The following is a 144,179-nucleotide window of genomic DNA, read 5'->3' on the forward strand; positions in this document are numbered from 1 at the left end:
GTATCGATCTTTTTAAAGAGGGCATTGGCTCCATACCTATTCTGTTAATTTTCATAAAGTATTCAATGGCTTTTATTTACTGGTTGAAAAACTTGGGCAGTGGCACGCCCATTTTTCAAAGTTTTCCTAGTTTCTATTTCTGTTCATAAGGCCATCCCACATATCGAGATGTATTGCTTTCTCTTTCTTTGGTATTAAATTACCGCATTTTTTATATTTTTCGAAATTTTCGGTATCGAAAAATTGGTAATTTGATTATACCCATTTTCAATGCCAATCTATTTCGGCCAAGATAAGCCAGTATGTCATATTTCGTAAATACATATATCTCAATTTTTACTGAAGTTATCGTGTTACCGGATGCATGGACGAACTGACATGGCTCAGTCTCGATGGTGAACATTTTGATATAATGAAGTCTATATCTACATATATCGATTCCTTATGCCATTACGTAATACCGTTTTTAATACCTTTGTGTACAAGTGCAGGCTGGGAAAAGGACTGAGACTATAAGTAAATTTAGCTACATTTTTATGATTCTTCAGCGAACTGTACCGGGAAATTGGCCACGGCCCAAAATAGCAGGTGTACTTACGATCATAGTAACGCCAGGCGGCTCTGGGAACTTGCTCTAAAATATCAAAGTTACGAAGACTAATGTTCATTGAAAGTATGGAAAAATGATGCAAAAAGCATTTTTTCACAACCATCACAAATATTCGTTGAAAAATATAGAATAATTGATACAGAAAACACTTATTAAGTATATTTGTAAAAAGAATGCAATATAAAACAAGTAAGAAAGGCTAAGTTTGGGTGTAACCGAACATTACATACTCAGCTGAGAGATTTGGAGACAAAATAAAGGAAAATCAGCATGTAGTAAAATGAACCTAGGGTAACCCTAGGGAATGTGTTTGTATGACATGTGTACCAAATGGAAGGTATTAAAGAGTATTTTAAAAGGGAGTGGGCAATAGTTCTATAGGTGGACGCCTTTTCGTGAAATCGTCATAAAGGTGGACCAGGGGTGACTCTAGAATTTGGTTTGTACGATATGGGTATAAAATGAAAGGTGGTAATGAGTATTTTAAAAGGGAGTGGGCCTTAGTTCTATAGGTGGACGCCTTTTCGAGATATCGCCATAAAGGTCGACTAGGGTGACTATAGAATGTGTTTGTACGATATGGGTATCAAATGAAAGGTGTTAATGAGTATTTTAAAAGGGAGTGGGCCTTAGTTCTATAGGTGGACGCCTTTTCGAGATATCGCCATAAAGGTGGACCAGGGGTGACTCTATTTTGTACCATAAAAAAAAAATGTAAGGTGCGATAACCTCCAAAGAGATCTAAGGCCGAGCTTCTCTTCCAATTTGCGTCGTGCTCCTCTTGATTTTCCCTACAAATTGGCCGGACGGGACCTACATGTTTTATGCCGACTCGGAACGGCATCTGCAAGGCAGATGAGTTTTCACTGAGAGCTTTTCATGGCAGAAATACACCCGGAGCGCTTGCCAAACACTGCCGAGGGGCGACCCCGCTTAGAAAAATTTGCTTCTAATTGAAAAACCTTATTTCTAAAATTTTGATGTTGTTTGCCCGGGAGTTGAACCCAGGGCATACGGTGTGATAGGCGGAGCACGCTACCATCACACCACGGTGGCCGCCATTTGGGTATCAAATTAAAGGAATTAATGAGGGTTTTAAAAGCGAGTGGCCCTTAGTTGTATATGTGAAGGTGTTTTCGAGATATCGACCAAATGTGGAAGAGGGTGACCCAGAACATCATCTGTCGGGTACCGCTAATTTATTTATATATGTAATACCACGAACAGTATTCCTGCCATGATTCCAAGGGCTTTTGATTTCGCCCATCAGAACTTTTTCTTTTTATTCAACCTAATATGGTAGATGTCACACCCATTTTACAAAGTTTTTTCTAAAGTTATATTTTGCGTCAAAAAACCAGTCCAATCATCATGTCTCATCCCTTTTTTCGTATTTGGTATAGACATTTTTTTCAGTTTTCGAAATTTTCGATATCGAAAAAGTGGGCGTGGTCATAGTCGGATTTCTCCCATTTTTCATACCAAGATAAGGTGAGCTCAGATAAGTACGTGAACTAAGTTTAGTAAAGATATATCGATTTTTGCTCAAGTTATCGTGTTAACGGCCGAGCGGAGGAACAGACTCTATATAAAAACTGGGCGTGACTTCAACCGATATCGTCCATTTTCACAGAAAACAGTTATCGTAATAGAAGCTATGCCCTTACCAAATTTCACAAGGATTGGTAAATTTTTGTTCGACTTATCGCATTAAAAGTATCCTAGACAAATTAAATGAAAAAGTGCGGAGCCACGCCCATTTTGAAATTTTCTTTTATTTTTGTATTTTGTTGCATCATATCATTACTGGAGTTGAATGTTGACATAATTTACTTATATACTGTAAAGATATTAAATTTTTTGTCAAAATTTTACTTTAAAAAAATTTTTTTTTAAAAGTGGGCGTGGTCCTTCTCCGATTTTGCTAATTTTTATTAAGCGTACATATAGTAATAAGAGTAACGTTCCTGCCAAATTTCATCATGATATCTTCAACGACTGCCAAATTACAGCTTGCAAAAGTTTTAAATTACCTTCTTTTAAAAGTGGGCGGTGCCACGCCCATTGTCCAAAATTTTACTAATTTTCTATTTTGCGTCATAAGTTCAACTCATCTACCAAGTTTCGTCGCTTTATCCGTCTTTGGTAATGCATTTTCGCACTTTTTCGGTTTTTCGAAATTTTCGATTTCGTTCATTTTAAATAGCAATCTGAAATGAATGTCCAGGAACTTACATACAAAATTTCATTAAGATACCTCAAAATTTACCCAAGTTATGGTGTTTACGGGCAGACGGACGGACGGACGGGCATGGCTAAACGAATTTCTTTTTTCGCCCAGATCATTTTGATTTTTCTGAAAAAACGGTAAAACGGTACGGTTGTGTTTATTTCTGCTCCTTGAATTTTACATTTTAAAATGGTAAAACTATATTCAAATACTTCTTAAGAATAAATAATGTGTGAGACAGAGACTCAAAAAGCGGAAGCAGAAGTTGGTTTCAAGAATATTATACCAGATAAAGTTTGATTTTTTAAATTTAATATATTTGCGAGAAAGTGACTCTAAATAAAGAAAGGAAAACGCATACACTTACAAAGTTTGATACATATATATACATATATTCATTCTATATAAAAAATGGAGAGTAAATGCGACAAGTGCAAAAGTACAATACGTGGAGAAGTGTCAAAAATTCGTTGCGAAGGGGTATGTGGGAGATATTATCATTTAGCACCAAAATGCTCTGGCATAGACCAATACAGTGTTAATAAATTAGACGAATGTGATATGCTTAGATTTATGTGTAATGATTGTGTGCAGTATGTGCATAACGTAGATGACATTCTAAAAGATATGCAGATGGTAGTGAGCAAAAATGGCAAACAACTATCTGAGTACAGGAATGAATTTGATAATGCGCTCAAGAAACATGAAAGAGAAATAAAGCAAGTTTTAAAAGCAGTGGAAGTTGCATTTAGCGACAGAATTAAGGCAATGCAAAAAGCGCAAGAATCATGCGAAAAGAGTGTTGTAGAAGTGAACAAAATACGGGAAATTGCTGAAGGCTTCAAGCGAAGCAGCGAGCAGGTCTGTGATGAGTTGAAAACAAACAAGGATGACAATAAGAAAATGATTGAAGAAATAAGTAAAGAGAATAAAAAAATGTGCAATGAAATAAAGAAAAATGTTAATAGTGTTGAAGCCAAAGTGTCATACGCAGCGATAACAAAAAATGATGGACAAAAAAAAGAAGTGTTACCAGACATTAGAAAGAATCATCCCCTAATTGTCAAGCCGAATAAAAAGCAAAATATAGAAATAACCAAAACTGACCTAAACTCGAAAGTTGATCCTAAAGGGCTGCAAATAACTAATATAGTAGCAAGGCAAAGCGGAGTTGTTATTGTTGAAAGCGAAAATGACCATGAGCGTGACAAAATAAAAAATGCCATTGAGAACAATCTGGGAAATAACTATGAGGTCAAGATTCCCAAAAAAGTGAAACCAGCAGTCATGGTGACTGGTATAAATTTTAAATATAGCGACGAGGAACTGGTGCAAAGGATTAAACGACAAAACATTTGTTTAAGTGAAACGGACATCAAAATTGTTAAGCAATATGAAGTGAAAAAGAACGCGAAAAACTATTATAATGCTGTGATAGAAATGAATGTTGAAGCGTTCGCAAATGTACTAGCTGGAGAGAGGTTTAATGTAGGTTGGGAACGTTGCCGAGTATACGATGCAGTGCAGGTATTGTGTTGTTTTAAATGCAAAGGCTTCAATCACAAAGCGGCTGACTGCAAGGAAAAGGAAGTATGCACAAAATGCTTGGGTGAGCATAAGCATACACAATGCATAAAGGATGCAGTAAACAAGTGCATTAACTGCATACGAGCAAACAAGCAGCTGAATCTAGGACTTGACGAAAACCATGATACTCTGGATAGAACTTGTCCCGTATACCAACAAAAGCTAGATGCAAGGAAAAGGAAAGTTGTTTATTAGCAACCAAAGAAAATCCTTACAGCAGGGCAAAAGTCAAAATATTATTCAAATCGAGATAGCAATATATACAACTTGGAATGCATTTATCTTAATATTAGTAGTATCATAGCAAATAAAATCGAGCTGGAACGTCTTATTGAAATAAGAAGACCAAGTATTGTGTTATGTACGGAAACGTGTACAACAGAACATATCTTGGATTCTGAACTTAGTATTCCGACATACAAATGCATTCGTTGCGACTCTCAAAGTAGGCACACTGGCGGTGTTGTCATGTATGTGAATGAAAATATACAATTTAGCATAGTTTGTAATAAAGCTATCAACATGAATATGTGGTGCATTATTGTAAAAATAAACAAATGCGCGTTAAAATGGAAAATCGGTGTACTATATCACTCACCAAGTAGCAGTGACTCCACCTTTATTACTTATCTAAATGAAATCATCACTGAACATCTCAAGGAGGCGGATAATAATTTAATAATTGGTGATTTTAATATCAATGTAAATGTATCGTCAACATACTCAAACCAGCTAACAAGTTTATTTGCACAAATGGCAATGATACAAAGGATAAACTTCGACACAAGGATAACAGAGTACTCGTCTACAAGAATTGATTTGCTATTCAGTAACAATGATAAAGTTAAAGCAGTAAATATAGGTGAACATCGCATTTCTGACCATGAGACAATCCACTTCGAAGTGCCAACAACAAAGCTTTGTAAAATGAGAAGGTGTGCTACTGTTACATGTTGGGAGTACTATAGTGCTGAAAATCTTTTAACTTTGCTACGAACATGCGATTTCAGCCCTAAACGAAGTTTTAACTGTGGCTATGCAAGCACTGACTTATATAAAGAGGACCCAAATACAGATAAGAAATAAGTGGTACGACCGAGAATTAACAAACCTGCATAAAAGAAAAATAGAATCTTATAAAACTGCTCGAAATACTGGATTTTGGGACGAATATAACGTCATTAAGAAAATATATAAAAGAACCATAATTTATAAAAAAAAGAAATACATGGAAGATAGAGTAAATCATAACAATGGCGATATGAAACGTATGTGGAAGTGTCTAAAAGACCTCGTCGAGCTTAATGATGTTAAAAAACATATCACTAAAATTGTAATTAACGGTGAATGCCTGGAAAATTAATATGATATAGCTAATGCCCTAAATAACTTTTTTATACAAAGTATTGTTGAAATTAATGATAGCATCGAAGAAATTGTAAATGGGGATGAAATAAGCGCAAATCATAGTAATCCATTTGAAACATTTAAATTTACTGACATTGTAGTGGACGATATTATTATTATCACAAAATCACTTAAAAACAAATATGGCGGCGACAAGCTTTTATCGGAGGGTGTCGTTAAAGATGCCATGACATATACTGCTAATTTCTACAAAGACATAATTAACGAATCCTTAAACAGCGGTATTGTACCTAGTTACTGGAAAATTTCAACAATAATACCTGTTGAAAAAGTAAAAAATACAATGAAACCCGAGGAACTACGTCCAATTAACACGTTACCTACAGATGAAAAAATTATGGAGACAGTGGTGAAGGATCAACTTGTGGCATACTTAGAGAAGCACAATGTGATTATCCCAGAACAATCGGGATTCAGGAAGAGCCATTCTTGTGAAACAGCGTTGAATATGGTAATTGCAGATTGGAAAGAAGACATGGCGGACAAAAAATTTACGGTGTCTGTCTTCTTGGATTTAAAACGGGCTTTTGAAACTGTCGATAGATCTGAGCTATTGGACGTTATGTTTAAAATTGGTATAAGAAGAAAGGCTTTGGAATGGTTCCGGAGTTATTTGGGTGACAGAAAACAGAGAACGATAATTGGAAAGGAGGTTTCATCAGTGGTGGATGTTAACATTGGTTTACCACAAGGCTCGGTCTTGGCGCCAATATTGTTTACATTGTATATCAATGATATCAAAAGATGCTTAAAATATTGTAAAATACGTCTATTTGCGGATGATGCATTGCTTATCATAAGTGAAAAATATGCAGAATGTGCCATGCTGAAAGTACAAGAAGACCTGGACTCGCTATACAAATGGTTATGCCTTAGAAAACTGAAATTAAATGTCGAAAAAACTAAGTTCATGATATTTTGTAAAAACACTAATATCATAAGTAACAATAGTTTAAATAATATTACGCTGAAGGTAAAAAACATGGAAATCCAAAGAGTAGACAAAATTAAGTATTTAGGAGTTCTGATTGATGATAATCTAAATTTTGGAGAGCATGTAACTTATCTGGAAAGGAAAATTGCACAGAAAATAGGCTTCATGTATAGAACATGTAAACATATCAGTCAAAGTCATAAAATATTGGTATATCGTTCAATTATTGAACCACACTTTATTTATTGTCCTACTATTCTGCTATTAAGTAATGATATATATATTAAGAAACTTCAAATACAGCAAAACAAGGCAATGCGATTTATTTTAAAATGTCCTCCAAGAACGCCAAAAATTGTAATGCTCAATAGATTAAACTGGCTTAGTATTAAACAGTCAGTTAGTTATTTCACATTGAAATTTATACACCAACTTAGGTTAGGAATGTTACCGAATTACCTGAGTAGTAAAATACATTATAATCATGAAATCCACAATTATGGAACAAGAAATTGCAATAATATAAGACTGCCTAGAATAAGAACTGAGTTCGCCAAAAGGTCTCTTGAATATTTAGGGTATAAAATGTATAATGAGTTACCTTCTGATTTGAAAGACTGTGAAAATATTAGTAAGTTCAAAGAAAAATTGTTTTTATATTGTACGTCACTAAATGTGACATGAGTATTTATGTTTAATCTCTTATTTTAACTTAAACTAGGTCTTAAAGACCGTAATAATAAATAAATAAATAAATAAAATAATAAATATATAGAAGTCTATATCTATCTCTTGGCGGCCACCGTGGTGTGATGGTAGCGTGCTCCGCCTACCACACCGTATGCCCTGGGAAAAGCAACATCAACATTTTAGAAATAAGATCTTTAAATTAGAAGAAAATTTTTCTAAGCGAGGTCGCCCCTCGGCAGTGTTTGGCAAGCGCTCCGGGTGTATTTCTGCCATGAAAAGCTCTCAGTGAAAACTCATCTGCCTTGCAGATGCCGTTCGGAGTCGGCATAAAACATGTGGGAACATGTTCGACCAATTTGTATGGAAAATCAAGAGGAGCACGACGCAAATTGGAAGAGAAGCTCGGCCTTAGATCTATTCGGAGGTTATCGCGCCTTACATTTATTTTATTATTTTTTATATCTATCTCGATTAGTTTATCCCGTTACGGGGTACGGTTATGCGAACGAAATTAATATACTCTGTGAGCTTTGCTCAGCTGAGTATAATAAAAAGCAAACCGGTGCTTCCGGAGCATATTAATATATATTTTATTGGAAAGGTAAACCAATTGACTTAGCTTTCAGCTAGAATAAATAAAAATTGCGTTTTTCAAAAGAAATAATAATAAAATTTATTATAAATATATATAAAAACAAGTAAGGAAAGCTAAGTTCGGGTGTAACCGAACATTACATACTCAGTTGAGAGCTATGGAGACAAAATAAGGAAAACCACCATGTAGGAAAATGAACCTAGGGTAACCTTGGAATGTGGTTGTATGACATGTGTATCAAATGGAAGGTATTAAAGAGTATTTTAAGAGAGAGTAGGCCATAGTTCTATGGATGGACGCCATTTGGGGATATCGCCATAAAGGTGGACCAGGGCTGACTCTAGAATTTGTTTGTACGATATGGGTATCAAATGAAAGGCGTTACGGAGCATTTTAAGAGGGAGTGGGCCTTAGGTCTATCGGTGGACGCCTTTTCGAGATATCGCCATTAAGGTGGACCAGGGGTGACTCTAGAATGTGTTTGTACGATATGGGTATCAAATGAAAGGTGGTAATGAGTATTTTAAAAGGGAATGGGCTTTAGTTCTATAGGTGAACGCCTTTTCGAGAAATCGCCATAAAGGTGGACCAGGGGTGACTCTAGAATATGTTTGTACGATATGGGTATCAAATGAAAGCTGTTAATGAGTATTTTGAAAAGGAGTGATCCTTAGTTCCATAGGTGGACGCCGTTTCGAGATATCTCCATAAAGGTGGACCAGGGGTGTCTCTAGAATGTGTTTGTACGATATGGGAATCAAATGAAAGGTGTTACTGAGCATTTTAAGAGGGAGTGGGCATTAGGTCTATAGGTGGACGCCTTTTCGAGATATCGCCATTAGGGTGGGCCAGGGGTGACTCTAGAATGTTTGTACGATATGGGTATCAAACGAAAATTGTTACTGAGCATTTTAAGAGGGAGTAGGCATTAGGTCTATAGGTGGACGCCTTTTCGAAATGTCGCCATTAGGGTGGGCCAGGGGTGACTCTAGAATGTGTTTGTATGATATGGGTATCAAATGAAAGATGGTTATGAGTATTTTAAAAGGGAGTAATCCTTAGTTCTATAGGTGGACGCCTTTTCGAGATATCGCCATAAAGGTGGACCAAGGGTGACTCTAGAATGTTTGTACGATATGGGTATCAAACGAAAGGTGTTACTGAGCATTTTAAGAGGGAGTGGGCATGAGGTCTATAGGTGGACGCCTTTTCGAGATATCGTCATTAAGGTGGGCCAGGGGTGACTCTAGAATGTGTTTGTACGATATGGGTATCAAACGAAAGGTGTTAATAAGTGTTTTAAAACGAAGTGGGCCTTAGTTCTATAGGTGGACGCCTTTTCGGAATATCGTTATAAAAGGGTTGACTCTAGAATGCGTTTGTACAATATGGGTTTCAAACGAAAGGTGTTAATAAGTGTTTTAAAAGGGAGTGGGCCTTAGTTCTATAGGTGGACGCCTTTTCGGAATATCGTTATAAAAGTGGACCAGGGTGGCTCTAGAATGCGTTTGTATAATATGGGTATCAAATGAAGGTGTTAATGAGTATTTTAATAGGGCGTGGGCCTTAGTTCTATAGGTGGACGCCTTTTCGGAATATCGTTATAAAAGTGGACCAGGGGTGACTCTAGAATGCGTTTGTATAATATGGGTATCAAATGAAGGTGTTAATGAGTATTTTAATAGGGCGTGGGCCTTAGTTCTATAGGTGGACGCCTTTTCGAGATATCGCCATAAAGGTGGACCAGGGGTGACTCTAGAATTTGTTTGTACGATATGGGTATCAAATGAAAGGTGTTAATGAGTATTTTAAAAGGGCGTGCGCCTTAGTTCTACAGGTGACGCCTTTTCGAAATATCGCCATAAAGGTGGACCAGGGGTGACTCTAGAATTTGTTTGTACGATATGGGTATCAAATGAAAGGTGTTAATGAGTATTTTAAAAAGGAGTGGGCCTTAGTTCTATATGTGGACGCCTTTTCGAGATATCGCCATACACGTGGACCAGGGGTGACTCTAGAATTTGTTTGTACTATATGGGTATCAAATGAAAGGTGTTAATGAGTATTTTAAAAGGGCGTGGGCCTTAGTTCGATAGGTGGATGCCTTTCCGAGATATCGCCATAAACGTGGACCAGGGGTGACTCTAGAATTTGTTTGTACGATATGGGTATCAATGAAAGGTGTTAATGAGTATTTTAAAAGGGCGTGGGCCTTAGTTGTATATGTGAAGGCGTTTTCGAGATATCGACCAAAATGTGGACCAGGGTGATCCAGAACATCATCTGTCGGGTACCGCTAATTTATTTATATATGTAATACCACGAACAGTATTCCTTCCAAGATTCCAAGGGCTTTTGATTTCGCCCTGCAAAACTTTTTCATTTTCTTGTACTTAATATGGTAGGTGTCACACCCATTTTACCAAGTTTTTTTCTAAAGTTATATTTTGCGTCAATAGACCAATACAATTACCATGTTTCATCCCTTTTTTCGTATTTGGTATATAATTATGGCATTTTTTTCATTTTTCGTAATTTTCGATATCGAAAAAGTGGGCGTGGTCATAGTCGGATTTCGGCCATTTTTCACATCAATACAAAGTGAGTTCAGATAAGTACGTCAACTGAGTTTAGTAAAGATATATCGATTTTTGCTCAAGTTATCGTGTTAACGGCCGAGCGGAAGGACAGACGGTCGACTGTGTATAAAAACTGGGCGTGGCTTCAACCGATTTCGCCCTTTTTCACAGAAAACAGTTACCGTCCTAGAATCTACTCCTCTACCAAATTTCACAAGGATTGGTAAATTTTTGTTCGACTTATGGCATTAAAAGTATCCTAGACAAATTAAATGAAAAATGGCGGAGCCACGCCCATTTTGAAATTTTCTTTTATTTTTGTATTTTGTTGCATCATATCATTACTGGAGTTGAATGTTGACTTAATTTACTTATATACTGTACAGATATTAACTTTTCTTTAAAATTTGAATTTAAAAAAAAAAATTTTTAAAAGTGGGCGTGGTCGTTATCCGATTTTGCTAATTTTTACTAAGCAGGCATATAGTAATAAGTGTAACGTTCCTGCCAAATTTCATCATGATATCTTCAACAACTGCCAAATTACAGCTTGCAAAACTTCTAAATTACCTTCTTTTAAAAGTGGGCGGTGCCACGCCCATTGTCCAAAATTTTACTAGTTTTCTATTCTGCGTCATAAGTGCAACTCATCTACCAAGTTTCATCGCTTTATCCGTATTTGGTAAGGAATTATCGCACTTTTTCGATTTTTCGAAATTTTCGATATCGAACGTGGTTATCGTTCGATTTCACCCATTTTAAATACCAATATATTATGGATCCAGAGAAGCCAGCATATACAATTTCGTTAAGATATCTAAACTGTCACTCAAGTTATACTGTTAGCGGACCGACAGACACGGCTTAATCAAAATTTGTTCGATGCTGATAATTTTGATGTAAGGAAGACAATACATATCTATCTCTTTTCCTTAAAATATATTACATACTACCATTATTCAGTTGGGTATAAGTTCCCGATCATTATGTACGTATTTATGAGAGAAATATTAAATTTTCAAGCACCTTTATCTTGGTGGCCAATAACAGCAGGTTGTGAGTGTTGCTTTGCCATTTATTTACGAAACTAACTTTAAGAGTTAGATCCCCGGGCCGCCAGATGTTTCTTATTTTATGATTAACAGATTGTGTTGCAAAGAGTAGGGTAAGTGTATATTATCAAGGCATGCGTAACCGTTATCTCAGACCTTAGACCATTTTTCAGATAATCAAGGATAATAATAATAATATCCAACGGATTAATACCTTCCAAACCCCGCCCGACCGGCGCGCGGGGCGCATCCGTATGACGCGCGGATGGCTTTTTGTTTTTGCCGGGTTGTTGATAGGCGGAGTTTTGTTAAGCGTCGAGATCTAAAACTGCTCAGCTACAGAATAAAAATCATCAGCTGAGTACTATACATAACAGTTAGAAATTATACTTATACATACTACATTGTTAAATTACAGAACATTTTTAACTTATTCGATTGTTTTTTATTTATTATTATTTTTTTTTTTTTTGTTAAAAGTTAAGATAGGATAAGACAGTTTTCTTTATGGTAAAAAGTGAATCCGTTATATCAAATGAATTAGAATGAATGTTAAAATCATGACACAAACACCGAAAAGGTTCATTCAATTCGAAGTTAGTTCTACACTGCCTTAAAAGAAGAGGTGTGTAATGTCTTGACACTCGTGATGGGACCTTAAAGTTTACTTCTTTTAAAAGAATTGGACTAGAAATCAATCCATTCAGGAGCTTAGTTATAAATATAACGCCTAGCATTTCTCTACGACTTGAAAGACTTGGAAGATTGATAAGCTTCAACCGACCAGTATAAGACGGAAGATTATACGCAGAGTCCCACTAAAAATTCCTTAAAGATAAAAGTAGAAATTGCTTTTGTATTGATATTGTGGATTCCAGACTATTGATCCGTATTCTAGTATCGGTCTAACTAACGTGATGAAAAGCGCTATAGTTACATAAGGGTCACTAAATTCTTTAGACCATCGTTTCGCGAATGATAGAACACCTCTAGCCTTATTGACAGTAGCATTAATATGAAGGTTAAAACTAAGTTTAGCATCTATCGCTACTCCCAAGTCCACAAAATAGTTTACTGATAGAAGACAAAAATTATTAATTACGTAAGAGGCTGCTGGCAAAGATCTTCGAGGGAGGGGCATGAATTTGCATTTATTAAGGCATTGAATTTACGTTGCACCAATTAACTAGGCAGTTTAAATCCGCTTGAAGCAAGGGACGTTCTTCGATAGACGCATACGACCTAAACAGTTTTACATCATTAGCATACATTAAGATTTTGGAATATTTTATAGTGGTACAAATATCATTAATAACAAGTAAGGAAGGTTAAGTTCGGGTGTAACCGAACATTACATACTCAGTTGAGAGCTATGGTGACAACATAAGGGAAAATAACCATGTAGGAAAATGAACCGAGGGAAAACCTGGAATATGTTTGTATGACATGTGTATCAAATGAAAGGCATTAAAGAGTATTTTATGAGGGAGTGGGCCATAGTTCTATAGGTGGACGCCATTTAGGGATATAGCCATAAAGGTGGATCAGGGTTGACTCTAGAATGCGTTTGTACGATATGGGTATCAAATGAAAGGTGTTAATCAGTATTTTAAAAGGGAGTAATCCTTAGTTCCATAGGTGGACGCCGTTTCGAGATATCGCCACAAAGGTGGACCAGGGGTGACTCTAGAATGTGTTTGTACGATATGGGTATAAAATTATAGGTATTAATGAGGGTTTTAAAAGAGAGTGGTGGTTGTTGTATAGGTGGTCGCCTTTTCGAGATATCGCCATAAAGGTGGACCAGGGGTGACTATAGAATGCGTTTGTACGATATGGGTTTCAAATGAAAGGTGTTAATGAGTATTTTAAAAGGGAGTAATCCTTAGTTCCATAGGTGGACGCCGTTTCGAGATATCGCCATAAAGGTGGACCAGGGGTGACCCTAGAATTTGTTTGTACGATATGGGTACCAAATTAAAGGTATTAATGAGGGTTTTAAAAGGGAGTGGTGGTTGTTGTATAGGTGGTCGCCTTTTCGAGATATCGCCATAAAGGTGGACCAGGGGTGACTCTAGAATGCGTTTGTACGATATGGGTATCAAATGAAAGGTGTTAATGGGTATTTTAAAAGGGAGTAATCCTTAGTTCCATAGGTGGACGCCGTTTCGAGATATCGCCATAAAGGTGGACCAGGGGTGACCCAAGAATTTGTTTGTACAATATGGGTATCAAAAGAAAGGTGTTAATGAGTATTTTAAAAGGGAGTGGCCTTAGTTCTATAGGTGTACGCCTTTCGAGGTATCGCAATAAAGGTGGACCAGGGGTGACTCTAGACTTTGTTTGTACGATATGGGTATCAAATGAAAGGTGTTAATGAGTATTTTTAAAAGGGAGTGGGCCTTCGTTCTATAGGTGTTCGCCTTTTCGAGATATCGCCATAAAGGTGGACCAGGGGTGACTTTAGAATATGTTTGTACGATATGGGTATCAAATGAAAGGTTTTAATGAGTATTTTAAAAGGGCGTGGGACTTAGTTCTATAGGTGGACGCCTTTTCGAGATATCGCCATAAAGGTGGACCAGGGGTGACTCTAGAATAAGTTTGTACGGTATGGGTATCAAATTAAAGGTATTAATGAGAGTTTTAAAAGTGAGTGGTGGTAGTTGTATATGTGAAGGCATTTTCCAGATATCGACCAAAATGTGGACCAGGGTGACCCAGAACATCATCTGTTGGATACCGCTAATTTATTTATATATGTAGTACCTGCCAAGATTTTAAGGGTTTTTTATTTCGCCCTGCAGAACTTTTTTAATTTTCTTCTACTTAATATGGTAGGTGTCACAACCATTTTATAAAGTTTTTTCTAAAGTTATATTTCGCGTCAATAAAACAATCCAATTACCTTACCATGTTTCATCCCTTTTTTCGTATTTGGTATAGAATTATGGCATTTTTTTTCATTTTTCGTAATTTTCGATATCGAAAAAGTGGGCGTGGTCATAGTCGGATTTCGTTCATTTTTCATACCAAGATAAAGTGAGTTCAAGTAAGCACGTGAACTAAGTTCATTAAAGATATGCCGAGTTTTGCTCAAGTTATCGTGTTAACGGCCATGCGGAAGGACAGACGGACGACTGTGTATAAAAACTGGGCGTGGCATCAACCGATTTCGCCCATTTCCACAGAAAACAGTTAACGTTATAAAATCTACGCCCCTACCAAATTTCAAAAGGATTGGTTAGTTTTTGTTCGAATTATGGCGTTAAAAGTATCCTAGACAAATTAAATGAAAAAGGGCGGAGCCACGCCCATTTTCAAATTTTTTTTTATTTTTGTATTTTGTTGCACCATATCATTACTGGAGTTGAATGTTGACATAATTTACTTATATACTGTAAAGATATTAAATTTTTTGTTAAAATTTTACTTTAAAAAAAATTTTTTTAAAAGTAGGCGTGGTCCTTCTCCGATTTTGCTAATTTTTTATTGAGCGTACATACAGTAATAGCAGTAACGTTCCTGCCAAAGTTCATCATGATATCTTCAACGACTGCCAAATTACAGCTTGCAAAACTTCTAAATTACCTTCTTTTAAAAGTGGGCGGTGCCACGCCTATTGTCCAAAATTTTACTAATTTTCTATTCTGCGTCATAAGTTCAACTCATCTACCAAGTTTCGTCGCTTTATCTGTCTTTTGTAATGAATTATCGCACTTTTTCGGTTTTTCGAAATTTTCGATATCGAAAAAGTGGGCGTGGTTATAGTCCGATATCGTTCATTTTAAATAGCGATCTGAGATGAGTGCTCAGGAATCTACATACCAAATTTCATCAAGATACCTCAAAATTTACTCAAGTTATCGTGTTAACGGACGGACGGACGGACGGACGGACATGGCTCAATCAAATTTTTTTCGATCCTGATTATTTTGATATATGGAAGTCTATATCTATCTCGATTCCTTTATATATGTACAACCAACCGTTATCCAATCAAACTTAATATACTCTGTGAGCTCTGCTCAACTGAGTATAAAAAGCAAGAACAGAACTGCACCAAGGTGACTGCCTTGTGGGACGCCAGTGGGAACATGGATGACATTTGAAAGAGTATTTTTAAAAATAACTTTTTGCGTTCGACCGCAGAGATACGACGAGATCCACTGGGTGAGGCCAGGTTGGAAGCCAAGCCGATCCAGCTTGTAGATAAATCAGGAGTGGGATACTTTGTCAAATGCTTTACTGAAATCAGTATAAATAACATCGGTGTGAAGATTTTCTCTAAATCCATTAGAAAAATTAGTTGTGAATTCCAGTAAATTTGTAATGGTAGATTTACCTTTACAGAATCCGTATTGCGGTTCTGCAATTAAAGTAGAAATTGAAAATGTTAGCTCATTGGTAACGATAGCTTCAGACAACTTTGGGATGGCCGACAACTTTGCTATTCCTCGATAGTTTTCAACACACGATCTACTACCACTTTTGTGCAGGGGTATGAGAAAAGATTCCTTCCAAGCAGAAGGAAAAATTCCACGTTTTAGGGACAGATTAAATAAATCAGTTAGAGGCTGATAAGTGTGTTCAGCGCATTTTTTAGGAAAAGAAGTGGGAATTAAATCAGGACCGTACTTGTAAGATTCCTTCAAAGACTTTAACCCTAGATGGTCATCCTTCAACAATACGACTACGCACGATCTTATTTTCACTGTAAATATGTTTTTATTGTTCGTGTTGACCTCCGATTTCGTACAGCGATAGTCGGTTGTTTACTCTCTTTGAATGCCGCATACAGAGGAGCACGCAAATCGTAAATAGATTTTTTTTCGGTTTTGATTTATGGCGTAGTCAAATTGACGAAGGATGACGTTTATGTAACTCTCAGGTTTTTGTGGTATATTTTTCATGATCGACTAATGATTTATTTCGTTTGCCACGACTACTAAGCAACTGTTAAATGATGAGGAAATAGAGAAGTTTCTCTCCTCGATCGATGACGATGAGTTGGAAAACGAAACTAGTGAATTAAGTCTTGACACAGAAGTAGATCAAGACGAATGCACCTAAAATAGAAGCTCGTCAGGTGGAGAAACTAGTGTGGATCTATGCGATTATGCTCATAATTCAAGCTCTTCAGATGAAGAAACTGAGGTGGATGAAGACGAAGTTCCCCTTAATATTTTAAAATCAAATTCTAATATTATATCATGCTCTAAAATAATAGGAACAGGTGGCCATTATGCCAATTTTTTGATATGTTGAACATTTCTTTTATAAATTTTGTTTTTTGTTTGTAATTTGCACACACAATATGTTTGAAGTCGGACAAAAGCCTTTAAAACGTGTAGATTTTATAAAAACGCTTTTTACTCGCCTTATAAATAGTCATTTAGATGACAGACTTAATATGCCAACTATTACTACTACAATAAGAAATTACATACTAATTTTACGTCCTCATCCTGCACAAATCGATCTAAAAATATGATACCGGCAACAGAAACTAAAAAATGGAAGATCTGTGCCATGCGTCCTTCTTCCAAACGAAGAATAACGAAGGTGGTATAAGCAAAGTGCCATAAACACCTATGTGGAGAGTATAAAGTTGATGTTTGTGCCTCCTGTCTTATCTGAGGTTAGAACTTTAAATGTTGCTTTTCCTATTTAAGTCTAATTATTTAGTTTTAAGAAACTTAAAGACTTGTATGAGAATTCCTGCCACAAATTGTGATTTTTTATTTTTTAAAAGTCAATCCCTTAAAGTTTTAGCCAATTGATAGACGACTGTGAAATATTAATTTTAGTTAAAAGAATATAAGTTTTTCTTCGTATTTTTGACTTGTATTTACCAATAATGAAATAAATAAAAAAATTAAAAATAAAACGCGTTCATTATTTCTACTCATACCCTTCTGAAAATGGATTTAAAATAAGTCGTCGTCATAATGACGAAGGATGACGTTAATGTACAAAAAATAAGGATAACCGTCCAGGGTTAAATATGAAAAAACTTGATCAGGAGATATTGCTGCAATATCAATTGTGTTAAGTTGAAATGGATATTCATTTGAAAAAGGATTAAATTCAGTGGAATAGTTGGACTTGAAAAATTCTGCAAAGAAGTTAACAATATCTTGATCGTCGCTAGACAAGTCATCCTGGTATTTTAAAGCAGAGGGAAACCCTTTAACCCTACGTTTAGAGTTCACGAAATCATAGAAGGCTTTCGGATTGTAAATTATTTTCCTTTTCATCTTACAGATGTACGTATTATAGCACTTTTTGTTTAATTCAAAATATTTATGACGCAAAATAGAGTACTGCAAGTAATCGGAGTGAGAGCCCGATCTTTTGAATAATTTGAAGAAGCGCGATTTTCTGTTTTCTAAAGACCTCAGCTCTTTAGTGAACCATATTTGGATTGGTTCGATAGACACACGTTTTCGCTTAGGTACGTGTTTTTCCAAAATCCCGTAAATGGTGGAATAAAAGTCAGAAACATTTTTGTCAATATCTACACCGTATTTGGGCCAAGCTGCTGTAGATAAAGTTTGATTAAGCTTCCTAAAATTAGCCTTCGCAAAGTCAAATCTGAAATTTGAGTCGTATTTAGTAGCAATGCTACTCGGAGAATTTCTTTCAAATTCGTATGCTATTTCCAGGGAAGGTTGGTAAGGGTCTTCAGGTACAGTAAGAGGTTCACCTCGGCTTAGAGTACATTTTTATGTATCGTCAACAAATACCAAATCAAGGGTCCTCCCGAACATGTTAGGTATTATATTGATCTGTTTAAGGCAAAGTTCAGTTATTTCAGTTAAAAATTCATTGTTGGACTGTTTTGAAGAAATAGGTACAATATCATAGTCAGATATGGTCCATAATATATGCGGCAGATTAAAGTCACCCAAGACTATCATCGAATCAATGGGCTTCAACATTGAATTAACAATTTTCAGAAGGGATATATGATCCATATACACCGACGGATCAGGAGAAGGTGGGATAAATGGAGACGTGTTCTTTATGCATTACAAAGAATGTGTTGGCATTCTCTACACATCAAGTTACCAATGATTTACAGGGTCCGGGTTTTTTTGCGTTACAGCACCTAGATCGCGAACACTTAATTAGGCCTTGAATCATCTTAGACCCGTTATTTATGAAGCAAAATTGCTCAAATTTTGTAATTTGATTAACATTGCAACCTTGATTAAAGCAATTTACAAATTTAAGAAAGAGTGAGTGGTACTGCCCCTATGTATAGATCGGGGTTTCAGCGCATTTCGCAGGTACTGTTTACCCCATCTTAAAACTTTTCAGCCAAGTCGTTGTGAGAGTGACATGGGCTACAAGTTTGTAATAGACGACAAACACAGCAAAGTCTTATATAGTGATATATTTGAAGTGGTTTTTGTGACTAGCTGATATCCATACTTTCATAGTACCCACTAACACTATCATTTACGACATACATACATATTTTCTTAATCAGAAAATAAGTAACGTCTGGCGGTCGGGGTATTTTGGACTATTTATTTTTAAATGAACTTTAGCGAGCGAGAGCTGTGATTGCAAAACGCGAAGCTCATCAATTGACGAAATTCCAAATGAACATCGACATCTGGAATTCTCAATATGCTAATAAGACCACTGGAGGGACTGAGCAATACTTTAAGCAAATAATACATTGCATTTCGAATGTATTGCGCGGATAATAAATTTAATAAATATTTAGATCATATTTTATTCTTCCCTCTAAAATCAATGATTCCATTGAGGCTTTTAAAGCGACTTACGAAAAATTTGGCTTTTATACTCAGCTGAGCAGAGCTCAAAGAGTATATTAATTTTGTTCGCATAACGGTACCCCGTAACGGCATAAACTAATCGAGATAGATATAGACTTCTATACATCAAACTGATCTTAGTCATGTCCGTCCGTTAAACACGTAAACACGATAACTTGAGTAAATTTTGAGGTATCTTAATGAAATTTGGTGTGTAAGTTCCTGGGCACTCTCCTCAGGTCTTTATTTAAAATGAACGAAATCGGACCACGAACCATGAACGAACCACGCCCACTTTCTCGATATTGAAAATTTCGAAAAACCGAAAAAGTGCGATAAGTCATTACCAAAGACGGATAAAGCGGTGAAACATGGTAGGTGGGTTGACCTTATGACGCAGAATAGAAAATTATTAAAATTTTGGACAATGCGTGTGGCACCGCCCACTTTTAAAAGATGGTAATTTAAAATTTTGCAAGCTGTAAATTGGCAGCTGAGTATGTAATGTTCGGTTAAACCTGAACTTAGCCTTTCTTACTTGTTTTCTTATATGTTAAAAAATATGATAAGTCCGAATTGATTGATTAAGTTTGTCAAAACTGAAAATGATAATTCGCTATGCATTCTTGAAAAGTCGTATCAATATCTATAGAAAATTTCTCATACCATCGGCTAAGCTTTAATATGCAAATGGGCTTAGACCCAACTTGTTTATATATTTTCTTAATCAAAGCGATGAACTTGTTTATAGTAAAATTAGACCTTTTTTATGATTTTCAAAAAGAAAACGCCTGATGGATGATTCCTTTCCAAAAATTCATTTCAATCACATGGAGCTTAAAATAAGCAAAAATGTCCACAGAGAACCTTTAAATTAACTTAAAAAAATCAAATTTTATACATAAAAAGTGTCTATTGTCACAATCACATGCCATTGATACTATTGTATGTATGTACATGCATATGTACAAATATTTGTACGATGTGTTGGTCGTACCGACAATTGTAATTTGCATTGTAATTTAATTTCTTTTTCTTTTAATATAGTTAATTTTTAAGTGAAAACTTCAGCAATTTTAGTTAACCATTTTTGTCACAATTCTTTTGGCTCAGGATAAACACCTTAGCTCTACAAAAAGTTTGGAGAAGACGCTTATTAAAAATTACAAGTTTGGAACTTTTTCACAGGTTGGTGAATTTTTATTTTTGGTTTTTTGAATTAAGTATATAGGTTATGTTTGGTATTAGTATCCATAGCGCGTCGATTGACTTCGGAGAGCACGTTACTGCCTATTAGGCGATACAGCGCGCACTTAGCGAAGCGAAACGTAAATGAGCTCTCAAGCGCAAAATACACCAACAAACCAACGGACCGTACAACCAACAAACCCGAACGTGCATTGACTACAAAAAATGATGGTATTGTCGTTATCCTGGGTAAATCTAATCAATTGATATGTTGTGAATGCTTGCTAGTGAGCATCATTTGCACGCATAAATATAACAAAGTGTCGTCATTGGGTCTGAGTCAAACGGAAATGTTATTTTGGGGTAGCACTTCTACCGAAGCGGAATGGCTGTACGTCTGCGCATGGTGGAAACGCAGCCAATCAGCCCATTTATATCAAGTTATATTTTGCACGTATTAACAAACATATTTAGTTATGTATGTATCCGCCACGATGAAAACTCAACCAACCAAAGTTGACATGCTGGCTTTGGCTATGCAGCGTACTTATATAAAAAGGTAAATATACATATACAAATATATACATCTTCATCATGGATTATAAACATATGTATGCAAGAACAAGTTTGATATCTGAAAAGGCAGTCGCAAAAAAAGCTCCTCCCCTAGAAATCATTGCAATACAGAACAAGTAAAGTTGTAGAAAATAGAATTCTCAGAATAGTACGAAAAAGTTAAACGTTTGCAATTCGAGTTTTGAATGGTAAGTATTACTCGCAATATTTCTGGGTGGCTAACAAAGATAAATTAAATTTCTTTTAGAAAAAAGTCATACTTTTTTGTTGATGTGCATGCCGTACATAGCTTAATTATTACTAAGCACCCTATACTGGAACCAATTGGAATGTTTACACAATAGCACACTTATATTTATTCTTATTTTTAATTTTTCCTCAAGTTCTTGACACGGTGCTCTTCCTTTGGGATAAACTTAATTATTTAGTATAAACTAAAACGTCATAGAAATGTTCCATCTTTTTCTCCGCGATGCAAGGTTTGTAAAGCGGGCCACCTAAAGCAATTTTTACTTGGATAACTCAAGTAATTGTCTTGTTTGATACAGTGTCTAATACTATCATTTTTAACCATTTTTCTTTTGAATAAATTGTAGAACTCTACCATTAAGCACGAGATATAAAATTTTTGGTACAGCTACTATTTTTCGTACTTAACAGATTTTTCTGCAAGTTTGTGAAACAAAAATTATTGCCTCAGCCTTTTCCAAAAATTAAAAAATGCTCAATTTATGCAAAAATATTTTTTCATCGATTTAACAAATAAAAAAAATTGTTTGAATTCGAAATTTTTCGCAAAGTAAGAAATTTTTAAAAACACTTCTCGAAAAAAAATCCGATTTTTTCGGTAGCCACTATCGTTTTAATCGGTGGTAGCGCCTAGGATTTTTGGTGCATCTTCTGCGACCGAAGCAGACCGTTGCTGTAAACTCCTCCGCATATCAAATCTCCATAAAATTTTTATGGGTTACAAAAAATGTTTATGTTGGCCACCCTTATATTAATAGTAGAAAATAAAAATGCAAGGTGCGATTACCTTCGAAGAGATTCTAGGCCGAGCTTCTCTTCCAATTAGCGTCGTGCTCCTTTTTAATTTTTCTCACAAATTGGCGGGACGGGACCTACTTGTTTTATGCCGACTCCGAACGGCATCTGCGAGGCAGATGAGTTTTCACTGAGAGCTTTTCATGGCAGAAATACACTCGGAGTGCCTGCCAAACACGGCCGAGGGGTGACCCCGCTTAGAAAAATTTTCTTCTAATTGAAAAAACTTTTTTCTAAAGTTTTTGATGGTGCTTTTCCCGGGGCGTGAACGCAGGATGTCCGGTGTGATAGGCGGAGCACGCTACCATCACACACGGCGGCCGCAACTAATTTTGTTTTAATATCTTTTGGTTTGTATAAACATCTAATTGGTCTCACTTAAAAAAATATTTTCACATGTCATTGTCAACATTGTTTGCGAATTCTGATGATTCAAAAGTTAGTTAAGGTCAATGTTAACTTAATTGTAAACTTTGCAAACAAAAATTCCTAAAATAAAGTTTGAAGCAATCCATCTTAAATATAACAAGATTCTAGTGGAACTAGTGACTAGTTTCAAAAACGACTGCCTGTCTGTGTTTGCCGCTCCTTAAAATTTTGATTGTCCTTGAACGCGTTATACGCTGTAATATAAATATCCAAATGTGCATATAAGAATATTCTAACATATGTACATATTGTATTCTTGAAGATTCCTTTCAAATAAGATTCATATACAAGTGCATGAGGGTACTCGTATCTCTATATATACATATTTAGGTATGTAAATTCAAGAAACTACGCAAGGGGTGATATGAAATAAAAATCCCACCTACTTTTACTGTTAGTGTGGGTATTATGTTTATTATACTCAGCAGAGCTCACAGAGTATATTAATTTTTTTTTGCATAACGATAATCCGTAACGGCATAAACTAATCGAGATAGATATAGACTTCTATATATCAAAATGATCTGGGCAAAAAAATAAATGCATTTAGCCATGTTCGTCCGTCCGTCCGTCCGTCTGTCCGAAAACACGATAACTTGAGTAAATTTTGAGGTATATTGATGAAATTTGGTATGTAGGTTCCTGAGCACTCATCTCAGATCGCTATTTAAAATGAACAATATCGGACTATAACCACGCCCACTTTTTCGATATCGAAAATTTCGAAAAACCAAAAAAGTGCGATAATTCATTACCAAAGACGGATAAAGCGATGAAACTTGGTAGGTGGGTTTACCTTATGACGCAGAATAGAAAACTAGTAAAAATTTTGACAATGGGCGTGGCATCACCCACTTTTAACAGAAGGTAATTTAAAAGTTTTGCAAGCTGTAATTTGGCAGTCGTTGAAGATATCATGATGAAATTTACTCCAATTACCATAAATAAAAAAAAATAAATGTAAGGCGCGATAACCTCCGAAGAGATTTAAGGCCGAGCTTCTCTTCCAATTTGCGTCGGGCTCCTTCTTAATTTTTCCTACAAATTGGCGGGACGGGGCCTACTTGTTTTATGCCGATTCCGAACGGAGTATATAAATAGAGTATATAATAAATTATGTCAAAATTCAACTCCAGTAATGATATGGTGCAACAAAATACAAAAATAAAAAAAATTTCAAAATGGGCGTGGCTCCGCCCTTTTTCATTTAATTTGTCTAGAATACTTTTAATGCCATAAGTCGAACAAAGATTTACCAATCCTTGTGAAATTTGGTAGGGGCATAGATTCTATAACGATAACTATTTTCTGTGAAAAAGGGTGAAATCGGTTGAAGCCACGCCCAGTTTTTATACACAGTCGACCGTCTGTCCTTCCGCTCGGCCGTTAACACGATAACTTGAGCAAAAATCGATATATCTATACTAAACTTAGTTCACGTACTTATCTGAACTCACTTTATCTTAGTATAAAAAATGGCCGAAATCCGACTATGACTGCGCCCACTTTTTCGATATCGTAAATTACGAAAAATTAAAAAAATGCCATAATTCTTTACTAAATATGAAAAAAGGAATGAAACATGGTAATTGGATTGGTCTATTGACGCAAAATATAACTTTAGAAAAAACTTTGTAAAATGGGTGTAACACCTACCATATTAAGTACAGGAAAACGAAAAAGTTCGGCAGGGCGAAATCTAAATCCCTTGGAATCTTGGCAGGAATACTTCTCGTGGTATTAGATATATAAATAAATTAGCGGTACCCGACAGATGATTTTCTGGGTCACCCTGGTCCACATTTTGGTCGATATCTCGAAAACGCCTTCACATATACAACGAAGCCTTTTAAAACCCTCATTAATATCTTAAATTTGATAATCATATCGCTCCACCTTTATAGCGATATCTCGAAAAGGCGTCTACCTATAGAACTAAGGTCCACTCCCTTTTAAATAATCATTAACACCTTTCATTTGATAAGCATATTGTACAAACGCATTGTAGAGTCACTCCTGGTCCACCTTTATGGCGATATCTCGAAAAGGCGTCCACCTATAGAACAAGGGCCTAGTCCCTTTTAAATAATCATTAACACCTTTCATTTGATACCCATATTGTACAAACGCATTGTAGAGTCACTCCTGGTCCACCTTTATGGCGATATCTCGAAAAGGCGTCCACCTATAGAACAAGGGCCCAGTCTCTTTTAAAATACTCATCGCTACCATTCATTTGATACCCATATCGTACAAAGACATTCTAGAGTCACCTCTGGTCCACCTTTATAGCGGTATCTCGAAACGGCGTCTACCTATACAACTAAGGCCCACTCCCTTTTAAAATACTCATTATTACCTTCCATTTGATACCCACATCGTACAAACACATTCTAGAGTCACCCCTGGGCCACCTTTATGGCGATATCCCGAAATGGCTTCCACCTATAGAACTATGGCCCACTCCCTTTTAAAATACTCTTTAATACCTTCCATTTGATAACACATTCCAGGGTTACCCTAGATTCAGTTTCCTACATGGTGATTTTCCCTTATTTTGTCTCCAAAGCTCTCAGGTGGGTATGTAATGTTCGGTTACACCCGAACTTAGCATTCCTTACTTGTTATACCTTTCATGAAAATGAAATGGTATACTAATTTCGTCACGAAACCGAAAATTGTAAGTCCTTAAAGGAAAATAGATAGACCCACCATTAAGTATACCGAAATAATCAGGTTGAAGAGCTGAGTTGATTTAGCCATGTCCGTCTGTCCGTCTGTCTGTTTGTATGCAAACTAGTCCCTCAATTTTTGAGATATCTTGATAAAATTTGGTGAGCGGGTGTATTTCGGTATCCGATTAGACATTTGTCGGAACCGACCGGAGCGGACCACTATAGCATATATCCTCCATACAACCGATTTTTCAGAAAAAGAGGATTTTTGTAATATCTTACCCAATTTAACAGATTGAAGCTTCAAAGTTCACCATATACTTTCGTATATTGCACATACTGTTGCCTGAAAAAATTGATGAGATCGGTCGTATATATAGTATATATCCCCACAACCGATTGTTCAGATAAGGAACTTTTCGTAATTACTGCCCTATTTTAAGAGCTAGAGGCTTCAAATTTCAACGAATGCTTACGTATATAGCATATATTGTTGTCTGAAAAAATCATAAAGATCGGTGGTATATATAGTATATATATGGTGGTATATATAGTATATATATATAGTATATATATATATATATATTTTCGCAAATTTTAGCCCCATTTTAACAGCTAGAAGCTTCAACTTTCACCGAATACTTACGTATATAGCATATATTGTTGTCTGAAAAAATCATAGAGATCGGTTGTATATATAGTATATATCTCATACAACCGATTGTTCAGATAAGAAACTTTTCTCAATTTCTACCCCATTTTAACAGCTATAAGCTTCAAATTTCACCGATTGCTTACGTATATAGCATATATTGTTGTCTGAGAAAATCATAGAGATCGGTTGTATATATAGTATATATCTCATACAACCGATTGTTCAGATAAGAAACTTTTCGCAATTTCTACCCCATTTTAACAGCTATAAGCTTCAAATTTCACCGATTGCTCACGTATATAGCATATATTGTTGTCTGAAAAAATTTTCTTCCCCATTTTAACAGCTAGAAGCTTCAAATTTCACCAAATGCTTACGTGTATAGCATATATTGTTGTCTGAAAAAATCATAGAGATCGGTGGTATATATATTATATACCCCATATAAACTCAATTTTTGCCCCCTTTTTACGGCTAGAAGCTTCAAAATTCATCAAATTTCATCAAATAATTACGTTTACGTCATATATTGTTGAAATACGTGATTCGCAGTCATAGTTTTTACACGCAGACCACAAAAAACCAGAAACTTTGCATCCTCACACAAAGTACCTACCTGTTTTTTATTTTATATTTATCTTAAAAATCGTTAAGGTATGCAGATCTGTTCACTATATATTTCTTATCTTATACATCCGATTATTCGGAGATTACGAACGGGATAAGATTATTGTTCAGCCCCATTCATGAAAGGTATGAAGTCTTCGGCACAGCCGAAGACAGTCCCGTTCTTACTTGTTTTTTATTTTATTTTGTTGATGCTTGGACTAGCTGATAATTCCCGCTTGCGGTGCGAAATTATTTTCTTTTAAATCTTTTGGTTTTTCCAATAATTTTATGTGTACATACGTATACTTGTGTATTCTACCTGCTACTGACTGACCACAGTCCTACGACCATACATACACACGCGTAGGTAATTCTAAGACGTACATTTGCATATACATACATAGATAATCATATTCAGGCAAACGTTTCCTTCTGTTCTTAGTTGAGGGGTTTTTAATCCATTATGTATATGTCCTTTGTCTTTCTTTAAATGCCGCGCTTGGAAATGTCGTATGCATCGTGTTGATAATATTTCATCGAATTATATAAAACTTTAACTGCTACTGACTGACCTAACCGCGATCGTTAAAGCAGATCGTTTAAAAAAAGATGCTTAAAGTAAAAGAGTTTCACGCCTCAAGCAAGAACGTTCTGTTGTATATAAAAGAAATAAAAAAATAAATTTTATCAAGGAATTAAAAAAAAAAATGGTTTACTTTTAAAGGAAAGGTTAAGGTTTTTTCATATACATATGTAATACTCCTATATTGCTAATAGAAAATGCTCGCAATGTGTTTTGAATTCGAAATAAAACAAGACAGCATATAAAATTGTGTGATTGTAGCAGCATAAGTGTGACAAGAAAAAAATTAAATTTAGGTACATTCGATTATTGAATACAAAAACAAAAACGTTTAAACAGCAATATATCGGCACTTTGATGTTTGGGAATATACCTAGCCTTTTGTAGCAATATAGGAGTATTACATATATGGGTTTTTTGATTTTTGAATGTCCTATAACTCGAAATAAACTTCAAAATACTACTGATCATTTATGAGGGTAAGTGATTTGTCTTCTGTTCAATACGGAGTTTAGGTACACACAATCAACAAAAAGAAGGATCTTATACTTTCCATTGCATCGTTTTTAAATTATGCACAAATTACGCGACGCAAGATATAAAAGGATAATGCTGGCTAATATTTGTTGTTAACGATATTTCCAAGCACGGAATTTAAAGAAAGACAAAGGACAAGTTAACACGAGCTTTGTTAATTTTCAGCCAACAATAGCTGACTTGACACTTGTACCGATTTTTGACTAAAGTCAATAATCGCCGCATCAACAATAGCTAAACCTAGTAAACAGGAAATTGCGTTCCAATTAGTTAACACGAGCTTTATTAATTTTTATGCAATAATTGCTGATTTAACACATGCACCGATTTTGACCAAAGTCAATAATCGTCGCATCAACAGTAATAGCCAAAATTTAGTAAACAGGAAATATTTGCAAAACACTTTAACTATTGCGTCTGTTACATGATATAAAAAACATTCTTAAGTAAACAATTTAATATTAGGCATTTTTGTTAAGTGAGCAATTTATAACTATAAAAACCAACTACTTGTAATCACTAGTTTAAGTTTATACTTGACTTCAACAAATGCGGACATGCTGTCCTACCTTAATCCGAGGTAACTGGCGCCCGAGCCAAAAGTCGCGTAAAAATCCTGAAAGTAAAAAAAAGGATACGTGAATATATAAAACCCTAGTTAAAAAGTCGCGTAAAAATCCTGAAAGTAAAAAGTAAGGATAGGTGAATATATAAAACCCGAGCCAAAAGTCGCGTAAAAATCGTGAAGTTAAAAATTAAGGATACGTGAATATATAAAACTCGAGATAAAAGGTCGCGTAAAAATCCTGAAAGTAAAAAGTAAGGATACGTTAATATATAAAACCCGAGTTAAAAAGTAGCATAAAAATCCTGAAAGTAAAAAGTAAGGGTACGTGAATATATAAAACCCTAGCCAAAAGTTGCGTAAAAATCCTGAAAAGAACAAGTAAGGATTCGCGTCTAGCAAAATGAAAAAGTCCTATAAAAATAAGGATTCTCGGTAGTGGTACTCGCGATTATAGTAAAGGCCCCCCAGTAGTGGAACACGAACCGGTGGTACCATGTACCAGCCCGAGCTCTATAAAAAAACACAAAAATATCGAAGTGTCAGTGATAGTGACTGATTTTGTAAAAATTAAATACCTCCCTAAAACCAGTGGAACAAAGGCTGTTGAATATTTTTACGATAGCACCGCCAGTGAACTGCCAAACGCAAAGTTAACATATTCAGAGCGGCATAAAAGAAGTAAAATAAAACAACAATCCGTGCGCAAAACAGCAACACATTTTGGATTGCTAACATTTTTCGCAGCAACAACATTTTCATACATTAATCAGTTTCGTCATTTGCAACATTTACGCCAAATAATACGAGCGAAGTGGAACAAAGACTGTGGAATATTTTTACGATAGCACCGCCAGTGAACTGCCAAACGCAAAGTTAACATATCCAGATAGGCCGGGTCGATTTGTGGGGAGGCAAAAAAATCGCCCATTGCTCTGTAAAAATCATATTCTGGGGATCAAAATAAGAAACTTTGCCGAAGGAACCATACCTCTAAAACAAATTCTGATGTCCGCTAATTTGGGTCGAACTTTTGGGTAGGGGCAATTTTGAAAAATCCCACTTTGACCCATTTAGAGTACTCCAATCGAGTCCAAATGTATGACCGACCCCCACTAACTTTGGAGGCCCGACCCACCGATGCTAGTGGCACACCCCCTGGAACTCCCCTGGGGGTTCACCATACAAACATATAAAAAAATCGCCGGTTTTGCAATTTACATGAAAAAATCAGAGAAATGCCTATGTTTTTTTCTTTTTGGAGTTTATTTTTCTCTTTAGAAATTTATTTAGTCAGAACATATGTAAATGAAAAAATGAACTTCACTTAGTAATAGAAAAGAAATTAAAAAAAATTATTAGAAATTAGCGTTTTTACAACCCTTTTAAAACCAATGCATCACTGTGATGCATTTGCATGTTGTAAACATAGTTGTGTGGGTTTTTTATTCAACCGTTTTAAAAAATGAAGGTATCACTGTGACACAATTGCAGATCGTAAAATTGCTTGTGTTGTTTTTTTTAAGCCACCACAAGACACAGCAGGTAGAATTGAAATTACAATTTCATTCTTATTACCTCGTCTTGTAGACCATATATAAGGCAACAGTTTTTGTGAATGCATTAAGTCGTTGTGAAGAACTCAAATTGTGAAGTGCTAATTTCAGATAAAAAAATATTTCAAAAAAAAAAAAAAATAAGTGAAGTGACCATTCCAAATCAAAAAGTTTACAATGAATCCACCATCCTCTACACCGCAAGATGAAGCAACTACATCAACAACTATCGAAAACCCAATGAGTCATATGCCCAAGCAGGATGTTACTGTTTTTGATGTGTCTACTGATTTAACTGATCTTAATTTTGAGATATTATTTTTACTTAAGCGAACATGCTAAAAAGTTTTCCCATAAATCATTCACTATTCAAGTACAAGTTAATTTGATTGGAATTTGGGAAAAACTTGGTATGGAAATAATGCTGAAAAAAAGTGTATTTAATAAATTGAATATATTGCTTGACACGTATCAAGAGCAAATCTAGAGAAGAAACAACACCAAACAATTTACAGAGTATGTAAAATCTCTGGAAACAATTTTTTACATTGGAACATGTAAGTGCGATTTGAAGGCAGCTCCATGTGCATGCGGCTGGGTTCCCGAACGCGCCAAAGAGTTCATGCACGATCAACATAATCAGAGAAGACTAACAATGGATGCATTTATGATGGAAACTGAAGAGCAAGGAGCAGCGTCTATGTCATCAATGCCAACATACCAAGATCCCGATGATTCAACATACGCACCGCCACCGGTTCAAGAAGATATAGATAGAAGCACAAGTTCACAATACACAGAGAGAAACGATTGTTTTAACTTTGCCTTGGTATGTGACAGATTTGGTGTGCCTGACAGAGTAGCATCAGCATTGGGAACAGCTCTTTTGCAAGATTTTAAAATTAAAGATAAGCATGGGAAACCTCTCATCATGGATAAATCGAAAGTTCGCAGAGAAAAAGAGAAATGCAGACAAGAAGTGCTTCGCAAACGGTTAGATGATACCAATTTGTTAGCGTTTTCATTCGATGGCAGAAGAGATGATACTTTAACGATAGATAAAATTGATGAGAAGTATCATACTAGGATGGTAAAAGAACCTCATCTTGTTATTTTGAGGGAACCCAATTCTGAATTGATTGGTTACGTAAGACTGGAACATGAAACCGCTGAATACAAAGCAACCAAATAAAATGGTTTTTTCAACGATAAAAATATATCAATGCATGCATTAATTGGAATATGCATTGACGGTGAGCCAACAAACAGGGCCCACACGGTGGAATTATACGACGATTCGAATTTCTGTTAAAAAGACCATTGCATTGATTCGTTTGCCTTCTACACTTCAACGAACTTCCGTTTCGGCATTTGTTTGAAGCTTTGGATAAATCAACCTGCACTGGACCAAGATCGGCAACCGGAAAACTGAGCCGTCAAATCGAAACTTGTGAAACTCTTCCGGTAAGTTATTGCTATCACTCATTTATTATAATTGTCAACCATTTTTAGTTTTTTTATTATTATATATTTTCAGGTGGTGGACGGCTTTCAGAAAATTGAGTTGCAAAATATGCCCCCTGCTCCAGAAAAAATTGAATTTTCCACCGATTCGAAGTACTTATACGACATGGCCCATGCAATTTCTAGCGGCGTGGTTCCGGTGGATCTGGCTAACATCAAACCAGGGAAAATTGTACATTCTCTGTGGCTCACCAAGGCCGCTAGATTATTGCGATTATATGTGACAACGGAAAATACAGATGCAAATTTAAGAATTCTGGTTGAATTTATAATTATATGTTATGTGCCAATGTACTTCAATATCAAGTATTACAGCTCTGTCGTGTACGGCAGTGCATTATTTTTCAAGTTCATTGCTTGGTCACGATTTCTAGAACCTTGTTTACGCAAAATTGTCAATCAAGTAATTAAAGATAATTAATATTATGCGCATTCGGAAAATATCTTGTTATCAATGTTGTTTGATGATAGCAAAGAAAAGCGCGACTGTGCCATCAAGAAAATTCTACGCTATCGAACCGATGTTGACGAGCCAATGGAACTTAGAGTTTATAAAATTTAATTGCACAAGTTATACGGAAATGATCAATTTGAATGATATAAATATCGTATTTGAACCACCATTCACGCGAAGCATTCCGTACGATACATTGAAAGAATATTTAAATCAAGATGATCCACCGTTTAATGATCCAAAAATTCCATCACACATACAAGGAACGGAACGACATGTTCAATTGCTAGCTAGCGTTTCCAAACGGGTTATACCGGGAAATGTAGAGGCTGTTATGGCGACGACATTAGAGAGCCGTGCGAAATTGCTAAGACTTGAAAGTAAAAAAGACTTCAAACAATAATTTTTTTTAGTTTCTTTTCTATAACTCACTTAAATCAATTTTTTCATTTACATATGACTAAATAAATTTCTTAAGAGAAAAAATAGATATTATTATAAATAAATAATAAATATTATTATAAATAAATGAATAAAAATAAAGAAAAAACATAGCCATTTAGCTGATTTTTTCATGTAAAGTGCAAAACCGGCGATTTTTTTAAATGTTTGTATGGTGAACCCCCAGGAGGGTTCTAGGGGGTGTGCCACTGGCATCGGTGGGTGGGGTCTCCAAAGTTAGTGGGGGTCGGTCATACATTTGGACTCGATTGGAGCACTCTAAATGGGTCAAAGTGGGATTTTTCAAAATTTGCCCCTACCCAAAAGTTCGACCCGAATTGGGGGACATCAGAATTCGTTTTAGAGGTATGGTTCCTTCGGCAAAGTTTCTTATTTTGATCCCTAAAATACGATTTTCACAGAGCAATGAGCGATTTTTAAATCGACCCGCCCCATATATATATATAATAATAGGAAAGAAAAACATATTTAACTAGAAAGAAAATAAATAAAAAGTAATAGTAATCATTAATATCGAAATGGCAAACCCTAATAACTTAATCCGTCCTCAAGCCCTTTCCCAAAATCCTACCGCCCCTCAGGCATTAAATGATAGACAAGAATTAAGCATAGATGACCTAATGGTCCTAATAACTAATATTGCAACATATGTTTTGAAACAACAAGGACCAAGTGTAGTACAGGCCACTCTCAATCCCAACGCATTTCTCAGTTCGGCAATAGACCAAACAATTGAAAATAGGCATCGGGGTAACTTGGGAGATTTAGATAAGATTCCGGACGTGGTTAAGTGCTTAAAAGATTTTCCGGTCGTCCTGGTGAGTTCAATTCATGGAAAAAAAAGGGCCTCATTCTCTATTACGAAACGAAAATTCGTGTCGCCTCAGAGACGAATCGATAGTGTATTTGCACTATGTTAAACGATGGTAACATATCATTTGACTATTGATTTCGCCTTCCTGTTTGACATAAAGTAATGAACGTAAAGGCCGAACGAAAAAGATAAAGAATACCATTGCTAGAGGAAATAATTTGGAGGCGAATCGTTCGTCTGAGCTATCGTTCGTAATACAGAATGAAGCCCTAAGTATTTACGAAACACTAAAGGGAACTCCGAAGTATTACGGAATCCTTAGCGTGATTAGGAATAAATAATTACCAAATGCCTAGCAATGCATTATGCAGATAAAAGAGATATCTACACTTTGGAATATCAATTAACCACTCTAGTGCAGGGTAACAGGAGCACTGCCGACTTCTACCAACAGGTTTACAAATACCTTTCGTTAATTCTCAATAAATTAGGATGTATGGAAATGAGTGAGGAATCTCTGCGCATGATGACACAATCATACAGGTATAAGGCACTTGACACCTTCATTAGGGGTCTAAATGGGGACTTACCACGATTACTGAGCATCCGAGAACCCGCTGACCTTCCACAGGCCCTTCACCTATGTATGAAATTAGACAATCAAAACTATAGAACAAATCATGCACAAAATGTTAAAAAAGGATATCCAAATTCGGGAAGTTATCCCTCCCAAGAACAGTCTTTCTATCCACAACTAGCTCACGAGCCACGAGTGGAGACTTCAATGCATGGTCATCTGTGTGGGGAAGTAGACGAACCAACGAAAGAGGGAGGGTTCTCCTCGAAAGTCTTACTTCTTTGAGGCTAGAACTCCTAAATGAACCAGGGATATATAACTTCGATACAGGTACCAGACGATCCATTATAGATCTCACCTTCGCTAGCAGCGAAATAGCAAGACGAGCAAAATGGTCCATAAGCAACGTCTACATACACAGCGACCATAAAGCTATTAGCGTAGAGCTGCTCGAAACTCCACGAACGGTAGCAGCAAGACATCGACAAAGTAGGAAATGGAAACAGCACCTTTTCGACCCACAAATATTTGACATTATCTGGAAGGACGCCATAGTACGAGAATCGCATGCGGAAGACCAGTCGGTTCAAATCACTAAGTTGCTATGTATGGCATGTGATGCTGCCATGCCCAGAAGTCGCGGAAAAGCACAGCGCACTCCGGTAAATTGGTGGAATGACGAAATTGCGGAAGAGCGTAGAAAATGCCACAAAGCATGAAGAATAGCGCAGAGGGCACGCTCATCACCACGATATGCAGAGCTAAACAGCACCTATGTCGCACAAAGAAAGGCACTTAAAAATGCCATAAAAAAGAGCAAGAAGTTATGCTTTAGGGAACTGCTGGATAATGTCGACCTAGATCCTTGGGGATCAGCCTACAGAACTGTGATGGCCAAAGTTAAAGGACCGATATCACAGCAACCTACGTGCCCGATACTGATGAATATTATTGTTGAAACACTTTTCCCGGCACAAGATCGCTGGACTTTTCCAAGCGAGGATCTAGAAAGTACGGAAATTCCGCAAATTACAGAGCAAGAGGTGCTGGAAGCTGCAAAAAGTGTTGCTGATAACAAATCCCCAGGACCCGACGAAGTACCAAACATAGCCCTGAAAGCCGCGATTACAACTAGGGCTACATTATTTACTGATCTTTTTAATGCCTGTATGCAAGAAGGCGTGTTCCCTCGCCCGTGGAAACGACAAAGACTTGTCCTATTGCTGAAACGTGGTAAACAGCCGGACCAACCATCCTCATATAGGCCACTTTGTATGCTGGATTCCCTAGGGAAGATTTTCGAGCGTATAATTAGTGAGCGCCTACAGCTGACTCTAGAAAGACCAGGTGGCTTATCGAATAGTCAATATGGATTTCGCAAATCAAGATCCACCGTAGATGCAATACAAACAGTCGTCAATATAGCTAGAGAAGCTATCTCTGGAGGCCAAAATAAAAGGAAGTTCTGTGCACTGATTATGTTGGACATCAAGAATGCTTTTAACACTGCGAACTGGATGCAGATAATGGCAGCGCTGGAAAGCTTCGGCACTCCAGCTTACTTACGCAGAATTATAGATAGCTATCTTAAAGACAGAGTACTTCTTTTTGACACGGATCAAGGAGCTAACTAGTACAAAATCACAGGAGGCGTCCCACAGGGATCTGTTCTCGGTCCAACGCTTTGGAATGTAATGTATGACGGGGTGCTAAAGATTGATCTACCAGAAAACACGCAAATTGTGGGATATGCTGATGATATTGCAGTGGTAGTAGTGGCCAAGAAACTGGACCTGCTTCAAGCATTATGTAATGACGCCGTAGCAAGAATAAAGGAATGGCTGACCAATACAGGACTGGAGTTGGCTAGCCAAAAGACGGAAGTGGTATTAGTAAGCTCCAAACGGTCGGCGAACGAGTTAGTCTTAACTGTCGGGGATCATCAAATCACCTCAAAGGATTCCTTAAAATACTTAGGAGTGCACATTGACTCTAAGTTAACTTTCAAAGAGCACTTCAGAGCGGTGGGGGAGAAAATTACCAAAGTTAATGGATCACTTATGCGAATAATGCCTAACATTGGTGGTCCGAGCGAAGCTATACGTCAGCTATTGTCCACAGTAACCAGCTCAATAATACTATACGCAGCACCAGTGTGGTACGGATCTAAACAGACCCATCAAAAATATATATTAGCAGTGTACCGACTTGCTTCTTTAAGAATAGCAAGTGCTTATCGGACGGTGTCCGACGACACGATCCTGGTGCTAACCCGGAAAATCCCAGTGGACTTACTGGCAAGCGAAATGGCCGATCTGTATAACACTAATATCGAGCGACCATCTGAAGAAGACAAGAAAAGAGCAAGGACACAAACAATAGCTAAGTGGCAAGAACGGTGGGAGGCCTCGAGTAAAGGGCGTTGGACTTTCACACTAGTTTGGAACGTAGCTCAATGGAATGAGCGGAAGCACGGCGAACTGAACTACCATCTCACGCAGATAATGAGTGGACATGGCGGTTTCAAAGAGTATTTATGGAAGCGTAGGATAGAGGAAGATCCTCATTGCCCAATGTGTACCACAGAGTTAGAAAACGCAGAACACGTCATGTTCTACTGCCCCCGTTTCCACGAAGAAAGACTCACCTTGCATGGAGTCTATGGGGAGGAACCTACCACGAGAAATTTAGTTTCACATATATGCAGCAGGAAAGAATGCTGCACTGCAGTGAGCAAAATGGCATTTATAGTAATGACACGCCTGATGGATGCTGAGAGGGAGCGCAGAGAAATGCGCATGCGAAGCAGTGGCGATGAAATGGACACTCAGAGCAAATAGCGGGAACGTGGACGCAGGGACAACAGTAGGCTCTTAAAAAATGAGAAATATGTAACGCCACCCTGAAGTTATGCGAAAGTGGTGCCGGGGTGGGCGACGGTTCCAGAACGGGCCTGTTTTTTAGTCTACGGACACACGGTTGCTGCGCAGCAATTATGGTGCATTAGGCATTTTTCAGCCTCCCCGCAAAAAAAAAAAAAAAAAAAAAAGCTCACGAGCCACAAACCAATCAACCAAGATGCAGCGCCAAACCACAGTTCTCTAACCAAATTCAGGGTATGAGTACTCCTCCAAGGCCACCGAAACCTCAACCAAAACCGGAGCCAATGGAGGTAGACCACAGCCTACATTCACGGCGAATTAATTATATCAACAAACCACCTCAGAACCAGTTTCAGGGTAAAAGAACACCACAATCGGTCAACAACCAGCCACCCACCAAAAACCAAAGGACGTTTCATATAGATACGTCAAGTGAAGGTAACCTATACAAAGACGAGGTCGTAGAAGAAGTTGCTGAATACAATGATGTCCATTTTTATACTCAGTTGAGCAGAGCTCAAAGAGTATATTAACTTTGATTGGATAACGGTTGGTTGTACAGGTATAAAGGAATCAAGATAGATATAGACTTCCATATATCAAAATCATCAGTATCGAAAAAAAATTTGATTGAGCCATGTCCGTCCGCCCGTCAGCCGTTAACACGATAACTTGAGTAAATTTTGAGGTATCTTGACGAAATTTGGTACGTAGGTTCCTGGGCACTCATCTCAGATCGCTATTTAAAATTAATGATATCGGACTATAAGCACGCCCACTTTTTCGATATCGCAAATTTCGAAAAATCGAAAAAGTGCGACAATTCATTACCAAAGACGGATAAAGCGATGAAACTTGGTAGGTGGGTTGAACTTATGACGCAGAATAGAAAATAAGTAAAAATGTTTGACAATTGGCGTGGCACCGCCCACTTTTAAAAGAAGGTAATTTAGAAGTTTTGCAAGCTGTAATTTGGCAGTCGTTGAAGATATAATGATGAAATTTGGCAGGAACGTTACTTGTATTACTATATGTATGCTTTATAAAAATTAACAAAATCGGAGAACGACCACGCCCACTTTAAAAAAAAAAAATTTTTTTTTTTAGTGAAATTTTTACAAAAAATTTAATATCTTTACAGTATATAAGTAAATTATGTCAACATTCAACTCCAGTAATGATATGGTGCAACAAAATACAAAAACAAAAGAAAATTTCAAAATGGGCGTGGCTTCGCCCCTTTTTCATTTGATTTGTCTAGGATACATTTAATGCCATAAGTCGAACAAATATTTACCAATCCTTGTGAAATTTGGTAGGGGCTTAGATTCTAGGACGGTAACTATTTTCTGTGAAAAGGGGCGAAATCGGTTTGAAGCCACACCCAGTTTTTATACACAGTAGATCGTCTGTCCTTCCGCTCGGCCGTTAACACGATAACTTGAGCAAAAATCGATATATCTTTACTAAACTCAGTTCACATAATTATCTGAACACACTTTGTATTGGTATAAAAAATTGCCGAAATCCGACTATGACCACGCCCACTTTTTCGATTTCGAAAATTACGAAAAATGAAAAAAATGCCATAATTCTATACCAAATACGAAAAAAGGGATGAAACATGGTATATTCATTGGTTTATTGACGCAAAATATAACTTTAGAAAAAAACTTTGTAAAACGGGAGTGAGACCTACCATATTAAGTAGAAGAAAATGAAAAAGTTCTGCAGGGCGAAATCGAAAGCCCTTGGAATTATGGCAGGAATACTGTTCGGAGTATTACATATATAAATAAATTAGCGGTACCCGACAGATGATGTTCTGGGTCACCCTGGTCCACATTTTAGGCGAAATCTCGAAAACGCTTTCACATATACAACTACCACCACTCCCTTTTATAATCGTTATTAATACCTTTAATTTGACACCCATATTGTACAAACACATTATAGAGTCACCCCTGGTCCACCTTTATGGCGATATATCGAAAAGGCGTCCACCTATAGAACTAAGGCCCACTCCCTTTTAAAACACCCATTATCACCTTTCGTTTGATACTCATAATGTACAAACGCATTCTAGAGTCAACCCTGGTCCACCTTTATAACTATATCCCGAAAAGGCGTCCACCTATAGAACTAAGGCCCACTCCCTTTTAAAATACTCATTAACACCTTTCATTTGATACCCATATCGTACAAACAAATTCTAGAGTCACCCCTGGTCCACCTTTATATCGATATTTCGAAAAGGCGTCCACCCATAGAACTAAGGCCCACTCCCTTTTAAAATCCTCATTACCACATTTCGTTTGATACCCATATTGTATAGACGCATTCTAGAGTCATCCCCGGTCCACCTTTATGGCGATATCTCGAAAAGGCGTGCACCTATAAAAGTAAGGCCCACTCCATTTTAAAATACTAATTAACACCTTTCATTTGATACACATATCGTACAAACAAATTCTTGAGTCACCCCTGGTCCACCTTTATGGCGATATCTCGAAAAGGCGTCCACCTATAGAACTAAGGCCCACTGCCTTTTAAAATACTCATTAACACCTTTCATTTGATACCCATATCGTACAAACAAATTCTAGAGTCACTCCTGGTCCACCTTTATTTCGATATTTCGAAAAGGCGTCCACCCATAGAACTAAGGCCCACTCCCTTTTAAAATCTTCATTACCACCTTTCGTTTGATACCCGTATTGTATAGACGCATTCTAGAGTCATCCCCGGTCCACCTTTATGGTGATATCTCGAAAAAGCGTCCACCTATAGAACTAAGGCCCACTCCCTTTTAAAATACTCATTAACACCTTTCGTTTGACACCCATAGTGTACAAACGCATTCTAGAGTCACCCGTGGTCCACCTTTATAACTATATCCCGAAAAGGCGTCCACCTATAGAACTAAGGCCCACTCCCTTTTAAAATACTCATTAACACCTTTCATTTGATACCCATATCGTACAAACAAATTCTAGAGTCACCCCTGGTCCACCTTTATATCGATATTTCGAAAAGGCGTCCACCCATAGAACTAAGGCCCACTCCCTTTTAAAATCCTCATTACCACATTTCGTTTGATACCCATATTGTATAGACGCATTCTAGAGTCATCCCCGGTCCACCTTTATGGCGATATCTCGAAAAGGCGTGCACCTATAAAAGTAAGGCCCACTCCATTTTAAAATACTAATTAACACCTTTCATTTGATACACATATCGTACAAACAAATTCTTGAGTCACCCCTGGTCCACCTTTATAACGATATCCCGAAAAGGCGTCCACCTATAGAGCTAAGGCCCACTCCCTTTTAAAACACTCATTAACACCTTTCGTTTGACACCCATATTGTACAAACGCATTCTAGAGTCACCCGTGGTCCACCTTTATAACTATATCCCGAAAAGGCGTCCACCTATAGAACTAAGGCCCACTCCCTTTTAAAATACTCATTAACACCTTTCATTTGATACCCATATCGTACAAACAAATTCTAGAGTCACCCCTGGTCCACCTTTATATCGATATTTCGAAAAGGCGTCCACCCATAGAACTAAGGCCCACTCCCTTTTAAAATCCTCATTACCACATTTCGTTTGATACCCATATTGTATAGACGCATTCTAGAGTCATCCCCGGTCCACCTTTATGGCGATATCTCGAAAAGGCGTGCACCTATAAAAGTAAGGCCCACTCCATTTTAAAATACTAATTAACACCTTTCATTTGATACACATATCGTACAAACAAATTCTTGAGTCACCCCTGGTCCACCTTTATGGCGATATCCCGAAAAGGCGTCCACCTATAGAACTGAGGCCCACTCCCTTTTAAAATACTCATTAACACCTTTCATTTGATACCCATATCGTACAAACAAATTCTAGAGTCACTCCTGGTCCACCTTTATATCGATATTTCGAAAAGGCGTCCACCCATAGAACTAAGGCCCACTCCCTTTTAAAATCTTCATTACCACCTTTCGTTTGATACCCGTATTGTATAGACGCATTCTAGAGTCATCCCCGGTCCACCTTTATGGTGATATCTCGAAAAAGCGTCCACCTATAGAACTAAGGCCCACTCCCTTTTAAAATACTCATTAACACCTTTCGTTTGACACCCATAGTGTACAAACGCATTCTAGAGTCATCCCTGGTCCACCTTTATGGCGATATCTCGAAAAGGCCTCCACCTATAAAACTAAGGCCCACTCCCTTTTAAAACACTCATTAACACCTTTCGTTTGACAACCATATTGTACAAACGCATTCTAGAGTCACCCCTTGTCCACCTTTATAACGATATCCCGAAAAGGCGTCCACCTATAGAGCTAAGGCCCACTCCCTTTTAAAACACTCATTAACACCTTTCGTTTGACACCCATATTGTACAAACGCATTCTAGAGTCACCCGTGGTCCACCTTTATAACGATATCCCGAAAAGGCTTCCACCTATAGAACTAAGGCCCACTCCCTTTTAAAATACTTATTACCACCTTTCGTTTGATACCCATATCGTACAAACAAATTCTAGTATGACCCCTGGTCCATCTTTATGGCGATATCTCGAAAAGGCGTCCACCTATAGAACTAAGGCCCACTCCCTTTTAAAATACTCATTAACACCTTTCATTTGATACCCATATTGTATAGACGCAGTCTAGAGTCATCCCCGGTCCACCTTTATGGCGATATCTCGAAAAAGCGTCCACCTATAGAACTAAGGCTCACTCCCTTTTAAAACACTCATTAACACCTTTCGTTTGACACCCATATTGTAAAAACACATTATAGAGTCACCCCTGGTCCACCTTTATGGCGATATATCGAAAAGGCGTCCACCTATAGAACTAAGGCCCACTGCCTTTTAAAATACTCATTATCACCTTTTGTTTGATACTCATAAAGTACAAACGCATTCTAGAGTCAAGCCTGGTCCACCTTTATAACTATATCCCGAAAAGGCGTCCACCTATAGAACTAAGGCCCACTCCCTTTTAAAATACTCATTAACACCTTTCATTTGATACCCATATCGTACAAACAAATTCTAGAGTCACTCCTGGTCCACCTTTATATCGATATTTCGAAAAGGCGTCCACCCATAGAACTAAGGCCCACTCCCTTTTAAAATCTTCATTACCACCTTTCGTTTGATACCCGTATTGTATAGACGCATTCTAGAGTCATCCCCGGTCCACCTTTATGGTGATATCTCGAAAAAGCGTCCACCTATAGAACTAAGGCCCACTCCCTTTTAAAATACTCATTAACACCTTTCGTTTGACACCCATAGTGTACAAACGCATTCTAGAGTCATCCCTGGTCCACCTTTATGGCGATATCTCGAAAAGGCCTCCACCTATAAAACTAAGGCCCACTCCCTTTTAAAACACTCATTAACACCTTTCGTTTGACAACCATATTGTACAAACGCATTCTAGAGTCACCCCTTGTCCACCTTTATAACGATATCCCGAAAAGGCGTCCACCTATAGAGCTAAGGCCCACTCCCTTTTAAAACACTCATTAACACCTTTCGTTTGACACCCATATTGTACAAACGCATTCTAGAGTCACCCCTGGTCCACCTTTATAACGATATCCCTAAAAGGCGTCCACCTATAGAGCTAGGGCCCACTCCCTTTTAAAGTACTCATTAACACCTTTCATTTGATACCCATGTCGTACAAACAAATTCTAGAGTCACCCCTGGTCCACCTTTATGGCGATATCTCGAAAAAGCGTCCACCTATAGAACTAAGGCCCACTCCCTTTTAAAATACTCATTAACACCTTTCATTTGATACCCATATCGTACAAACAAATTCTAGTGTGACCCCTGGTCCACCTTTATGGCGATATATCGAAAAGGCGTACACCAATAGAACTAAAGCCCACTCCCTTTCAAAATACCCATTAGCACCTTTCATTTGATACCCATATCGTACAAGCAAATTCTAGAGTCACCCCTGGTCCACCTTTATGGCGATATCTCGAAAAGCCGTCCACTTATAGAACTAAGGCCCCCTCCCTTTTAAAATACTCATTAACACCTTTCATTTGATACCCATATCGGACAAACAAATTCTAGAGTCACCCCTGGTCCACCTTTATAGCGATATCTCGAAAAGGCGTCCACCTATAGAAATAAGGCCCACGCCCTTTTAAAATATTCATTACCACCTTTCATTTGATACCCATATCGTACAAACAACACATTCCAGGGTTAACCTAGGTTCATTTTCCTACATGGTGATTTTCCCTTATTTTGTCTCCATAGCTCTCAACTGGGTATGTAATGTTCGGTTACACCCGAACTTAGCCTTCCTTACTTGTTTAGCATAATTAGCTCTTCGCTCCCATACATTGAAGTAAGGACGGAGAGCAGAAGTATCCTAAAATTTCTGCTGGACACAGGCTCAAACAAAAATTACGTAAAACCGAATTTAGCAAGGAAGCGAATTCAAAACAAAAAAGCTTTTCATGCAAAATCAATTGTAGGAGATGTTAAGATAACGGACACACTTATGTGAATCTCTTTAACACAGGGGGAAAAATTAAGTTCTACCTAATGCCCTTATTAAAATCATTCGATGCCATTCTGGGAAACGACACAATTAGAGCACTAGGAGCAGTAATATATGCAGCAGAAAACAAAATTGTTTTAAAAAAATGGCCGTATGGTCAGACTTAAGCAGCAGGATTCGCACAGCGTCAACGAAATAAATATAAAAGAGGAGGGCTTATCTCCCAAACAAAAAAATATTATGAAGGATATTGTGAATACATATCCCAATCTTTTCTCCAAACCCGACGAAAAGCTTACTCACACTACGAAGGTTATGGGACAGATCAGTACACAAACTAACTCTCCTGTATATTCCAAATTCTATCCGTACCCAGCGTCGCCAAAAGGCGAGATAGAATCACAAGTAAAGAAATTACTGAATGATGGTATCGTAAGGCCATCCCGATCCCCGTATAATTCACCCATATGGGTCGTACCTAAAAAACCAGACTCAGGAGGTAATAAACAATATCGCATGGTCAGAGACTATAGAAAATTGAATTCAGTTACAATGGCCGATAAATACCCTATACCCGAAATATCGGAAGTAATTTCAAACCTTGGAGAAAGTAAACTTTTCTCCGCTTTAGACTTGAAAAGCGGATTTCACCAGATTACTTTAAAGGAATCTGACATCGAAAAAACCACATTCTCAATAAAAGGTGGCAAATACAAATTAACTCGTTTGCCGTTCGGGCTTAAAAACGCTCCCTCCATTTCCTAACGAGCTTTAGACGACATACTTCGCGAGCATATAACAAAGTACTGCTACGTCTATATCGATGACATAATCATCTTCAGTAGAACTGAGGATGAACACCTCAATCACATTAGGAAACTATTTGCAACCCCAGAAGAGGCCAGCATGAAAGTCCAGTTGGACAAGTGTAAGTTTTTAAGAAAAAAGTCGAGTTCCTGGGATATGTTTTATCTCCAAATGGTATTAGAACAAATCCCGCGAAGGTCGCATCAATTACAAATTTTCCGCAACCCACAACTTTAAAAGAGCTTCGAAGTTTCCTTGGCATGTCAGGATATTATCGTAGATTCATAAAAGACTACGCAAAGTTAGCAAAACCCCTAACATCTCTTCTAAGAGGGGAAGAAGGTAGAATATCCAAAAAAAAGGTCTTCAACAATATAAAACTCTCGCTTACTTCCGAGGATATCGTACTTGCATATCCCGATTACAATAAAAGCTTTCAGCTAGTAACAGACGCCTCCAAATTTGCTCTCGGAGCCGTACTATCCAAGATTCTAAGCCATTGGCTTTCATTTCAAGAATCTTAAGTAAGGCTGAGGAACATTACGCAGCTAACGAAAAAGAAATGTTTGCCATAATTTTTTTGGATGGATCGGCCAAGGTGGACATTTTTACCGACCACCAGCCGCTCACATGCGCACTTAGCAATAAAAATAATAACTCAAAAATGAAAAGATGGAAGGCAGTTCTCGAGGAATTCTCTTACGAGCTATTTTATAAGCCAGGCAAACAAAATGTAGTGGCCGACGCCCTACCAAGAATACCACATAATGAAAGACAGGTTAACACTTTGTCTATGGCAACAAATTCAGATGACAGTTAATCTCATAATCTTATAAGTGTCTATTATCGCTTTCAAAAATCAAATATTTCCTTAAAACGACGAAGTTTCCTCTTACCATTTTAAAATAATATTTCCAACATACCATAAGCATATAATTAAAGAACCAGAACTCTCTCATCAAACGCTTATCTCAATCCTCAAGACATACCTCAACCCATCAGTAATAAACTGCATTAAAATGCAGGAACTCATAATGCGAAAAATACAGGAATTATAATACCCAATACATTTCAGCAAATACCCCATCAGGTTTACACAGGTAGAGGTTCAGAACATAACAAATGAAAAAGAGCTGGAGGAAATTATTATTATGACACATAATAGAGCCCACAGGAATAGTAAAGAAAACAAGTAAGGAAGGCTAAGTTCGGGTGTAACCGAGCATTACATACTCAGCTGAGAGCTTTGCAGACAAAATAAGGGAAAATCACCATTTAGCAAAATGAACCTAGGGTAACACTGGAATGTGTATGTATGACATGGGTTTCAAATGGAAGGTATTAAAGAGTATTTTAAAAGGGAGTGCGCCATATTTCTATAGGTGGATGCAATTTCAGGATATCGCCATAAAGGTGGACCAGGGCTGACTCTAGAATGTGTGTTGTACGATATGGATATCAAATTAAAGGTATTATTGAGGGTTTTAAAAGAGAATGGCCCTTAGTTGTATATGTGAAGGCGTTTCGAGTTATCGACCAAAGTGTGGACCAGGGTGACCCAGAACATCATCTGTCGGGTACCGCTAATTTATTTATATATGTCATACCACGAACAGTATTCCTGCCAAGATTCCAAGGGCTTTTGGTTTAGCCCTGCAGAACTTTTTCATTTTCTTCTACTTAATATGGTAGGTGTCACACCCATTTTCCAAAGATTTTTCTAAAGTTATATTTAGCGTCAGTAAACCAATCCAATTACCATGTTTCATCTCTTTTTTTATATTTGGTATGTCATTTTTTTCATTTTTCGTAATTTTCGATATCGAAAAATTGGGCGTGGTCATAGTCGGATTTCGGCCATTTTTTATACCAAGACAAAGTGAGTTCAGATAAGTACGTGAACAAAGGTTAGTACAGATATATCGATTTTTGCTAAAGTTATCGTGTTAACGGCTGAGCGGAAGGACAGACGGTCGACTGTGTATAAAAACTGGGCGTGGCTTTAACCGATTTCACTCATTTTCACAGAAAATAGTTATCGTCATAGAATCTATGCACCTACCAAATTTCACAAGGATTGGTAAATTTTTGTTCGACTTGTTGCCTTAAAAGTATTCTAGACGAATTAAATGAAAAAGGGCGGAGCCACGGTTTATATTTGTATTTGGTTGCACCATATCATTACTGGAGTTGAATGTTGACATAATTTACTTATATGCTGTAAAGATATTAAATATTTTTTTAAAATTTGACTTTGATCATTTTTTTTTTAAAGTGGGCGTGTTCGTCATCCGATTTTGCTAATTTTTATTTGGCACACATATAGTAATAGGAGTAACGTGCCTGCCACATTTCACATGTTATCTTCAACGACTGCCAAATTACAGCTTGCAAAACTTTTGAATTTCCTTCTTTTAAAAGTAGGCGGTGCCACGCCCATTGTCCAAAATTTTACAAATTTTCTATTTGGCGTCATAAGGTCAACGCACCCAGGAACCTACGTACAAAATTTCATCAAGATACCTCAAAATTTGCTCAAGTTATCGTGTTTACGGACGGACGGACATGGCTAAATGAATTTCTTTTTTCGCCCAGAGCATTATATATAGAAGTCTATATCTATCTCGATTAGTTTATGCCGTTACGGATTACCGTTATGCGGACAAAGTTAATATACTCTGTGAGCTCTGCTCAGCTGAGTATAATAAAACACAAGTTTTGGAAAGGTATTATTTTCCTGGAATGACAAATAAAATTAAAAAAGTTATCAAATCATGCGTTAATTGAAGTGCTCGTAGATGATAAAAATTATATATACAGTTCAGACGTAAAAAATAACTTGGAGAAAAATTTGATCAAGAAAAATGACGAATGTCTTATAACATTTTAGAATTCAGGGAAGCTCAATGTAAATTGAAATATCTAACGAAACCCGCAGTTATAGAAGTTGAACCAGGAATATTAATACTAAAACACTTTAATGGAAATATATCTCACGATTGCAGTAAACTAAAATTTATGCAAAAAGGCACATTCCTAATAAAATTTTAAAACTGTAGAATTGTAATATACAACATAACCTACAGCAATCTAAGCCTAAGAAGTTACGATACATTTTTTCTACCGAACCTAATAACTAATATCAAAGATAGTAACGAAACAAATCTAAATCTAAAACTTGAGACTTTATATATATATATGTAAGCCATTTAGAGCATAAGAGCGACATCCAGTTGCTAGTAAAAGTTAATATAACAAAACACGTAATTAGCATAAGTACTAATAAAATAATTATTACCATTATCGTTATGGCCACTCTAATTTTCTACAATAAAAATAAAAAAAAAATTCCACGTAACTACGGAACGTGTAGCAGACGTACCTAAAAACCCATATTTACAAGTTACTATATAATTTTTAAGCTATTGCATAGATTTTAACGCGGGCTTGGCGCCTAAATAAAAAAAAAACGTAACGGATATGTATCAAAAAAGGTTCGAAAAAAGTTCGGTGTTAGCAACAGGCCAAATACATAAAATTGGATCTCTATCATAAAGTTAAAGTTAAAGTGAAAGTTAAAGTGAAAGTTAAAGTTAAAGTTAAAGTGAAAGTTAAAGTTAAAGTTAAAAATAAAGTTAAAGTGAAAGTTAAAGTTAAAGTTAAAGTTAAAGTTAAAATTAAAGTTAAAGTTAAAGTTAAAGTTAAAGTTAAAGTTAACGTTAACGTTAAAGTTAAAGTGAATGTTAAAGTTAAAGTGAAAGTTAAAGTTAAAGCTAGCAAGTAAGGAAGGCTAAATTCGGTTGTAACCGAACATTACATACTCAGTTGAGAGCTATGGAGACAAAGTAAGGGAAAATTACCATGTAGGAAAATGAACCTAGGGTAACCCTGGAATGTGTTTGTATGAAATGTGTATCAAATGGATGGTATTAAAGAGTATTTTAAGAGGGACATGGTTCTATAGGTGGACGCCATTTAGGGATATCGCCATAAAGGGGGACCAGGGCTGACTCTAGAATTTGTTTGTACGATATGGGTATCAAATGAAAGGTGTTAAAGAGTATTTTAAAAGGGCGTGCGCCTTAGTTCTATAGGGTGACGCCTTTTCGAGTTATCGCCATAAAGGTGGACCAGGGGTGACTCTAGAATTTGTTTGTACGATATGGGTATCAAATGAAAGGTGTTATGAGTATTTTAAAAGGGAGTGGGCCTTAGTTCTATAGGTGGACTTCTTTTCGAGATATCGCCATAAAGGTGGACCAGAGGTGCCTCAAGAATGCGTTTGTACAATATGGCTATCAAACGAAAGGTGTTAATGAGTATTTTAGAAGGGCGTGGGGCTTAGTTCTATAGGTGGACGCCTTTTCGAGATATCGCCATAAAGTTGGACCAGGGGTGACTCTAGAATGTGTTTGTACGATATGGGTATCAAATTAAAGATATTAATGAGGGTTTTTAAAGGGAGTGGTGGTAGTTGTATAGGTGGTCGCCTTTTCGAGATACCGGCATAAAGGTGGACCAGGGGTAACTCTAGAATGCGATTGTACAATATGGGTATCAAACGAAAGGTGTTAATGTGTATTTTAAAAGGGAGTGGCCCTTAGTTCTATAGGTGGACGTCTTTTCGAGTTATCGCCATAAAGGTGGACCATGGGTGACTCTACAATGCGTTTGTACGATATGGGTATCAAATTAAAGGTGTTAATGACGGTTTTAAAATGGAGAGGTGGTAGTTGTATAGTGGTCGCCTTTTCGAGATATCGGCACAAAGGTGGACCAGGGGTGACCCTAGAATTTTTTTGTACGATAGGGGTATCAAATGAAAGGTGTTAATGAGTATTTTAAAAGGGAGTGATCCTTAGTTCCATAGGTGGACGCCGTTTCGAGATATCGCCATAAAGGTGGACCAGGGGTGACCCTAGAATTTGTTTGTACGATATGGGTATCAAATGAAAGGGGTTGATGAGCATTTTAAAAGGGAGTGGGCCTTAGTTCTATAGGTGGTCGCCTTTTCGAGATATCGCCATAAAGGTGAACCAGGGGTGACTGTAAAATATGTTTGTACGATATGGGTATCAAATGAATGGTGTTAATGATTATTTTAAAAGGGCGTGGGGCTTAGTTCTATAGGTGGACGCCTTTTAGATATATCGCCATAAAGGTGGACCAGGGGTGACTCTGTTGTTGTTGTTGTAGCGATAAGGTTGCTCACCGAAGGCTTTGGGGAGTGTTATCGATGTGATGGTCCTTTGCCGGATACAAATCCGGTACGCTCCGGTACCACAGCACCATTAAGGTGCTAGCCCGACCATCTCGGGAACGATTTATGTGGCCACATTAAACCTTCAGGCCATTCCCTCCCTCCCTACCCCCAAGTTCCATGAGGAGCTTGGGGTCGCCAGAGCCTCGTCTGTTAGTGAAACTGGATTCGCCGCGGATAGGTGAGGTTGACAATTGGGTTTGGAGAAGCTATATATTGCGCTGGCAACCTAAAAGGTTGCGCTACACAGCCCTTTGAATCTGGTATTTTAGTCGCCTCTTACGACAGGCATACCTACCGCGGGTATATTCTGATCCCCTAATCTGCTGGGGTCAGGGGTGACTCTATAATGTGTTTGTACTATATGGGTATCAAATTAAAGGTATTAATGAGGCTTTTAAAAGGGAGTGGTGGTAGTTGTATATGTGAAGGCGTTTTTCAGATATCGACCAAAATGTGGACCAGGGTGGCCCAGAACATCATCTGTTGGATACCGCTAATTTATTTATATATATAATACCACGAACAGTATTCCTGCCAAGATTTGAAGGGTTTTTTATTTCACCCTGCAGAACTTTTTCATTTCATTCTACTTAATATGGTAGGTGTCACACTAATTTTACAAAGTTTTTTTCTAAAGTTATATTTTGCGTCAATAAACCAATCCAAATACCATGTTTCATCCCTTTTTTCGTATTTGGTATAGAATTATGGCATTTTTTTCGTTTTTGGTAATTTTCGATATCGAAAAAGTGGTCGTGGTCATAGTCGGATTTCGACCATTTTTTATACCAATACAAAGTGAGTACAGGTAAGTACGTGAGCTGAGTTTAGTAAAAAATATATCGATTTTTGCTCAAGTTATTGGTTTAACGGCCAAGCGGAAGGACAGACGGTCGACTGTGTATAAAAACTGGGCGTGGCTTCAACCGATTTCGCCCTTTTTCACAGAAATATGTTATCGTCCCAGAATCTAATCCCCTACCAAATTTCACAAGGATTGGTAAATTTTTGTTCGAATTATGGCATTAAAAGTATCCTAGACAAATTAAAAGAAAAAGGGCGGAGCCACTCCAATTTTGAAATTTTCTTTTATTTTTGCATTTTGTTGCACTATATCACTACTGGAGTTGAATGTTGACATAATTTACTTATATACTGTAAAGATATTAAATTTTTTGTTAAAATTTGACTTTAAAAAGAATTTTTTTTTTAAACTGGGCGTGGTCGTTCTCCGATTTTGCTAATTTTTATTAAGCATACATATAGTAATAGGGGTAACGTTCCTGCCAAATTTCATCATTACATCTTCAACGACTGCCAAATTACAGCTTGCAAAATTTTTTAATTACCTTCTTTTAAAAGTGGGCGGTGCCACGCCCATTGTCCAAAATTTTAATAATTTTCTATTCTGCGTCATAAGTTCAACTCACCTACCAAATTTCATCGCTTTATCTGTCTTTGGTAATGCATTATCGCACTTTTTCGGTTTTTCGGAATTTTCGATATCGAAAAAGTGGGCGTGGCTATAGTCCGATATTGTTCATTTTAAATAGCGATCTGAGATGACTGCTCAGAAACATACATACCAAATTTCATCAAGATACCTCAAAATTTACTCAAGTTATCGTGTTAACGGACGGACATGGCTCAATCAAATTTTTTTTCGATCCTGATGATTTTGATATATGGAAGTCTATATCTATCTCGATTCATTTATACCTGTACAGCCAACCGTTATCCAATCACAGTTAATATACTCTGTGAGCTCTGCTCAACTGAGTATAAAAATAAAGTTAAAGTTAAAGTTAAAGCTAAAGTTAAAGTTAAAGTTAAATTTAAAGTTAAAGTGAAAGTGAATGTTAAAGTTACCTGCAGAGGATATCAAGTCTCAAACGTATGTTTCCTATTTAAGTTACCATAATCCTATAATTTCAATTATAAATATTCCTGAATAACCTATGTATGTGCATATCTTGTAAGATTATAATAAACATTGTTTAACCAATATTAACTTCTCATTTATTCAAAAAAGTAAAAAATTTGTTTTCTTATCGGTCACCACGCTTAAAAATTGTAACTTGAATTAATATCAAAGACAAAACTTGAATTAATATCAAAGAAAACAAAATGTTGCATAAATATTATAAGTGCATAAGTTGATAATATGCAATAGCTTTACCGCGGCAGTCCCCGAGTGCCACACGTCCTTTTTCTTTGTAAAATTTGTGCCGATTGAGGGAAATCGACTTAAGAGGGGAAGAGTTAACACGAGCTTTGTTAATTTTCACCCAACAATAGCTGACTTAACACTTGTACCGATTTTTGACTAAAGTCAATAATCGCCGCATCAACAATAGCTAAACCTAGTAAACAGGAAATTGCGTTCCAATTAGTTAACACGAGCTTTATTAATTTTTATGCAATAATTGCTGATTTAACACATGCACCGATTTTGACCAAAGTCAATAATCGTCGCATCAACAGTAATAGCCAAAATTTAGTAAACAGGAAATATTTGCAAAACAATTTAACTATTGCGTCTGCTACATGATATAAAAAACATTCTTAAGTAAACAATTTAATATTAAGCATTTTTGTTAAGTGAGCAATTTATAACTATAAAAACCAAATACTTGTAATCACTAGTTTAAGTTTATATTTGACTTCAATAAATGCGGGCACGCTCTCCTACTAAAAACATTTTTTTTTTTTGATGATGTATATTGGAACGATTTTCCGTCATCCCTTGTCAAATTTGGTTTTGAGACAAACCGGTTTCGGCGTTGTGCCATCATCAGTGTCGATTTTCGAACGAAAATCCACCCTGTCGGAAAATCAACCAAACAAGATAAGTCATATATTTTTTTGTTACCTTAATCCGAGGTAACATAACTGACATATACATAATCGATTAAAAGCCCCTCAACTAAGAACCGGAGGAAAAGTTTGCGTGAATATGTTTATCTATGTATATGCAAATGTACGTCTTAGATTTACCTACGCGTGTAACAGTCGTAGGACTGTGGTCAGTCAGTAGCAGGTAGAATACATGCGTATATGTATGTACACATAAAATTCTTGGAAAACCCAAAAGATTTAAAACAGACAGGCAGTGGTTTTTGAAACTAGCCACTAGTTCCACTAGAATTTTGTTATTTTTAAGATGGATTGCTTCAAACTTTATTTTAGAAAATTTTTTCCAAAGTTTTCAATTAAGTAAGTTAACATTGAACTTAAATAATTTTTGAATCATCAGACTTCGCAAAAAATGTTGACAATAACATGTAAACATATTTTTTAATGGTGACCAATTAGATGTTTATACAAACCAAAAGATATCAAAACAAAATTTTTCAAAACAACTTACATACATATGGGGAAATCCGCCAAACTTTGGTTTTTTTCGGAGAAAAAATTTTTTTTTTGAAACATGGTATCACGCAAATATCTTTTTGTTAGGAACATTGAGGGGTATATTGTAGCTATAGTGCATCGCCGTTACTCGTCTTACATAATGCCTCAAAAAGATATAGTCAAAACATCGAGCAAAATATATATAAATTGAGGTCGCAATGTTAAATATACATTTATTTCAACACTTCTGTACCGATTATATCGAAATTTTAACAAAATGTGGAGATATATGCAGCTGTTAGCTATGTAAAACTTTTTTGATACACGAGACACGGTTTTGTAGATATCGGTAAAAATATAAAACGGAATAACCGCCAAATATTTTTTACTGCAAAGTTTGCCACACATTTATTTTAACACCTTTCTACCAATTTTTTTGAAACTTTAATAACATATAGATATGTGAACGAAGAATGTTTAGGTAAAAAGGTTTTAATACTCGAGATCTGGTTTTGGAGATATTGGTACAAATATAAACCCGAAAACCTAAAATATTTTAACTTGAAATATTTAACACTTCTTAACCGATTCTGTTGAAATTTTATCAGGATATACATATCTATGTGGGGAATATTTAGGTAAAATTTTGTTGATACCCGAAATCCGGTTTTAGAGATATTGGCAAAAATATGAAACAGGGTAACCGTCAAATATTTCATACCCGTTTGTTAATTTTTTCTCTATACCACAGGAGTTTACCATCAATTGTCTCATCTTGGAATATTCACGCAAGGAAAGTTATTGATGTTTTACATGGGGCAAATATACGAAATTTTCGCCAAAAATTGGCAATCGTCAAAAAGTGCAGAATTTTTTTGTTTTTTTTTTTGTTTTTAAATTTTTTTATAAAATTTGTGTTTCTTTTCATTTAATTTTAAATAAAACCTTATTTAAAAAAAAAGGACGCGTGGCACTCGGGGACTGCCGCGGTAAAGCTATTGCATATTATCAACTTATGCAATTATAATATTTATGCAACATTTTGTTTTCTTTGATATTAATTCAAGTTTTGTCTTTGATATTAACTCAAGTTACACTTTTTAAGCGTGGTGACCGATAAGAAAACAAATTTTTTACTTTTATTGAATAAATGAGAAGTTAATATTGGTTAAACAATTTTTATTATTATCTTACAAGATATGTACATACATAGGTTATTCAAGAATATTTATAATTGAAATTATATTATTATGGTAAATGAAATAGGAAACATACCTTTGAGACTTGATATCCTCTGCAGGTAACTTTAACATTCACTTTCACTTTAACTTTAACTTTAACTTTATTAACTTTAACTTTAACTTTAACTTTAACTTTAACTTTAACTGTAACTTTAACTATAACTTTAATTTTAACTTTAACTTTAACTTTATTAACTTTAACTTTAATTTTAACTTTAACTTTAACTTTACCTTTAACTTTAACTTTAACATTAACTTTAACTTAAAATTTAACTTTAACTTTAACTTTAACTTTAAATTTAACTTTAACTTTAATTTTAACTTTACTTTAACTTTAACTTTAACTTTAAATTTAACTTTAACTTTGACTTTAAATTTAACTTTAGCTTTAACTTTAACTTTACCTTTAACTTTAACATTAACTTTAACTTTAACTTTAACTTTAACTTTACCTTTAACTTTAACTTTAACTTTAACTTTAACTTTAACATTAACTTTAACTTTAACTTTAAATTTAACTTTAACTTTAACTTTAAATTTAACTTTAACTTTAACTTTAACTTTAAATTTAACTTTAACTTTAACTTTAGCTTTAACTTTAACTTTAACTTTAATTTTAACTTTATCTTTAACTTTAACTTTAACTTTAATTTTAACTTTAACTTTAGCTTTAACTTTAGCTTTAACTTGAACTTTAACTTTTTCTTTAACTTTAACTTTAACTTAACTTTAACTTCAGCTTTATGATAGAGATCCAATTTTATGTATTTGGCCTGTTGCTAACACCGAACCTTCTTCGCACCTTTTGGAACCTTTTTTGACAAATATCCGTTACGGTTTTTTTTGATTTAGTTGCCAAGCCCGCGATAAAATCTATGCAATAGCTTAAAATGTGATTTTAAGTTATTTGAAGCATTTTTGGCAGATAGCTCTTATAAAATTGTGTCAAAAACGTTTATCTAACTTAAAATCACATTTTATTTCGACTATGACTATGCCCCATAGTATTTGATTGGATGCTTATGATTTTAGTTTAGTGATTTTAAATTTTAAAACAATTTTTATAGCAACAAAATATGTATGTATCTATGAAATCCTAGTTAGAGTATTTACCCAAGTTGAAATATAAACTGCTCACTCGATCAGAAAAAGTTAAAAAAAAAACAGTAACCGTTATTTGAAATATTAATTTAAAAAAAAGTCATAAATTTTTACGAAATACTAAAAAAATATTTTTTTTGTAATAACGAATATTTCAAAGAAAAAATCATGAGAATCGGTTAATTTTCGACAAAATTATTGTATGCTGTAATGCATTGCATGAATAAATGGGGGGGGGGGGGGGGGGGGGGGGGGGGGGAATGTTTAATATTCAAAAATGCATATCTCGAAAACAACGAGTTTTGACTAATAGGCATTTACCCAAGTTGAAATATGAACTGTCACTCAATATAGAAAAAGTTTAAACAACAAAAAAATAAACTTTTTTGAGGAATTAAAAATTATTAAAGTCATAAATTTTTACTAAATACTAAACAATTTTTTTTGAAAATATCTATAAATTTATATAAAAGTAAATACAATAACGAACATTTCGAAGAAAAAATCATGGAATCGGTTAATTTTTGACAAAGTTATTGACAGTTGAAAAATAGGTGAATAAAATACCGATTGCATTTTATGGAATTCAATTGCCGAAAAATCCGAAAAAAAAAACGTTTTTCATAATTTTGACCAAAGAACAACATATTAAAATTTCATCGAAATCAAAAATCATGTCCTGCGCGGACCGGGTGTCTTGAAATGGAATGAGCCAATAGTAGAATTCTGCTGATCCCCTTTGTATGAAGATAGTTTTTGCCACTGTATATCTAGCTCTGTAATCTGGTCAGTCGTAAATTTTTTTGTCTCCTCATTAAACCAATCAAATAAGTTAGATTTGTTTATCTTTAAACTGCTTTCTACTGAAAAGAAATTAATTTTTTTCAAAGTTGTCGAATTATTGGACGAGCGCTGTCTCAACTGATATACGAGATTAGTAATAAAATTTCGACACGTAAGTCTGATTGTTCGTTCGGCACTCGCATTTATTACATTTTTCTTGGTTTTTAAAAATTCCTCGAAACTGTAATTAAAATACGGAGTGGGTGCAAAAAAATCTTCTAAACGCGAAATTAATGGGTCGAACTTATTAGAGAATAAAACTATTTGTACTGTACTGTAAAAATCCGAACAAATGTTACTAAGCTTTCAAAAGCGCGCCTAAAAATCATATCCACACCATTAGGAATAAACTACATACAGAGTGTATGTGCCTACATGGTGATCAAAAGGAATATAAACAAAAAGGCAACTCTTAGAGACCAATTGTACAGCGAACAACCGGACATTCATATGGCTTAGCAGCTAAAGGCTTGCACTGATATGAATGTTGGAGATTCGAGTTCAACGCTCAGCTCCCGAAAAGCTAGCTGATGAAGAAGTGAAATTCAGAAACATGTCCTAGTAACCATCGCCGTTTGTAAACTTACAATTTTTCTCTAATATCAATTAAAACTATTTGTTTAGAAAGACAACTTAACAATAAGTGTAGCTCAGAAAAAAGTTTAGTGGGATCAACATCATTGCTCTCAAACATTTTATTCACCTTTTGGACATCGGCTAATACTGGTTTTAAAAACTTGAAATATGCTAAATTATTGTCATTATATAAACTTGACAAAATTCGTGCCTGGTGGCAAGATTCTGTAGCTGAAGCAATTCCAAAATGCGTTTTAAGTTCTAGCCACTGGTTTTCTATTCGTTTTACAGCGGTTTCTATGGAAAGCTCTAAGTCATAATTAATTGCAGAATTGATATTTTTATAAATAATCTGGCTCAGTGAAGATTTTGAGAACCAATTATAAGTATCGCAAACAATGTATTCAATTTCACTTGGTAATGTTTTAGAAGCGGCCGATACAGACAACTGTATAGAGTGACAAACACACGGAACTAGTATAACATTTTCATTTTTCTCTTTCAAATTGGCAATTAGTCCACGATTTATTCCTGTCATTACATTACCATTATCGGTCCCGAGGCGAACCAAGTCGGAAATGCTTAAATGAAATTCTTCTATAACTTTATAAATAACAGAGACAATGCTCAAAGCTGATGCGTCTTCAAGCATGTGAAGTTTCAAAAACGTATTAACTATTTTTTTGAGGACTGGCTGTAGTATCGGATAAATATGCCTAAACACTTACTTATGGTAATATCCGTTGACTCGTCTATAATAAGACTATATTTACTATTTCCAATATCATCTAGAAGTATCTGCTTAAAATAGGGAGCCAAAATGTTTTTGATAATAGCAGAGCATTTCGTCCGGGCCAAGCTCATTTCTACGGCAGCTTTGCTATCATTGAAAATATTTTTCTGCAAATGCACTAAATGGTCAATCGATCTAAACGAAGTATGCACTACTACATATATGGCTTCAGATAGCTCTGCGGCTTTTGCTTTGTAATTTATGGCAACAGGCATAAATGGAATAATTTGTTGGTTATTTGCGAGAAATGGGGATGCTGCTGTGACATTTTTCGATGTTTTTCCATGCGCTAAAAGTGCACATAGCTTCGGTTTTATATTACACTGACTGTATTTGCATTTTACATGTTGCTCATCCAACGCTATAATCCATTTTGATATTCGTGGATCATTTAACCATTCCTTACGTACTTTCTGAGCATAGCTCCTACATAAATATATAAGCATAAATACGTTGAATAAAATTCAAACCCTGACGTAATAGAAATTTTAAGCTTTTGCTTCCACTTGGTAAACTGCTTTGAGTATCATCGCTGTCCGCACCTTCACGACTTGCGTTTTTCTTTTCAGAAACCTTTTATTAAAAATTTGTATTCCACACCTGGCAAATATTGTTTATGTTTTATTAACTATACAAACCGTTCCATTTTATATATGGTTTGTTTTTCTTTGTTTTTACATGAAGATGCCATATTTGTGAAATTTCTTATGATTGATATCGTTTTAAAAAATTCAAAAAATGCCAACAAACACTTTCAAAAACGCTAGAAAATATGCCAAATTCCAAATATGCAATTTGCAGCGAAATCAATAATTAAAATGCTAGATTTAGCTGCAAAAATGCCAGATTCACAGAATTTTTTTTATTTTACTATTCGAATAGTACGCACTATTCGAAAAATAAGGAAAGGAATTCGAATTAATGGAAGCGAATAAACGAATAAAAATTTCGAATAAATATTATTCGAATTACGAAAACCTGGCGAATAAAAGAGTTTATTATTCGAATAATTTTTATTCGAATATTCCCACCTCTACTTAGAACAATTTGCAAAATATACTAAATTTTAGTTTCATAACATTAGTTCATTTCCGGTATGAAATCATAAGATAGATTGATCGTTTGCATCTCAGATTACAAGATCCGGAATTCATTTTCCGGATGAATTTTAGAGAAGCTTATCATGATCTTAAATCATTAGCGACTCAACTCTCCGAAATTCGAGAAGAATATTTTTCCAAATTTCCGAGTGGCACTTCAGATACTCTTGACTATCTCAGTATCAGTGGCTAGCTGCGAACGTTCATTCAGCAAATTAAAACTGATTTTGACTTTGACAAATGTCTGATAAAAAATAAAATGAAAGTAGTTAGATCGCAAATTTGGTATGCACTTTCTTTAGATCGGTATCATAGTTTTTTTTTTTTTTTTAATTTGAACGATATAACCAGGCATGGTCCTAATTTGCTCATACCAGCATCCAGCTACTTCCATCATTACATATGTTGCGAGACTTCGCAGCTGGACGATTCACCTAGTCTAATTGGGGATATTAGTTTGTAGAGGCTGAATTTTTCCGACACTTTACAGCTCACATATACATTTTCCTGTTTGTCATCAAAAGAATTAGGCGGCGTAGTCTTTTTCCCGTCCGTCCATTTATGGTTCTTATTTTTGTTGTAATAATCCCTCGCCTGGGTTAATAGGCTAGAGCACTCAAGAAACTCTAAATAAAATCCTCTAACGGATACCCAAGGAATCGAGCAGTTCCAATATGGTTTTACCAAAAAGAAGTAGCTATTACAGATTTTCGTTCCACATTACAGACGAATAGGTGATTTGTGCTATACACCAGGCTGGGGCCAAACATACACTCAGAGAAAAACCGTCTTGGAAAAATAAATACGTTCCTATTCATTTTAAGTTTATAAAAAATAAATGTAAGGAGCGATAACCTCCGAAGAGATCTAAGGCCGAGCTTCTCTTCCAATTTGCGTCGTGCTCCTCTAGATTTTCCCTACAAATTGGCCGGATGGGACCTACATGATTTTATGCCGACTCCGAACGGCATCTGCAAGGCAGATGAGTTTTCACTAAGAGCTTTTCATGGCAGAAATACACCCGGAGCGCTTGCCAAACACTGCCGAGGGGCGACCCCGCTTAGAAAAATTTTCTTCTAATTGAAAAATCTTATTTCTAAAAATTTTGATGTTGCTTTGCCCGGGGTTTGAACCCAGGGCATTCGGTGTGGTAGGCGGAGCACGCTACCATCACACCACGGTGGCCGCCATTTTAAGTTTGCTTTATTTAATATGAGAAGCTGCAAGTTTGAATAAAAAATACTTTAAATTAAGAAATACATATTTAATCAGCTAAAATAGTATGAATTTTAAAATGAAACTCTTTGAATTTAATACAAAATATTTATCAACCAAACAAGTATGTACAAATCTCATAATAACATGCTTAAATTCAATATAACATAATGTCATACTTAAACGAATGTTGTAAGATATCCATTTAACCATTCAAAAAATTCATTATAAAATACTGACATACTAAACTTATGGTGAGACATATTTATTTTTACTATTGGGATGCTACACGACGAATTCCTAATAGGCAACGAACGAAACGAAATGAAAATAGATGCATACACAGGATCAGTGTTGCCATTTCAGTCCTTTTATACATTTGTTATTGAGCTGATTATTATTTAGTTACATACATATTTGATTATACATTATTGTTCATATTCAAAGACAAGTAGGTTCTTAAAGTTAGTTGCAGCTTTTTGACATCATTTCGTTTGAAATATATGTCAATAAAGCTGCAACTAACTTTATGTATCTACTTAATTTCTACTATGAACACTCCTATGTATTGTGTTTCAAAAGATATTCTGTAAAAAAATTTAGTTCTTGATGAAATTTTTGCAATAAATACTGGTAATTGTAACAAAATATGCGCTAACTCCAATATATATGAATTTGAAAAACTAAAATGGGGGAAATGAAGTTTAAAAGTTTAATTTTTTCAAAATAAGTAAAAAAAAATAAATTTAAGACGCGATAACCTCCGAAGAGATCTAAGGCCGAGCTTCTCTTCCAATTTGCATCGTGCTCCTCTTGACTTTCCCTACAAATTGGCGGGACGGGACCTGTCTGACTCCGAACGGCATCTGCAAGGCAGATGAGTTTTCACTGAGAGCTTTTCATGGCAGAAATACACTCGGAGCGCTTGCCAAACACTGCCGAGGGGCGAACCCGCTTAGAAACACTTTCTTCTAATTGAAAAACCTTATTTCTAAAATTTTGATGTTGCTTTGCCCGGGGTGTGAACCCAGGGCATACGGTGTGGTGGGCGGAGCACGCTACCATCACGCCACGGTGGCCGCCAAATAAGTACATTTTCATATATTCAAGTCGTTTAAATCGGAAAAATTACGTTTTCCTTTTAGGCAAAGTTATTAAAGGACATAGTTCATATAAAACATTTTATAAAATATAAATTTCTCAAAAATATATGAACCCATTTTAAATATTTTTCTATAATTTGATTAATATTTTAACTCTCTTTAACTCAATGTCTAAATAGGAGCGTATTAATGGTCAAAATTAAGAAGTTTTTGACAGTTATCCCGTTGAAGCCTACGTAAAAAAGCTATAACTAAATTTAAGTATCTACTTTATTTTGACTTTGAATACGCCCCATATTTATTATGTCTACAAGACGCTATAATCAAATAAGAAATAAATCAAACTTAAATATGTTTGTCTTCACAAAAGTCCAAATTTTCAAAAAACCCTGAAATAATAAGTATATAGTATGTAAATAAAATTATTGTGAACTAAAAGATCTACCAAATGACATAAAAAAACCGGTAAATGCGTTTTTAGAAATTTCTGTTTTATAAAATGCTAAGTATGAACTTTAAACTTAAATAACTCTAAATGTTACTGTTTCCTACAAGAAGAAGTATATAGGGATACTCACCCATACCTATCGATCCCCATAATCTCCTTTTTATTTTTTGAGTGTTCAAAATGTTGTATTTATGTCCAAAAACTATGGCGGATAGTCATAGACAAAATAAAATAGGTTTTAAATTTAGGTGCAGTTTTTGACATAATTTTCTATGAGCTATCTGTCACAAAACCTGCAACTAAATATAAAACCTATTTTACATTGACTATGACTATGCGCCTATCCATTTAACTAATTCACATTCAAGGCCGCGGCACAATGACATTTTTTATATAGATGCGTTTAACACATTCTTATGCATTCCAATAACATCGCCACAATCAACCAAGATGTTGCGTTTGTAAATATGAAGGAACTTTTGATGTTTATTTCGCCTTGCCCATTCACATACAAAATTTCGCGAAGCACTGGTATAAACATTCTCCCTATAAAACAAAAATACTTGCTAACATATTTTGTGTCGTATTCGATTGTTATATTGCAGTTTTCAATTGCAAAAAATGTTAGAAAAGTTACCAACCAGTGGGAAAAATAATTTCGCTTGCAAAGTATGCCAACACCCTTACCCAAAGAAAATGTCAAATTCTTCTTCTTACGATTTTCTTGCAGCAAAATTTCGGAGTTGGCTACTTTTCCATATCAGCATGGCGCCAGTGTCGCTCAATCTACCTTTCTCCATAAAAATACGTGCAATCTACTGCTTGTGTTAAACTCATCTATTTGAAAAACTGCTTATGTACGGAGCTATCAATGATAGTTGGCAACCATGCAAAACGAGATGCGTGGTCTGTCGTTGTTCATTTTCGTTTAATTTCAGTTGACACAGCAGAAAATTATCATTACAAAACGTTATGAAAACATAAGATAAGTAATATATTATTATATTTAGAAAATGCGTAATGTGTAAAGTGTTATAGTGTTGTAATTGTTAATAAAAAAAAAAAAGTAAATAAATGTAAGGCGGGATAACCTCCGAAGAGATCTAAGGCCGAGCTTCTCCTTCTCAATTTGCTTCGTGTTCCCCTTGATTTTCCCTACAAATTGGCCGGACGAGACCTACATGTTTTATGCCGACTCCGAACGGCATCTGCAAGGCAGATGAGTTTTCACTGAGAGCTTTTCATGGCAGAAATACACCCGGAGCGCTCGCCAAACAATGCCGAGGGGCGACCCCGCTTAGAAAAATTTTCTTCTAATTGAAAAACCTTATTTCTAAAATTTTGATGTTGCTTGCCCGGGGTTTGAACCCAGGGGATACGGTGTGGTAGGCGGAGCACGCTACCATCACTCCACGGTGGCCGTAATTGTTAATAGTTGCACCTAATATTTCATCAGCAAAAATATTTCGCGAAACATGTATGTGTACTCGTACATATATGTATGTATGTAGAAGAGGGAATTAGTGTACAGAAAAATGTAGCAATGCGTACAGTCTCCATAGTGTACAAGTACAAGTGTGTTGACTTCTTTCTGACAGGCACTCGCTTAAGTGAGCATAACGGGAAAATCTGGGTTGCCATTGTTGTTTCGATTGAAAACGGTCAAATAGGGTTCTGTGCAGAGACGTAAAAGATTGAAACAGGGTTTATGTAGTCACAAAAGTGTTGCTCCTGTTCCACAGCATTTTAAATTTAGATCATGGCGAAAAGTGTTCAGTTCAGAGTTATTCATTTTCATTAAAAGTGTAATTTATTACGGAGGGTTACTCCTTTAAGTGTAAAAAGCAGAGAAAACGTAAAGTTTTTCTAATTATTGTGAAAAACTTTAATTTGAATTTCTGTACCCAAGTTTACTATATTTATGTAACACAAGAATCTGGAGGTCAATTCCTTAACTATGAAAAACTGAAAAATGTACACTTACCGAAAACTCATTTGCACACACAATTTTAACTTTGAATTTAATTGTCTTTTTATGCACAAAATTTTGTAACTAAAAACAAAGTTTTCATTTGTCAGAAAAAATAAAGAAAAAACGGCCTAATGTCAAAAAACCCTATCGAAATACAAACTGGCTTGTGTATTTCGTGGGTTTTTATATTTTCTTAGTATATAAGAAACACGTGTCATACAATTGAGGCCAATGGACTCCTAAACTACTAACCCGATTTTGAATTTGTTTTGCACCCCATTTGTAGTTTGATCTAACTTGAAATATAGGATAGGTGACTGGGTGACTAGGGTCTCGAGATATAGGCCAAAACGTGGATCCGCGTACCCCTAGAATGTGTTTATAGAATATGTATATCAAATGAAAGCTGTGGATGAGTGCTTTAGCAGAGGGTAATTTTCCTACCCCTGGGTGACTAGGGTCTCGAGATATAGGCCAAAACGTGGACCAGTGGATGCCTAGACAGTGTTTATACAATATGGATATAAAATGAAAACTGTTGATGAGTGCTTTAGTACATAGTAATATATTATCCAGAGACGGACTGGGACTGGGATTAGGACTAGGACTGTGACTGAGACTCGGAGTGGGACTTGGACTGGGACTGGAATAAAATACATACCACCTTCTGGGACACGCAATAAGGGATGCAGAAGAATGAGAAGAAATTGAGAGAAGAGAAAAGAGAGGAGATTGAGAAAGAGATAGAATGAGACGAAGATGGAGATAGATGAAGCGAAAAAGACGGAGGGAGGAGTGAATAAAAGGATTAGGAAAAAGTTAAGAGGGAGGGAGGGCATAGTCAGACGGAAAAAGGTTATTAAAATGTAAGCAGATTGGCCAAATTTAGGGCAGGACAACGTCTGCCGGGTCTTCTAGTACCTTTATATTAAGTCGCTTTCATTTTTGACCCACGGAAAAGTATTTTTCGGTAACTTCCCGTTGAGTTAGACACTTGATACTTAGAGCATAGTTCAGATCTGGGGAAGTTACAATGCAAGTGAAAAAAAATCCGACAGGTCGCGCACGGGACGAGATATACAGAAAATTTATTTTAAAATGGAAATTTCGAATTTTATCTAACTTCTCGGTGATCCAGAGACTTGAAACTTAGCACATAGTTTGCGAGTCGATGGCACTACAATTCGTGGAAAACAGAATGCCGCCAGGTGGCAGACGAATCGAGATAAACGAAAGTCCCTGAAGAAACGCAGGGAATTTTGCGTTCGATTTTTAGGTAACTTCCCGGTGAGCTAGAGACTTGGAACTTGGGCGTGAGCCACAACCCGGTGACAATGCAATATTTGATCAAAAAAATTTGGCTAGACGGCGCATGGATCGAGATATTAAGAAAACTAGTTTTGATTTGGGAATCTTTCAATCCATTTTCAACTAACTTCCCGGTGACCTAGAGATTTGAAACTTGGCACAGAGTTCGAGACTTGGTGACAATACAACCTACAGAAAACAAAATTCCGCTAGGTAGCGCGCTAAGTGAGATAACTACAAATCCTTGCAAAACGAGGGGAATCTTCCAATCGATTTTATACTAACTTCCCGGTGAGCTGGAGATAAAGTAGTATCATACAGGAGTTTGATTTGTTTGCATTTACAGCACCATTTTATTTGCAAGAGACTTTCACAGCTACAAAAATTAAGGCGGATTTACATAGACGCTTTGGCTGTGTTGCATTCATTAATTCATCTGTCGGGCGAAGTATCGAAAAATTTACATAAATGCCTTCGTTGCGTGCATGGTTCAACTATATACAGGTTGGCTCATCTGTAAAGCAACAAAATATGTCTGTTCAAATTGTCAAAATCTGTGTATTGGTGTTGGTGCGAATGGTATGGAATGGAAACATAAAACTTAGCAGTTTTTGTATGTGTAAGTAAAATGATGCCAATGTGTTGGTTTCATTTTGAGTTTGCCATCTCCTTTTGACAATCCCTTCGACCATGCAATGACATAAATAAAATCAGCTGATGAGATGAGCCAACCTGTACATAATTGGACCATGGTTGCGTGCCTACGCTTTGACAACGCCGTACGAAAAACAATGAAACACCGTACGTTATCATTGCTTTGAAGCGACCCAAGCGTTTATATAATTTTGCCCTTATGCATTTGTGTAAACAGCCTTAGAAGTTAAAATGTTCCATGTTACACGTGTGGCGCTTTATATTTTGACTTTAATTTAAATAAATTTTGCTTTCCGTATGTTTCCGCATTGTTGCAGGTTACAAATCTTCTAGTATTCTTATTTACGCGGGAATATATGCAACTTTTTCATCTGTAAATACTACAAAGTTTTATTAAACTATTAAATGCAACTCAGCTTGCAGTACTCTTACGTACGAAAAATGCAACTCTAGACCTGAGATTTGCATCAGGTGAGCGAGGCTGTTTGTAGTTTTGACGTTCATCGCTTAGTTGACACACTTGTCTAGGTACACTATGACAGTCTCAGCCAGCTTTGCGCTTGGTGACATACATACGTACATGTACAAATTTACATCAGACCGCGGAGATGTGGGCTAATAGCAAATAGTGATTGAAGAATAAAGATGTGGCAGGGACGAAAAATAGTGTGAAGCAAGCTTCACAAAACCTCTAGTAGGTCACATTCACCACTTACCACAGCAGAATTTGTTAAACTACCACTGTCTGTATTTGTTATTTAACAATTATTTTCAAATAACTATTCAGCTAATCTATTCAGAATTTCAATTTTTACTCTCTCAAACTCCAATCAGTGTATTTTGTGTGCTTAAATTATGTTAAAAATTGCGTTAAAGTTTTTGGTGTGGTGGAAGTGACCTACTAGAATTTTGTGAAGCTCCGCTGCTTTCCACTGAAGTTCATGCAACATCTTTATTCTTCAGTCAGTCTTTGCTAATAGAATATTAGGTGGGACAATATAACATAACTTCCTATTGAATTTCTAACCAACAGGAAAATGTTTAATTTGCAAACTGAGCAAAGTGATGACGATAAACTGAAAGAACTTTTAATTGCATTCGATTTGAATTGTTTGTTTGAAGGCTTAAAATGTAAGTTCATATAATGATTGTAAAACATAGTGAAGTCTATGTACTTTCTGAACACTATTTAAGCTAATGGAGTGACGTATCGCTGCCTTAAATATATTTCTAAATGTGACAGTAAGGATGCAATCAGAATTCAGACAAACGCTTTTTGCTTGGCGTAAAGCCGAGGTTAGAAACTAAGTACAAAATATGCTAACTTATTAATTACGTTTTTTACTTTTTAGTTCAGTATTGATGACGAAACATTATCAGTTGACTCAAAAGTTAAAACTTGGTTGGAAAAATCATTAAGCCAGAATTCAAATTCGAACTATTCTACAATGCGCAATCAAACTAAAACTTCACTGGTAAATCCATTATGTTGTGGTAGATTTTTTTGACATTGAACCATCAACTCCCTGATACACCCACCGAAATAACTATAAGGGATGTTTTTTTTTTAGCAATTTTCACTTTATATTACTGGCCGAAAAAATTAGGTTGGAAAATTGTATGCCAAATATACAAATAGCAAAGCAAAACGCCAAAAAAAAAGAGATTTTTCGGATTGGAATGCTGTGACTGACAAATGGTATAAAACTTTTAGTTTGCGTCAAAAAGATTTGGCATCTCTAGATCCTGTGATATTCGTTATGGCCCAAATATTCGGGAATGGCCCAAATATGCCGATAGCAAAAATATTATCGAGCTTTACTACAAAGCCAATTTGCATAATGAAAGTTTCAAAAAGCTGTTAATAGAGTTGCAGCTCGCAGAAGCTTGTAGTATGTTATGAACCATTTTTAAGAATAAGTAACTAAAAATATATCTTCAGTTTTACAGATTCATCAGATTTTATTTTAACAAATTTGTTGCCGTTTGTTTTGTCTCCTACTTCCAGGATTAAGTCAAATTTTTTATGTTCAAACGTACCTCCAGTAACAAATGAAGACTGTATAATTGCTTCAGTTTTACATAATTTTATGAAATTTTTTTTATGTTGAAACCTAGATACCTCATAGCAAATAACGAAAATGTATAAATGCTTTAAATGTGAAAAAACAATGTTTACTGTAGATTTATTAATAAGATATTTAAAATATGATTACTTAATATATAATATAATATATATATAATATAATAATAAGTACACACAAATATGTATGAGACAAATTCCTAGGCTGTACTACATTCTACTAATTTTGAAAACTGGAATCAAAATGTAAATATAAAGCAAAGGGTACAAGAACAACATTTAGTTTATAAATCCGAAGCTCTTAAAATTGTGGAACATATTGTAAGTCTTAAGAAACAAGCTTTAACTTTGACACTTCGACTGCATGCAGAGTCATTTATGCCTAGAAATGAAGTGGTTGCTATTCAGGAAATGATTTCAAATTTGCTTTTGTCAATGTCAAACATACTGAAACTTTTGTCACTTTCAGACACCTCTGAAATAAATGAAGATTTGAAATGTATTTATTCGTTTTGCGCTGAGCCGTTCAAAGACATAAATTCTGAGTACCAGTTTTTAAAAGTTAAAAAAAAAATTAAATTATTCCAAGATCCTAAATCGTTCATTGTATCTAACAAAAATTCACAAAGAATTGTCAAAGGCCATTCGTCTCATTTTCCAAAAAAGGTTGATATTTACATTAGACACGTTCAATTTCAATTTAAGTATTTCTTCGAGCTTCCTGACATTCTTAATATGACAATCGTCATATGTCATACAACTGCCCATGGGTGAAACATTCTGCACGCAAGTCAATACCAATAATGTGGAAAGTTTGGCCTTGTGATTTGTTGATTGTGACTGCAAAGGAAACCTTGACAGGAAATTGCAACCGTTTATATTGGAAAGACATATCCGTTGGAATCATAGGTATGCGGGGTATGAACGATATCTCTCCGGCCGCAGGACCCGTGGGGATCATTGCCACGAGGATATTGTTATGCATTCGTTTTATTTGTAATCTCGTTCCATTGCATAGAGTTGGTGGCTTGAGGTTACGCAGCAAAATAATTGGAATATCGTTTTTTAACTTCAAATTATGGGGCGGTATGCCAGAGGGATTCAGCGAATTTAAAAATTCAATTATATAGTGTAGGGCATCTTCATTATTAAGAACAGTGTCATTTGATATATACTCTTTAACTTCGCCAGGAACTCTATCTAGAATTATGTTATTTATTTCGTCTACAGTCTTATTCCTTGGTGAACTCATAGCCCGTTCGCATAGCCAAGTATATGGCTTGCTGGACAGCTCTTCAATATTTAGGTAAACTTCTGATATTAATTCGCTCACGATATGACGATATTCCCAAGCTTTGTATCTACTATAAAGTTGCCGTTCCCAGTGAAAATTTTACCATCTCTAATATCTAATAAATCCTGGGGAAATGTACTTCTGTTAAGATGTGCTCTCATGTTTGTTCACATACACAATCTTTCGAGGTGAATCCATAATAACGATGATTTTAAGAACGATTTAACTATATCAGCTCGAGTTCCGTTCGCCACTGCTGGCAAAATCTGATGAAAATCCCCAGCAAAAAGGATTGTTATCCCAACAAAGGGTTTGTCGTTTGATCTTAGGCCTTTTAATGTACGATCTACTGTTTCAATATGTGCTCGGTTAGTCATTGTACACTCATCCCTCACTATAAGAATTGCCTCTTGTATTAGATTAGCCAGTGACCCGTTCTTTCGAATCGAACAAACCTCTTCTTCTTGGAGGGACACGTTTAAGCGAAATTTAAAAGTGGAGTGGGCTATTCGACCAGCAGATAAAAGAGTCGCTGCAATTCGCGATGATGCTACAGCCAGCGCCACGTGACCTTTACATCTGGCATATGCGAGAAGAAGAGTAAGTAAAAAGGTTTTTCCAGAACCACCAGGAGCATCTAAGAAAAATGCTTGACCTCTTTTGTTTTCAATGCTGCCAACGGACTTTATCATATGTCAGCTGCTGATCCGAGACCATTTTCGATATATTAGCTTGAAGGTTGTCATTTAAATAATTTAAGTCACATGGGCGCCTCAGGATTTTCTCAAAAGAGCATTCCTGTCATTGAATATCACGATTTGGGGAAGGCAACCCAAAACTGGATAAATCCTTTTCGCAAAGGCCTATTAATTTGTCCTTGATGTCAATCAAACCTTAAAGGAAATGTTGACTACTTATTCAATCATTATCATAATAGTCGTAAAATTTGTTGAAAACTTCAATTACTAAATCTTCAGAAATTTGTAGATCGGGATCGTTGCGCCTTCTGCCAAGGTCAGCAGTATTACCTCCGTTTTCAGGACACCGTCTACGTTATGTTGGGTAGCTATCTTCGCCAGACTCACACTTACCATCTGCCATGCATGGGGAAAATATATTATGTTGTCCACATGGTCAATGTATCATATTTTTGCACACAATTTCGTACAGGTGTGGGTCATCGCGTTGGCTGGGTATTTCAGCACAAATAATGCTATCTATTTCGTGTGGTTGAATTTTTGTCTGCAGCCAAAGCAATATATGACAATGCGGTAACCCACGTTTTTGCCATTCTACTGAGACCATGGCAACTAAGTTCTCCAAATATGCATTTTTTGGTTAAAATAAACATAAGCTTTCTCATTTTTAAATAAAAAACTCTAGCTATAATATCATGTCGATCATATGACTTTTGTGAATCAAAAAGCTCTTGAGTTATTTTTGGCCATTCAGGAATACATGTGAATGTTATAAATAAATCAGGACGTCCATAATGGCGAACATATGTCATCGCGTCTTGTGTTATTTCCTGCATTTAACGCGCCCGTGAATGACGATGGAAGTATAATTCTTTGGCCTATAGTAGAAACATTAATATTAGAATCTTCATTGATAGCATCGCATAAGTGTATATATTCTTCAGCGCGTATTTTTTGCTGATTTCTGAAATTCAATATTTCGGAAATCATCTTTGCCATCATGTACACGGAGTATTGATTCAATAAACTTTTAAAATAATGAATGTGATTTAGACAGTTATCTCTATCATGAACCGGTGAGCATAGAACTGCATGCAAGATATACATTTTGTTTGATCACAATTTGGCATGTTCAAACAGTATCCGTCTTCTCTTACAAACATGGCTGGATATTGAAGAGGATCATGCGCTCGATGTAGCTCAGAGACTCGTTGGAGTTGCCCTGTGCGACAGTGCAATACAATATCTCTAGGCCCCTTGTCTTCGTCTATCAAAAGGACGGCTACTTCATTTACTAAAGGTACATTATATCGTCCTATGTGATCATTAGCCGGTAATTTGTCCGCGTGTATAACTAAACGAAAATCATGCGCAGGCTCTGGCGTGGACATAGGTTAGGTTATGTTAAAGTGGCTGCCTCCGCTGTCCGAGCGGAGACTCACGTAGGCCGTTGTGGCCCATTGTGCTACCACGCGGGGGGCCCCTATTTCCTGTTACCCTACTATCGAAGAAGAAGAAAGTTTAGACCCCAGTGAGGCTATACCAGCGCATTTGCCTAATGAAACGCAAGATGTCGTTTGGGTTTATAGATTCAAGCTCCGCAAGGCACCCAAAAAAGTGGTACCTGGTTTTTGACAGTGCGGAACACTGACTCAGATAGTGCTCAATGCTTTCTATCTCCTCCTCGTCCCTACAGCTGCGGCAGAAGTCATTTTTCTGCAAGCCCATATAGGCACCGTGAGTGCCCATGAGACAGTGACCTGTACGAAGGCCCACTAGTGGGCTTATAGAGATACGGTTTAACAATATCACCGATCGCGATCTCTATTCATCCAGCTTAGGCCAGATTTTCTTGGATATACTACATGTAGGTTCCTTGGCCCATCTGACGTTTGCCTGATCCGTGAAAAGAGATCGCAGGTAGTATTTACAAGTGTTTGGAGGAGGGCTGTCCCAACCAGCGGAGGTTATTGTTTGCAGGTTGGTGCCTTCCCTAGCTAGCTCATCCGCGGCGCAGTTTCCTGAGATGTTACAGTGGCCAGGAACCCATATTATGCTTAGGTTGCAATTTTCAGCTAGTTTGTTGAGGGTTTCTCTGCACTTCAATGCCACTAGTGATGAGGTGTTACTGCATTGCAGGGATTTTATGGCAGCTTGGCTGTCAGAGAAAATTGAAATAGAATTGGTAACTTGCAGTTTAGCAAGATAGAGGGCTGCTTCCCAGATAGCTATGTGTTCAGCCTGAAAAACACTGCAGTGATCGGGTAAGCGAAAGCTCTCGCTTAGATTGAGCTTCTCCGAGAATATTCCGCTGCCGACTCTGTTGCTTAGTTTAGAGCCATCTGTAAAAACGGAGAGTTTGTGTTATCCCGGCTCCACGCTGTTTGCCCACTCGTTCCTCTCTGGGATTCTTGTGGAAAATTTGTTGTCCCAGCAAGGGGACGATGTTGTATGGTCCAATTTCAAGAAGGTTTCGGGGACTTGCTTCAGGATCCGGGTGTGACCAAACCTGCAGTCCCTCCATGGTTCGAAAGCGTTGAGCCTTGCCGCGTTGCAGGAGGCACAGTATCTACCATATAGATCAGCTGGGAGAAGGAATAATATGGTTTCAAGAGCTTTGGTGGGAGTGGAGGGAAGGGCACCGCTGGTGAGCATTGCCGCCATCCTCTGCACTCTCGTTACTTTGCTCTTGTTAGATTCGATATCGAGTGCCGTCCACCATACGGTGACGGCGTAGAAGAGTATGGGTCTCACCGCTGCCGTATAGATCCAATGGACTATGCGTGGCTGGAGACCCCACCTTTTTCCGATTGCCGACTTACAAGCGTAGAGAGCCATTGTGGCTTTCCTGTATCGTTCCTCAACATTTCGTTTCCAGTCAAGCTTCCTGTCTAGAATAACTCCGAGATATTTAACCTCGGTAGAGAGTTTGATTTCCCTCCCGTTTGGGGACGGGAGGGTAAATTCCGGTATAATGCGTTTGCGGGTAAAAAGCACCATCTCAGTTTTTTCACTGCTGATGCTGAGTCCACATTCCATAGACCAAGTGTTTGTTAGATTGAGAGCATTTTGCAAGAGTTCGCCAAGCACCGGAAAGTATTTGCCGGTAACTGTCAAGGCTATGTCGTCAGCATATGCAATAAGTTGGCATCCGGTGGGCTGTAGTATAGATAACAGAGCGTTCACCGTCAGGTTCCATAGTAGAGGAGAAAGAACGCCCCCCTGGGGGGTTCCTCTATTGGTATACCTTATTAACGATGAGCTGCCCAACTCAGAGATAATGATTCCCTTGTTTAGAAGGAGCTCGACGAATTTCACAAGGGGCTCTTCCACCCCTAGTGAACGTAGAGACTTTGTGACCGCTGCGGGGAGAACGTTGTTGAAGGCTCCTTCTATGTCGAGAAAGATACCCAGCGTAAATTCTTTAAAGGCAAGACCCTTCTCTATATTAGTAGTGATAGCATGTAGAGCTGTCTCTACGGATTTGCCCTTAGAGTAGGCGTGTTGGTTGTTGGAGATTAGTGCCTTATTTGCCGATCGTCTAATATAGGCGTCCAGCAATCGTTCTAGAACTTTTAGGAGGAAGGAGGTCAATGTTATTGGTCTGAAATCCTTTGGAATGTTGCACGATATCCTGCCTCCTTTGGGTATGAAGACTACCTTTGCCTTTGTCCATTCCGTGGGGATATAGACCAGGTTGAGGCAAGCCTTGTAGATTTTAGCTAGCAGCGGGCTTATAAGATCGCTTGCAGCTTGCAATTCAGCTGGAAATATTCCATCCGTTCCCGGAGATTTGAAGGGTTTAAAGGACTTGATTGCCCAGATAACTCCTTTTTCGTTTACAATGTGGCCCAGGGGTCGAAACGGCCCTGGGTCAGATTGCGTGTTTAAGAGGTATGGTTGAGATCTGCAGCCTGGAAAGTGAGTGCTGATCAGGGTTTCCAGAATTTCCATACTAGAAGTGGCCCATTCTCCGCTCGTTGTGCGAATGCAGCTTGGAGGTATGGGGTTTTTGGAGAGGACCTTTCGTAGGCGATTGGCCTCTGAGACTTCTTCGATGTCATTGGTGAAGTTCTTCCAGGAGTCCGTTTTGGCCTTCTGGATTAACTTCTTAAAAGATTTTAAGGCATCCTTATAATTGGACCAGATTCCAGTGCGCTTAGCCTCGTTAAAGAGTTTTCTGCTGTTTTTCCTCTGCTCGGAGATTTCTTGGTTCAAACAATAGGGTTTCTTTTTACCCCTTACCTTAATCTCCTGGCAGGCTACTGTGAAGGCAGCGTTACAAGATTTGGTGATAAGATCTACTGCTTCTATTTTTGACGATGAGTCTAGCTCACCGAGAGAAGCAAATGTTGTGTCTAAAGGAGGCGCTTCATCAGTTGTTAGCGGTAGGCTCGGCCTTTCGCTCGGACTTTTTTATAAAGGTTCCAGTCCGTACGTCTCCTATTCCTGTAAGCCACCCTAGGCGGTATACGCAAGAGCAGAGTGAAAATGATATACATATGATCAGACTAGGAGTTTTCGTTGGAAACTCTCCAATTTTTGACAAGGTCAGAAAATGCCGCAGAAACTAGAGTAACATCTAAAACCTCATTCCTGTTTGAGGTGATGAAAGTTGGTTTGTCTCCAGAGTTGCATATACTTAGATTGTTACTTATAATAGAATCAAAAAGTGACTCACCCCTATTGTTAATATCGGTAGAGCCCCAAGAAGTGTGATGTGCACTGGCATCGGCCCCAATTATTATCGGGAACCCTTTACTGTGAGCCTCCCGTACCGCTTTGCAGAGCCGGTCCTGCACCGAAGTTGGGCGATCGTGCGAAAGATATGCGGACATCAGCCAGATTGTTTGACCCTGTAACTCGAAGCTAATACAGGTAAAGTTCTCGTCGCTAAAAAGAGATAGTAAAATAAATATTAGATTTTTCTTTGTTAGAATACAAGATCTGTTTCTACCTGTCACGGGCGGTGTCACCAGCCGGTAGTCCTTAGAAGAGCCCACAGACCTTGCTGCCAACGACCCAAGGCTTCTGGACTAGAACGACGTCCTCATACGTTGTGCTGAGGCGTAATATTAGGGCAGCCGAGGCTGCCTTATAGTGGTGCAGGTTTTTCTGCAGTACCTGCGCGCCCGTTACGGTTCGTTTGCGGCATCGACGTCCATCCTCTGCTGATCCGCATCGTCGGATGTCTCCTCTACGATAGTATCGTCGAACTCGGCATCCGACGGGTCGGATTCCAGCAGAAGCTGCTCGTCCATGCCCGTAAATAACTGGCCCGCAAACTCAGATACCGAGAGTGTATCGCTCTCGGCATCCGGAGTGCTGCGCGCTAGTTCGATATCAGCCCCATGTCCACTCCAGGTGTTGCATGGGTCCATGAGATTCGTTGTGGCGGTTGCGGGTTCGCTCGAGGCGGTATCCCCAATCACCAGACCCTCCGGCGTGGTGGCGGTCCGCTCCCCAGTGCCATGGGCAGCAGATCCACTCGGGGTGTTTCTGTCTGACCCCTCGCCCTGAGGTACAGGCTCACCCTCGTCCGGTGTTTCCCCCTTCGTACCACGGCGTGGATATACGTTCTATATTGCACTTAAAGCTTGAAATTAATGAATTATACATGTGCAATAAATTTTGAAGCATTTTAATACCTTGCACATTTAATGAAGGATTAATGTTTGAGCGAATAGATGTTTGGTCAGCTTCAGAAATAAAATAAATTTGTAAGTATTTAGCAAGTACATCCGGTTCTGGCAATAATGATCCAATGAGGTGGTATCAGGGCCGTGGAGAGAAAATCCGGGCCCGGGACTAAACAATTTACGGGCCCCCTATAAAAAATCCACCAATACGTTTGATTAGCTTGAATAATGACGTATCATTCGTGAATCATTATTGATGGATTACATCAAAATAAATTTTTGCCACATCAACTAAATGATTTTTGGACTAAGGGCTGACAATAAAATTAACATACAATATTTACTATTTATACTATTTTATTGTAACGTAGAAATAAAATTCTCTTTTAACAGCCACATATTATTTCGAATAATCTTTTCTGGTTATTTGATAACATTTTAATACATTTCTGATAAATTTAATGATGATTATAAATTTTAATTATTCAATATAGAAGGTTCGGCTATCAAAGAGGAACGCTCTGCACTAGCTACAGTGACAGGTATAGTGCAAAAGATACGTAAAGCAACACAAATGTTGAGGAAAATTGTATACAGATTTTGAACATAGATGGCATTTAGCAATTCCAATGGTGGCAGACCTTTATAAAAATTTGCTTCGTAAATGTGTTTCAAGTGAAATATTTCGCTTTCTAAGCTTTGAGCAATGTCCAACTTGTATTTTTCGACAAATTTTGCTGCGCTCGCCCGAACCGTCTTCAAATTGCCACAAAAAGGAAAACTTCTCGCTCAAATTTCTCATAGCTGCAAATCGTTCAGTAATGCCAGTGATTGCTGAATCAACGATTACCAGGAATGTATTTCTTTTAAAATCAGACTGTTTTGCATTCGTTTAAAATTGTTTCCCATTGGTTCCTGATCAACTCCAAATCAGCTAATAACGCATCTAGATGTCGGACCTCAACATCTATGGTGGCGTCTCTAGCTTGCAGGACCACTTTTCTTTCCTTAATGGTAGTCAGTATTTTGTACCAAATTGAGGACAGCAAGATACATTCGAACTTGTTGATGTACTTGAGAATTCCGGTAACATCGCTGTATGCTTGCGCAGTCAAATTTGGCTTTTGGCTGAAAGACTATGAAGAGAGCTCGGTACATTTTTTTTTTTTGAGTGCTGCTGAAAATAAAACATTTATGTACAACTCCGAAGAAAGTAATTGCAGCCGTACAACATTCTGCAGCATCAATACCACATAAATTGAGACTGTGGGTTGCACAAGGCGAGTAATCAGCATTCGAGTTTTTGTCGAGAATGTGACGTAGTGCTCCGTTGTAAGCTTCCTTCATATTAGCGCCGTTATCGTACGTATTGTGCACGACAATTTTCAATCAAGTATGGCAAATTAGATCAGCGATTTTCTGACCAGTTTTTTGGTTACAATTCACGAAAGCCAAATCCTTTCTTGAATTGCAAAATTTGTTGCTTTCGAATTGAAATTGAGTTGCGCAAAATGAACGTAGTCAACGTGACTAGCATCAGTCATAGCATCAACGATAATAGCAAAATAATTGGCCTTCTTGCCTTGATCTAATATATGTAGTTTCCCTCACGTGCTTTGCACAAATTTCTATAAACTCGTTCTGAATGTCTGGGGAAAGAAAGTGAACTTGTAAACGATTGTGCTGCTGTTGTGTAATCCTAACTTTCTCCAAACGATCTCTAAGTATCGGATCATATTGGCTTATGAGATCTTAGATTCCGAAAAAATGTCCCTCGTTTCGTTCACCAAGATATATACTTTTGCTTTTGAAAGCTAGGTCTCTTTCACCCAAAAATAAAATAGTGTCCACAATTCTATAAAAAATTTCTTTCCAGTTTTAAGTTTCAGTGATTACCTGGTCATTGATAAGTGTATCAATTGTAGCCCCCTTTTGAATTAGATTTTGTAAAGATCGCCATTACATATATCATTTAATGTGATCTTGAGTATTTTCGTGTGATAGCTGTTTATCGTATAGCTTCTTCCATACCTGGAATTTCGAATATCCGCCGAACAAATTTTAGGTCGATTTAAAGTATTGGTGCTTAATAGACGACATGGTAGGCAATAAAAAGCACTTCCCACTCGATCTACGTATCGGTAACCAAACCCGGCACTACTAGCTCCGTGATCGAAGTGTGAGTTATGTCTGCTGGCTCTTCTAAACCATCTCCCGATGGAAAATGTGTATCGAGAAGCACCTCAAGTGATTCCTCACTATTTGACCATTTCCCGTTCTCTGTCTTTATTAGTCCCTGTACTATGTTTCCCTTTTCTAGGACTTTTTTTAAACCGTGCTGTTTCGCTGGAGCACTCTATGTCCGTACAGAAACTTTTCCATGAGTTTCTCTTCGCCTTGGTAATTTCATGTTTCTGGAATTTAGTCCAGTTCGTTGACCTAGGGTTTCTAAAGGTTCCTCCCTTCTCTATCCTCTTTAGGGGGATGCTAAAGCTGATATACGCATGGTCGGAGATGGATGGTCTATCAAGAAACATCCAATCATTCCCTGATATATCACGCTCGGAGCTCAATGTAACATCCAGAACATTACTGGATGTTGGACCAATGTATGTAGGGACATTTCCCCTGTTGGCTATCTGCAAATTGGTTTGCAGGATGTAACAAAATAGAGATTCGCCTCTCTCGTTCGTATATGCTCCTCCCCACGCATTGTGGTGCGCATTTGCATCTGCGCCTATGAACAACCGCCCTTTGCGCCCTTCCTCCTGTACTAACCTTTTGCACTCCAACGGTGGAACCTCCGCAGCATGGGCCATGTAGCAGGACGCCAGGATAAATGCCTGCTTATTTTTTGCTCAACGGCCACCGCTACGAGATCCTCAGTGGTGTAATTAGGCAGCATATATGAATGCAGCTGTTTCTTTACCATTACTGCAGCTCGCACCCGTCCTTCCGTTTGCGCGTAGTAAACGCCAAACCCGCGCGCGCTTTTCTTTTACCTGTCTTCCTAGAAGACTCAGCTCATTGCTCCACAATGGCGGCTTCGATTTTCCCCTGAATGTTCTTAGAGGGCAAGCTTGTTATACGCAGTCATAAGCGTTCTTGTTAGGAATTCATTAGACTCCTCCAGTTCCTCCATTTTGGCAATCTCTTTGGGTTGTCCCAGTTTTGTTTCTACCTATTTCTGGAATTTAGTCCAGTTTGTTGACCTAGGGTTTCTAAAGGTTCCTTCCTTCTCTACCCTCATTAGGGGGATACTGAAGCTGATTTACGCATGGTCGGAGAAGGATGGTCTATTAAGAACCATCCAATCATACCAGTGATATATCACGTTCGGAGCTCAATGTAATATCCAAAACATTGCTGGATGTTGGGGGACAGGATGTATGTAGGAAAATTTGCCCTGTTGGCTATCTGCAAAATGGTTTGCAGGATGTAACAAAATAGAGATTCGCATCACTCGTAAGTATCTGCTGCTTCTTACGCATTGTGGTGCTCGTTTACATCCGCGCCTATGACCAACCGCCCTTTGCGCCTTCGTCCTGTACTAGTATCTTGCACTCCAACGTTGGAATGTCCGCAGCATGGGCCATGTAGCAGGATGCCAGGATAAATGCCTGCTTATTCCTTTGCCTTGCTTAGGCAGCAAATATGAATGCAGCTGTTACCTTACCATTACTACAGCTCGCACCCGTCCTTCCGTTTGCGCGTAGTAAACGCCAAATTGGCGCGCGCTAAGTCCAGAAACCTTTCCTCCCGATGAGAGCCACGGCTCCTGGATCAGCGCCACGTCAAACGAACCCTCCTCAAGGGTTGGGAGGAGTTCCCTCGACGCCATTTTACTGTTTTGGAGGTTTATCTGTAGGACTCGCAGCACCATTGGGCTGTTTGTCCCCCACCAGCACCTTCGTCTTGACGTCGTCGTCCTCCCCTTGCCCTTTTGGTTTACAGTATTCGAAGCCCCCTTCAGCCTCTCGTGACTGTTGTGCCGGGTGTTCCTCTGTGCGAGTCACAGCACCATTTAGCGGTTGGTCCTCTTCTAGCACGTTCGTGGTGACGTCTGTGACCTCCACCTGTCTTTTTTTCCTTAGGCTTTTGGGGCCCTTTCCACTTCGCCCACCTCTAGCGTGTTAGGGTTTTTATCCTCGGGACTTCTTTTCCTGAGTCGCATGTAAATTTTGCCAGTGCCAAAGGACTTTTTGCCAAGCTGAGTGTACAAAATATCCGCCGCCTGCTTCTTTATTTGGAAGATGTAGAACTGACCATCCTCGCTAGGCCGATATACAGTAAGTACCTTCCAATCCTGTGTCGTTATGTTCGGATTCTGATTCTGCATAAGTCGCAGTGTATCCTCCGACTTCATCACGCATGGTATCCATACCTTAACTTTTGGTGCCGTGGGGATTTGCGCTTTATCCACCACCTCAAACCGCGCGTTCGTGCCTTGCCTTTGGAGGTTTGGAACCACTTCCTCCAGCCACCGCAAGCTCGCGATGTTGTCGCACGCTATCATCTTCACACCATAATACCATCCCCCCGAATCAAAGGTTGGACGGGGACTTACTTGGTTGTTCCCGCATCATCTTAAGCATTAAGATAATAAGCTCCCTTTCCACAGATATCCAACTTTCGGTAGTCATTTGTCCGAAAGGACTGCTACGATCAACCAGCGCCATAGTCAGTGACTGCTTTGCCACTTAACTCATCTTCTCGGGAAAAGCAGGAGCCTTAGTGTTATCTCCCTTTGGCACCTCCGAGAAAGCCGGAGTCTTAGCGTTATCTCCCTTTGGCTTATCTCCTACTTCCGTAGTTGGAACTTCCATCTGAATCGCAGCTTTCGAGGTAGTTGCTACCTCGCTATTGGAGCCCATCTGTCTTACAGCTTTGGGCCTACTTGTCTTGTCTATGTGACTGCCCTGCCTCGCGGCTCTAGGACTGGGTCCTTTCTGCCTCTTGAAAGCAGGCTTGTCGTCTTCCTCCGAACGTTGCCTCTTCATTCGACCCTTCTTCCTCTTCGTGCCGGTTGCAGAACCGAGGATTTCTCGCAGCAAACCTTTTGAATTGCCTTCGACCTATTTCTACCGCTTCATGGGCCCATTCCAAGCGCTCGATCTCCACTTCTGTTGGGTCGACCACTGCTCCCAAGCGTTGTACAATTCTTGGTGCTGCACGGTACTGCGAGAGAGCTCTTTTACTTCCTCTGCTCCGTACCCTTTTCCACTCTTCTACTCCATTTTCATTTGTGTGCTTCTCCAACACGGAGTTCATTGCATCAACACTACTCTCACTCCCCGAGTCCGACGCATCGCTTAATTCGTATTTGTCGTCCTTGGATTGCGACTCAGTCCTCCTCTTTACATCGTCCTTATTACAATCAGGTAATGAGTTGTTCATCTTGATCGTACGACCACCTGCCCGACAAGGCGGGCTCAGCGGTCCAGTATTATATACGGGGAAAGAACCGTCCGCCACTGCAGCGCCCCTTACTGTGGTAAAGCCATTAATACTTCCCGAGGTGGCCCGGTATCGGGAAGGCTCCGTTCGAATTTATCCCCTGGCTGCAAATCGTCCAATAGGCACGGTCCGCATAACACCCTGGACTAGGGGGTTGGCATTTCTGGGTCACCGACATCCCGCCGCCCTCCTATGAGAAGAAACGGCGCAGATGTCAGTCCTAAACAGCTCTGCCACATAGTCGGGCGCTATGGAGTTTGGCTAAGCCCTCACACCAACGGCAAGGTGCCTACCCTAGTGAGGGGTCCACGGAGTATTGATTCAATAAATTTTTATAATAATGAAGGTGAATTAAGCAGTTATCTCTGATCATCAACCGGTTAGCATAGAATTGCATGCAAGATATATATTTTGATTGATCACAATTTGGCTTGTTCGAACAGTATCCGTCTTCTCTTCTTACAAACATGGTCGGATATTGAAGAAGATCATACGCGCGATGTAGCTCAGAGACTCGTTGGAGTTGCCCTGTGCGACTGTGCGATATAATATCTCTAGGCCACTTGTCTTCGTCTATCATAAGGACGGCTACTTCATTTACTAAAGGTGCATTATATCGTCCTATGTGATCATTAGCCGGTAATTTGTCTGCGTATATAACTAACCGAAAATCATTTGCAGACTCGGGCGTCGAAATACGTTCTAAAGCTTGAAATTTATGAATTATACATGTGCAATAAATTTTGAAGCATTTCAATAACTTGCACTTTTAATGAAGGATTCATATTTGAGCGAATAGATGTTTGCGCAGCTTCAGAAATAAAATAAATTTATAAGTATTTAGCAAGTACATCCGGTTCTGGCAATAATAATCCAATGAGGTGGTATACCTGCCCTCGAATTTTGTATGTCGGCATGAAATTGACTTCTCCTATTTCATGTGTACCAAGAGGCGTCATTTGAAATAAGCTATTGTACTTTCTTGTATTATTTATAAAATGCTTTGATAATGGATGATTACCTAGAATTAGTAAATTTAGCGGATCCGGTGGCTCCTGAAGATTACAAATAATAACTTTACCTCCCGCACAGCAAAGACCTGGCGCCCCGCTACTCCATTTTTTTGCACCGCACTGTAAACAAACTACGTTCATTCTTTCTATTTGAAGGTCTTTTGAATTAGGATAGGATATGAAGCAGCCGTTAACGTATTGTGCGTTGTTTTCCGGGATAATCTCGTTCGTACTTTCGGCATATTTCAATTCGTAAAAACTAACTTTCACTGATTTTAATTATTTTAAATTATTTTTCAAATGCACACACATTCGCTATATAAACTTTCACAAAAGTACAAAAATACTTATGCGCTAATATTAACTTTACAACAAACCGAAAATCGTAACGAATTGTATAAAACTAAATTCATATTTTTAAATAACAGCTGATAAAGTGACATTATAGTCAATGACATAACGATTAGACAGCCAAAAAAAATTTGCAATCCCCATCGCAAGTAAATAAATGCAGTTGTGCGGTTATCATCTCCTTTCCCTGTGCTTTTGATTCCTCTCCACTCTGCTGCTTCCCCTAACTACCATTCTCATTCTACTCCACCCTCACCCTCATATTTGGAAAAAATAGATATTCAAATAAAAACGGTTTTGTATAGATGTAACCGTCAATAACTTTTCCTTGATACCCATAATATACATATATATATATATATATATATATATATATACTTTCTGAGGTTACCCTGGTCCACATTTTCGATATCTCCCTAACCAAATAAGGTAACAAAATTAAAACTACCTTGCATTAATATCCTCGTCAATGCCTAACGTTTGATATCCATATCGTATGAACACATTATAGAGTTATCCTTGTCCACATTTTTGTCGATATCTCGCAAATTAAGTTGGATATTGAAATGAAATCAACTCTACAATAAAACCCTCGTCGATAACTATACTTTGGTACCCATATCGCATGACCACATTTTAGGGTTACCCTGGTCGATATCTCAAAAACGTTTCTAAATCTTTGCGTTTTTTTTTGGTCTATAACTATGTCGACCCACCACCAAATCTATGCTCAAAAATTCATCTCAATCGGTTCAGCCGAGCTTTGCGGTCCAGAAAAAAACGGCTGTCAACATATATATTAAAATTTAGAAATATAGATAAATTTTTGAATATCTAAAATTACATTGTTTTGGTATTATAGGGGGGAGGGCAAAGAAATACTTTTCCCCGGGCGCAAGAAAACCTCACTACGCCACTGCGCCCATCTGATGTTATGCATTTATAATAAAAGCCTTTGATTTTTATTTGGCTTGTCGTTGGCTAGTTATGGTTTTTTATACCTTTCATGAAAATGAAATGGTATATTAAGTTCGTCCCGAAAATTCTAAGTCCTTAAAGGAAAATAGATAGACCCACCATTAAGTATATCGAAATAATCAGGATGAAGAGCTGAGTTGATTTAGCCATGTCCGTCTGTACGTCTGTCTGTTTGCATGCATTGTTTGCATTGTGAGCGAGTGTATTTGGGTGTCCGATTAGATATTTGTCGGAACCGGCCGGATCGGACCACTATAGCATATATCCTCCATACAACCGATTTTTCAGAAAAAGCGGATTTTGGTCATATCTTCTTCAATTTATCAGATTGAAGCTTAAAACTTCACCACATACTTTCGTAAATTGCACATATTGTTGTCTGAAAAAAATTATGAGATCGGTCGTATATATAGTATATATCGCCCAACCGAATGTTCAGATAAAAAACTTTTCGTAATTACTGCCTTATTTTAAGAGTTAGAGGCTTCAAATTGCAACGAATGCTTACGTATATAGCATATATTGTTGTCTGGAAAAATCATAGAGATCGGTGGTATATATAGTATATATCTCATACAACCGATTGTTCAGATAAGAAACTATTCGCAATTTCTACCCCATTTTAACAGCTACAAGCTTCAAATTTCACCGATTGCTTACGTATATAGTATATATTGTTGAGTGAAAAAATCATAGAGATCGGTGATATATGTTGGTGTAATAGTGAGCTGTCGCCACGAGTGGACGTGTTTTTGCAGTGTGTGTGGGGTGCGCGCATTTGCACATTTAAACTCGTTAACTACTCGAATCTACTTATATTAGTTTTAAATTTTTTTTCTACTTTGCAAATAAGTAAATTAAGTATGAAATGCCAAGTTTGCGAACAAAAAGTTGACCGCTCGGATGCCGGAAAAATAACCTGTGCCGATTGTAAATCTATTTTCCATTGTGTGTGCGTTAATTTAACAAAATTCGACGGCGATTATATGAAAACTAACAATGTGAAATACAGATGTGATGGATGCAGCACCGCTCGGCGCAAGTCGATGCTTGTACAGACGCTGGCAGTGGATGCTACTTCCAAGCCGCCCACTCCCCCTATAAGTGGTATGTTGGATGTTAACTCGGAGTCAACAGGTAAAGTGCAAGAGCAACAACAATATTCAAACGCAAACAATAGAGTCGACATGCACAAAAAAATTAGAAACCAAAAGAATTCGCAAATGCCTACTCCTTCGGGTCAGCAACCTTGCGGTAGTTCAGATAGCAGCAATAAAACAATTACTCTTAAACTATTATATGATGAGTTTGTGGCTCTGAGAAGTGGAAACACCGAGATGCTTAACACACTAAGTATGCTGACAGAGGAAAATAGAACTTTAAAAGAAAAGGTAAATAATTTAGAAAGCAAGTTGTATTGGAAAGAGCAGAGAGAGTGCGGTAATGCTGTAGAAATTACTGGCATTCCACAACAAAACTGCGCAATGCAGAAGCTTGCGTGCAAAAAATTATCGTTGATGCTCTGGGAGTCTCAATTTCACCAACTGATATTGATCACTGTGTAGTGAAAAGCATAACAAACCAAAATGGCTCATCGCGCAATTGTGACATTATATGCGTGCAGTTCTCTTCTAATGAAATCAAGAAAAGAGTAATGGCAGCTAGAAACCCAAAGCACGTAAGCTGACTTCGGGCCTCTTCGACCATTCTACAAACAACAGAATATACATAAATGATGCTCCACACGTTATACTCCAGCTCTGTTTACTGCTGCGTATAAGATAAAGAAAGAGAAACGCTACAAATTCTTATGGTTAGGAAAATCCAGTTTTCTGTTGAAAAAAGCTGAAAATGAGAGGGTTGTCAACATCAGAACATTCGATGACTTAAAGTTAGTTGCTGATTAGCTACTTCGTAGCTCTTTTATTTTATTTTAAATCTTTACTCTTAAGAGCCGTACCTAATGTTCGATGTCGTTCTGATAAATGATAACCCAATCATCGCTAGTAAAAATATTCAGCATAGCTCGACCTCAGCAAGTAATAACGATTTATTATTTATCCATCAGAATATACACAGCCTTAGGCAAAACTTTGATGTATTTGTTAGTTATATAGATGCTTTGAGTGTCCAACCAGATGTAATTTTTCTGATTGAAATCTGGATTTATTCGTAAAACATAGGTGATTGTAGTATCCCCTATTATAGGTTCTATGCGAATGCAAATGATAGCTACAGTGCAGGAGGTGTTGGAGCATTTGTATGCGAAAATTATGATTGTACTTCAGTAAGTATTAGCTTAAATAGTGCTGATTTATTAAAACTTACGTTAAACCTCAAATGCGAACAATTTGTCCTATTGGGAGTATATAGACTTCAGTCCGTACCTACTTCTGCTTTTTTTGACGAATATTCTTCTATAGTAAGCAATGAAATAGCTAGCAATTTTTTTGTTTTAGGCGATTTTAATTTAGATCTTCTACATCATTGCATACTAACTGATGACTATTTGGCATTAATGGCTGACGTTTTAATATCGTATATTAATAAACCAACACGAATAAACTCAGGTACTTGTAGTGATCACGTTTTTTGTCACTGTAACGCTTTTCAGTGTAGAGACTGTTCTAGTTTTAATATGGACTTACAAGTGAGCGATCACACGATGACCGAGCGATCACACGATGATAAAAAGAATGGCGTTAGGCAAACCAAATCTTAAGTGTACTCGTAAATCCCTAACTAAAGTTAACTTTACCAAGTTGAACCTAAAGCTACGTTTTGAAATTTGGGCTACCGTATACGCTGAAAATGATATATCGCTAGCTTATGACGTTTTCATAAAAACGTTAAAAGCACATATTAACAATTGCACTTATACTTTAAGCCTTTCAAAGAAAAATATTAGACTCAAAGCTTGGATTACTCGGGATCTTTTAAATAAAATAAAGCTTAAAAATAAATTAAGGAAAAGTTGTGCTAAACGTCCCGGTTATGCAAGGCTTCGGTACCGATACAATAAAATTAGTAAACAGACAAATAAGGAAATAAATTCGACACACGATAACTTTTTTCGTAAAAAACTTGAATCAGCACTTGGCAACTCAAGAAAAGAATGGGGCGTGGTCAACACTATTATAAATAAAAACTGAATTAAGGGTGATGATCCAGTTGTATTGCGTACTGAAAGTCAGCTAATTTTAGACTCTGTAGAAGTAGCTAAAAATTTAACCAACATTTTACCACGGTTGGTAATCTTAGTTCACGCAGCTGTGATTGTCCGTCTCCAACCTCGTTTAATTGTGCTCAAAATAGCTACTTTTTTAAAACCATTTCAAGCTTTGAAATTATTAAAATTATTAACACATTGCAAAACTCGAGTTCGTGTGGTGAGGATGGTATTTCAAATATACTACTCATGAGAATATCTCTTAATATAGTTGATATATTGCTCTTCTGAGTTCCTGCACAAATATTTACAGAGCTCTAGACGGTAAAAGAAACTACGCCGGCCTATTTTTTGATATAACAAAAGCCTTTGACATGGTCGATAGAGATATTTTCTTATTCATATCTGGTTTAAATCCCATCTTTCTAACAGAATGCAAATAGTAAAAGTAGATAGCAGTTACAGTAGCCCACTGTTTGTAAATCTGGGAGTACCCCAAGGTTCTGTTCTTCGTCCAATATTGTTCCTAATATACATCAATTTTCAAAATATTTAAAACTTATTTTGAGTTGGAAACCGGTGTTTTTTTCAAAATGCTATAACTTTTTCAAAAATTTTAAAGGTTTTTTGTCAATTAAATAAAAAAAAATTACAATTCTCGGGCCACTCCGGGATTAGTGGGGATGATTGCAGAATTGATTGAAGTTTTTTATGAGAAAAAAAATGGCGAAATTCGCAAAACTGAAAAATTCCAAAAAAAAAACTTTAAACATTTTTTTGAATTTCTTCCGAAAAGCAAATTTAAAAACAAATTTAAAAAAAAAGATCCAAAACGGTCAATTTTTGAAAAAGTTATAGTATTTTGAAAACAAAAACGGTGTTTTTTTAACAATTCATAACTTTTTTTGAGTTGGATGAAAAAATTTGAAAAACTTCTGAAAAACGTCTTTCGTAAGCTAGAAAAAGAAGAAAAACTTTCAGCCAATTCTAAAGGGGTCGGGTTCAAAATTGGTTGAAATGGGATGGAATACCCCATATATAGTATATATATATATTTTTTTTTTGCAATTTCAGCCCCCTAGTAAAAATATTCAGCATACCTCGACCTCAGCAGGTAATAACGATTTATTATTTATACATCAGAATATACGCAGCCTTAGGCAAAACTTTGATGTGTTTGTTAGTTATATAGATGCTTTGAGTGTCCAACCAGATGTAATTTTTCTGAGTGAAATCTGGATTTATTCGTATGACATAGGGGATTGTAGTATCCCCCATTATAGGTTCTATGCGAATGCAAATGATAGCTACAGTGCAGGAGGTGTTGGAGCATTTGTATGCGAAAATTATGATTGTACTTCAGTAAGTATTAGCTTAAATAGTGCTGATTTATTAAAACTTACGTTAAACCTCAAATGCGAACAATTTGTCCTATTGGGAGTATATTGACTTCAGTCTGTACCTACTTCTGCTTTTTTTGACGAATATTCTTCTATCGTAAGCAATGAAAAAGCTAGCAATTTTTTTGTTTTAGGTGATTTTAATTCAGACCTTCTACATCATTGCATACTAACTGATGACTATTTGGCATTAATGGCTGACGGTTTAACATCGTATATTAATGAACCAACACGAATAAACTCAGGTACTTGTATTGATCACGTTTTTTGTCGCTTTAACGCTTCTCAGTGTAGAGACTGTTCTAGTTTTAATATGGACTTACAAGTGAGCGATCACACGATGACCGGTTTACAAATAAAAAGAATGGCGTTAGGCAAATCAAATCTTAAGTGTACTCGTAAATCCCTAACTAAAGTTAACTTTACCAAATTGAACCTAAATCTACCGTATACGCCGAAAATGATATATCGCTAGCTTATGACGTTTTTATAAAAACGTTAAAAGCACATATTAACAATTGCACTTATTCTTTAAGCCTTTCAAAGAAAAATATTAGACTTAAACCTTGGATTACTCGGGATCTCTTAAATAAAATAAAGCTTAAAAATAAATTAAGGAAAAGTTGTGCTAAGCGCCCCGGTAATGCAAGGCCTCGGTACCGATACAATAAAACTAGTAAACAGGCCAATAAGGAAATAAATTCGACACGCGATAACTTTTTTCGTAAAAAACTTGAATCAGCACTTGGCAACTCAACAAAATAATGGGGCGTGGTCAACACTATTATAAATAAAAACTGCATTAAGGGTGATGATCCAGTTGTATTGCATACTGAAGGTCAGCTAATTTCAGACGCTGTAGAAGTAGCTGACAAATTTAACCAACATTTTACCACGGTTGGTAATCTAAGTTCACGCAGCTGTGATTGTCAGTCTCCAACCTCGTTTAATTGTGCTCAAAATAGCTACTTTTTTAAAACCATTTCAAGCTTTGAAATTATTAAAATTGTTAACACACTGCAAAACTCGAGTTCGTGTGGTGAGGATGGTATTCCAAATATACTACTCAAGAGAATATCTCTTAATATAGTTGATATATTGAAATACTTATTCAACGTCAGTATTACTCAAGGGATTTTTCCTGATATCCTTAAAAGCGCTGTTGTTATTCTGATTTTCAAAAAGGGGGACAAGAGGAATGCAAACAACTATAGACCCATATCGCTACTCTCAGCTTTATCGAAAGTATTTGAAAAAGCAGTCAAAAAAAGAATTTTAAATTTTCTAGACAATTCAAACTTTTTCAGTCCTATGCAGTTTGGATTTCGTTCCGGTTTATCAACAGAAAACGCTCTGCTGAGTTTCTGCACAAATATTTACAGAGCTCTGACGGTAAAAGAAACTACGCCGGCCTATTTGTTGATATAACAAAAGCCTTTGACATGGTCGATAGAGATATTCTCTTATTCATAACTGGTTTAAATCCTATCTTTCTAACAGAATGCAAAGGGTAAAAGTAGATAGCAGTTACAGTAGCACACTGTTTGTAAATCTGGGAGTACCCCAAGGTTCTGTTCTTGGTCCAATATTGTTCCTAATATACATCAATTCAATATTTTCCCTGCCATTTAAGGGCAAAACCACTGCGTTTGCAGATGATTTGGCCATTGCGTACAGAGCAACTTGTGAATTTGAATTAATATGTGACATTAACTTTGATTTGCATTTGCTGAGAGCTTGGTTTGCTTCACACAAACTACTTGTTAGTAATAAAACGAAACTTATGTATTTTAGCCATATTGCCAAAGAACTACCTAGCTGTAATATTATATTTCATGCCGAAGGATGCCTTCGTTTTAACTTACACCATATGGTGTGCACTCAGAATGTTGCGATAATTTCTTTCGATTGCAATATTCAATGCAGTGGCGAATGAGAATTTTAAATACCTTGGTATAATAATTGACAATCGTGTGAATTGGTCTGCGCACATCCATACATTGAAACAATACTTTCTCTATACCACTAGGCAGTTCTATCGTCTCAAAAAGTGTTGCATTGTATCTACTTTAAAAACTGTTTACAACGGCATATTCCAATCTAAACTTCAATATGGTATCAGCTGCTGGGGTGGCGCCTCGGCAAATAAACTGTCACCAGTTGTAACGATTCAAATGGGAATTATTAGACGTATCTGTAGTGCAAACTATAGATCTCACTCTATGTCGATTTTTAGAAGACTGGATATACTACGGTGCCGTCATTTGTATTTATATAAAGTCTTGAGTATTTTCTTTATTCGTTCAGGTTGCTTGGAGAGCTTTCCCTCAGAAGTCTATAACTTACGTAGGAATATACTTCCAAATGTACAAATTTGGCATTCTAGAACGTCACACTTTAGAAGCTTTTATATCTACTCGTCGCGCAAGTTCTTCAACTCCCTTCCTAACACTGTACAGGTTATTAGAAATGTTAACTTCGTTCAAAAAACAGTTAAACTGTATCTGCTTGGACATAATCATTGTGAACTGGAATCGCTGCTGAGGGCGATATTATAAAAAATAAAAAATAATATAAAAATTATTTTACCTGAAGTTTTACCTTGAAATTCCTGTCCTTTCAAGTTTTACAAAAATATAACCGACATACGATGGTAACTTTTTTTCCTTGAAAAGAAGGATATTAAGCCTAATTCTTTTGTGTATAATTTTTGAACCATGTGGATATCTTTAAAGAATAACAAAAATACAGTACCCTCAACATCATTCCCTAACTATGTCACAAACCCCAGATTACAACACCTCCGAATTTTTAGATCAAAATCTTCTCAAAAATCAGTTTGCAGCTTTGACTAATTGATTAAAAATACAATAAATTGTGAGGACCAAATATAACACCATTAATTTGGCCCACACAAAGCGACCCCACATCATATTCGATACAGCACTAACACAACAGCCAGTCACAAAAGGCTATAGCAACAGACCAAGCAACAAGTTCAATACAGCATACATCATATTCGATACAACACTAACACAACAGCCAGTCACAAAAGGCTATAGCAACAGACCAACCAACCAGTTCAATACAGCATTGACACAACAGCCAGTCACAAAAGGCTATAGCAGCAGACCAACCAACAAGTCTCAGCAACACAACGGGTAAACACAACACTTTAATGCCAACACAACACACTAACAAATCTCAGCAACGCAACGAGCGTTCGCAACATCGAACAGCAACCATGGCAACGCAACCATTTGAGCCAGCAATACCAAACAAAGCAATAAAAGGAGCAACACAGCAGGACAGAAGTTAGTTAGCACGGAGCTGTGGCCGCGACCAGAGCTACTTGTGGAGCGTCCCTTGAAGTTGTCGGTTCTACCATGCGGACAGGTCGTTTCACAGGAGTAAGTCGTGGCCTCAAGTGGTGAATGTGTCGGTTATACCACCAAACACCGCTTGAGACTTCGCCAGCAACGGCACTACCACAGAAACGCGCACCCGCGAACAGGCAGCGTCCGCCCGCCTGCGCCGACAGTAACAGCGCCACAAACAGCGCTACGCAAGCATATACGTTGGCCGCAGCAACACTACGCAAACATACAACGCTAGCCGCAACAGCATCATAGCTAATATATACGCTGGCCATACCATTACGCCAATAACTACGCTGGCCGCAACAGCACCATAGCTAATACACTACGTTGGCTTCAGTACTGCGCCGATATACTACGCTGACCACGACTGCGTCCCTATAATATACTGCGTTGACACAGCAAAGTTACACAAACCTACTACGTCAACTGTACCAGAGTTACCCTCGTGCCGAAGCACGGAGCTGTGGTCGTGACCAGAGCTACTTGTGGAGCGTCCCTTGAAGTTGTCGGTTCTACCATGCGGACAGGTCACTTCACAGGAGTGAGTCGTGGCCTCAAGTGGTGAATGTGTCGGTTATACCACCAAACACCGCTTGAGACCTCGTGAGCAACTGCACCACCACAGTGACGCGCCCCGCGAGCAGATGACATTCGCCAGCCAAACTACCACGCTGGTCACAATCGCAAACATACTACGTTGGCCATAGCATTACGCCAATCCACTACCCCGGCCACAGTCGCACACACACTACGTCGGCCACAGCATTACGCCAGCCACTACGCTGACCGCGGCCGCACCACGCTAACATATTACGTGGACCACATCACTCCGCAAACATACGACGTTGGCCACAGCATTGCGCCAACCCACTACGCTGACCGCAAGTGCCAACATACGACGCGGGCTACAACAGCGCTACGCAAGCACATTACGTTGATTACGTAAAATTTTTCATTTTAATTATAGTGTACATACATATATTGAATTAGAGAAATAAAGTGAATTTATATGAAAACGATTTGCACGGTGTCCCAAATTTACAAATCTATTGTAAGCGAACCTTGGACACGGCGAGTATAGCCCTAGCACTAGAAGCGCCGGGACGGAAAAAGCTTCGTTACAAAATTTTCAAAAATTTTTTGTATTTTGAATAAAATGTAAAGAACGAGGTTTTGACAATGGTTTTACCTGTGTCCCACAAAAAAAAAAATCATTCCCTCACACCTTTACCGACAGTCGATAATTGAATGTATTTTTAAGAATTCAAACATTACCCTCATTGGTTTTTGATAGTTGACAATACTGTCAATTATTCGAAGCAGTGAATTCATCGTGTGGTCGCTACAGAATTTGTTTCAACAATTTTTCATTAAAATTTTTAATAATTACATTTTTGGTCGTCATTCCATCACATAAAAAAACAGGTAATTACAATATCTAAATATTAATTATTCAGTGAACTAGGTTTTGAGAGATAGAAAGCATATACAAAAATTTAGACGCGGCAAATTGTTATGGTGCAAAATTTGTTTGGTTATGTTTGATTTCGTCATTCCCTCACCGTCATTCCCTCATTTCGATTTGAAATGAGGGAATGACGATTTATGAGAATGAGTATTAGCCTAGTCTAACTTGAATTTTTTATTTTTTTGCTAATGTAAATCTTAAATTCATCGTTTCTCTTTTGATTTAGGGTCAAATAATGGCGAAAAAAAAATGTCTGATGCAGAAGCTAAATTAAAAAAAAGGAATACGATAGGAAGCGCCGGGAAAACATGAAATCCAGTCCTGAAAAATTAAAAAGACTTCGCGAAAAAGAGAGAGCTAAATATTTACAGAAAAAAGAGAAAGGTCAAGTGAAATCTATATCTACTATGAGTTCCAGAGAAAGAAGAATTAAAAAAAAAAAATTGGAAAAAAATAGTAAAACGTACAGAGACAAAAAATCAAAAGTATGTAAAAATTTGTCAGAATTATTAAATGAAGCATCACCCTCTACTTCAAAACCTACTGCAGAATACGTTTTTGAAAACAAGATTAAGCGTCAAGCCGAGGTAGCTGCTAAAAGGAGAAAACAATTAAGAGGGCGTAGAGCAATACAATATGCGAAAATTGATCGGTTACAGAAAAATTTTAAATTAGAAATAAGAAACAAAGAGAAATATCGTAAGAGATGTCAAAGACTAACTAAAAATATTCAATCGTCTCCTGAAGCTGAGGCCTCAGCACTTTTAAGAACGTTCGAGTTTCCAAGACAGTGAAAAAAAAGCTTCTTGTTTCAGAAGTTATGAATAAGCAGCTAAGAGAAAGGTACACATCATTAAAAAACACAGTGCGAAGAAAAAGTTCTATGAGATCTTAAAACCAGATCTTTTAAAAAAGCACAAATTACTGCATTTATCAAACCCGTTTTTTACTCATCAAACCTACAAAAAAATGGGGTTTAGAAAAATAAATGATCGACTGATAAAAATTAAACAAGAAGTAATCGATTTTTTAGAAAGTAATGAAAATTCTAGGATGTGTCCAGGAAAAAAGATTTTATCAGATCAAAGGGAAGTGTTAAACAAAAACGTTTGTTAACTGACACTATGAAAAATTTGCACAAAAAATTTCTGAGTACAGTCGAATATAAATTAAGCTTAGCAACTTTCTGTAGATTTCTACCTTTCTGGGTGACATGGGCGAACGTAAAAGACCGAAATACTTGTCAATGTGTTATCCATGCAAATGTTCAACTGATGATTTTGAAGTTATATGAAAACAAGTAAGGAAGGTTAAGTTCGAGTGTAACCGAACATTACATACTCAGTTGAGAGCTATGGTGACAACATAAGGGAAAATAACCATCTAGGAAAATGAACCGAGGGTAATCCTGGAATGTGTTTGTATGACATGTGTATCAAATGAAAGGTTTAAGGAGTATTTTATGAGGGAGTGGGCCATAGTTCTATAGGTGGACGCCATTTAGGGATATCGCCATAAAGGTGGATTAGGGTTGACTCTAGAATTTGTTTGTACGATATGGGTATCAAATGAAAGGTGTTAATGAGTATTTAAAAAGGGAGTGACCCTTAGTTCCATAGGTGGACGCCTTTTCGAGATATCGCCATAAAGGTGAAAGGGGTTATTGAACATTTTAAAAGGGAGTGGGCTTTAGTTCTATAGGTGGACGCCTTTTCGAGATATCGCCATAAAGGTGGAACAGGGGTGACTCTAGAATACGTTTGTACAATATGGGTATCAAACGAAAGGTGTTAATGAGTATTTCAAAAGGGCGTGGGGTTTAGTTCCATAGGTGGACGCCTTTTCGAGATATCGCTATAAAGGTGGACCAGGGGTGACTCTAGAACGTGTTTGTACGATATGGGTATCAAATTAAAGGTATTAATGAGGGTTTTAAAAGGGAGTGGTGGTAGTTGTATAGGTGGTCGCCTGTTCGAGATATCGGCATGCGTTTATACAATATGGGTATCAAACGAAAGGTCTTAATGAGTATTTTAAAAGGGCGTGGGGCTTAGTTCTATAGGTGGACGCCTTTTCGATATATTGCCATAAAGGTGGACCAAGGGTGACTCTAGAATGTGTTTGTTCGAATTGGGTATCAAATTAAAGGTATTAATGAGGCTTTTAAAAATGAGTGGTGGTAGTTGTATATGTGAAGGCGTTTTCCAGATATCGACCAAAATGTGGACCCGGGTGACCCAGAACATCATCTGTTGGATACGCTAATTTATTTATTTATATAATACCACGAACAGTATTCCTGCTGAGATTTCAAGGGTTCTTTATTTCACCCTGCAGAACTTTTTCATTTCATTCTACTTAATATGGTAGGTGTCACATCCATTTTACAAAGTTTTTTTCTAAAGTTATATTTTGCGTCAATAAACCAATCCAAATACCATGTTGCATCCCTTTTTTCGTATTTGGTATAGAATTATGGCATTTTCGTTTTTGGTAATTTTCGATAACGAAAAAGTGGGCGTGGTCAATGTCGGATTTCGGCCATTTTTTATACCAATACAAAGTGAGTACAGGTAAGTACGTGAACTGAGTTTAGTAAAGATATATCGATTTTTGCTCAAGTTATCGTATTAACGGCCGAGCGGAAGGACAGACGGTCGACTGTGTATAAAAACTGGGCGTGGCTTTAACCGATTTCGCCCTTTTCCACAGAAATAAGTTATTGTCCCAGAATCTAAGCCCATATCAAATTTCACAAGGATTGGTAAATTTTTTTTCGACTTATGGCATTAAAAGTATCCTAGACAAAATAAATGAAAAAGGCGGAGCCACGCCCATTTTGAAATTTTCTTTTAATTTTGCATTTTGTTGCACCATATCATTACTGGAGTTGAATGTTGACATAATTTACTTATATACTGTAAAGACATAAAATTTTTTGTTAAAATTTGACTTTAAAAAAAATTTTTTTTTAAAAGTGGGCGTGGTCGTTCTCCGATTTTGCTCATTTTTATTAGGCATAAATATAGTAATAGGAGTAACGTTCTTGCCAAATTTCATCATGATATCTTTAGCGACTGCCAAATTACAGCTTGCAAACTTTTATATTACCTTCTTTTAAAAGGGGGCGGTGCCACGCCCATTGTCCATAATTGTCCACAATTGTCCAGTTTTGTATTCTGCGTCATCAGTTTAACTCACCTACCAAGTTTCATTACTTTATCCGTCTTTGGTAATGAATTATCGCTCTTTTTCGGTTTTTCGAAATTTTCGATATCGAAAAAGTGGGCGTGGTTATAGTCCGATATTGTTCATTTTAAATAGAGATCTGAGATTAGTGCTCAGGAACCTACATACCAAATTTCATCAAGATACCTCAAAATTTACTCAAGTTCTCGTGTTAACGGACAGACGGACGGACGGACATGGCTCAATCAAATTTTTTTTCGATCCTGATGATTTTGATATATGGAAGTCTATATCTATCTCGATTCCTTTATACCTGTACAACCAACCGTTATCCAATCAAAGTTAATATACTTTGTGAGCTCTGCTCAACTGAGTATAATAAAGCATTGCCTAGTTACGACTAAACAAGATTTTTAGCCATGACGAATATTCACAGAATCCACATACTAAGCGATGGTCCAGTCAATCAGTACAAAAACAAGTTTATATTCCACACTGTATATCGTCATATAAATGATTTATTTCCGGGAACGACATTCTTTTCATGGCACTATTCAGAACCAGGCCACGGTAAAGGTGCACCTGACGGCGTGGGTGGTACATTAAAAAGATCTGCTGATAAAGCAGTGGCTGAAGGCCAAGATATCGTGGACTTGAGCATACTAAAAAAATGTTTGATGTCTAGATGTCCTTCGATTATTTTGTTTGAAGTTACCACTGCTAATATCGAAAAAATAGAAAATTTAGTCAAACCGTCAAACACTATCATTGCATTTTCTGGAACTCAAAAAATTCGCCAGTTTGTGTTTACTGGTGACGTGATGGAGTTCAGAAGCCTTTCTTTTTCTCAATGTGTGGAAAAATGTAGTCATTTTCACTTGGGATATTACTCATCTCCGAAAAAACCCCGTATTTCAATAAGACGTACTAAAATACAAACGCGATCTCGTGGCGGACATTCTTTGAATGATAATTTTTCGGCCGATAACAATTCTTTGTGATTAGGTGCCATATAATAAAAGTGAGTTTTACTGTAAGTACTTAATATCATTTTCAGAATGCAATATTAGTATTACTTAATAATTCTCCAGTTAATGTTTCTTAGTAATGTTATGAAAATATTTTAAAAAGCAATAAAGATATTTATCATCAATGAATTGTGTATAAAAATCATTCCCTCATTTCAGTCGTCATTCCCTCATTCTTAAGTTTTTAAAGGGCTCGTATAATTTGGTTAAAACACATGTATTCTAGGGACCACTATGCTGTTAAAATCTAATAACATAAGTACTACAAAAGTGACAATAAAACAAGTAAGGAAGGCTAAGTTCGGGTGTAACCGAACATTACATACTCAGTTGAGAGCTATGGAGACAAAATAAGGAAAATCACCATGTAGGAAAATGAACCTAGGGTAACCCTGGAATGTGGTTGTATGACATGTGTATCAAATGGAAGGTATTAAAGAGTATTTTAAGAGAGAGTAGGCCATAGTTCTATGGATGGACGCCATTTAGGGATATCGCCATAAAGGTGGACCAGGGCTGACTCTAGAATGTGTTTGTACGATATGGGTATCAAATCAAAGGTGATAATGAGTATTTTAAAAGGGCATGGGCTTTAGTTCTATAGGTGAACGCCTTTTCGAGAAATCTACATAAAGGTGGACCAGGGGTGACTCTAGAATATGTTTGTACGATATGGGTATCAAATGAAAGCTGTTAATGAGTATTTTGAAAAGGAGTGATCCTTAGTTCCCTAGGTGGACGCCGTTTCGAGATATCGCCATAAAGGTGGACCAGGGGTGTCTCTAGTTGTACGATATGGGAATCAAATGAAAGGTGTTACTGAGCGTTTTAAGAGGGAGTGGGCATTAGGTCTATAGGTGGACGCCTTTTCGAAATGTCGCCATTAGGGTGGGCCAGGGGTGACTCTAGAATGTGTTTGTACGATATGGGTATCAAACGAAAGGTGTTACTGAGCATTTTAAGAGGGAGTGGGCATTAGGTCCATAGGTGGACGCCTTTTCGAGATATCGCCATTAGGGTGGGCCAGGGGTGACTCTGGAATGTGTTTGTACGATATGGGTATCAAATGAAAGGTGGTAATGAGTATTTTAAAAGGGAGCAATCCTTAGTTCTATAGGTGGACGCCTTTTCGAGATATCGCCATAAGGGTGGACCAAGGGTGACTCTAGAATGTTTGTACGATATGGGTATCAAACGAAAGGTGTTACTGAGCATTTTAAGAGGGAGTGGGCACTAGGTCTATAGGTGGACGCCTTTTCGAGATATCGCCATTAGGGTGGGCCAGGGGTGACTCTAGAATGTTTGTACGATATGGGTATCAAACGAAAGGTGTTACTGAGCATTTTAAGAGAAAGTGGGCATTAGGTCTATAGGTGGGCGCCTTTTCGAGATATCGCCATTAGGGTGGGCCAGGGTGACTCTAGAATGCGTTTGTACGATATGGGTATCAAATGAAAGGTGGTAATGAGTATTTTAAAAGGGAGTAATCCTCAGTTCTATAGGTGGACTACTTTTCGAGATATCGCCATAAAGGTTGACCAAGGGTGACTCTAGAATGTTTGTACGATATGGGTATCAAACGAAAGGTGTTACTGAGCATTTTAAGAGGCAGTGGGCATTAGGTCTATAGGTGGACGCCTTTTCGAGATATCGCCATTAGGGTGGGCCAGGGGTGACTCTAGAATGTTTGTACGATATGGGTATCAAACGAAAGGTGTTACTGAGCATTTTAAGAGGGAGTGGGCATTAGGTCTATAGGTGGACGCCTTTTCGAGATATCGCCATTAGGGTGGGCCAGGGGTGACTCTAAAATGTTTGTACGATATGGGTATCAAAGGAAAGGTGTTACTGAGCATTTTAAGAGGGAGTGGACATTAGGTCTATAGGTGGACGCCTTTTCGAATTATCGCCATTAGGGTGGGCCAGGGCTGACTGTAGAATGTTTTTACGATATGGGTATCAAACGAAAGGTGTTACTGAGCATTTTAAGAGGGAGTGGGCATTAGGTCTATAGGTGGACGCCTTTTCGAGATATCGCCATTAGGGTGGGCCAGGGTTGACTCTAGAATGTGTTTGTACGATATGGATATCAAATTAAAGGTATTAATGAGGGTTTTAAAAGCGAGTGGCCTTTAGATGTATATGTGAAGGCGTTCTCGCGATATCGACCAAATGTGGATCAGGTGATCCAGAAAATCATCTGTCGGGTACTGCTAATTTATTTATATATTCAATAACACTAACAGTATTCTTGCCAAGATTCCAAGGGCTGTTGATTTCGCCTTGTAGAAATTTTTCATTTTCTTCTACTTAATATGGTAGGTGTCACACCCATTTTACAAAGTTTTTTCCAAAATTATATTTTTCGTCAATAAACCAATCCAGTTACAATGTTTCATCCCTTTTTTCGTATTTGGTATAGAGTTATGGCATTTTTTTAATTTTTCGTAATTTTCGATATCGATAAAGTGGGCGTGGTTATGGTCGGATTTCGGCCATTTTTTATACCAAGATAAAGTGAGTTCAGATAAGTACGTGGGCTAAGTTTAGTAAAGATATATCGGTTTTTGCTCAAGTTATTGTGTTAACGGCCGAGCGGAAGGACAGACGGTGGACTGTGTATAAAAACTGGGCGTGGCTTCCACCGATTTCGCCCATTTTCACAGAGAACAGTTAACGTCATAGAATCTATCCTCCTACCAAATTTCAAAAGGATTGGTAAATTTTTGTTCGACTTATGGCATTAAAAGTATTCTAGACACACTAAATGAAAATGGGCGGAGCCACGCCTATTTTGAAATTTTCTTTTATTTTTGTATTTTGTTGCATCATATCATAACTGGAGTTGAATTTTGACTTAATTTACTTATATACAGTAAAGATATTAAATTTTTTGTTAAAATTTGAATTTAAAAAAATTTTTTTTTAAAAAGTGGGCGTGTTCTTCATCCAATTTTGCTAATTTTTATTCAGCACATATATAGTAATAGTAGTAACGTTCCCGCCAAATTTCATCACGATATCTTCAACGACTGCCAAATTACAGCTTGCAAAACTTTTAAATTACCTTCTTGTAAAAGTGGGCGGTGCCACGCCCATTGTCCAAAATCTTACTAATTTTCTATTCTGCGTCATAACGTCAACCCATCTACCAAGTTTCATCGCTTTAACCGCCTTTGGCAATGAATTATGGCATTTTTTCGGTTTTTCGAAATTTTCGATATCGAAAAAGTGGGCGTGGTTATAGTCCGATATCGTTCATTTTAAATAGCGATCTGAGATGAGTGCTCAGGAACCTACATACCAAATTTCATCAAGATACCTCAAAATTTACTCAAGTTATCGTGTTAACGGACGGACGGACGGACGGACGGACGGACATGGCTCAATCAAATTTTTTTTGGATCCTGATTATTTTGATATATGGAAGTCTATATCTATCTCGATTCCTTTATATATGTACAACCAACCGTTATCCAATCAAACTTAATATACTCTGTGAGCTCTGCTCAACTAAGTATAAAAATAAAAATTAACAAGTAAGGAAGGCTAAGTTCGGGTGTAATCGAACATTACATACTCAGTTGAGAGCTATGGAGACAAAATAAGGGAAAATCACCATGTAGGAAAATGAACCTCGGGTAACCCTGGAATGTGTTTGTATGACATGCGTATCAAATGGCAGGTATTAAAGAGTATTTTAAGAGTGAGTGGGCCATAGTTCTATAGGTGGACACCTTTTCGAGATATCGCCATAAAGGTGGACCAGGGCTGACTCTAGAATTTGTGTGTACGATATGGGTATCAAATGAAAGGTGTTAATGAGTATTTTAAAACGGAGTGGGCCTTAGTTCTATAGGTGGACGCCTTTTCGGTATATCGTTATAAAGGTGGACCAGGGGTGACTCTAGAATGTGTTTGTATAATAAGGGTATCAAACGAAAGGTGTTAATGAGTGCTTTAAAAGGTAGTGGGCCTTAGTTCTATGGGTTGACGCCTTTTCGAGATATTGCCATAAAGGTGGACCAGGGGTGACTCTAGAATTTGTTTGTACGATATGGGTATCAAATGAAAGGTGTTAATGAGTATTTTAAAAGGGAGTAGGCCTTAGTTCTATAGGTGTCCGCCTTTTCGGGATATCGTTATAAAGGTGGACCAGGGGTGACTCTAGAATTAATTTGTACGATATGGGTATGACATGAAAGGTGTTAATGAGTATTTTAAAAGTGGGTGGGCCTTAGTTCTATGGGTGGACGCCTTTTCGAGATATCGCCATAAAGGTGGACCAGGGATGACTCTAGAATGCGTTTGTACAATATGGGTATCAAACGAAAGGTGTTAATGAGTATTTTAAAAGGGAGTGGACCTTATTTCTATAGGTGGACGCCTTTTCGAGATATCGCCATAAAGGTGGACCAGGGGGGACTCTAGAATTAATTTGTACGATATGGTTATCAAATGAAAGGTATTAATGAGTCTTTTAAAACTGGGTGGGCCTTAGTTCTATGGGTGGACGCCTTTTCGAGATATCGCCATAAAAGTGGACCAGGGGTGACTTTAGAATTTTTTTACGATATGGGTATCAAATGAAAGGTGTTAACGAGTATTTTAAAAGGGAGTGGGCCTTAATTCTATAGGTGGACGCCTTTTCCGGACATCTTTATAAAGGTGGACCAGGGTTGACTCTAGAATGCGTTTATATATTATGAGTATCAAACGAAAGGTGATAATGAGTATTTTAAAAGGGAGTGGGCCTTAGTTCTATAGGTGGACGCTTTTTCGATATATCGCCATAAAGGTGGACCAGGGGTGACTCTATAATGTGTTTGTACAATATGGGTGTCAAATTAAAGGTATTAATAAGAATTTTAAAAGGTAGTGGTGGTAGTTGTATATGTGAAGGCGTTTTCGAGATATCGACCAAAATGTGGACCAGGGTGACTCAGACCATCATCTGTTGGGTACCGCTAATTTATTTATATATGTAATACCACGAACAGTAATCCTGCCATGATTCCAAGGGCTTTTGATTTCGCCCTGCAGAACTTTTTCATTTTCTTTTACTTAATATGGTAGGTGTCACACCTATTTTACAAAATTTTTTTCTAAAGTTATATTTTGCGTCAATAAACCAATCCAATTACCATGTTTGAACCCTTTTTTCGTATTTGGTATAGAATTATGGCACTTTTTAATTTTTCGTAATTTTCGATATCGAAAAAGTGGGCGTGGTCATGGTCAGATTTCGGCCATTTTTTATACCAATAGAAAGTGAGTTCAGGTAATTATGTGAACTGAGTTTAGTAAAGATATATCGATGTTTGCCCAAGTTATCGTGTTAATGGCCGAGCGGAAGGACAGACGGTCGACTGTGTATAAAAACTGGGCGTGGCTTCAACCGATTTCGCCCTTTTTCACAGAAAACAGTTATCATCCTAGAATCTAAGCCGCTACTAAATTTCACAAGGATTGGTAAATTTTTGTTCGACTTATGGCATTAAATGTATCCTAGACAAATCAAATGAAAAAGGGCGGAGCCACGCCCATTTTGAAATTTTCTTTTATTTTTGTATTTTGTTGCACCATATCATTACTGGAGTTGAATGTTGACATAATTTACTTATATACTGTAAAGATATTAAATTTTTTGTAAAAATTTCACTAAAAAAAAAAATTTTTTTTTAAAGTGGGCGTGGTCGTTCTCCGATTTTGCTAATTTTTTTTAAGCATACATATAGTAATAGGAGTAACGTTCCTGCCAAATTTCATCATGATATCTTCAACGACTGCCAAATTACAGCTTGCAAAACTTCTAAATTACCTTCCTTTAAAAGTGGGCGGTGCCACGCCCATTGTCCAAAATTTTACTTATTTTCTATTCTGCGTCATATGTTCAACGCACCTACCAAGTTTCATCGCTCTATCCCTCTTTGGTAATGAATTATCGCAATTTTTCGATTTTTAGAAATTTTCGATATCGAAAAAGAGGGCGTGGTTATAGTCCGATATCGTTCATGTTAAATATTCTATTAACGCATCCATTTGGCCTCTTTTTAGGTAATGGAGGCAAAGCTCTTGATTGAATTTTTTTTTTTTTTTGTTTTTCGGCAGTGCTTCTACAATCTTTTGTATTTGCCTCAATAATTGACGGACTCCTTTGATATTGATGTTGCGATCGACGAATACGAAATATATTACAAAATTTTTGTTTTAAATTAAGTGAGAATTGTTTCTTTTCGCTACGTATAACTTGACAGCATGTATCACCCGCCCTGATAATTTTGCTTTGAGAACTGCTATAGTTATGAACCAAAGTCAAATTGTTTATGTTATTGTTAATTTTGTCATTATTTTCATTGCAGGTTTTGGAAGTCTTTTTTCTGGGTTTGCAATTCGAGGTAATACTACGCTCATTAGAAAAAATATTGTTTCGCAGATGTGGCGTCTTCTCGCACCATAGTGTTTCATTCAAGATTTTTAGTACAGCATCCTTAACGGCTTCGTCATTTTCCATTGATTCGTTGCCGGTATTAAAGTAAAGTGTTTGGTAATACTTTTTTACCTCGCGTAAAGTCTTATGAAGTCCTTCTTGAGGTGTGTTTGAATGGTCTTGACTTTCAGCAATGTATGTAGCGAACTGCATACACCTGTGGTGATACAAAACCAGGTATTTGGTTGAAGAATTATTGGTCAAAATTTGATGCATGTTTCAAAAAAGACGTTCACAATGACCAGATCCTTTACAAATTGCGCTGCTGCGCCGAAATTTGCTTGAGTTTACGGAAGGTCTAATGATACCATTAGAAGAGATGGACGACTGCCTCAGCCGGGAGAGGAACGATAGCGAACGGTTTCAAAAAGAAGTCAATCGGTCCACCAAAAAAAATGGGAATACGTGCTGGTGAGGTGAGTTAACTATTTGAATAAGTATTTGTTAATATTTTAGAAGCGGGCAAAAGATTGCTAGTGGTGGATCTTTGAAAAGGGGGTCGATACCGGTACTCATTACCAAATTTCCTTACATTCTGCCGATTTATGGCATATAAAAAGTTGTCAGTTATGAACATCGTTTTCTGAACGTGGTGGCCCTTTCGCTGGGTTTCCGAGTGTATTTCTGCCATGAAAAGTTTCTAGAAAAATTAAAAAAATTAAAAATAGCACGACGCTGTAAAACTGTTAACTCCATTCACAAAAATTTCTCAGCGCCATTGCTTGACACCTTAAGATGTATTGAGAAATTTTCTGGTCCTCTTTGAGGGCGTGGGTGTATTGAGATTGTTATGGAGTTAGCAGCTTGTCATTATTCTGTCGGATTTAGTGATTCTGGACACAAACCACATAATTATCTTGCCGCCATGGGCAGAAATCGTGGGTTTAGTTGAACCATGGAGGTCTTACCACATAGTGGACGGTATTGGTTTTGGCTCAATGAGGACATTTCTTTAGGGTACCTCTTTGAATCGAGTTATCAGTCGGGGTTTTGACGTGGAACGATGAATGTGGAATCGGTTTATGTTTCGGATGTTCATAGGTTTACGAAAGCGCACGATTACTTGGTGTCGATACTTTTCATAAACCCTATGCTCAACGGTATTCGAATGACGATGCGTACTGTAGGTTTTTATTTTATTGTTGGCCTCGGGCATTTGGCCGAGTGCGTAGGTGTTCTGTGATCCTCGCTCTGGGTGATCGAGTGAACTTGGGTTGATTTGATGGGAATTAAGAAAGATAATGGGCTGAAAGTCTTTAGGATCTGTGGCAGATCGGTTCGCCCTTCTGCTGTAGGCTTTTATGATGTCCTCGTTATTGGATAACGAGTGAATGGGATGGTTTCTGGTGTCTTCGCTCGGGGCGAGCGAGTGAATTTGGGGATTTTCTGGTGTCCTCGCTCTGGGTGAGCGAGTGACTTGTGGGGTTTTCTGTTTAGGGGGCCCCCGGTTAGTATTGTTAAAGAACATAGAAAAAAAAATGTTTTTTGTTTGCGAGCTTTTGGTAAGCTCTCCCGCGTCTTCGTGCATCTCGCTCCCTTTCCCCATTGCCCACCAGTAGTCAGATTTAGGATTCCCCTCAGTAGACTCGGCACGAGACCGGGGGTAGAGAATAAAAGAAAGAAGATGTAGGATCGCCCTCCGGTAGACTCGCACCATCACGAGACCGGGGGGTTGATTATAATTAAGGCCTCGGGAGAGATACAAGCTTAGGGATAGCGGGGCATCACGGCGGGTGGTTGAACGCGTCTTTATGTCCCGCGCTCCCTTTCCCCATTGCCATCGCATAGTTTAGGATTCCCCTCCGGTAGACTCGCACCATCACGAGACCGGGGGGTTGATTATAATATATGGCTCGGGAAAAACGCAGGCTTAGGGATAGGGAGACACGAAGACGCGGGTTCCTTAATAGGCTTTCTATGCTATCATTAACCGTAGGCCTCTGATTTTAGGTAGTCGTGGGAAATAGAATTTTGGTGCGTATCAGACGTAACATGAGTTGGTTTTCCCCATGCAAACTTTGTTGATGAAATATTAGGACTGTCAGACGGGATAACCGGCAGTTGTATGGGAGGAGGATTGCGTGTCGTTCAGTAAAAGCTAAGTCCTTTGACGCCCCGAGTCGCCCTCCTACCCGAATGATGACATCTTGGTCTAAGTAGGGATTAAGTGAGAGTATTGCGCTTTTCCCTGCAATTGGTTTTCCGGCCTTTAGATCATTATATTCGGAACTATAATGTTGTTTCTGATAGATTTTAATGACAAGTTGAGTTACTGATTTGATCTCATCAGGGGAGATTAAAGGTGACTTGACCTGAAATGATTTTTTTGTTTTGGGGTGAGTCCTTCGGTAGAACCTCATAACGTATGAGAGCACCCGTAAAGCCCTAGGTAGGTCTGAAAAGCGTTGGAGAACATCGGTAGTATTTACTGTTGTTTTTGCGCAGGTCTTCGCCCTCTTTTCCTCTACGGAGGTGATGTAGTCACTTTCTTGTGCTGGCCATTGGGATGTATCTTCTTACAGCCACGAAGGTCCCTGCCAGCACAACGAATTGTTGACCAATTCAGACGCAGGTAATCCTCTGCTACCTAAATCTGTTGGGGTTGATTCTGAATTTACGTGCAACCAGTCCTTATTTCCGACCATGTCGATGATCTTGGTGATCCGATGTGCGACGAAAGTGGACCAGGAACAAGGCGGTTTCCTTATCCATGCGAGGACGATTGTTGAATCCGTCCAAAGGTGCACTTTCACTGGTCCCAATTTGAAGTTCCTGAAAATTGATTCGGTGATTTCCGCTAGCAGCACGGCTCCGCAAAGTTCCAATCGTGGAAGAGAAAGAGTTTTCACTGGGGCTACTCGGGTTTTGGCTAGAAGCAGGTTTATGCAGACATCATCATCCGTTTTGACGCGCATGTAAACGGCTGCTGCATAAGCCTTCTCGGATGCGTCACAAAATCCAAGGATCTCGATGTCGGTTCCTGGAGAAAAATTGACCCATCTAGGTATCCTTATTTTATCGATCTCGTGGTATTGGTGGGTGAAGGTTTTCCATTTTTCCAACGTACTGGTTGATACTGGTTCGTCCCAAGCGGTGCCTTCTAACCAAATACTCTGCATGAGTATTTTTGCCACAATGACCATTGGTGCCAGCCACCCTAAAGGATCGAAAAGTTTGGCGATTGCTGATAGTATCACTCTCTTTGTAATGTTTACGGGTTGTCCAGCGTCCCTGCTTTAAAATAAAATAAATCGCATTCCATCGAATTCCTAATGCTTTAACTGAACTGGTATCTTCGAAGGCCAGGAAGTTTTCACTGAGCAGATCTGCTTTGGGGATGTCCCTTAGAATGTCCTCTGAATTGGATGTCCATTTGCGAAGTGGAAAGCTCGCGGAGTGTAGGACTTGACGAATTTCATCTCTGGCTTTAATGGTCGATGTGATCGTATGTCCACCCGCTAACACATCATCTATATACATGTATTCTCGCAGTATGCTAGCCGCTGTAGGGTGTGAATTTGATACGTCGTCTGCCAGCTGTAGGAGCGTTCTTATCTCGAGATATGGAGCGCAGTTCACTCCGAAAGTAACCGTCTTTAATTCGTAGAGACTAATAGGGTCGTTCGGGGAAGTGCGATACACAATGCGTTGAAATTTGGTGTGATTTTCGTTCACCCAAATTTGTCGATACATCTTTTCGATATCGCTATTGAAGACGAAACGGTATAGTCTCCATCGTAAGATTAGTGTGGGTAAATCGGCTTGTATAACTGGGCCTGGGAGTAGAATATCATTTAGGCTCTTCACGTTGGCCGTAGGGCTCGAGGCATTGAATACTACGCGTACCTTTGTAGTGGTACTTTCCGCTTTAATAACGGCGTGGTGGGGCAGGAAGTAATGATCCGCATCGTCGGATGGGATATTCTTTTTCAATTTTCCCATATGTCCGAGCGTTTCATATTTTGACAACACTCGAACATATTCTTTACCTAAATCTGGGTTTTTTATTAGTCGCCCCCCATTCCGGAAGAATTGAGAGCAATCCCGTTTCAGGGACGGTCCTAAATTAATGTTATTAGGGTAATCCTGCCTGAATGGTAGTGATACGGTGTATTTTCCATCTTCATCACGTTTCGTTGTTTCTTTAAATAATTTTTCGCAATACTTCTCATCTTCATTTAATATTTTATTTTTTGGTACATTTTCTACCTCCCAGAAAGCTTTTAATTGATTGTCTAACGCAACTTCGTTGTAGAAAGACACGATGCTCTTCGTTGGATTCGGTGCTTTTATTCGACCGGTTAGTATCCAACCGAACACTGTCTCCTGTGCCAAGAGTGTGTTTATTACATTCTTTTTTATGCCGTTCATTATAATTTGGGGATATATGTCTCCGTCAAGTATGAGGTCTACGTCTTCGTTGACGTAGAACCTCTTGTCTGCCAAAACCAAGTCTGGGAATGCCTGCATAGTCATTGCATTGATATGGCAGGATGGAAGATTCCCAATGAGTTTAGCTAGGACGAGAACGGGTGTAGTCAGGCTGAAGCAGGCATCCACTGGTGAACGTAATTCGATTTTTGATGCCTCTTTCACCTGCGCTGACACCGCATTTGTGATGCCTGAAACCTGGGCATGTATTTTCCTCGCTGGCAATTTGATTCTACGTTTTAGTCTCTCAGTAATAAAAGAACATTTAGACCCTGAATCAATTAGTGCCCGCGCGGAGAAGTCGGTACCATTATGGTGGATGTGTACGCGAGCAGTTCCTAATAGCACACCTGTGCTGGAATTGGCATGGCAGGATTTGACATTCTGATTCGCAGAGGAAGGTGGTTGTCCAGATTCCTGTCTTTTCCTTGCCTGTGCCGAAGTTGACGGGGTATTATCCGCATATTTGAAAGGATTGCGCACCGCCGGTTGGTGAAGTGTTTCCGCATGCAGGAGCGTGTGGTGACGAGAGTGGCATTTGGAACAGTTGTACGAACTGGTGCACCTTGTCACTGTGTGTCCTGGGGATAAACAATTCAGGCAGCCATTTGTGGATTTGACGAATTTAATCCTTTCTACCGGGTTTAAATCGCAAAAACGTGAACAGTTGCGTAATCTGTGCTTCGTAGATTTGCACATTTTACACATTGATTTTGTTGTTTGCTTGGTTACTTTTGTTTTAAAAGCACCAAGTCTTTTTGTAGGGGTTTCTGTCGACTGGCGCGACGTGTTTGTGTTTTGCACTTTAGAAGTGGCATTCCCTGTAAAACCAGACATGGTTTCAAGTGTCTGAAAACGATTTGACAAGAATTTGTCCATATCCTCCCACTTGGATATGTTTCGTTTTGTGGTCAATGCTCTGCTCTCATAGAGCCAACGTATTTTCTAGTAATTTGTTCGAGCATAAATATGTGATGATCGCATCCCAATTTGAAACATCAATCTGATGGGTTTTTAAGGATGCTAAACAATTATTTATGTCGCGCTGTAAGGTTTTGATTGAGCTGCCGCACTCGCTATCTATCTTTTTTAGATTAAACAAAATTTGTAGTTGTCAGTTTACGAGAATCCGTTTATTCTCGTATCTCTCACATAGGTTTTTCCAGGCTGTTTCGAAGCCTTCATTTGTCAAAGGACATTTCTTGACAATGTCCTTTGCCTCACCTTGGGTTTTTTGGTTAAGGTGGAACAAGTTTCCTACCGGGCTTAAGCGACTGTTATTTTTATAGATGGCCGTGAACAGGTCACCAAACGTTGGCCACGATAGGTAGTCGCCCTTGAATCTTCTCAAAATATAAACAATTTGTTTACAAAATTTTTCGATATGACAGAAGATTACCTAGTTAGAGAACGCTTAGTACCGATGGTACTATGGAATTGCATTGCATTGGACTGAAATTATAGGCCCGACACATAAGATTTTGTATGCATCATAGTAAGCTGACGGATGAGTGCATTTATACTCGAATTTCGCGGGGGAGCGGCAAATAGCCTAAAACTGTGACTACCATGCCCGTCAAATAACTTACCTTGCAAATTTGTTATCTTTGCATCCAGCGCCTTGCAACCTGCACACTCTGCAACTTGTGACTTTTTATCTAAAAAAGAATACTTGAGTTGATGATATCTTATTCATATGTATATGTGATGAAACTTACAAGAGGATGTTGGTACGTTCTCGACGTTGCTGAAGGATACGCGCTTTACTTCTTTTGGCATGATTGTTATATTTATTGTCTGGCTTTTTAGAAGAAAAGACACAATCCTGGAAAAAATAACACAAACCTCTGCCCATCAAAGTTTTAAAGCCCTGATGCTTTTCATTTGCTAGCAACGTTTCATGACTGACTCGATTTATTATTTGCGGAAGAATTTGAGTTGGCTTTTTGACATACTTTTTTAATGTTGGTAAATAATTTTCGAAATCGTAAGCTGAAAAACTTGATAACAGACCAATTGATTCAACACTCTCCGTTAGATGTAGTAAATGATGAACGTTATGAGTAACAATGGAATCCCCGAATATAGTTGAGAAATTTTCAACAAATAAAGATAACATATTTTTTGCAATTCCCAAATTATCTAAATATGATTTGGGGCAAAGGAGCATCCTATACGCACAGAATAGGAGCAAAAATTGATAATGTAAGTCACCATGAACATTGTCTTTTAGAATAAGGACCCCTGTATATAACAGAAATTGGCGAAACTCAGTTGCCTTCCAATTTGAGATTTCATCGAACGATCTGGGCTTACGGGCGAATTCTTTCGTGATCAACGGTACTAGAGAGACTAAAAATTGTGACATATGTTTCCGTTTAAGCTTTTCAACTTTTATATTTATATCGTCTTGTAAAATTCTTTTTAAAAAGTTTCGCATTATCCCCAAATCCACCAAATGCATACTATCTATAGCTACTTGGCTTATCATTTTTACACCAATTTTTTCTAGTGGAGTCTTTGAATTCCTAAATTTCGGTTCATGATGTGTTTTGTATCTTCTAGTTAAAAAGTCATTGTCAGTTACCAAATTTCCAGACACAGAAGAATATACCATTACATGGTTTACCTTTACCCCGATTTGCGTACACTTGCTGCAACCATGAGAAGCTGAATGATAAGGTGTACCACAAACAAACGCTTTCGCGGGAGCATCACATACAATTGACCTTATCAGAACTTTTAACAATTTGCCACCTAGTTCAATGCCATTTTCCATGATATTCTCCATTTCCGTAACAAAAGGATTTAAAAATTCCGAAACATCGCTTGGCTTTTTATTTCCAACATATATACCGACGGGAAAAATACAAACTGAACTAAAATCAACTAGCCGCACCAATATTGGCCACAATTGAATGCGAGAGCTTCTGAATAATGGCAACCCATCAATGTTGATGTCTATATAAACAGTGTCAATTTCTTTAAATATGTATGCAATTTTCTTCAATTGCTTGCTCAAACCAACATGGCAATAGAGTCCTGGTGGAATGGATTTAGTAACTGCGATTTCTCTTCTTTGGCATAGAGTGTTTCGGCGCTTCTTGGTACATCTAGATTCTCTTCTCGTAAAATACTAAGAAGGCTCTCAAATGCTCTACGTGATGGTCTAAAAGTAGTAAACCATTCCAGGATTTTTTCCTTAAAGGAACGCTGCAGTTTGCCTATAACAGAATTTTCACTATCTACCATCAGAACAATCACTTTCCTCACATTCGTACTTAGTAGGCAAACTCCCTTTATCGCCAACTCCACTTATGCTAGTACCGCATTCCTCCACAGAGGATTTTGATGGCCCTGCTTCATCATTACTAGAAACTGGTCTAAACAAAGTCCTAGCATACATTTCCCTTTGCTTCTAGAAAAGTCTTCTCATATTACGTTTGCTACTCATTGTTACTGCAATTTTAAACTTACCAAAATCGCAAAACACAACAAAATTTATATTTTTAGTTTTATTTTATATTATTTTTATAAGGCACGGCAAAATTTTTCCACTTTTCCGTACACGCTTGATAATTTGGAATGTAAACTGAAAAAGTTAGATGTGTATACGCAAGCCGTTTATCGATTATTGCGATTGCCACCGATAGATCGAAAATATGTAGTCGGCTGATATGATCGTCCGTGCTCGTGTTATGTTTTTCTTAAAACAGCTGTTGTTATATTACAACTCTAACACACTTTTTATTGAATAGCCACAATATTTTGTTTTCCAAATAATATATAAAGCTTTACATGTAAAACCACCAATGCGGTAACGACAGATAGCAAATCGATGATAGGTTGAATATAGCAGCAAAGGCACAAAGCAAAGCAACGCGAGCAAAAAATTCACATGGATCGTCTTTCTGCGTTGATTTTGAACTATGAAACGTCTTGCTGCTTTAAGATAAGCACAGATTTAGCTGCACTACATTACGCGGCAAAATATTCTTTGCATGTATTCTTATGGGCAAAGTCCAAAAAGTGTAGCGCCGTTGCTGCTACATGTCGCGCAAGTAAGTCCGCCTTTACGACATATCTGTACCGTTTTCACTATTCAACTTGAATCCATGCATAAAAATTACAATCGCCTTTTAAATGAAATTTCTATAAAAATTTTTGAACATCAAATTTTTTTCACTGAACTGGAACTAATTTACACACAGTCGTATTCTTAAAATTTTGAACAGTATACTTTTACGGGAACCCAAAACTTAATGGTTTTGGGTAATATAAGGCAGCGCGTAAGATTTAAAGTGCGTGCATACTAAGCGGCGCGACACGTAGCGGCAGCGGCGCTTCACTTTTTTGCCTACTTGATCAACATTGCTGCTCATGGCCGCGCCGCGCAGTGCTGCTGCCGCTAGGTGTGAATTGCTCGATAAGAATACATGCAAATAATATTTTGTAGCGCAGTGTAGTGCAGCTCGATGTGCTTTTAGCTTTAGAAATGCTTAATCGCACAAATAACCTACCCAGATTGCGCATTCACAAGTTCGAAATTGCTTCGTTCTGCGCATCTACGTCACAGTTGCCTACTTAAGCGAATTAAAGAGAAAAAAAACAAGAGCTAAAGGAAAATGACGTAATAATTGCCCATAAAAATCAGCTGAAATAATGGCAATGCGCCACCTTCTATAATTCCATAATGCTTATATCGCTATATCAAAATCGATAGTTTCGTATATCGACCATCTTTTGTCATCGTTGACATTTACATATATATAAAGAAAAAATAGTCAACCTTCAACAGGCTAGAAAAAGCAATTCTTCGACGAATTGAATTGCAAAATATGAAATAGAGTAATGCCAATTCAATTTATAAAAAGGAAATTGACGATCTTACGCAACAACTAAATAAATCTAAAGCTTTAATTGTAGAGCTCAATGAAAAGTTAAAGGTAATCGAAGAACAAGAAACGCTTATACGCGAGCTCAAAGCCAAAGCTGCACGATTCGAAGAATACATCAAAAGTCAAAGTAGCACATCCGAATATAGTTCAGCTCCACCAAAACAAGCATCACCAAAGCAACAGGCTGCCAATGATGCTGACAACAGTTATGGGCAAGAAAATAAGCACTTGCACACAACTGAGATAAAGCAAATTGAAGCGCGTGTGCGCGATGAAATGTCCAAGTTATTTGCCATCGAAATTAAACGTTTTCAAATAAAACTTAAACTGAAGAGAAAAATATTTGTTTACAACGTGGATATGAACTTGCGCGTAAAGTCCTACAACAGCGAGAAACCGAAGTGGAGTATTAAAGCAAGCTATCCTAGTTGAACGTGAACATATCGCAGAAGTACTAAACAAAAAAGGTGCTGAAACGCATGCGATGATTGAAACTGCCATATTGCATAAATGTCGTGATGAATTATTAGCAAAAAATCAACATGCTGTTCAACTATCTAAAGAATTAGAAGAACGGCAAACGCAAATCGAAGCCTAGCGTCAATCTATTAAAGCTGTAATGATGCAATGGGAGAAGCAAAGTAAACATGTCGATGCTATAGAGAGTGAATGGAAAGATAAGGTACAAACTTTCGAGCGAGCGCACCGAAAGGCGTTGACAGCATGGCAAAAGAAATACAATTCAGCAAAACATACAGCAGCGAATTATAAGCGTTACGCTGAAGATAAAGAAACACATATGTTGCGAAAATATGATCGACTTTAAACAGAATATGATGTTTCACTGACAAAGATCAAAACTTGTATGAAGAATACTCTGGAAAAACGGAATCGTGAGATGAGGGAAACTATAGCTGCAATAGAGAAACATCATGAGTTAGGTTATGACAACGAAAATAGAAAATGAAATTAAGAGCTTCAGTCTGTATTACGAACGATAATTCAAACGATTGATTCGCCTCCAAACGATTGCGTCTAGCAATGGTATTCTTCGGTCTTTACGTTTCTTACTTTATGTCAAGAGGAAGGCGAAAGCAACTATCAAATGATATGTTGCCATCGTTTACAATTGCGCAAATATACTGGCGATTCGTCTCTGAGGCGAAACGAACGTTCTTTTTGTATATAGAATGGAGCCCTAAATAATTGTTTTAGACAGTGGATACGAAGGGCATTTATCATACATTTATTTTAATATTAGTTTATAGTCTTGCTATTATCATAACGTTGAAATAATTTCTTTTTTTTAAAAGCTGAAATTAACGGGTAAATTTTTATGATCTTGAAATTTAATGGTATGTTGATCTTATACATTTGTAAATTTTAATGAGTTATAGACGCCTTTCAGAATAATTTGTTTACATTGATATGTTATATTAATCTATTGCATCGAGCAAACAAAGTAAACAACAATACATAAAAAATAAAATAAATAACATAAATTTCGATAGACACAAACTCTTTGATTTTATCTTCGGATTCGCGTTCCAAAACAAGTATTTTGATACCTCTCCAAAATTTTAGGACGTGTATTAAGGGTGTCTTGCGGCCTTATAGTAATACCTTTGTATGCATATTACAATTAAGTTGATGTATATTGAACTAGAGAGATATTAAATTAGATAGATATTCAATCTTTTGTAAACTAATTTATCTATTGAGGGTCCACGGACTTTTGCCATTATTATGCAGCTGTCGGCATAAGAAATGATAGTAACTCCTCCTTTATAGTTCTCCTTGATTTTGAAGTTTAGTTCCTAAACTTTGCCGACTTTGGCCGGCCACTCAAAAAGCTCGCACGCACTCTACTCAGCCAACGGAACGAAATAACACTTGGCGATTTTGTAATCGATCAGCGGAGAGCGGATCTTATCCTCCTGATATGTGACGAAATCTCAAGCCAAGAGAACTTTTAGGGTACATCCTTTGATGAGGTGGTGTGAAGGAGGTCGCAGCGCAATAAATTATCTATCCATGTAATGTAGAAGAAACGAGCCAGTTGTTGTTGTTGTAGCAGTGCTTCGCCCCATTCAATAGGTGCGACCCATCACAAATTGTCATTAATATCCTCTAACGGGAGTCCAAGGAAACTTGTTGTTTCAACAGGGGTGCACCACAATGAGAGGGGTATTAGAGGCGGTGGTTCCACAATACAGTTAAAGAGATGGTTGGTGTCATGTGGGTACATATGTTTTGTATGTCGGGGTTGATACTGGATAGGTAAGAGTTTAACCTGTTACAGTATCCAGATCGAAGTTGAGCTGGAGTTACGCGCGTTTTCCTACGGATAGCGCGTTCCTCCTGCTAGTTCTGAGTACTTTTCTTCGAGTACCGGATTCGCGGGGCAACTCCTGGCATAGAGGTCCGACGCCTGTTTGTGGATATCATCCAGGAACTGCTTGTGCTTGTGCTTGGGCAGAATTTTGGAAGGCCTGTATTTTCTTCCAGTGAGTAACTTTTATTTAACCTTGGCGACCATATCGGGGACGCATATCATGCCGGCCACTTGCTTGTAAGTGAAAAAGCGTTTCTTTGTCTTTACCCCAAGTGTTCCCGGCAAGACGTCATTCCCAAGATTTTAGGGTATAAGACAGTCGGTAGCGTAGTGCCATCGACGTGGATGTTCACAATGGTCGACATTTGGGACGTCCATGTTGTAAAGAAGGTCGCGGAGGATTAAGTCGGTGATAATGCCAGGTTTCGCGAGGCGAAAAAACTGGAGAGATCAGGGAGGTAGCTTATTCTGATGCAAAGCTCTTCGATCTGTGCGCCTGGACATGTGGCCATTATTTTGCAGTCACCGGCGTAGGAAGCGATAGTGTCTCCTTCTGGTGGTAATATGAAGAAGTTAATCAAAATTGGCACCCCTTGTGTAATAATTCTCTGGTTTGATGTTACTTTCCTGAATTGCACCGATGCTTGCCGATCAGACTTGGGGGAAGGGGAGACCCTTCTAGGTCTTCCATTAACGTGCCGTGGTTGACCATATCAAAAGCTTTTGAACGAGCCAGTCATGGTTGACAGGCCAAGCAGCATCAGCACCGTACTATGATGAGTGTTAATGCAGTTCAGTAGTGATATGCACTTTACGGAAGTCTGGATAACCGAAGAATTTCGTTTAAATGAGTTACTGACTAAAGGGATAATATCGGTAGATACTGGTTGGGTTTCCGGTTTTGGTAGGGGGTTTATCCTTGCCATTCTCCGTTATTTTGGAATGGCAAGTGCTTTTAAAGATAAGTAGAAAAAATATGCGAGGCTGCAGATGCCCTCATGGTCAAGGTGTTTTGGCATCGGCATAGGTATTCCGTCTGGGACGTTTGGGAACTCTAGTCGATTAAATCATTCAAATACTAACTAGTATGAATAACATTACAAAGTTATAGTCAATAAACTATTCTAAAACTGACTAGTATGATGAATCCCATGAAATTCTACTCAGTTAGCTACTCATACACTAACCAGTATGAATCACACAACAAAATTATAGTCAATGAACTACTCAAAAGCTGATTAGTATGATGAACGCCACAAAATTCTAGTCAGTTAACTACTCATACACTAACTAGTATGAATCACACCACAAAATTATAGTCAATGAACTACTCAAAAGCTGACTAGCATGATGAACGCCACACAATTCTAGTCAGTTAACTACTCATACACTAACTAGTATGAATAACGCCACAAAATTCTAGTCAATGAACTAGAATGTAAATATATTTAACGCTAAGGTATATAAATTGTATATGCAATTGCGCAAATTAGTCTTTACAAATACAACAACCACAGAAATAGAGGCAAACACTAATTTTTCTGTAATAATAATGTATTCCATGAGTAAATTGTATCTATGCTTATTTATTTTATGAACAGAATAATAAATAATGATAATAAAAATATGATTTATGTAAAATTCAATTAAATTTTTTGAAGTACCACCTCTAATGTGGCCGTAGGTCATCAAATAATTGCTCAGGTGGTTCGATGAGGGAGAAACTTACATTTGTGTATATTTACCCTGCAGTCAAACCAACTAGTTGTATACTAGAAGCATACTAGTTTGCCAAAAATCTCAACTAGTATGAGTTCTGTCTTTTTTCCATATTACCAACTGGTATTTTTAACACGGCGATGTCCTACGAAATATCAATTGCTAGCCTCTGCATCAGCATCATACCAATTGACAAACTAGTCATTATATACACCAACATCATACCATATGACATACTAGTCAGCATACCCATGAGAATCATACCAATTAATACACTAGTCAGCCTTTGCACCAGCATTATACCAGATGGCATAGTGGTTATTATATACACCAATATCATACCAATTGACATACTAGTCAGTGTATTCAACATCAACATACCAGTTGGTATACTACTCAGTCTATGCATCATTGTAATAACAGTTGACATACTAGTCGATATTTGCATCAGCATCCTACTATTTAATATACTAGTCTCAGTTGGGTTGAAAAATTACTTGAAAATTGATAAATTAGCTCAAATTTATGTTATTCATTATATTTCATATATATAAAAAATATGTATATATATACATATGTATATAACTTTAAAATTTATCATTCCAAAACATTACACTTTGGAATAAATTTTAATAAAAATACGTACATATATATGAAAACTAAAAAGTAACGGAATAACACACGAATGTGACGCAATCTCAAGACGCAGGGCTAAGTTTATGGGTTCACCATGGCCAAAACATTCCCACATTAAATCCCTCAAGCCAAGAGAACTGCTAGGGTTCATCATGGAAGTCGGGTGGGATGTGGTGCTGACTAATTGTCGCAGTGCAATCCTCAATAAATTATCTATCTATCTATCTAACGGAGAAGGAACGAACCAGTAGTGGTTGACTGTGTCAAAACAGGCCAAGCTGCACTAGCGCCGTCCTGTTATGAGTGTTAATGGAGTTCAGAGTGGTGGTAGTGATATGCACTTTACGGAAGTCATGCTTATGGCTGGATAACCGAACAATTTCATTTAATTGAGGGAATCAAAACGGCTTTAAACGTTTTCGTTACTGACTAAAGGGATAATATCGGTAGATACTGGCTGGGTTTCCGGTCTTTCTCTGTTATTCTGGAAAGGCATAGGCTTTTAATGACAAGTAGAAAAAATGTCCTAGGCTACTGATGCCCTCATGGCACAGGTGTTGTGGCATCGGTATAGGTCTTCCGTCTGGGACTATTGATATGGATGGCTTGGCCTTTTCAATAATTTCTTTAACCTCTGTTGAGGTAACGGTGAGGGTTGACTCGTCATGCTTGTGTTTATGTGCCTGTTGATTTGGACGATATATAGCATTGTCAACTGAAGTATGCATTGCAAATTGGCTACAGAAAGCACTCGCGTATTTCCTCGAGCCGACAGACGAAATTCTAGTCAAATGAATTATTTAAATACTAACTAGTATTAATAACACCACAAAGTTATAGTCAATGAACCATTCTAAAACTGACTAGTATGATGAACGCCACAAAATTCTAGTCAAATAACTACTCATACACTAACTAGTATGAATAACCCCACAAAATTCTAGTCAATGAACTAGAATGTTTGCTGACTACTTTGGCTTTTGACTGCAGAGTATATATGAAAACTAAAAAGTAACGGAATAACACACCAATGTGACGCAATCTCAAGACGCAGGGCTAAGTTTATGGGTTCACCATGACCAGAACATTCCCAATTTTAATCTCTCAAGCCAAGAGAACTGCTAGGGTTCATCATGGAAGTCGGACTGGATGAGGTGCTGACCAAAGGTCGCAGTGCAATCCTCAATAAATTATCTATCTATCTAACGGAGAAGGAACGATCCAGTAGTGGTTGACTGTGTAAAAACAGGCCAATCTGCATTAGCGCCGTCCTGTTATGAGTGTTAATGGAGTTCAGAATGGTGGAAGTGATATGCACTTTACGGAAGTCATGCTTATGGCTGGATAACCGAACAATTTAATTTAATTGAAGGAATCATAACGGCTTTAAACGTTTCCGTTACTGACTTAAGGGATAATATCGGTAGATACTGGCTGGGTTCTGGTCTTTCTCTGTTATTCTGGAAAGGCATAGGCTTTTAACGACAAGTAGAAAAAATGTCCTAGGCTACTGATACCCTCATGGCCAAGGTGTTTTGGCATCGGTATAGGTCTTCCGTCTGTGACTATTGATATGGAAGGCTTGGCCTTTTCAAAAACTTCTTTAACCTCCGTTGAGGTAACGGTGAGGGTTGGCTCGTCATGCTTGTGTTTATGTGCCCGTTGATATGGACGATATCTAGCATTGTCAACTGAAGTATGCATTGCAAATTGGCTACAGAAAGCTCTCGCGCATTCCCTCGAGCCGACAGACGAAATTCTAGTCAAATGAATTATTTAAATACTAACTAGTATTAATAACACCACAAAATTAAATGGAGAAAGAGACCAAACTTGGAGACAGGAGAGAGAGGCAAAGAAGATTTTTTTGCAATAGTTATAATATGAAAAATACCTCTGTTTACTGGAAGTGTGGTACAACGCAGGGAGGAATATTATCGGGACGTAGAACGGCTTAATTCTATATATTATATAAAAAAATATATATTATATCTTATAAATTAAAACGAGCAATTCTTGTATATTTGTATGTTTGCATATTTGTATGTTAGTATAGCCGAACATTCCCGGGAACGGCTCAACCGATTTAAAAGAAATTTGGCACAGACATAATGTATCACCTTCTAAGGCTTTCTACCTAGGTGTTGTCACTCAGAATGTTTCACAAGTTTGCCACCTTTCGAAATTAAAAAAAAATTGCATGAGAAATGCCGATATGGGTATCAAACGAAAGGTATTTCACTCCGCATTACAATAGGAAAATTTTTGAGTAGGGTTGCCATTTAGGGTTGGGGTAGTTAGACGAAATAGTTTTAAAGGAGAACATCAAAGTTAAAAATCTTCGTAAAAAAATCTTACACATGATTCGACTTAATTTTCTTAATTTCACACACGCTAATAAAATTGAAATGAATTATCAAGGCACCGTGGCAAATTCTAGCAAAATATATTTAAATGCATATTCTTTGCAAATATGAAATGAATAATTGCAATTTCTCACAGATTACTATGGTAATTTGCTACCGTTGAACACTAGAGGCATATGTTCAATTTGAAAACGACATCTAACCATTTAATTATGTTGCCAGGGAGCACAATCGTTTGCGCGAGGAGCAACGGTTAGCTAACGAATCATTCGAGGAACGTACGCAGCTTTTGGAGGATTTGCGTCAACGTGCGTCCATACGCAGGGCCACTGAAAATATCGAAGAGAGATAGCAACGCTTAAGGATCAGCGGCAGCGCACATTAGAAAGAGTAAATTCCGAAAAAGATGAGCAGCGTTCACAACGTTTGCAGAACATGCGGCAGCGTGCGTCTCTGCGCAGGGCCAACGAATGTGTCGAGGACCGAGAACAACGACTTGAGGGTCAGCGGGCGCGTACATCAGACAGAGTCAATTTCGAAACTGGTGAGCAGCGCACACAACGTTTGGAGGATAATATACAAATATACAATTATACGAGAATTGCTCGTTTAAAGTTATAAGATAATATATGTACATATAAAAAAAGTAGAGTTTGATTAATGATGACATGTACAACAAAGTATGGTATGCGGCATACTCGAAGATTGCCCAGCAAAGCTCGGTCGCCCAAGTCCTACATGAATTATAACAGAAAGATGTTGAATTAAGCGATAGGGGTTCGTAGCTGATAGGAACCTTGTACAAAGAATGTTTGACCAGACAAATGTATATTAAATTTGGTTTGATGGTACACACCAAACGGAAACTCCCCCGCCTACAAAATAGCGGTGCCGTTGGTTTCGGATACTTTTCGATGTATTCTGGGTTGATTCTTGAATTGGAAACTTGGTACATCTCGAAATTTATCAAGTAGCTTTGAGGTGTATTTAGCGACCACATTTTATAACCGCATCTCACAGGCTTTCCTCTTATGAACTGCTTGCAACTATGGCGGCCGATATATTCCGCCATGCTTTCGTCATAGGAAAGATGTTGCGCTGGTACAAAGTTCTCTCGGAATTGTGTTTTCAGCTTGTCGGCGAGTGGACGAAGCTTCCATATTTTGTCTTTCTCATCATACTGAAATATGTCCGCAAAATGAAGGTTGGTGTATATAGGTTTCGAAACGATTGCGCCTCATGGCATTTCGATGCATAACACTACCCATGTCATCTTCCTCAGATCAGTAATCCCTTTTGGCAGGGGCAGTACAATATCCAGTTACAATGCGAATCCCCAGAAACACCCGCATTTATTGGGAAGTAATTGCTGGGCTGGCCTTGTTTGGATCTTTGAACACAGCATGTTTATTAGTTTGATCACACAGTATATTTATTACTTCATCATCGAATAATTTTTCAAAAAATTTTTAAGGTGCAGTATCATATGCCGCTGGATAGACCAAATCGGGGAATGTGTTCAGTGGCCTGGCATATTCTTCTTGCGCAACCCAATTTTTGAGTAGGGTTGCCATTTAGGGTTGGGGTAGTTAGACGAAATAGTGTTAAAGGAGAACATCAAAGTTAAAAATCTTCGTAAAAAAATCTTACACATGATTCGACTTAATTTTCTTAATTTCACACACGCTAATAAAATTGAAATGAATTATCATTGCACCGTGGCAAATTCTAGCAAAATATATTTAAATGCATATTCTTTGCAAATATGAAATGAATAATTGCAATTTCTCACAGATTACTATGGTAATTTGCTACCGTTGAACACTAGAGGCATATGTTCAATTTGAAAACGACATCTAACCATTTAATTATGTTGCCAGGGAGCACAATCGTTTGCGCGAGGAGCAACGGTTAGCTAACGAATCATTCGAGGAACGTACGCAGCTTTTGGAGGATTTGCGTCAACGTGCGTCCATACGCAGGGCCACTGAAAATATCGAAGAGAGATAGCAACGCTTAAGGATCAGCGGCAGCGCACATTAGAAAGAGTAAATTCCGAAAAAGATGAGCAGCGTTCACAACGTTTGCAGAACATGCGGCAGCGTGCGTCTCTGCGCAGGGCCAACGAATGTGTCGAGGACCGAGAACAACGACTTGAGGGTCAGCGGGCGCGTACATCAGACAGAGTCAATTTCGAAACTGGTGAGCAGCGCACACAACGTTTGGAGGATAATATACAAATATACAATTATACGAGAATTGCTCGTTTAAAGTTATAAGATAATATATGTACATATAAAAAAAGTAGAGTTTGATTAATGATGACATGTACAACAAAGTATGGTATGCGGCATACTCGAAGATTGCCCAGCAAAGCTCGGTCGCCCAAGTCCTACATGAATTATAACAGAAAGATGTTGAATTAAGCGATAGGGGTTCGTAGCTGATAGGAACCTTGTACAAAGAATGTTTGACCAGACAAATGTATATTAAATTTGGTTTGATGGTACACACCAAACGGAAACTCCCCCGCCTACAAAATAGCGGTGCCGTTGGTTTCGGATACTTTTCGATGTATTCTGGGTTGATTCTTGAATTGGAAACTTGGTACATCTCGAAATTTATCAAGTAGCTTTGAGGTGTATTTAGCGACCACATTTTATAACCGCATCTCACAGGCTTTCCTCTTATGAACTGCTTGCAACTATGGCGGCCGATATATTCCGCCATGCTTTCGTCATAGGAAAGATGTTGCGCTGGTACAAAGTTCTCTCGGAATTGTGTTTTCAGCTTGTCGGCAAGTGGACGAAGCTTCCATATTTTGTCTTTCTCATCATACTGAAATATGTCCGCAAAATGAAGGTTGGTGTATATAGGTTTCGAAACGATTGCGCCTCATGGCATTTCGATGCATAACACTACCCATGTCATCTTCCTCAGATCAGTAATCCCTTTTGGCAGGGGCAGTACAATATCCAGTTACAATGCGAATCCCCAGAAACACCCGCATTTATTGGGAAGTAATTGCTGGGCTGGCCTTGTTTGGATCTTTGAACACAGCATGTTTATTAGTTTGATCACACAGTATATTTATTACTTCATCATCGAATAATTTTTCAAAAAATTTTTAAGGTGCAGTATCATATGCCGCTGGATAGACCAAATCGGGGAATGTGTTCAGTGGCCTGGCATATTCTTCTTGCGCAACCCAATTAAACTCGTTGTTCATAATCGCTCGTGACCTTCTTTTATGCGACTGGAACTGGGTGAATTCCTTTTTCCGTTTTGTTGGAAGTTCTGCGACTATCGGTGGCGAACGAACTGACAGTTTCGGTGGAGTTAGCCGCACATATAGTTCAGGTAGTTTTGGTGGAATTGATTCAGGTGAGTTTGTCACTGGATCAACATGAGATGCCACTTTTTGTGAACTTGTCGCCATTTCTACAGCAGAAAGTGTAGCTTTATGAGTATTTGTTGCCCCTGGAATAGGATGTGATGCAGTGTGTTGAGAATATTCAGTCGTCGATGTTTTGTTCTTATAAAAAGATGTTGTAGGCAATCCTTTCTGCAAACGAGGAGGTGTGTCAAGAAGATCTGTTTCCACATTTGACAATGAATATCCAGCACCTCCCTGATGTATTTTGCCAGCTCCTCTCCATTTATAGTCATCTTCTGCCTCCTAGATAAATTTCTCAATGTTCCTGTTCATCTTCATTTCAGAGTTCCTCTTCTGAAATATTTTCTTCATCCGTTGGTTCTAAAAATACCTTCTCCATGTCACGTCATCATCGCCTTGGCTCTCTAGCCGCTCAAGGATCTCTTCTGTGCGTAAAACGCCACTTAATAAAGACCAACGAAGCAAAGAAAGAAATAAGTACACTAGCTATAGTAGTGACCAACGTTACATATATGTAACGTTGACCTTTCAAGGTGTTATCTCAAAGAAAATAAACTTTTTTTTTTGTTTTCATTTTTTAATATTTCTCTGTCATTGCACTGAATAATTATGTACAAAAATTGTTCCTATAATTTGAAAAAAATATTCGAAAACAATTACTTACATTTTACGCTTTCTCATAACTGCAAAAAAGGCACACATGAACATTACACAAACCTAAAAACTTCTACTTACTTCGGTGGTTCTCAGTATCAGATCGCACCATGCTTCATCGTGAAGCTTAAACACTTTCGTACTACCACACAAACAAACCCAATTACAGTCGTTCAGAGTGATATTGGTGTACGATTATCCATACTTATGTTACTGTTACATATATGTAACGCTGGTCAGTAATGGGTTAAGGCCGCGGTACAATGACATTTTTCATATAGATGCGTTTAACACAAGCTTATGCATTCCAATAACATCGCCACAATCAACCAAGATGTTGCGTTTGTAAATATGAAGGATCTTCAGACTTGGAAATTGAAGTTTATTACGCCTTGCCCATTCACATACAAAATTTCGCGAAGCACTGTTGTAAACATTCTCCCTATACAACAAAAATACTTGCTAACATATTTTGTGTCGTATTCGATTGTTTTATTGCAGTTTAAAATTGCGAAAAATGTTAGAAATTTTAACAACCAGTGGAAAAAATAATTTCACTTGCAAAGTGTGCCAACACCCTTAGCCAAAGCAAATGTCAAATTCTTCTTCTTAGTTGGCTACTTTTCAATATCAGATGGCGGCAGTGTCGCTCATTCTACGGTTCTCCATAAATTACGAGCAATCTACTCATAATGCATAAGCTTGTGTTAAACTCATCTATATGAAAAACTGCTTATGTGTCGGAGCTATTAAAGCCTAACAGCTCCCGACATATATATTATTCTCTAGGTCTGCTAGTTTCAGACAGTGTTGCCAGAACTTTTTCAGAAAAGAAGCTAAATAGACCAAAAAAAAACTTAAAAAAGCAAAAAAAATTTTAAAGCTAAAAAAAGGTTTTCAAGCAATTTCATAAAAAGCTTAGCATTTTAAACATTTTATATATTTAGGAAAAAATTTAAATTAATATAATTTGCAGATGCAATCCGTGTTTTATACAAATTTTTTAAAGTCAATCATTTGACCACTCCTCTACTACAGCTACAACTATTTCACTGCTTGCAACAGGATATACATAAAAAAAGGTAGTATGTAGCTAAGCGTGGGACAGTTAAGGGCGAGCAGTTTAATGTGAGTTATAAGGGAGTAATTTGATGTGCTTGTAGGCGTATGAGTCGTGGCACAGTGGATGCCATACCCAACTAAAACGCTTGGGGTTGCGGGTTCAAAGCCCACTGCAACCAAGCATTTTTTAAATTAATAATTTTATAAATTATAATTTTAATGCACTGTATTTTATTTTCATTTAGTTTATGGTGTATTTAAAACACGGGAAGATGCAAAGCATCGGTACACCTTTATATATTTAGTTTATGGTGTATTTAAAACGCGGAACGATGCAAAGCATCGGTACACCTTTATTTATTTATAATATCTTTATTTTAATGTATTCAATTTATTAAGTGGTGCCTTTAAAACATGGGACGATGCAAAGCATCGGTACACCTTTATTTATTTAATTTGGGGCGAGCATAGGGAACTCTGAGGTTTCGCTGTAATAAGCCACCTCATCTTCTATTTGAAGAACCCTTAAAAAATGTGATGTGGAGGCGAACACGGAGCTCTGAGGTATTGGCACTCCATTTTCTACTAGAAAAAGCTCTATTTATTTAATTTGGGGCGAGCATAGAGAACTCTGAGGTTTCGCTCTAATGAGCCACCTCATCTTCTATTTGAAGACCCCTTTCAAAATGTGTTGTGGAGGCGAGCACTGGGCTCTGAGGTATTGGCACCCCATCTTCTACTCGAAGAACCTCGATTTTAAATTAAAAACTAAAACTATGTCTTTAGAATATTTCATAAGCCGGATGAGATTTTCAACGCTTATGAAACAAACGAAAGAAAAAAACTCATAGTCTAAGTCGCTTAAACAGTATGTACGAGATAAAAATATATATAAAGTCTTAAAATATTTCGATATTACAGGAGTCTTCATCATTTGATGAATTGGAATAAATATTTGATTTGTTCATTAGTACAATGAGGTCGTTTGTTATAATAAAATCATGGCAGCACTTATTTTGTTTCCTTAGTCCGTACCTTACATATAAAATTTAATTTAACATTTTTAAACGCTGCTTCGTTTTAACATTGTCGATGGTGCAAAAAATTTGCTCCACTTCTGCATTACTGAGTGGCAAAACCAAAAAATCGAAAACAAGGGTGGAAAGGCTGGCAAAGTGATTTTCCCTAAGAGCGTTTTTATGCTCTCGAACCTCTGCCCAACCTACGTTGTCCCATTCATGTAGATTAAATTTTTTCCACTGCATTTCAATGTTATTTATTTCATCATTTGAATATCTAAATTTTTCTTGTGTGGAGCTATCGAAAATAAAGTTTCTATATAACTAGGCAGAAGTTACCGTAGTTGCTCTATTAATTTTGTAATGGAATGACGGCGGTTTTCTCGTATAATTTTTTGCGAATGTTTATAATTAAATTTGATTTGCAAAAAGTCCTCAAAGAAGTGATGAAAATTGGGCATAGGAACCAATAACGGCGTTAAAGGAGAAGACACCGGATCAAAATTGTCTGAGTGAAATGTTACAAGTGAACAGAGAGTTGAAAGCAGATAGTTGAGATCACTAAACATTTTAAGAGGATCTGCCGAGTTGCTCTCAAAGAGCTTATTCACGGTTTGGACCACTTTTAATATGGGGATTAGGAAAAGTAAATAAACCAAATTAGCGGACTTAGAAAACCAGTTATATGTTTCTGCAATCAAAAATTCAATTTCATTCGGAAGTAGCTTCGAAGCAGATGAAACAGCCAATTGAATCGAATGGCAGACACACGGAACTAAAATGATTTTATGTTGATGTTGCTTTAATAAAGTTAGTACGCCTCGATTTCTGCCTACCATAACGCTAACATTATCTTTTCCTAAGCCCCTCAAATGTTTAACATACAACCCAAATTCATTCAATGTTCTTAAAATTGAAGCAGCCAATCCCTTTGCCGAGCAATCCTCGATAGCTGATAGGTTAAGAAATGTGTTAACAATTGATTAACTACTGCAACTATAATATCTTTTTACTACTCCGAGGTACTTATTAACGCTTATGTCTGTGGACTCATCTATAATTAAGCTAAATGGATTGTTATCTATGTCGGATATTAAGCGCTTTTTAAAATATGGATACAGCACATTTCTAATTAAAGCACTGCACTTTGATTGAGCCAATTTTATTTATGCTGCTATTGCACTATCATGGAACGAGTTCCTTTGAATTATTGATAAATGATCGACAGAACGAACAGCTGTGTGTGAAGCTACGTAAAGCGCATTAGCTAGTTCTGCTCGCTTCGCGGCGATAGTAGTACTAGGACTTTTAAAAGATTTTATCGGCTGATTTCCACATGAAAATGGATCGACAGCTGCTATGTGCTTTTTTGTAGAGGCATGCCAAACTGTTTACCCAGATTTTTGTAAAAGTTTGAAAAAAGCTAAAAAGAGCTAAAAAAACTCTGAAAAAAACAAAAAAAAAAAACTTAAAGCTAAATCGCAACTTTTCAAGCTAAACGGAGAAAAAAAAGATAAATGTAGCTTGAAAAAAAGCTAAAATAGCAACACTGATTCTCTCCCCTGCTCGGGAGTAGGGTTACGCTGCCAATATTTATAAGCATTCACCCTTATCGCGAAGTTCACGCGGAAAAGTGTTCGCCTTCACTTCTTTTGTTCGGGTGAACTTTTTCCGCATATCGGCAATTTTGGGCGAACAAAAGTTCACTTCGAAACAGCTGATGCTCTATTGCGAATTGGCAGTGAACACTTAATTTACTTACAATTGTGTAAATTTTTTAACCGAGCATATATTTCCTTAAAATACAACACAAATATTAATAAAAAAATTAATAAAATAATGTTTGCCTTTAGGTTGGTATTGATTGAGCGCGAGCCGAATATATATGTTAAAGCGATTCGGAGGCAATTAAGGGACAGTTCTAACCCTTTGGAGCTAAATGATTCACTATAAGCTAAAAGTTACTATTTTCAGCACTTTTGAATAACAGGTTAATTTTTTTCAATTAGCTTTTCAATTAGCTAAACAGGCTGGCATTCTAATATTTGCTAGTTATTCTTACCAAATCCTTGCCACCATTGAAGCAAAAATTTGGAGTTCCACCAATTGCAAAGTTGAGTAAATGTCTTCGCTTTTTTTCACATAGGGAAAAAGCGTTGGAAAGGACCATGAAGTGGGTCTTATGTAATCTTTTTTCAGTGAGGTGATCAACATTTTGGAACCGTTGCTTTGTCCACAATGGAATTTACATACTTAGCAATACAGGAATTTCACTTTTTTCCGCCCAGCTTATGATTGTGCATTATTTATTTCTAATAATAGAAGTATATATAATTATAAGAGTATCAAATTTCAGAACAAAAAATTAATTACATTTTGTTTTCCTCTCGTTCGCCTGTAAAATATAAGTGAACAAATTATGGTTTCCCCGCTGTTCATTTCGCCCGAACAAAGAGTTGCCGATAAGGTGAAATCTTTTTCGAACATGAAAAATTGTATCGCCACCCTCTGCGATAGGGTGAACAAAAACTGTGAATATTTTCGGGTGAAAATAAAACTCGCGGTAAGGGTGAATATTACGGTTTTTGATAAGTTTTAAGATTCCATTATTGAACCAAGGCCTTTTGTTGTCAATTGCATTGGTAGTGGAAACAGTAACATAGGATAGGTTAGGAGGTAGCTGCCCTGATAAGGATAGCTCACTTGGACAACACGAAGGTCCGTTGTGATACCACATACACCAAAAATAACGGTGACTTAGATCTAGCTACTTAGAGAATCGTTGGGTAGCAACGATAAAGCTCCGAATGATACCGATCTCAACTTTGGATATATCCTCGGGAGATCCAAGTGAGTCGCGACCGAAGTACTTTCGCCTAATTCTGGCAAAAGCTGGACAATCAAGCATAAAGTGATTTGGTGATTCCACCTCATCATCCTCCATACAGCTGCAGCAGGATGGAGTTTCCAGTATATTGAGACGTACCGCATGGATACCCATGGGACAGTGCCCTGTCAAAACCCCAATGACCATTGATAGGTGAGCCTTAGTGAACCCAATTATTTCAGCAGACCTCCTGCCATCCACTTTTGGCCAGAAAGATCTTGCTACCCTGCAAGACGTGGAATCCGCCCAACGTTTGCTGAGCTGATTCGAGGCCCAGCTATGGAGGAGCAATCCACAGGTGGCCAGCGGGATCCCGAAATCCCTGCAGCCATCTCCATCCGGTTCAGTTGTACCGATGCGGGCTAAGAGATCCGCTTGACAGTTACCCGGGATATCACTATGGCCCGGGACCCAGATAATCTTAATTGTAAAATAATTCGATGCAATCGCAAGCGAGGTCAGGCACTCCCAGACCACCCTCGATCGCACTGTAGTTGAGCTCAAGGCCTTGATAGCCGCTTGGCTATCAGAGTAGATGTTAAATTCCCTAACCGTGGTAGCACTGGATAGCATTCCATCCACCGCATCCTTAATCGCAGCAATTTCCGCTTGGAATACACTGCAGTGATCAGCCAACTTAAACTTGCGGGTTAAATTTAGCTCTTGACAAAAGAACCCCCACCAACCTTTCCATCCAGCTTTGACCCATCCGTGAACAAGTTAAACCGGTCCCATGCCCCAGATAATTCCTCCACCCCAATCCTCTCTCTCTGGAATAACTGGGGTAGAAGGTTGTATAGGGAGCAGTTATCGGCCATACAGTAGTCCGTTCTGTCCGGGATGAAGTCGAAACTGGTAAGAAGGCTAGAGTGTCCGCGGTCAGAAAGTCTATATCCCATATCACGAAGCCTGACCAACGACCTTGCCGCGCCGCCTTTCCCGCAATATCTACTGGTATATGTTCAGCATGACGTTCAGTGCCTAGGTAGGTGTTGTTCTGAGAGCGCCACTGATACCGATTAGGTCGTCAAGAGAATCCGACCACCTAAGAGCGTCCAGTCGGCGGCTCTGCAACAGAGCCAGGAGGAGTAAATTATATTATAAATATGAAATAAGGATAGCGAAAACGTAGAAAGGCTGCAATGAATCCGCGAGATTAGAAAAATACTCTCTAGGAACCCCGCTCCTCTGGGGTATTGTGAGAGATGATGGTGGGGACTGGTCGATGAGTAGCGAGGAGTCCCTAGGGCTTTTACTGCACAATCATTTTCCGATGTCCCAGTTGCGCAGGCATCTTCGCCTGCATGGTCGGCGGTCGTTGGCCATGCAGAAGTGCCTGCCATTCCAATACGGGAAAGTCAAATAAACTGGGCTATAGGGTCGTTCAAGCCCTATAAGTCTCCGGGCCCGGATGGAATCATTCCTGCGCAGCTTCAAAGGTCTTTGGGGATTTCCTGCCGCTGGTTGGCCATCATATATACTAACCGCCTCAGGCTTAACTATATCCCGAAGTCTTGGCACACGGTTAGGGTTATTTGCATTCCGCAGGCCGGAAGAAGCTCTCATGTATCACCTAAGGATTTCAGGCCAATCAGTTTCTCGTCGTTCTTCTTAAGACGTTTGAGCGGTTGATTGACCTGTACCTACGGGAAAGATACCTCGTGGGTTACTGTCGGCTTCACAGCATGCGTACTGCAAGGCAGATCGACGGAAACGGCCCTCCATTCGATTGTAAAGCAAATAGAGGGGTCCCTAGAACACAAAGGGTATGCTCTGGGTGCCTTTCTAGACATCGAGGGAGCTTTTAACAATGTCTTCCCGGGGGAATCGAAAAGAGCTCTGGTGGTTTGTTTAGGAGTCGAGGCGGCTCTGGTTGAATTTATTAGCAAACTTCTATGCGGCAGAATTGCCGCAGCGGAGTGGGGAGGGGCCATAATTAAGAGGAAGATGTGCAGGGGCACGCCACAGGGGGGTGTCCTATCTCCTCTCCTCTGGGTTGTGGTAGTCAACGAGCTTCTTGTGGAGCTGGAAGCCAATGGTTGTCGGGTGGTTGCCTATGCAGATGACCTCGCTATCCTAGTCAGAGGCAAATTTCTGGGCGCCCTGCGCGATGTTCTTCAGGGCTACCTGGATACTGTGGCTAGGTGGGCTGAATCATGTGGGTTGTCGGTCAACCCGGGAGAAACGGAATTGGTCCTTTTCACAAGAAGATATAAGATGCCCGATTTCAGAACTCCCTCGATTGGAGGGGTACCGTTGGTACTTTCTGATAGGGTTAAATATTTGGGGATTGTTTTGGACAAGAAACTGTCCTAGAGACCCAATGTGGAAGATCGGGGCAGGAAGGCCGCCATTGCCTTGTACTGCTGCAGAGGAGCTATCGGAAAGAGATGGGGACTCTCTCCAAGAATAGCACACTGGCTTTATGAGATGGTGGTCAAACCGATTCTGCTATATGGGGTGCTGTTCTGGTGGAAAGCACTGGACACGGCGAGCACCTCCAAAATGTTAGTGTCAGTGCAACGCACGGCGCTGATCGGTATCAGTGGCGCTCTCAGAACAACACCTACCTAGGCACTGAACGTCATGCTGAACATATACCCAGTAGATATTGCGGGAAAGGCGGCCGCGGCAAGGTCGTTGGTCAGGCTTCGTGATATGGGATATAGACTTTCTGACCGCGGACACTCTAGCCTTCTTACCAGTTTCGACTTCATCCCGGACAGAACGGACTACTGTATGCCGATAACTGCTCCCTATACAACCTTCACCCCAGTTATTCCAGAGAGAGAGGATTGGGGTGGAGGAATTATCTGGGGCATGGGACCGGTTAACTTGTTCATGGATGGGTCAAAGCTGGATGGAAAGGTTGGTGGGGGTTCTTTTGTCAAGAGCTAAATTTAACCCGCAAGTTTAAGTTGGCTGATCACTGCAGTGTATTCCAAGCGGAAATTGCTGCGATTAAGGATGCGGTGGATGGAATGCTATCCAGTGCTACCACGGTTAGGGAATTTAACATCTACTCTGATAGCCAAGCGGCTATCAAGGCCTTGAGCTCAACTACAGTGCGATCGAGGGTGGTCTGGGAGTGCCTGACCTCGCTTGCGATTGCATCGAATTATTTTACAATTAAGATTATCTGGGTCCCGGGCCATAGTGATATCCCGGGTAACTGTCAAGCGGATCTCTTAGCCCGCATCGGTACAACTGAACCGGATGGAGATGGCTGAAGGGATTTCGGGATCCCGCTGGCCACCTGTGGATTGCTCCTCCATAGCTGGGCCTCGAATCAGCTCAGCAAACGTTGGGCGGATTCCACGTCTTGCAGGGTAGCAATATCTTTCTGGCCAAAAGTGGATGGCAGGAGGTCTGCTGAAATAATTGGGTTCACTAAGGCTCACCTATCAATGGTCATTGGGGTTTTGACAGGGCACTGTCCCATGGGTATCCATGCGGTACGTCTCAATATACTGGAAACTCCATCCTGCTGCAGCTGTATGGAGGATGATGAGGTGGAATCACCAAATCACTTTATGCTTGATTGTCCAGCTTTTGCCAGAATTAGGCGAAAGTACTTCGGTCGCGACTCACTTGGATCTCCCGAGGATATATCCAAAGTTGAGATCGGTATCATTCGGAGCTTTATCGTTGCTACCCAACGATTCTCTAAGTAGCTAGATCTAAGTCACCGTTATTTTTGGTGTATGTGGTATCACAACGGACCTTCGTGTTGTCCAAGTGAGCTATCCTTATCAGGGCAGCTACCTCCTAACCTATCCTATGTTACTGTTTCCACTACCAATACAATTGACAACAAAAGGCCTTGGTTCAATAATGGAATCTTAAAACTTATCAAAAACCGTAATATTCACCCCTACCGCGAGTTTTATTTTCACCCGAAAATATTCACAGTTTTTGTTCACCCTATCGCAGAGGGTGGCGATACAATTTTTCATGTTCGAAAAAGATTTCACCTTATCGGCAACTCTTTGTTCGGGCGAAATGAACAGCGGGGAAACCCTAATTTGTTCACTTATATTTTACAGGCGAACGAGAGGAAAACAAAATGTAATTAATTTTTTGTTCTGAAATTTGATACTCTTATAATTATATATACTTCTATTATTAGAAATAAATAATGCACAATCATAAGCTGGGCGGAAAAAAGTGAAATTCCTGTATTGCTAAGTATGTAAATTCTATTTTTTTCACAACGTATCTGTCGGCCAAGATATCCATTGTGGACAAAGCAACGGTTCCAAAATGTTGATCACCTCACTGAAAAAAGATTACATAAGACCCACTTCATGGTCCTTTCCAACGCTTTTTCCCTATGTGAAAAAAACGAAGACATTTACTCAACTTTGCAATTGGTGGAACTCCAAATTTTTGCTTCAATGGTGGCAAGGATTTGGTAAGAATAACTAGCAAATATTAGAATGCCAGCCTGTTTAGCTAATTGAAAAGCTAATTGAAAAAAATTAACCTGTTATTCAAAAGTGCTGAAAATAGTAACTTTTAGCTTATAGTGAATCATTTAGCTCCAAAGGGTTAGAACTGTCCCTTAATTGCCTCCGAATCGCTTTAACATATATATTCGGCTCGCGCTCAATCAATACCAACCTAAAGGCAAACATTATTTTATTAACTTTTTTATTAATATTTGTGTTGTATTTTAAGGAAATATATGCTTGGTTACAAAATTTACACAATTGTAAGTAAATTAAGTGTTCACTGCCAATTCGCAATAGAGCATCAGCTGTTTCGAAGTGAACTTTTGTTCGCCCGAAATTGCCGATATGCGGAAAAAGTTCACCCGAACAAAAGAAGTGAAGGCGAACACTTTTCCGCGTGAACTTCGCGATAAGGGTGAATGCTTATAAATATTGGCAGCGTAACCCTACTCCCGAGCAGGGGAGAGAATCAGTGTTGCTATTTTAGCTTTTTTCAAGCTACATTTATCTTTTTTTTCTCCGTTTAGCTTGAAAAGTTGCGATTTAGCTTTAAGTTTTTTTTTTTGTTTTTTCAGAGTTTTTTTTAGCTCTTTTTAGCTTTTTTCAAACTTTTACAAAAATCTGGGTAAACAGTTTGGCATGCCTCTACAAAAAAGCACATAGCAGCTGTCGATCCATTTTCATGTGGAAATCAGCCGATAAAATCTTTTAAAAGTCCCAGTACTACTATCGCCGCGAAGCGAGCAGAACTAGCTAATGCGCTTTACGTAGCTTCACACACAGCTGTTCGTTCTGTCGATCATTTATCAATAATTCAAAGGAACTCGTTCCATGATAGTGCAATAGCAGCATAAATAAAATTGGCTCAATCAAAGTGCAGTTCTTTAATTAGAAATGTGCTGTATCCATATTTTAAAAAGCGCTTAATATCCGACATAGATAACAATCCATTTAGCTTAATTATAGATGAGTCCACAGACATAAGATAAGCGTTAATAAGTACCTCGGAGTAGTAAAAAGATATTATAGTTGCAGTAGTTAATCAATATCGAGGATTGCTCGGCAAAGGGATTGGCTGCTTCAATTTTAAGAACATTGAATGAATTTGGGTTGTATGTTAAACATTTGAGGGGCTTAGGAAAAGATAATGTTAGCGTTATGGTAGGCAGAAATCGAGGCGTACTAACTTTATTAAAGCAACATCAACATAAAATCATTTTAGTTCCGTGTGTCTGCCATTCGATTCAATTGGCTGTTTCATCTGCTTCGAAGCTACTTCCGAATGAAATTGAATTTTTGATTGCAGAAACATATAACTGGTTTTCTAAGTCCGCTAATTTGGTTTATTTACTTTTCCTAATCTCCATATTAGAAGTGGTCCAAACCGTGAATAAGCTCTTTGAGAGCAACTCGGCAGATCCTCTTAAAATGTTTAGTGATCTCAACTATCTGCTTTCAACTCTCTGTTCACTTGTAACATTTCACTCAGACAATTTTGATCCGGTGTCTTCTCCTTTAACGCCGGTATTGGTTCCTATGCCCAATTTTCATCACTTCTTTGAGGACTTTTTGCAAATCAAATTTAATTATAAACATTCGCAAAAAATTATACGAGAAAACCGCCGTCATTCCATTACAAAATTAATAGAGCAACTACGGTAACTTCTGCCTAGTTATATAGAAACTTTATTTTCGATAGCTCCACACAAGAAAAATTTAGATATTCAAATGATGAAATAAATAACATTGAAATGCAGTGGAAAAAATTTAATCTACATGAATGGACAACGTAGGTTGGCAGAGGTTCGAGAGCATAAAAACGCTCTTAGGGAAAATCACTTTGCCAGCCTTTCCACCCTTGTTTTCGATTTTTTGGTTTTGCCACTCAGTAATGCAGAAGTGGAGCAAATTTTTTGCACCATCGACAATGTTAAAACGAAGCAGCGTTTAAAAATGTTAAATTAAATTTTATATGTAAGGTACGGACTAAGGAAACAAAATAAGTGCTGCCATGATTTTATTATAACAAACGACCTCATTGTACCAATGAACAAATCAAATATTTATTCCAATTCATCAAATGGTGAAGACTCCTGTAATATCGAAATATTTTAAGACTTTATATATATTTTTATCTCGTACATACTGTTTAAGCGACTTAGACTATGAGTTTTTTTCTTTCGTTTGTTTCATAAGCGCTGAAAATCTCATCCGGCTTATGAAATATTCTAAAGACATAGTTTTAGTTTTTAATTTAAAATCGAGGTTCTTCGAGTAGAAGATGGGGTGCCAATACCTCAGAGCCCAGTGCTCGCCTCCACATCACATTTTGAAAGGGGTCTTCAAATAGAAGATGAGGTGGCTCATTAGAGCGAAACCTCAGAGTTCCCTATGCTCGCCCCAAATTAAATAAATAAAGGTGTACCGATGCTTTGCATCGTCCCATGTTTTAAAGGCACCACTTAATAAATTGAATACATTAAAATAAAGATATTATAAATAAATAAAGGTGTACCGATGCTTTGCATCGTTCCGCGTTTTAAATACACCATAAACTAAATATATAAAGGTGTACCGATGCTTTGCATCGTCCCGTGTTTTAAATACACCATAAACTAAATGAAAATAAAATACAGTGCATTAAAATTATAATTTATAAAATTATTAATTTAAAAAATGCTTGGTTGCAATGGGCTTTGAACCCGCAACCCCAAGCGTTTTAGTTGGGTATGGCATCCACTGTGCCACGACTCATACGCCTACAAGCACATCAAATTACTCCCTTATAACTCACATTAAACTGCTCGCCCTTAACTGTCCCACGCTTAGCTACATACTACCTTTTTTTATGTATATCCTGTTGCAAGCAGTGAAATAGTTGTAGCTGTAGTAGAGGAGTGGTCAAATGATTGACTTTAAAAAATTTGTATAAAACACGGATTGCATCTGCAAATTATATTAATTTAAATTTTTTCCTAAATGTATAAAATGTTTAAAATGCTAAGCTTTTTATGAAATTGCTTGAAAACCTTTTTTTAGCTTTTTTAAGTTTTTTTTTGGTCTATTTAGCTTCTTTTCTGAAAAAGTTCTGGCAACACTGTCTGAAACTAGCAGACCTAGAGAATAATATATATGTCGGGAGCTGTTAGGCTTTAATAGCTCCGACACATAAGCAGTTTTTCATATAGATGAGTTCAACACAAGCTTATGCATTATGAGTAGATTGCTCGTAATTTATGGAGAACCGTAGAATGAGCGACACTGCCGCCATCTGATATTGAAAAGTAGCCAACTAAGAAGAAGAATTTGACATTTGCTTTGGCTAAGGGTGTTGGCACACTTTGCAAGTGAAATTATTTTTTCCACTGGTTGTTAAAATTTCTAACATTTTTCGCAATTTTAAACTGCAATAAAACAATCGAATACGACACAAAATATGTTAGCAAGTATTTTTTTTGTATAGGGAGAATGTTTACAACAGTGCTTCGCGAAATTTTGTATGTGAATGGGCAAGGCGTAATAAACTTCAATTTCCAAGTCTGAAGATCCTTCATATTTACAAACGCAACATCTTGGTTGATTGTGGCGATGTTATTGGAATGCATAAGCTTGTGTTAAACGCATCTATATGAAAAATGTCATTGTACCGCGGCCTTAACCCATTACTGACCAGCGTTACATATATGTAACAGTAACATAAGTATGGATAATCGTACACCAATATCACTCTGAACGACTGTAATTGGGTTTGTTTGTGTGGTAGTACGAAAGTGATTAAGCTTCACGATGAAGCATGGTGCGATCTGATACTGAGAACCACCGAAGTAAGTAGAAGTTTTTAGGTTTGTGTAATGTTCATGTGTGCCTTTTTTGCAGTTATGAGAAAGCGTAAAATGTAAGTAATTGTTTTCGAATGTTTTTTTCAAATTATAGGAACAATTTTTGTACATAATTATTCAGTGCAATGACAGAGAAATATTAAAAAATGAAAACAAAAAAAAAAGTTTATTTTCTTTGAGATAACACCTTGAAAGGTCAACGTTACATATATGTAACGTTGGTCACTACTATAGCTAGTGTACTTATTTCTTTCTTTGCTTCGTTTGTCTTTATTTAAGTGGCGTTTTACGCACAGAAGAGATCCTTGAGCTGCTAGAGAGCCAAGGCGATGATGACGTGACATGGAGAAGGTATTTTTAGAACCAACGGATGAAGAAAATATTTCAGAAGAGGAATCCTGAAATGAAGATGAACAGGAACATTAAGAAATTTATCTAGGAGGCAGAAGATGACTATAAATGGAGAGGAGCTGGCAAAATACATCAGGGAGGTGCTGGATATTCATTGTCAAATGTGGAAACAGATCTTCTTGACACACCTCCTCGTTTGCAGAAAGGATTGCCTACAACATCTTTTTATAAGAACAAAACATCGACGACTGAATATTCTCAACACACTGCATCACATCCTATTCCAGGGGCAACAAATACTCATAAAGCTACACTTTCTGCTGTAGAAATGGCGACAAGTTCACAAAAAGTGGCATCTCATGGTGATCCAGTGACAAACTCACCTGAATCAATTCCACCAAAACTACCTGAACCATATGTGCGGCTAACTCCACCGAAACTGTCAGTTCGTTCGCCACCGATAGTCGCAGAACTTCCAACAAAACGGAAAAAGGAATTCACCCAGTTCCAGTCGCATAAAAGAAGGTCACGAGCGATTATGAACAACGAGTTTAATTGGGTTGCGCAAGAAGAATATGCCAGGCCACTGAACACATTCCCCGATTTGGTCTATCCAGCGGCATATGATACTGCACCTTAAAAATTTTTTGAAAAATTATTCGATGATGAAGTAATAAATATACTGTGTGATCAAACTAATAAACATGCTGTGTTCAAAGATCCAAACAAGGCCAGCCCAGCAATTACTTCCCAATAAATGCGGGTGTTTCTGGGGATTCGCATTGTAACTGGATATTGTACTGCCCCTGCCAAAAGGGATTACTGATCTGAGGAAGATGACATGGGTAGTGTTATGCATCGAAATGCCATGAGGCGCAATCGTTTCGAAACCTATATACACCAACCTTCATTTTGGGGACATATTTCAGTATGATGAGAAAGACAAAATATGGAAGCTTCGTCCACTCGCCGACAAGCTGAAAACACAATTCCGAGAGAACTTTGAACCAGCGCAACATCTTTCCTATGACGAAAGCATGGTGGAATATATCGGCCGCCATAGTTGCAAGCAGTTCATAAGAGGAAAGCCTGTGAGATGCGGTTATAAAATGTGGTCGCTAAATACACCTCAAAGCTACTTGATAAATTTCGAGATGTACCAAGTTTCCAATTCAAGAATCAACCCAGAATACATCGAAAAGTATTCGAAACCAACGGCACCGCTATTTTGTAGGCGGGGGAGTTTCCGTTTGGTGTGTACCATCAAACCAAATTTAATATACATTTGTCTGGTCAAACATTCTTTGTACAAGGTTCCTATCAGCTACGAACCCCTATCGCTTAATTCAACATCTTTCTGTTATAATTCATGTAGGACTTGGGCGACCGAGCTTTGCTGGGCAATCTTCGAGTATGCCGCATACCATACTTTGTTGTACATGTCATCATTAATCAAACTCTACTTTTTTTATATGTACATATATTATCTTATAACTTTAAACGAGCAATTCTCGTATAATTGTATATTTGTATATTATCCTCCAAACGTTGTGTGCGCTGCTCACCAGTTTCGAAATTGACTCTGTCTGATGTACGCGCCCGCTGACCCTCAAGTCGTTGTTCTCGGTCCTCGACTCATTCGTTGTCCCTGCGCAGAGACGCACGCTGCCGCATGTTCTGCAAACGTTGTGAACGCTGCTCATCTTTTTCGGAATTTACTCTTTCTAATGTGCGCTGCCGCTGATCCTTAAGCGTTGGTATCTCTCTTCGATATTTTCAGTGGCCCTGCGTATGGACGCACGTAGACGCAAATCCTCCAAAAGCTGCGTACGTTCCTCGAATGATTCGTTAGCTAACCGTTGCTCCTCGCGCAAACGATTGTGCTCCCTGGCAACATAATTAAATGGTTAGATGTCGTTTTCAAATTGAACATATGCCTCTAGTGTTCAACGGTAGCAAATTACCATAGTAATCTGTGAGAAATTGCAATTATTCATTTCATATTTGCAAAGAATATGCATTTAAATATATTTTGCTAGAATTTGCCACGGTGCCTTGATAATTCATTTCAATTTTATTAGCGTGTGTGAAATTAAGAAAATTAAGTCGAATCATGTGTAAGATTTTTTTACGAAGCTTTTTAACTTTGATGTTCTCCTTTAAAACTTTAATAGAATATGAGTAAGTAGAGTACTATTTCGTCTAACTACCCCAACCCTAAATGGCAACCCTACTCAAAAATTTCCCTATTGTAATGCGGAGTGAAATACCTTTCGTTTGATACCCATATCGGCATTTCTCATGCAATTTTTTTTTAATTTCGAAAGGTGGCAAACTTGTGAAACATTCTGAGTGACAACACCTAGGTAGAAAGCCTTAGAAGGTGATACATTATGTCTGTGCCAAATTTCTTTTAAATCGGTTGAGCCGTTCCCGGGAATGTTCGGCTATACTAACATACAAATATACAAACATACAAATATACAAGAATTGCTCGTTTTAATTTATAAGATATAATATATATTTTTTTATATAATATTGTAACGAATTTTACTTGCAAATCCTCTTATTTGCAATCCTCTGCTAAGTTCGAATCACTAAACTGTTGAATAAATAACTCCAATATTGAATAATTTAAAAATGGCCTTTATTAAAGTACTTCACAATGACACTTATACTTTGCTACTCGCTGGCTTAATAACCAAACTGATTGATAACTCAAATTGAACTCTACTATTGGCCGCCAGATCGCGTGCTTAATCAATAACTGATTGATTGCTCAACTCAAACTGAATTACAGCGCGTCTTCATCTGTTGCCTTTTATACCCTTTGGTTTCCTCGTTCGCATTTTTCCAGAATGTACTAGCATTGTCCATGAGCACTCAAACTTCTCAGCTATAACTAAAATTGCACAATTTTATACGTCTTTTAGGCGCTTCCAGAATCTACTAGTCCAGTAGCTCTCAAACTTCTCAGATATATGCATGTGTTTGCGCATTGACTCTCCGCTGCTCGTATTCGTACATGGTACATATGTGTAGACGCAATTATCTATTCGTTTATGTAGCTACATAAAGATTGAATTATTGATGTGAATGTTTGTAGTTTACAGTCTCTCGCGCGCACATAGGCGTATAAGTAAATGCATCTGTGTGTGACATCTCTCTGGGCTGCCTTATATATGTGTATACTTGATTTGATTATTAACGTAAATACTGCTTGGCATGGCCTTAGCATCGCCTCAGTGATGGGATAACTTAGTGATGCTAATATCCGTGACACTGCCCTCCACCTAAGTCTGATCGTCCCGATCAGACAAATCTCTCGATCTAAACGTTGCCAGCGTTTCCAAATGGACCACTTTCATTTTGGTTCGTGGTTTACCGATGGTTTGTATGTAGTGTACATCGTTGATCCGTTTTACAACTTTGTATGGGCCTTCCCAATTACACTGCAATTTCGGGGACAAACCTCTTTTACGTTGTGGGTTGTATAACAGCACCAAATCTCCTTCCTGAAAACCTTCTGAATTAATTGCTTTATCATATCTGGCTTTCATCTTGTTACTCATAATCTTTGTTCGTTGCCTTATCAGATCATGAATTTCTCTTAGCTCTTCTTCCAAATCACTAGTGGATTTCCTGACATTTCTCTCCGCATTGGCATCTATCCCAAACTTCAAATCAGATGGCAGTCTAAGGTCATTGCCAAAAATTACTTTTGCAGGGGTTTGGCCCGTTGTCTCATGCACTGCTGATCGGTAAGCCATCAAGAATAATGGTATGCGGGTATCCCATTCTTTATGGTACTTGTCTACTACTTTCCTTAAGTGCTCCTACAATGTTCTATTGAATCGTTCTACCATACCATCGGATTGAGGATGCAATGCAGTTGTCCGTGTTTTTCGAATGCCCAATGACTTACACATTTCCTGGAACACAGCTGATTCGAAATTCCTGCCTTGGTCAGAATGTAACTCCATTGGTACACCATACCTTGCAACCCATTCGTTTTTAACCACTTCTGCTACTGTTTCTGCTTCTTGGTTTGGGATTGGGTATACCTATGGCCATTTACTGAAATAATCCATAACCACCAGTACGTATTTGTTTCCGCGGTTGCTAGTAGGAAATGGACCTGCGACATCCATGGCGATCCTTTCAAATGGCGCACCTGACTTATATAGCTTCACCTGCAAACCTCGCAGTTCGCAATCCACTCAGTGACCGACTGACGGCAACCAACCCAATAGAATCTCTGTTTAATCTTCTCGAGCGTCTTCGTGATTCCAAGATGACCTCCGCTTGGACCATTATGCAGCTCACTGAGCACGTCAGGAATCCTCTTTCTGGGAACAACTATCAGTTTATTCTTGTATTTACCATCCTCACTCTCCCATACTCGATGAAGGCAACCAGATATCAATTCTAAACTGTTCCACTGTGCCCAATATGACTTCGCAATGGGACTCTCTGCTGACATCTCTTCTCTGTTTGGTCTTTCATTTCGTTCGAGCCCTTGCATAACACGTGACAGATCTGCATCTTCTAGCTGGCACTTTCTTAGCTGTTCCTTGTCCCATTCATCTGTACATGTTATGTTCATTAGCCGGACATCTATAATGTCTTCTTTAGCCTCGGCTTTTGAACAGTGCTTGCATTCCAAACTACATGGTCTTCGTGACATTGCATCAGCATTTCCCTGGGTACTACCTTTTCGATGCTCAATGGAAAAGTCGTAGCTTTGTAGTCGCTCGATCCACCGTGCCAATTCTCCTTTCGGATTACGGAACTGCAGAAGCCATTTCAACGCTGCGTGATCTGTCCTGATACGGGATCGCTGGCCGTAGAGGTATTTGTGAAAATGTTTAATGCACTCTACCAATGCCAACAGCTCTCTCCGCGTTACACAGTAGTTCCTCTCTGGTTTTCCAATCGAACGGCTGTAATATGCAACTACCTTCTCCTGTCCATCGACCAGTTGTGATAAAACGCCTCCTATAGCATATCCACTCGCATCTGTATCTAGAATAAATGTTGCTCCTGGAATCGGATATGCTAACATTGGGGCAGTGCATAAACGCTCCTTCAATGTTTGGAAAGCCACTTCTTGCTCCTTCTTCCATTCAAAAGGTTTGTTTTTTCTTGTAAGCTCATGGAGGCCATGGGCTACGCTGGAAAAATTTGGTACAAATCGGCGGTAATATGTGCACAGCCCGAGAAAACTTCTCAATTCATGTAGGTTCTGTGGTCTTGGCCAATCCTTTACTGCCTCTATCTTTTCATTCGCTGTACAGACACCTTCTGTAGTTACCTTGTGGCCCAAATAATTTACTTCCTTTTTAAACAGCGTACACTTTTTGGGACTTAACTTCAGACCAGCGCCAGCTATTCTCTGGAAAACTTCCTCCAAGTTCTTAAGATGTTCATCAAAACTCTTGCCCAATACGATGATGTCGTCCAGGTACACCAAGCATGTTTTCCAATGTAGTCCTTTCAGTGCCTGGTCCATGGGTCTCTCAAAAGTAGCTGGTGCATTACAAAGTCCAAAAGGCATCACTGTAAATTGCCAAAGACCATCACCGACACTGAAGGCTTTTCTCTTTATCTTCCTCCTTCACCTCAACTTGCCAGTAGCCGCTTTTCAAGTCCAGTGTGAAAACCATTTCGTACCAGATAGCGAGTCCAGAGTGTCGTCAATTCTTGGCAACGGGTAGCTATTCTTTTTCGTAACGTCATTCAACTTCCGGCAGTCCACGCAAAACCTCATTTTTCCATCCTTCTTCTTTACAAATACTACCGGTGAGCTGCATGGACTAGCTGATGGTTCGATGACGCCGCTGTCACTCATTTCTTGTATGATTTGACTCACAACTTCCCGCTTCGCTAGTGGAACACTACGTGGAGCTTGACGGATCGGCCTCGCATCTCCAGTGTCAATTTGATGTTTCACAACATTGGTGCGGCCTGGTTTGGAACCATCCTGGTCAAATATGTTCGCGTATTTTATGAGCAGTTGTTTTGCCTTACTCTGATAGGCTTCCTCTAGCCCATGCGTCCATGCCATGATATCATTTGAAAGATCAGTATTACTAGATGAAACGTGTTCCTGGAGCTGTTCACAGTTAATAACTACTTCGGCCTCTTGGCATCTTCCCAAAATAGCTCCTTTGGTCAAATTGAATGCTGACTTGAACTTATTTAATACTCTTACCGGAATACGTCCATCTTGTTTTGTCATAGCCAGGGTTTTTCCTACAAGTATGTTCAGTGCTGATTTATTTGCTGCTTCGACAACCCACAATTTGTTTGTCCCACAATCTCCATCAACCTTTGCCCAGATGACTGCTTCTGATTTTAGTGGTATTTGCTGACTCTCTTCCACCAGCACTCGTTTACTACTGTAGCCTCTCTCGTAGCCGAAATTAACATCCATGTTCTTATATCGCATCGTCTTGCTTTGCATATCGATTTTGATGCCTTGGTTGATTAAGAATTCCACTCCAATTATGATTTCATCAACAATACCTGCCACTATGAAATTGTGTAGTACCGTGACGTTCCCAATTGCTACTTCACATTCTACTTCTCCAATTACCTGGGTGTCTTCTCCAGTGGCTGTACGCAATATTGCTCCATGCAATGGTCTTATCTTCTTGTTGACTAAATCCGCTCGAATGATGGAATGAGATGCACCCGTATCTACAGCCAGTAAACGTTCTTTTCCATTCACATGTCCTCCGACAGTAAGATTGCTCGACCTTCTTCCAATTTGTGAGATAGAGATTGTGGGGCATTCAATTGAGTCAGCTGTCGCCCCTTGCTGCTGACTCGCTTTAGTTTAACGATTGATTTGTCTTGGAGATTTGCTCATCTCCTTCTGCTCTGCGTTTACGACCACCCACATTGTTGGAACTGTTAGGGTTGGTGTTGCAATAACGCGCAATATGCCCTGGCTTTCCACACTTAAAGCATTTGACTGCATCATTATTCTTCTGCTGCGTACCCTTCAATGCTTCCAAAATTGCGTCTACCCAGTCTGGCTTTTCCACTTCCACGCGATGAGCTATGTACGCTGGCTTACTCAAAAGTGAGGCTGTTTCCTTAGTCAGTGCATGCGATACCGTTTCAGCAAACGTTAGTTTTGGATTCGCATATGTAGCCCGCTTCGTTTCCACATCTCGTATGCCATTTATGAAGCTCTGGATTTTTACCCTTTCAGTGTATTCCACGGGTGCGTCTGCATTTTTAAGATGAGCAAATCTTTCAATATCTGAAGCAAACTCCTGCAATGTCTCATTTGCTTTTTGGTAGCGGTTTTGCAACTCAATTTGGAATATCTGTTTCCTATGCTCGCTTCCGTAACGTCCCTCTAAAGCGCTCATCAATGTTTCGTAGTGGTTCCGCTCGTACTCTGGGATGGTCTGTAAGATTTCCGCGGCAGGCCCTTTCAGTGCCACGAACAGAGCTGCAACTTTATCTTCAGCATTCCATTGGTTCACTGCTGCGGTCTTCTCAAACTGTAGCTTAAAGACC

This window comes from Eurosta solidaginis, chromosome X (assembly GCF_040869045.1).
Source record: "Eurosta solidaginis isolate ZX-2024a chromosome X, ASM4086904v1, whole genome shotgun sequence".
NCBI classification, from domain to species: Eukaryota; Metazoa; Arthropoda; class Insecta; order Diptera; family Tephritidae; genus Eurosta; species Eurosta solidaginis.